Here is a 144,179-nt window from a genome sequence, read left to right as displayed (position 1 = left end):
ATGAAACTCCTAAATTAAACTTGTATGTTTCAGTGCTCTCTGCATAATGCTGTCAGCACTTGTCAAAGATGGTTTGTGAGAGAGGATGCTGGCCTCAACATGACTGATTCTACCGTCCATCCCTAGAAACCCTTGCACCACCATCACTAAGTGAAAGTGTAAAATATTTGTGACACTCCTGATTATCATCCTTTATTTAACAGAGAGGCTTCATGTGACTTTTCACCTGAATCTTTTTCCAGAGGGCCCCTCTTCTCTTTTCTCTGTGTCTCTTTTCCCTATGAATATTTTCTATCCTCCTTCACTGGCTTCATTCTCACCTTGTGTCATGTTTCTCTCTCCTCTCCCCCGCCGGGCCAATCTCCCATCCCCTCCTCTGTTCGTTAATTCGTCCATCTCTTGTAGCCTTGTACTGCAGTACCCCTGACTCCCCACAGCATGGCTTTGTAGTGAGCCAGACCGGAGGTCATCTTAACAGCATGGTGCGCTGGGCTTGCGACAGGGGGTACAAGCTGATTGGAAAGGGCACTGCTGTGTGCAAGAAGAGCGTCTATGGTTTCTACGCCTGGGACGCGCCAGTCCCTGCATGTCAAGGTGAGCTCATCGGCTGTGGCAGCCTTTTATTTTTAACTTCAGCCAGCCTCTTACCCTGTTCTTCTGGTCACTGCCTCTGTGCCCCCACACTCAGCGGGCAGACAGGCAAGCGCTTAAGGCATCCGAGTGTCTAGTCCCAAACATTCCTGTGTTGGTAGGAGCTGAATCCAGCCTGATTGAGAGTCAGTGCCCTGTCAGGTGGAAAGGAAACAGAAATCAATCCCTCCTTCTTCTGTCAATTTCCACTTCTTCAAATTACTTTAGCTAACTTGCCATTAGCATGCAGTGTCTGCCGCTGTTGGGTCTCACTCAACTAATTGGGTTCTTTGATGCGCACACGTGAAATGTGTGCATTCTGGTGCCCGTGATGGCATGCACTCTCACACACACACACACACACACACACAGCCGCGCAGCACCAAACAGCAACAGATGGCGTGCTCAATTGCATCTTATCATGCTGCTGTGAAATCAAAATATATATGTCATGTACTTTAAAATGATTTAAAAACACTCCACACCTGTGATTGATTCCGTCAGTTTGGTAATTGCACACCGCTTTTCTGGAGCACATAAACCCAACCGAGGCTGCAAATAAACTAATGTATCCAGACAGATGCTGTCCATCTGCTATCTGCAGGATGATTGAGATTACATCGTAGCATGTTCAATCTTTCACTCTTTCCAATCCATATTGTTTGATAGGTTGAGAATGTGCACTACATTAATCCATCACTGAGCAGAGACCTGGAATAATGGTTCAGGCATACTGACCTTTTCAGCTTTGATCTTAAAGAGTTCACTCTTTTTTAACTTGAAACTTTTCATCTGCAGTTTAGAAAGGCTTTGGGTGCTTGTAATTACCATTTGTTACCAGCAGTTCTCACAAATGAATGTTGAACGCTCCTTCGATGTTTCTACATGTGCAACTGCTCAACTTTACGATGTGTGTATTTGCATAAATGTTTGGGTTTAGTCTGACCCTGCAGATATTGGTTCCCCCAATCTGTTCACTCCCTCTGACTTGGCTCTGACAATAAACACCTTGAAACCTGCTTTAGCTTTCTACTTGGTTTAAACACTGCTGCTGCAGTAACACCGATTTAAGAGATATAAGGACAAGGACACAGCGCTACATGGAAGGTGTGACTGTTTAAACAGTCACTTTATAGGTAGTTACTTTAATGACTGGGTCTTCATTAAATGTAAGTCATTAGTGTGTTTTCAAATTACCCATTAATGACATCTTAACTAATCCTATAAGTGTCTTTGAATTGGTCTAATAGCCTATTGTAAATCTTCCTTTATAAAATTAATGGAGGACTTAAATTTTAATAACTTACCTTTCTGTGTGTTAGACCATCTCTACTGGGCCAGTCCTACGTTTTAATGGATTTCTTTAGCTGGGGAGAGTTTAAGAGCAGAGCTATTGATTCAGTGATCTCTAATATAGTTCAATTTAAGCAAATTATTTAGTTAAACGCTGATGTGAATCCACATTCCCACATGACTATTAGAAAGGTTCTAGGTGGTTGTGAGCACCCTTGTTGTCCTTGTTGATGATGACTGTTTAAGTAGGTTTAATGTTTTAGCATTTTGGAAACGTCTTTAACGGTGACCCTTTAATCGACTCTTTGACTTGGCATAGCAGGAAATTCACCTGTGCGACGTATTCTGTTAAAGATTGCTCAAGGGCACCCGGGCAGCAGCGTGCACAGTACCGGGAGTCTGGAAGTGGCTCAACCAAATATAATCTATTCATTATTAGTGTCATTAATATCATATGTGTGTTTTCTGCTGTGACATATTTGAGTGTTTCCCATGAATAAGGGTCTGTTGTTGGAATTCTACAAGGCTGTTCAATGTCAGCACAGAATGAATATTTCCTTTAAGGCTTTTACTTTCTGAATGGGACCATTCAAAAGAAGAACAACAAAATAGCTGCTTGTGTAAATTAAAAAACTACCATTGCCTGCTCACCAAAAATGGGTTTCTCTCCCTACACTGGGGCGAGCACATACACACAAACATGTGGCTGATATGTGAATGTGCCTGCCGATCATGTCTGTGTTTACCAGACTCTCTCTGCATAGGATGTGTCTTGACTTGTGCATAAACATGTGTGTTGACAATCGCCGTCTCGTCGTCTGCAGCTGTGTCATGCGGTGTGCCCACTGCGCCAGTGAATGGAGGTGTGCTCGCTGCTGATTACTCTGTCGGCACACGGGTGACCTACTTCTGCAACAGCGGCTACCGGCTTTCCTCCAAAGAGCTGACGACCACAGTCTGCCAGCCAGACGGCACCTGGAGCAACCACAACAAGATACCCCGATGCATCGGTGAGTAGAGGGTGAGGGTGGTGAAGGTGGGGTAACTACAAGATCCCACAGCACAGTCGTGCCCTGCGAAGAGTCTGAGAGATGATGATTGGAAAGAGCTATGGCAAAACAGATTTTTGAAATGTATTGCTGTATTGGAGACAGAAATAGTATTTAAAAAACATTCTGGAGGAGTTGTGGAATACAACGCTTTTATCGTACACTATACTGTGATGGAAGTTGCAGTCCCATAAGAGATGAGTCGTGGTTTCTTTACAGAAACTAATTTGTTATGTAGTAATGATAAGATGGAGAGGTGAAAAGAAAGACGGTGGAGAGTAGCTCCAGCTCGGGGCTGGGTTGAGTGTTTTACATGCCACAGCGACTCCTTGTATAATGAGTGAGTGACAGCATTGTTTACAGTGGAGACCAATTGTTATTCCCTCCTGTAAATATGTCTCACAGCAGAGAAAGGAACAGACTTTGTTTTGCAACCCATTTGGTTTTGCAGGATGCCAATTCAAAAACAACCTTGTTGCAGGCAAACTGCAGAAAAGTTGTTGTTCACATTTTAACACATGAATTAGTTTATTCTACTGATTAAAATATGTTGTTCAACTACTTGCATTTTCCTTGATTAAAGGTTTTCACTCAGCCACGGTTGTGTTACTGATAAGAGTAGAAATTGAAACAGAATGCATTTGAATTTTCGCAAAAATAATAATGTCCACTCCCAGCTGAATCACCTCTTCTGTTTTCTTTTCCTTTTTGCCACAGTAATGATGTGCCCCAGTCTCAGCTCCTTCTCTCTAGACCACGGGAAATGGAAGATAGTCAATGGTTCGCACTATGAGTACGGAACTAAAATAATCTTCAACTGCAACCCTGGATACTACCGTGCTGGCCCTGCACACATACAGTGCCTGGCCAATGGGGTGTGGAGCTGGAGGAGCGAGAGACCTCGGTGTAGAAGTGAGTGACTTCTGCAACACAAAAATCAACACATATTTTATTTTAAAACACAAAGTCACCAGTCAAAACTGAACTAAACAAAAATACAATTTAATGTAAATATAATAACCATCACAGATTATTTCATTGTTGCTTTATAGTGAAAATAAAACATCAGTGAAGACACGAAAGTCTAGTCATTGAAACAAGTAAGCTCCAGGGAATGGAGTCAGTGGGGTCAAGGCTTTGTGCCTTTCCCACCATGCAGCAGGAGATTCTCAGCTCAGACGTGTTCAGAACAACACAGAACTCTCTGGAGTGTTCAGTTGAGGGGTGGCACAGCAGGCAGAGGCAGGACGTAACAAATGAATCGCACCGCAGACGTCATATGGTTTTGTTTTCAGCGCTTGGACACTGTCGTCGGACTTAATTACCAAAAGCTCTCTTGACATCGTTGTCTGTGTCTTCAACGTGTGTGTGGATAAATTTGTATTACTTTAGTTTTTTTCATGTTTGCGTGTTACCTCATCAACACACCCACTCGCTCGCTTTGAATCCTCCAGACGATCTCCGGCTGTGCTCTCATATGAGCTCACTCTGACATTTTCAGACTTTCTTACTAGGGGTCTGGCTCGAGAAACTCCAGAGAAGGTTTAAGGTTTAAAGGCTTTATTGTCATTTGCAGAAATAAACAAGTTATCAATGCGTTATCAAGTTAGCAAGAAGGTCTGGACCCTCTCACTCAGATATTTGTTTTCTCGCATACAACCCCTGCAGAGATGATCAGGAGTTCAGTGCATGTTTGAATGCAGTTATATCGTTCTAAAATAGAAAGAAATGTATCATTGTTATCAAGCCAGACTGAAAAATCGATGTCCTGTCTAACCACGGATACAGTAAGTTCATTGATTGTAACACCACAGGACTTGAAGAATAAATACCTTATTCAATGATCGCTTGATCAGCCACTCAATAATTCACTCGTATACTCTTGACCTATTCCTATCTCAGCCTAGGTTAGATATTGTTTATTGTGGGACTGGGAAATAAAAAGGTTTTCTGTGCTGCCATGGAAACTCCTTTATGAGAGGCAAAAAGCCCTGAATAGCCGTGGTAATGTTAAGAGAGGAAAAGCCAACAAGAATGATGAAAGATGTTTGGACAATGGCAAACACCATCATTATCCTCTCCGTTAAATAGTACAGGTCAATGTTTTATTGCATTAAAGTCGCTAAGATGGGTGTAAATGACTCTGCTCCTCTATTGACTGTGAAGATGTAAGCCAGCATCCGTCTCCTCTTTCTTGTTCCCTCTCACTTTACCGGTGTCTTGCTCTTTCACTCCCCATCTCTCCATCTCCCCCCTCCTTCGTCTTTTTTATTATATTCTGCATCTCATTGCAGTTATTTCCTGTGGCAATCTGCCCACTCCTCCTAATGGGAACAAAATTGGGACCCAGACTACCTTCGGAGCGTCAGCCATTTTCAGCTGCAACCTTGGCTATGTTTTAACGGAATCTACTGTCAGAGAGTGTCTCCTGACTGGCCTCTGGAGCGGGATGGAGACTCAGTGCCTGGGTAAGCAAAGTTGAAATATTCTCTTTATGTTAACTGTTCAGACAGTGTGAGCTTTTTGGGGGGTTTTGAACAACTTTTCTATAATAAAACCAGATGGGGCAGCAGAGGGTGGCCATAATTGGTTTTGTTACCAAGTGTGTATGGCCGATGATTAAACATTTAGAGCGATGTAGAATTTCTTCTTGGGCGTGCTCTGACAACATGCTGGTACTCATCACTGGCACACGTTGGACTGTTTCAGGGCTTGCGGAGAGCTAGAGGTAAAAGTTGTGCAAATGTGCAAACAATTTGCCAACTACCTTAATCTGATTGGATCGGGTGATGTACAGTAAAGCCTCCGAGTCAGTGATTTTAAAATGTTAAATGTGAGTGAGGAGCGATAGAGCTGCAGCTGGCCCCAAACTATGAGACACCTGCCAAGCTGTACCAACACAATTTGAGCTGTTGTTAAGATATCCTGTACAAACAAGGAAATACACTACAGCTTAGCTTACAGCAGCTCGTCACAGCTCTGCACTGTGCAAGAAAAGGAGACATGCGTAATTACTTGAGCCGCATTCAAACCCACACAGCAGCAGAATGTGACGGTTTCCCTGGAAGATCCATTAGTCCGTTCATCAACCCTGTGGCACCAGCACTCCAGGCTCTGCTCGAGAATGGTTCACTTCATTAAAGGAAGGGCACCTCTCTCTTGTTTGGCGATACGACTGTCAGAGTTGACAGAGACAGGGACCTCTACAGTACAGTTGCCTACTTCAGCACTATCTTCATACAATCTTGCTGTTCTCGACTGGTGCGTGATGATAAAATGCTCGACTGAATTTCTGGGTGCAGGAGTAAATTAGGGAAATCAGACTCGCAGTCAGTGGCAATTTCCCAGGTTTTAAGTGGCAGTGGAAACCTCGGCAAGATTCCTCCTCTCATAAGGGATTTATTGTAGCTGAAAGTAATACAATTACGTGCATGAGTGTATTGCACAAATTCTGAAGACTTGCACATGCCCCTCTTTCTAGTGTTGACGAGAAAAGCTGACTTATCACCAGAAGTGATGCTGAGGTCAATATGCATTTGTAAACAATAATTCGGATATAATGAGCTGGAAAATGCTTTCCAAAATTCATTATGTTTCACAAAGACAATCACAAATTTTGTTCCCACGCGTTGTAATTCCAGGACCCTTTCAAATCACCAGTTTGCTCTTTTCATTTTACAACACTGTTGTCAAAATGCGATATTATTCAAATGTGATCAAAACTGTGTTTCTACCATGGAGCTGTCATCATTGTGAGATCCCTGGGCACTTCTGTGGGCTATTATTCTTAGGAGCTTGAAAGTTGAGCCCACAGTTTGCACCTCATGAATGTTTAACTGATATTATTCACTGTGATCTAAGTGCTTTGCATCTAGTGTTAAATCCAGTCGACCATATTGGCTCCAACTGACTATTATCCTGACAACAAAAAATTAAACATAACAATTTATATTTGATGTGCTGTCTGATTAATACATTTGTTTGAGAAAGACAGACCAACGTTTTTTAAGGGAAAGCAGTTATACAGGTTTAAATCATTTTTCTCTTTTTGATTATTCTTACAGCCGGTCACTGTGGTGTCCCAGAGCAGATTGTGAATGGGCAGGTGATTGGGGAAAACTTTGGGTACCGGGACACAGTGGTTTACCAGTGCAACCCTGGATTCAGGCTCATCGGCTCCTCGGTACGGATCTGTCAGCAGGACAACAACTGGTCCGGACAGCTCCCAGTTTGCATCTGTAAGTACTTTCACCAAACTTCTGGGCTACCAAATACAGGGAGCTGTGTGTGCATGTGTGTTTATGTGTGAAGGAAAGGAAAGAGAATGGCTGTGGTAAGAGTCTGACAGGGGTGGGTGTGCACGTTTGTTTTTTTGAACGGTTGAAGGAGTTTTTAGGTCAATGAGTAAGTCGAGATTAAAATGGACAGGGTATTTTTCTGCATTTCTATGGCAAACAAGAGCAGCTTGTTATATTTGCCTGTTGATACTACTCTTCAAATTGAAAAGACATGAATTTTAGAAATCCTGAAAACTATGCTTACTAAATAATTATTCACAACAGAGGAAAGGTTTGTCAAAAACGCATTGATTAAATTTAATTATTGGAATTAGTCAATAAATACAAATGCTGTTATTCTTTTCAAATAATTAAAGTTTTTTGCTATTCCCATGCTCCCTCCTCCTCTCGCCTGAGCAACCCTCAAGTTGGTAATCGATAAATATCCTCATAACGCGATTTACTATCTCCTATTCACCTATTGATGCACTGCAATGTGCTGCTTACCCTTTTGAGATTGAGATCATGTCTTGATTCCTAATTCCCCTGTTGTCCTTTGAGGTTAATTATATGATAATGATATTTTTATGATAGGTGTCACTGTACATGACTTATTGATTTTTTTTATTGAATTGTCTCTCCTGTCTATTCTCTCTTTCTCTCTCCTCACACGCGGTGCATTTTCTCTCCCCTCTCGTCTTTACCTTTTCTCTCCATCATTTCTTTCATCCTCCTCGTTTGACTCGTGTTCCTGGACGATGCGCGTAAACTTTAGCTGTGACATGTGGCCACCCCGGCAGCCCTATCTATGGCCGCACCACAGGGGATGGCTTCAACTACAATGATGTTGTGCGCTTTTACTGCAACAAAGGATACACCCTGGAAGGACCTTCCACAGCTCAGTGCCAAGCCAGCCGCCAGTGGAGCCACCAGCCACCGACATGCAGAGGTAAGGTCCAGCTGAAGCTCCTGCACAATGGATAAATGACTGTTGGCTTGACTGACTGGAGGAATCAGAAGGCTGCAGACGTTTCTTGAACTAGAAAGGATGTTTGTCTCTTCCAGCGTGTTTAGCCCCTGCTCAGACAACACACACTCGATTGAAACAAGAATTTGGAAGCAGCAAATGCATCGTGTTCTTTTTGCATGTCATTAACCATCTGCATCTGATCCCTTTCTGAAGAGGGTACCTCTTGATGTATCACTACAACTGAAGGTGTTCAACACATACACAGGAGCCAATTCTATCTCATTTTCCTTCTGTGAATCAGGCTAGCCATCAGTGGGGTGGGTAGCTGCCAGCAAGATGAAGTAGGATCTAGCCAAAGTGCTGGAACGGAATGAAACAGCTTCCGCAGGTGCTTTGGGATGGTTTGTGAATCCGATGTTAGGATGACCACAAGAATTCAGCAGCCCGGCAGATGTATCATGATCGTTCAAAAATCAGCAGCCAGTGACAGCCAAGATTCAGAGACACAGATATTGAAGCGGAGTTGATAGAGATGGTGCAGATCTATTGATTTGAATGAGAAAAGTCACTATCTGTTCTCTGGAAACAGCATAGCATTAGGCAACAACATCTGGAGCCCTGGCCTCAGAGCAGAGGCAGGAAAATAGCAATAACGAGCTTGCTGCAGAGTCTATGGGAAGCAAAGAGTTGTTGGAGAATTGTTTCTACAATTCTACTGCCAATTTTACCACAAAGCTCTGCAGGGAAAGATAACTTTGAAGGCAAGAAAGCTTGGAGTATATTCACCACTAGAAATCTTATTGGGATTGTAAGATGGTGGCTGTGTGTTAGTGGTGTCCAGTTTTAGTTTGCCCAGGCTTGGTTCATTAGTGCTGTGTTTACAATCAACAGTAATCCAGAATTTTTTTTCTGCGAACACATAAATGTTTTGACAGATTGACAACATTTCCCACAATTCACACGGTTGTGCTCAAGATAGAGAGGGACAATGTCAGGTAGATTATCCTGCTCTGTGATGGAAGCTCTTTATTTATTATCACTTGGAAAATTAGCTTTTTCATATTTGCCTGTGAAAATTGGTCCAGCATGAGACTGATATGTGATGCAGGGTGAAGCTAAAAAAAGCTAGATAGTGTAAATACCGTGTGGTCTTAACTGACTAAAATGCTGTAAAACATGGTAACATACTAACATTAAATCAAAGAATAATTTGAGTGTAGCTTTAATTGGTCTGCCAACAGGTTTTAGTCAGCCAACGCTCAATTTGCCAGACTTTGCCCATTTAAAAATATCTCTCCTCTTGGCATGCGTGTTTTTGGCAGTCAGATGTGAAGAGACAGAGTTTTCATTACAGTGAATAGCACCGTAGAGACAGACCTGGTAAAAGATCAAAAGAGTAAAATCATATTAAACTGTCAGGACTCCCTTTGTCAAAATATGTCTGTTTGCACTAAAATATGTTACGCCAGCTTCGTCGCAGGTTTACATTATTGATTTAATTTGATGCTGCTCTGAACTTAACTTCACCCTCATCTACTTTCCGCTGTCTAAACCCCCTTGTCAGCAGTGAGGCTTCGGAGCACATGGATGCTTCTAAAAGGGATGCTGGTGAAACTGTGACAAACGATGCGCCTTTTTGTTTCCAGCGAAAAAACATGAAGTGCTATTATTATTGACAGTGCTTAAATATAGCCTGGACTCACTTGTCTCACAGTTTAAAGAATAAGCAGAAAAAGGCCCTGATCGGGTAATATCAACAGTTCTATAATTAACTTACAAGTGAACATGCTGACAAATAGCATTTATGTAAATGAGGCTCCTTCCGAAGAGACACGGCTGCACAGCTTCTGGGAAAGAAAAGTCGCCTCCCTGGCGATGATACTGGGTGGAGGTAATGAGGCAGCTTACCACAAGGATGATAAGTTGTCTTGTTTTTTACTTCATGCAGTGTAAAATCCTTAACACAATCCAAATCCAAGGACGTGATACACACAGTACACATGACTACAATACACATTATGTAGTGAGTGGCGTTTGAAGAAATCTATGACATGTATTTAATATAAACATTATAATAAACACTTTATTGTGTAGTAGCTGCAGTACTCTATGCTGTGTTTCATAAACTCCTTTGTATTGTAATGATGAACACTTTAAAATCATAGCGCCATAGCAACTGTATGGACAGAGATAAGATCTACATACTCAAGTTAAATTAAAAGTAAAATAATTTTAAAAATGTGAGACACATTTCTCTGCCAGAAGGTTTCCGTCGGGTCGGAGGCTGGTTTTGAAAAAAAAAAATGAAATGAAAAATAAATTATGCAACGTAATTCCATTTATTTTCAGCAGCAGAATTAAAACAGATAAGAAAAAATAAAAGCCTTTATGTTGATGAAGTTATCTGATAGACTGCATGTTGCCATTGTGTTTCACCAACACTGGTCTCATATCTTCTCTGACCACGGCTTCTTTTGAGCTGTGACAAGTTTGAAATAAGACATACTGTGTTGACTCCGTGTCTTATCTGTCTATCTCATACTCTCTTCCTCCTCTTCACCTCTCCAGTAACTTTTCTGATGTCTCCTCTGTCTGTCGAATTCCTCTGCTCTCCCCTCCTTTTCTCCTCTCCTCTCCCCTGTCCTGGTCATAAAGAGGGTCAGACTACGCCAACCAAGATCTAACTAAATCTCTCTCTTTGTCAAGTGAAGATCTAGTTTATAAACGTATACATGCATTCTACACGTAGCCTTAACCAGTTATTTGAATTCGCCAAACAGAATATACAAAAATAAACCAATAAAAGCCCCATTGCATCATCTCCCATGGGGACTAGTCATCTGTGCTTATTATTTCAAAAGATCAGATAGTTATACAACACAGCAGCACTACTGGATGCCAGCTACAGGCCAATAATCCGCACAGCAACAGATGTACATCAATCAGCGCTCGATTGCTATGTATTACTTACTGCAGTGGAATTTCATGCTCTAATAACATCTATCTTCCATATGGCAGTCTGGCACACTGGTGTGCTTCGGAATTATTTATGATGATTTACATCGCTTTAATCAAATATAAAGGTGTGCTTGGGAAATACTTGTTTTTATAAATTTGCTTTGTGAGAACCACTGAGGCACACTAACTAAATAGCCCTCATCTTCATCAACCTGAGCTTGTAAAGGAGGCAGTAAGAAGACTCACGTCCTGACTCATCTGCTGCTACAGGAGAAAACTCTGCCTGCGCCTCATTGCCTTCATATATTTTCTTTTTAAAAGGCTTCTGTTATCCACAGGCTTAAAGTGTTACCTCAGTGAATTAGATCACTAACTACCAACAGATACAAAGAACAACAAGTAACTGGTGTGTTCTTTGTCTTTCTTCTCCCATTCTTTCGCTTTTTCTCTCACGTTTATACACAATGTGCATGTCCCATGTGAGAAGTAGATAAGCTGCTTTAAGACTTCCATCCTACATGTGTTACAGATACACAACACTATATTATTTTCAAGGGCTTTGACAGATTAATAGACCGGAGTCAGTTTTTTATCATTATTATTATTTTTTAAAGAAAATTATATATATCCTGTGTTTTTATTTTTATGATCTGGAGATATTCATAAAACATTCAGAGCCATAGCCTCAGATACCAGGCCTAACGACGCCTTGATTGTACATATTCATAAGATGGGTTTGGAAATGCTGCCAACAAGTGAATATTGCTGCGGCCACTGTAATTTCAGAAAATACATGCAAAGAGACAAGTCAACAAAAGCATCTTCATTAATTTGATAACACATGCAGAACACAACCAAAGAGACAAACACTGCTAATACACACAACCAATAACAATACAAGAGCCTGTTCTCTACATTGAATATACATTTTCTCAGAAATCCAGAATAGATTGTTGTTTGTAACGTTGCCAGGAACTGTTCTGTTATCCATTATTACATTATCACAGCACCTTTATAATGAGGAGAATATACAGTAGGTCAGCTAGTGAAATCATAAATATATGTAATACTACACTCAGGGCAACAGGAACACGAGTAATAGGCTTCTCTTTAACAGTTAGCTCCATAAATGGTCATGTGACCACGCCACTGCAACACTAATTTACACTAAAAACATCTATCTTGCTTGAAATATTCTTGCAGCAATAAAAGCGAATTGAACTGCTGCCTGTATTCCCCCATTATGTTTAACTAACTGAATAATGCGCGATGGCATAATTTTTTTTTTTCTTTTATAAACAGTTGTAAATTGCACAGACCCGGGTATCCCTGCCAACTCTATCCGGGAGAGTAAGATCGAGCACGGCAACTTCACATTCGGCAGCGTGGTCTTCTACGACTGTAACCCCGGGTATTACCTGTTCGGCTCGTCGGTGCTCACATGTCAGCCGGTGGGACACTGGGACAAACCTCTGCCAGATTGCATCGGTAAGTTTTTAATACAGGTCCTGTTGTTTATTTGTGTCAATGTCTGTCCACTGTTTAGATTCTATCCACTTATCCTTTTCCATCACATCATACACCGATGTGATGAATTAATACACTTTAAACGAAGGCCAGATTAAATGAAGAGAGAAGTTTCACTCTTGATTGGTTGTCCACAACCTTGTTTGTGTCCCCGTTTGCTTCTCGAGTTTTAATGGTGCAACTTTCTAAATGCTGTGACTGGGAACATCTGTGTAATGTTCGATGCCCCCGTGGCTTATGGTTATGTTGCGCACTGCCTAATTGAGAAATGAGGGAAACTGTCATAGGACCAGTTGTTCAGGCTATCGCTAATGTTCCCTCGAAAACCAAGCACTCGCATTACACCAACAACCATCCATGAACTTTAGGGGTTATTCGAGGTTGTAATGTCCCTTTCAAACACCTGGCCCATCATGCTCACACACTTTTGTACGGGTCTGCCAGCGACACTACTGACGTGTTTCCAGGGGAATCATAGAAAGTGAACCTCTACGTTTTGCACACAGCTTCGGAAAGCACTTCATTTCATGGTAGAGAGATGACGCAGCGTATTTATTTTATCAAACGGAATAGTAATTAAAGAGATACACAGGAGTGTCTGTCTCAAATGTTTATTCACTGCTCTGGGCGTCACTGAATCTTTTCCCAGAAATTAGTTTTGTGAAATTACAGAAGCCTCCTTTGCGTAAGACACATAAGACAAAACTTATGTGAGAGCTCTCTCCCCCCCCCCCAAACACACACAAAGGTCAAACAAATTTAAAAGCAGAAGCTAAATTAGATTCTAGTTCTGAGTATATGCGAGCATTCAGATGTATATACAATGTTGCATGTACTATTTTTTTGATGAATGACAGTACTGCATTTCTGGGCCACGTATAGATGTATGTGTCTTTACCTACTGAAATAATCCAAATATTAACTGAATCTTCACCTGAAACATTAAATCGATTGCTTTTCTTCTATCAAGCTGTTTGCCTAACAATCCAAAAAAATCCTGGTGTTCCGGCAACACCAGCAGCAGCGCGAGTTGTGATTTCCATCAAGCATGTCCAGGCAGACGACACTAATCCATCCATCCGTTCATTCACCCACTGATAATCTAATTTCCTCTCCGCACCCTGTCATGCAGAAGTGGACTGCGGCCACCCAGGGACGCCTCCCCACGGAGAGATGAGTGGAGAGAAGTTTACCTTTGGCTCCACGGTGCGCTACTCCTGCTCTGGAGACCGCCAGCTCATAGGAGACTCATCACTCACCTGTCAGCTGAACGGTCACTGGAGTGGTCCACTGCCCCACTGCTCAGGTAAACAAACATTCACAAATATAGTCATGCAGGCTGCCTGCACACTATGAAATTGAAGCCTCTCTTTTCCCCTCTCCCTTGTGACACTGATAACAGAATCACATTTAAGGAACAAGTAGTTTTTGTTTTGAAAAGAAGACAATCTGATATCTGAACTCAGTCTGTGCTTGGGCAGGTGCTCTCTAAATACATGGAATGATTTGTGGTTTGGTTTGACCAAACTGCGAAACATAGAAAAACATAAACAAAACTGTATTTCATTACTTCCCTTTAGTGATATCTACCACAGAGATAGTTTTAGTTTTATTTACACAGGCTTTGAATTATCTGTGTCTGAGATTACTGGCATCGCCCCAATAGGGCAGAGTTTAATAGAATTCTATTTGTGGCATCCGCAGTTCTAAAATAATGGCTTTTAAAAAATCAGCAGCAACATCTTGTTTTCTTTTTTTTTCTCCCAGAAACAATGTACAAATACTGCAGATCCTTCACAGAACACTCTGTCAGCAGTTTTCACAAGGTCTGTCCTTGCACCACTGTTCAAAGCAGTGTCTGTAGATCACAGACCAATCAGGACACAGATCTGTGGAGAAAAGTTGCAGATAGATTGGTTAATGCATGGCTACATGCCACAGTAGTTGATTGATAATTGTCATTTTGTGATAGTACTTGGAAGTCTTGGCATCGATGAAGTATTTAGTTAGTGTCTGTGTTAACTTCAGAGAAAAAACTGCCCTGGATAGAGATCAGCTAACTGAGCCAATTATTTGCCCTCAAACGACAGCTCTGTGCAGCTCAGGCTCTTTTTAAAGGTTTCTGCGTGCCAAGTGTTTAACCATTATTATCAAATTCCGCTCTATGCAAAGCAGTTTCAGCATTTCAATTTTAGCACAGCCACTCTCGTGCTTTGTGTAACGTGTCTTCATGCGGCTGAGGAACCAGTGCCAAACAGCCCAAACCCTTTATCCATCACTTTTCCTCGATTCAGTGACATTAAGTTATGATTTCTCATCTCAGCCGTAGAACGTGTGGAAGCAAATGCTTCCTCCTGCGTGAGACAATCAACCGAGCGAGAGACGTCACCCCTGACATACCCCAAATGCAAACTCTGGGGAGCAAATTGTGTTCAGTGCATTTAGTTGTAGACTCTCCTCGCCGATTTGTGAAGAAAAGTGTGTCTGGTGGTGTGTTGCTGCGGAGCTACAAACTTCTCCCCTACTAACTTAATCCCCTCTGTGCACTTCCCTCCCATCACACTTAAGCCTTCCTGACCATTTAAGTGGATTCTCTTTACTGAATGTTCACTTGGTTTGTTCAACTCATTGACCCAGAAGTAATGTTCGTAAGCAGGCTTGGATGACAGTGTTTTCCCTCTTTTTTAAGTGAGAGTCCAAACTGTCTGCTCACCTTCAAAATTGTGTATTTACTCAGACAGGTGGAGAAGAAGTGAGGCAGTAGTGACGTTAAGACTGGATGCTAAAGGGATGTACATGATTGGAAAACTCCAAATGTATTATCCAGTCACAGTCTCTTTTATGTTTTGTTTGCAAAATAAAACATTGAGGTGTAATGGGGGAAGTTGTCAGTATTTGAGCCTGCATAATTATCTGCTGTGCTCGGCCAAATATTTTTTTGGTGATTTTAATGATTTTGGTTTGGGAAAAACACTGTTGCAAGATATTTTTCTCGTCTTTATTGCCTCGTCTTTTGAAACAATTTGGGTCTATTACTGAGATGATTAGATCAGCACCCTGCTGTTGTGATAAATGTGCCTCTTTGAAAGTGATGATATGCAATTTTGTATTATATTTAATTTTGTCACTCACTCTGAGCTGTGTGTCATCAACATGGCCTCCACTGCCTCTTGTTTGTCTTAAGGAATCCAGCCGCGATTCTGCACTTTAATCTCTGACAGAACATATAATGGCAAATTTGATTTTATTGCATTAACTTGTCCAAAACATAATCAGACTCAATTTATCATTTGAAAAAGGGAGATATGTAAAGCGAACACAAATCTGTTTCCGAGTATTTACATTTTCAAAGAGCAATAGCTGTTTAGAGAGTGAACCCCTGTGGAGGAATTTGTGCAGCAGAATGTGAGCGCCGGGTCACTGATCAGAGGATTTAATCATAATAAATGATGCTGCGACTTACCCAGCTGAGGAAAAAGAATGTGCTGAGGTTAGCTATAGCAGATATGAGTTTGGATTTGATCTACTGAACTCAGACATTAAAAAAGTGTGACTTTTATTAGTTTTGCCCATAAAGTAGCACTGTCGATGCTTCTGTATAAATGTATGTTGTTGGGAAAACTTAGGTGAAGAAACAAGTTATATAAACAGGTTTTTAGAAATGTGGGACATTTAGGATAATATAAGGTAATGCTAACATAGATTTTATACATAGATAATTAAAGTATTAATGTGTAAATAGTCATTACATGGCCACACAATGTTTTCCAACTGTACCACTGCTTCTCATTAGCTGTGATGGAATAAAAGAAAGCTTTTTAGAATCACTAAGAGGCTTGATCTATAGTTATTAACACCTGTTTCATATTTAGAACAACTCGATTGTCCCTTACATGAGCCAAAGTTTCAATGTATTAAATGGTTTTAAGTTTTAAATTGATACAGTCTACGTTTTCACACCTAGTTTTCACAGTAACATTAACGAAACCTTCTGAAATGATGCAGTCAGTGCTGCAGCGTTAAGAAAATAAATGATCTCTCTGGAAAGTACGTTTAAATTCTTTCTCTTTCGGAAATCGTCTTTATCATAGCCATTGGTCTAAGCTTCTTTTTTGCTTTTCCAGCAATCATAATGTTATTTTGCAGGTTGCTGCATAGTCTGTATGCAGCTTAGCAGGAGTGGAGATTATTAAAATGGCACACAAAGATTGTTTTAGTATTTTATCACCAATAGCAACGACATCATCCGTGCTTTGAATTTTTTAGAAGTGCAGCCCAGCATCAACGACAGTTCTCATCCATGCATCTATCCTTCCTCTCATCTGTCCTCCCTTGTTAATTAGTAAGAGGGGGCTTAAAACTGCTTGCCAAGCCATTCCCCTTTTGTCCTCATCTGTTGCATGACTGAGTTGAAGGCCTTATTATTTCCTCACAAAGGCAGCCTGGTGAACGGACATTAACTCTGAATCAAACCAAATCCACTGCCATCCCAATTAGTGAGATTATAGCTGTCACAGTGCATGCCGAGCTGGGCCGCCTCACCTAACCGAAGGAGACTAACGAAGTACCGGCAGCTGCTGTGAGACACACGCACGCATACATGCACACACCCGGGCAACAAATAAGTATATATGCCTAACATGCACTAACGTATGCAGGTACATGCACAGCCAAGCGAGACGCACAAACACTCACATGCAAGTGCGCTCTCTTACAGAAACACACACACATACACAAAGGTAGAAGGCACCACACACAGGCACACATCCATTCATTGCTAACCCCAGTCACGCACAAACTTATCATCTGCAGCTGTGAGCCCCTGACCTGACAAATCCAGCCTGTGCACATGCAAGCAGTGGAATGTGTGTTGAAGATATGAGCTAGGTGTTTGTGCAGCAAGGCTTTGTCAACAAGTCGAGTAATACTGCAGCTGTTTGCTGCTCTGTAGACAGAGAGCCGCAGACATACTGGGAATGATACACAGGGTGTGTGCACAGCTCGGAGAACAGGATCTCAAAGCCAATAAAGCACAGATCCTCCACAAAGAGATGACACATACGGAGCTGTAAAGACGAGCACAGCACTAGATTAGATAACTCCATCACTCGATGTATTAATAAATCTGTCTGTCTGTGATACTGTCTTCTAAAGCCAAACATTTTGCTTTTAATTTTTTTCTTTCCTCCCTTCACTGGTTTCATTTCTGTGATAGAACTGAAACAGCAGCAGATGAAGTGATGGTTGGTGTTGTGTGTGTTATGAGCTTTATTTTCCCTTCTGTCTTAAGGTGTCCCCCCGTGAATGCAAAACTAAAAAAACACTCCACTCCCTGGACTCAATTCTAACTTACCCAGCACTAAGCTTGCTGTTCATTACAACATCAAAATTTCAGTAGGCACGACACTTTCCCGACTCCATACCTGTCATCTCCCTCTCATTTCCTATGACTCACTACCCATCTTGTATCACCCGCTGGAGAGCGCCATGAGAGGAGAATCAACAGTAGAAACAGCGTTCTTCTTTTTTGTATTAATTTGTGGTCGTCCAAGAGTGGTGGTGCATGACACTGAGAGTACTGTATGTTCCTCCACAGAACAAAAGACTGGGGGGATAATTCAGGATAATGAAAGCGCATTCAGCTTCGGAGGTCAAACTGTATTCATCATTTCTCATAACCACAGCTGGTTGCCTTTTAATGCTGGTCCCGCTGCTTTTATGGACACAAAGCTCCTGGTGTCAAAGCAGTGAAAAGCATTGGTCCTTCAGGTTGTTGGCCTGGTGACAACTGCTCACTGGTGCATTGTGTGTTTTATAGTTGCTTCCCGGAGGATTCAAGAGACGTACAGTTTGAGACTAAGCCCTCTCTGTATTGTCTCTCTGCTTGACAGACACAAACACTGTCTTGTTATTCTCTGCCACACCAACTTGCGAACGTATACTTTGACAGTTAAAGTGGATGGCATCTTTGCTCTCTTGTTTCCATTGATCCATGTCTGGTTATCTCCCGTCGCAGGCGACTCGGGGGGCGCCTGTGGGGATCCCGGCACGCCTGCCCACGCCAGCAGGGAAGCAGGGAATTTCAAAGTCCGCAGCAAGGTGCGCTTCACCTGCGCAGTGGGAAACACGCTGTACGGCTCGGCAGAGAGGATCTGCTTCCCCAACGGGACCTGGTCAGGCCGACAGCCTTTCTGCAAACGTAAGGAAAAACTTAAAAAACTTCTCTTTGATGTTATGTATGAAAACCGTAGGAAAGGAGTGAAACTGAACTACACACATACACGTTGGAAAGTCACACAGTTTTACAAGGGAATGTGTTCTTACTTTCGGGCTTGGTATCAAGCCTCAATAGGTTTTATGCACTGAATGAACACAGCCTGATACCAGAAGCTCTCACTGAATGCTTCGTCGAGCCTCATTTTTTATTCTTCGAGATATTTTCAATTGTAAACCTTATTTAGAAACATGTTGAGAAAATTGGATTCAGGCGTTTTGCTTTGCTTTGTGTCAAATGCTTACAAAGTAAACCTGATGATGTCATCTGTGCTATTTCTGCTTGAGCTTGGAGACTAGTTTGAAAGACGTGGGTATTTTCCTACTGAGCTGCATTATAAGAAGGAATCCAGTAGAGTCCACACTTGAAATTTTAAATCAGGACTAATCAGACTTTATAATAACATCTCTTCATCCACCAATGTTATAGAAGACCAACATTTTATAACTTAAATACTCCGTTAAAAAATAATTGCTTCCTAATTTATTTATTTTCTTACTTCTCAAATTGCATTACCGAAAGCGCGACCGTGGACACAATTCAAAGATCAGTCCCTCCAGTATTTCCTGGGCTTTGTCTGGCTTATTGTAACTTAAAATGATTTGACTGCTGCTTTCTAAAAAATTAAAATGCATGCTGCATTATTTTTCAGCTTTTATTCTGTGCGCTTCATTAATAATTTCTTAATTCTCCCACTCTTGAGTAGCCTATCCTTTACAAGATATTTTAAATTATTTTTGATCTCTGTGTCCTCTCTCACACACACATGCTCTTCATCTCTGTTTTCATTCCACATCCAACCTCACACTCCGAATAAAGCTTTCACGCCAAGTTTAAAATCTTATGAGAGATTTTATTCTGAAACAGCTTTCTTTGACAAACATGGGAAAGTGTTTGTCAAGCGATGACTTTCATTTTCATTTGTTTGCCACCACGTATTGCATGCACTGTGCACAAAACAATTTCATGCCGAACATCAGGGAATAGCTTGGTCTTTAGAATACATTTCTCTTGGTAAATATGAGATGTTAGTGTCACACACGTCATCTTGCAGCTGGCAGGCGTGTGTGTGTCCACAAAGTTGCTGCCGGCTCGCTGTCCCTGCCAGGGTTTCCACATTGACTTTGCCGTGGTTAATGTTCATCATTGATGATAATTATCCATTTTCATTTAGTGGTCGGAAAAATGTTATAACCAGAAACCTGTCAAGTTATTTTAGTTTGACTACTGCCATTCACCTAATGTTGTATTAACCATTTAACATATTATAATTAAATTGTTTCTTCTGTGACACTATAACTCATGTAGCCTCCTTTCTCATGGTTAGTCATTCACAAATGTTTGCATTTTTTCTGGATAACTTCCTTTACAGCTAAGGGTAGTTTTAAAATATATGTTTTTATATATAGCATAAAGATGCAACAAATATAGCCCACAAAATTTGCACTGATCCATGAAGGTGCCTCCAACGGATTCAAATCACAGCCTGAGTTATGGTTTCAGTAGCCTGCTCATGCCACTATGACTGGCACATTGTACAGGGATTGAATCTATTTTTCCTCAACTTTTGCGATCACAACATTGCAGCATGCAGGACTGAGAGACAGGTGCTTGTGTGTATCCACACCCACACACACAAATGGTTGCAAAAAGCTCACAGAGTGTTGCACCAGATGGATCCGTATCTTACTGCAGCAGTGTGGTATTTCCTGCAGCACATGGTACTGTGGCGAGCTTCCCTAATACAACAAAGTAATTCTCGAGACCTAAAGCCAAGTTCTGTTTGGATTGTGATAAAAGAATGATGTGGATTTTGAAGATATTAGTTCACACAACAGCAGCTCTAAATCTTGCATAAATTACCCTCGGGGGTCAACCAACTATTGAGGCGAATATTCGACTGCTTCTCTCCTCTACCTACTGTCCATCAGCTTGGCAGGGTACCAGTGTCATTCTTAATATGATGGGGCGATGCACTGGCCTTCTGAACTATCCTCTGTGTATACGGCTTTCATTTCATCGCTCTTGTTCTTCCCACTTTTTTCTGTGTAGTGAGTGGGGGACTTACATAATTCAACCTCCGCGCTCAGTATGTGTTCGCACCATTGTTTACGTAATGCGTTCGGCGTCAGGCTCCTGCGTGGGTCATGACGTCGACCCCAGTGCATGCTGGGTGGCGTGATGACGTCAGGGGCCCGGCGCGACGGGAACGTAATGACGTCCGGGACCCCGGGGCATGCCGGGGTATTTAACGCCATCTTGTTTGTTTTGATTGTTATGCTAACTGATGCTAAATAAACGGAGCACCACTCGTGTTCCAGACAGGATGGAAGTTGTGATGTGATTTATCCCAATTTCCACACTGGTGACCCTGACGTTCGTTTGATTGACGTTTTTCACAAACGGGACCTGACCATGGCTGTGCACGCTGTGGCCCTCAAACTCCCCGAATTCTGGGAAGCATCAGCTTCAGCATGGTTCGCCCAGACGGAGGCGCAGTTTGCCCTGCGGGACATAACAGCTGACACAACACGTTTCTACTACGTTGTGTCAGCTCTTGGAAGTTCAACAGCATCCCGGGTGGTGAGTCTGCTGAAACACCCTCCAGCTACGGACAAGTATGAGGCACTCAAAGCTCACCTGTTAAAGACTTTTGAACTGTCAGACGCTGAGAGAGCCAGCAGGCTTTTCTCCCTCCAGGGACTGGGTGATAGCAAACCATCTGAGCTCATGGACCATATGCTGGATCTCCTGGGGGAGCACAGCCCCCATTTTCTTTTCACCCAGCTTTTCCTGCGTCAGCTGCCTTCCCAAGTCAGGGCTGCGTTGGCCAACACCACAATCACCGACTGTAGACAACTGGCTGAAGAGGCTGATACATTTTTTGTGGCGAGTCAAGAGCGCTATGTAATGGCCGCGTTTCTGGCACCGCACGGCGATCCAGTGACCATGGAGGATTCCACACTCATCGCAGCAACCTCTTCTCGTCGGCAGCAGTCTTCAGGTCGGCAGCTACCTTCAGGCCCCCAGCAGCCTTCTGGTCGGCAGCAACCTTCAGGCCCCCAACAGTCTTCTTCAGGCTTGTGCTTCTACCACGAGAAGTTTGGACCGAAGGCTTATAGATGTCGGCCGCCCTGCAGGTTCGGCGGGTCGGGAAACGCCAGGGCCGGCGCTCAGCAGTGGCCATGAGTGTCGGCCACGTCGGCAGGCTGCTGTTTATCCGGGACAACATCTCCGGACGACGTTTCCTGTGCGACACGGGAGCACAGAGGAGCGTCCTGCCTGCATCCCGTTTGGATATGGTGACCGACAGCCACGGGCCCCCGATGGAAGCGGCTAATGGGACCCCCATCCGCACGTATGGACTGAGGTACGTTGAGTTGTGTTTCGGGGGGCATCGGTTTGGCTGGGATTTTGTCACGGCAAAGGTCGCCGTTCCCCTCCTTGGCGCTGATTTTTTGTGTGCCCATGGACTGTTGGTGGATGTAAAGAACCGCCGTTTGATCGACGCCGTCACGTTCTGTTCTTATACGTGCACACTCGGCGGGGCTGGCTCCATGGGACTGTCTAGCATGCTGTCCACACCGGATGACTTCCACCGGTTACTGGCTAGCTTTCCATCACTCACTCAGCCCACTTTCTCCGCGTCTGCCGTGAAGCATGGTGTGGAGCACCACATCGCCACTACTGGTCCACCCGTCTACGCCCGTGCTCGCCGCCTCGACCCGACCAAGCTTGCCGTGGCTAAGGCCGAGTTTTCCAACATGGAACGCCTGGGAATAGTCCGCCGATCCGACAGCCCGTGGGCGTCACCTCTTCACATCGTCCCCAAGCCTGGTGGTGGCTGGCGCCCATGTGGCGACTACAGGCGGCTTAATGAGGCAACAACGCCTGACCGATACCCAGTCCCGCACATACAGGATTTTTCAGCACACCTGGCCGGGATGGTGATTTTTTCTAAGGTAGACCTCGTCCGGGGCTATCATCAGGTGCCTATGCACTCACTGGACATTCCAAAAACAGCGGTGATTACGCCGTTCGGGCTTTTTGAGTTCCTAAGGATGCCGTTCGGACTTAAAAACGCAGCCCAAGCTTTTCAACGCCTCATGGACTCTGTTTTACGTGACCTGCCTTTTCTTTTTGTGTATTTGGACGACATTCTGGTTGCAAGCACGTCCGAATCTCAGCACCGGTCGCACCTCCGAGTGCTTTTTGAGCGGCTCAACCAACATGGCCTGATTGTTAACCCTGCTAAGTGCCAGTTTGGTCGCTCCACCATTGATTTCCTGGGACACAGAGTCACTAAGGATGGCGCAGTCCCTCTCCCATCAAAGGTGGAGGCGGTCACACGTTTTCCACGCCCGCTCACCGTGAAAGCCCTGCAGGAATTCCTCGGCATGGTGAACTTTTATCATCGGTTCATCCCTCGAGCCGCTCAGCTCATGCAGCCCCTGCACGAAGCCTTGAAAGGCAAGCCCATGCACGCTGTGGACTGGACTGAGGGCAGGGTTAAGGCTTTTGCTGACACTAAGGCAGCCCTTGCGCATGCCGCAATGCTGGCACATCCTTCTGCCACAGCCTCCATCGCCATCACCTCAGACGCCTCGGATTACGCTGTCGGGGCTGTCTACGAGCAGTGGGTAGGCGGGGCCTGGCAGCCGCTTGCTTTCTTCAGTCGACAACTGCGCACCAACGAGCGGAAATACAGCACGTTTGATCGGGAGCTGCTGGGTCTCTACCTCGCCATCAGACACTTCCGTTTCCTGCTGGAAGGTCGACACTTCACCGCTTTCGTCGACCACAAACCGCTGGTTTTCGCCATGGCCAAGGTGGCTGAGCCGTGGTCCGCCCGCCAGCAACGTCATCTGTCCTACATCTCCGAGTTCACCACGGATTTACAGCACGTGGCCGGTAAGGACAACCAGGTGGCGGACTGCCTGTCACGGGCTGTGGCAGGAGCTGTCCATCTTGGCCTGGATTACGGCCGCATGGCAGCGGACCAGACCACAGATCCAGACTTACACACCCTGAGGACCTCGACTACAGGTTTGAGGATAGAGGACGTCGTGTTTGGGGAGGCTGACACCACGCTCCTGTGTGACGTCTCCACAGGCAGGCCTCGGCCGATCGTGCCCACGGGATGGAGACGGCGCGTTTTTGATGCCATCCATGGCCTCTCCCATCCTGGGTCAAAAGCGTCGCAGAGACTGGTGGCGGCGAAGTTTGTTTGGCACGGCCTCAAAAAGGACGTTAGAGACTGGGCTGCCACTTGTCTGGAGTGCCAACGGGCCAAAGTGCACCGACACACTAAAGCCCCGTTAGAGTTGTTCCCGGTGCCAGAGAGGCGGTTTGATCATGTCAACGTGGATCTGGTTGGCCCTCTACCCTCCTCTCATGGTTTCACCTACCTGTTCACCATGGTTGACAGGACCACCCGTTGGCCTGAGGCTGTGCCACTGACATCGCTGACATCCGTGGAGATGACACGGGCATTTATCGGCACCTGGGTTGCCCGCTTTGGCACCCCTTCGGACATATCTTCTGACCGGGGTGCGCAGTTCACGTCTGAGCTGTGGAACACGGTGGCCCAGAGCCTCGGAGTGAAACTCCACCGCACGACTGCATATCACCCGCAGGCTAACGGTCTCTGTGAGCGGTTCCATAGGTCGATGAAGGCTGCACTTCGGGCTGGCCTCAAAGACTGCAACTGGGTCGACAAGCTCCCGTGGGTGATGCTGGGCATCAGAACTGCACCAAAGGAAGACCTGCAATCCTCATCCGCGGAGCTTGTCTATGGCCAGCCTCTGCGGGTCCCAGGGGATTTTGTTCCTACCTCCAACGTCCCTTGGTCTGCGGCTCCCCAGCGGGCCACGCTACTGGACAACGCAAGGCTTTTCACACCTGTCCCTACTTCCCGGCACGGCCTCCCTCAGTCGCACATCCCCGCTGGGCTTCAGAAGGCGGAGTACGTTTTTGTTCGCCACGACGCTCACAGGGGACCACTACGGCCGCCCTACGAGGGCCCATTTCGCGTGTTGGAGAAGGGGGACAAACATTTTGTGGTGGACATGGGAGGCAAACCGGAGCGACTCTCCATTGACCGCCTCAAACCAGCTCATCTGGACGTGGCTAAGCCTGTTGAAGTAGCCCAGCCCCCACGACGCGGGCGGCCTCCAGTTATGCATCCACCCCCTGTTCCCCTTCTTATCAAACCTCCCACACTCCATGCCCCACACTCCTGTCGAGGCGGGATACCTGCCACAGTAGTGTCTCCTCCACCCCCTCCAAAACGCAGTCGTTTTGGCCGGTTAATACAACCACCTGTTTGGTGATATTTTTTGTCTGCTATGGTGAATTCTGGGGGGACGTGTGTAGTGAGTGGGGGACTTACATAATTCAACCTCCGCGCTCAGTATGTGTTCGCACCATTGTCTACGTAATGCGTTCGGCGTCAGGCTCCTGCGTGGGTCATGACGTCGACCCCAGTGCATGCTGGGTGGCGTGATGACGTCAGGGGCCCGGCGCGACGGGAACGTAATGACGTCCGGGACCCCGGGGCATGCCGGGGTATTTAACGCCATCTTGTTTGTTTTGATTGTTATGCTAACTGATGCTAAATAAACGGAGCACCACTCGTGTTCCAGACAGGATGGAAGTTGTGATGTGATTTATCCCAATTTCCACACCTCTCTCTTTATCCTTCATTTCCCCTGATGTCAGCCTTTTTCTCTCTCGCTTCTCCCCTGATTTCTGTCCGTCTCAATGGTGTTGTCCGGCTGTTCTTCCATCCCTCTCCACTTCTCCCTCTGTCCCTCCTTTCTCTACAGTTGAGCCCTTTCTTCCCTCCCCAACTTTTTGCTCCACATTTACCACCTTTTATCTCTCCATCTCCCCACTGAACCCCTGATTTAAAGATTGTTTTAGCCATCCCTCCACCTCAAGAGGATGGGGGCATGAATTCACTGAGGCCTGAACGAGTTCCAACGCTGCCTGTCTGTGATCTAAAGGCCTTGCCCCGCAGAGTGTGTGTGTGTGTGTGTGTGTGTGTGTGTGTGTGTGTGTGTGTGTGTGTGTGTGTGTGTGTGTGTGTGTGTGTGTGTGTGTGTGTGTGTGTGTGTGTGTGTGTGTGTGTGTGTGTGTGTGTGTGTGTGTGTGTGTGTGTGTGTGTGTGGTAATTGAGAAACATCACTGCACCTACGACATGTCTGTTTATGACAAGAATCACAACTTCAGATTTTCCAGGCAATTAGGTGATTGAAAGAGCAAATGAGTTTCATAATGAGACATTATGATTCGGAGCAAACGAAAAGCACATGAAACGTATTCTGTTCTCTCGCCTCTTCAGGGACACAATTTGGTTGACATATTCTGGAAAGGCTGTAAAGAATTTCTCAGTGTAAAAGGCCCAAGCCCAGAGAGAGACGACCCCCTCCTAGCCCCCGAGGGATTGCGCATCTAAAGCAACACTTTGCATCAAATGAAGCCCCTGAGTCTGAGCTCAGCTTGTGCTTTAAACTGTAGGAAGTGATAAATCATAATGTGCAAAGTCAGTAACGGTTATTTAATATTTTGTCATGACAAAATAATCATAGATTCGAGAATAAATCTTGTATTTTACAAAGAAAATGTGTTATATTATAAGAATAAAGTAATAATTTTACAAGAATGAAGAAAATCTGAAAGCCGGAGTTCCACTCCCTCTGGATCCAAAATCTTGATGAATCATTATAAAACTTTAAAAAAGATTTTGAACATCACGCAGATGTAACTAACGACAAACATCAAGCACTTACAAACATTTATTCCTCCACAAAAGAGGCAACTTCTTTCATGTATACATGGGGTTCTTTCTTTGGAATAGACTGAATTGTGAAAGTCCTGATATTATGATAATGCGGTGCCGATTTGCAAAAATATTCCGAACTGTATTATTTGTTCAATGTGCTAAAGTACAACTTGACAAGATGCTTCATATTCCTCATTGTAAAGCAGGAAACAGGCTGATCTTCTGATATTCCCTCTGATGTAAAATTACTCATTGGTTAAATTGTGACTTATTTCTCACAGTTGTTTATCCAAATCTCTGAATTATTTTTCCTTAAACCCTAATACTCAGTCATATTTTCGCATCTGTTCAATAGTTAATACAATTTGAAGGGTCTTTAGTCCACAGCTGTAAAATGTCAAATTAATTCCATAATCCTCTTTTTGTTCCAAGTCAGCACTAAATGTTGTTTCCATTGATCTACCATGGAACTTGACAAAACACAAACTGCAATTTATTTTCTGATGAGTCATCAACACACAGTGTAACGAGGCACTGCACCACCTTTGCTCGTTAGCGTCTCTTAATAAAGCCGTGATGCTGTGCAGATAAGTGTGTCTTTGCTTGTTGGGTGATGTGAAGCACACACACACACACACACACACACACACACACTCACGCACTCAATTGGAACTCTGACTTAAGACAACAATTTCTCTCTGCCCCTTTTCACGTGAGTGCTAATCTGACCAGAGACAACAAATATTCATCAAGTCAAAAGCAAAACAGCAATTATTTCACAAATAAATATTACTATTCACATGTGAGGAATAACTTTTTTTCAGAACTGTTTGACTTTACAAAGTCATATTGGGCCCCGCCTCAGGAGGAGGAGGGGTCCCAACCCTCAGACTGTGAAACATTGATATGAAAAATAGAGAGTGCATTACTATTTTATACCTCTGACCTTCATCTCCTTTCTTTTCCCCTGTTTTGCAGCGGTGCACTGTGGGAACCCAGGTACACCTGCTCATGGCCGTATCTCTCGCGTGGATGGCACAACCTTCTCCCACTCCATTGTGTATTCTTGTATGGAAGGCTATTTCCTCAGTGGGTCACCTACACGCCAGTGTCTGGCAAATGGCACGTGGTCTGGCACAGCTCCAAACTGCACAAGTGAGTTTTCTATGCACAGGAATGTGAGATGAGGTCATAGTCGTTGTAGAGTTATGCAGAGGAAGAGACAAGAAATGCATCGTCTCCTCATGTCAAAGAAAACGATCAATGCCTATGCAGTGAGATGCATTCATTGGACAAGTATACCATTGCTTTGAATAGAGTCACACAACAGACTAAGTTTGAGATCTCCCATCGGTGCGTCTAAAATAAAAAGAATCAAAGTGTTATTTTGATAATGAGCCTCTACTGACCACTTACACACGGCCAAGCATATCAGTCACATTAAGTTTGTTAGTACAGTAAATCAGCCATTGTTCTATTCTCTATTATACCTTCCGAACAAACTAACATATGTAATAATTTACACTGAAGTTCAGATAAACATCCCTGAAAAGATTTATAACGAGACAGGAAGGAATGAAGATGATTTTGTTCCCTATTTCTTCCAAAAGGAGGCGCTTTGAATGATTAACGAAGGTGCTCAGAAAGGATATAAGATTTCATATAGCACATCAATCTTCACAACTGTCAGGTAGTTTTTCTTCTTTTTTTTATTGTCTGGGCCTCAGCAAATGATCCTTGCAGTAATTAAGAAGTATGCCAATCTATATTCAGTTTGCACCAGGATGACTATCAAACTAAATTACACACATTGTTCTTCTCTCTGAAAATCATCACATTCTCTCTTCCTCATTCTTGTTATTGAGTCACAAGAAAATATGAATCGTATTTGTATGATTTTCAATTTTGGAATGAAAAAGGCCTCTGTGGAGACGCACACACGGAGGGCGCAGGAGAAGAAAAGTGAAAATTGCATTGAAAAATAATGACCAAACATGCAGAAAGGTGAAACAGCTTCCTTGTCCCCTTTCCCCCACGTTGAAGCCAGCTTATCACCCAACTTATTTCACGTTACTCTCCTCTATCACTTCACGTAAACATTTTAGTGCTCAGTTCAGGGACATCAACACTTACGATGCAAAAATTGGCTGAGTGTTCCTTCATTAGGGAGGCAATCATTTTCACGGTTCATGGGCAATCGATCATGTAGGTGACCAGATCAAAGTCGCTCAACATTCTCAAGGTGGGACGGAAAAGTTCCTTTATTTTATTGGTCTTGATGGTTGATAAATTAACTTTAAAGAGCAAGTTAAGGAATTAGGGAATCATCTGAGGAGCATTAGAGAGGAGACTTGTTCAGTGGAGTGTGAGGTAAAGTCATAAAGCACTTTATGAAATAAATAGTAAACACTGATTATTCAGGGAGACTATTTGCCTTATACATGCCATGATCCTGTTGGTTTTTTATATGCTGTTTATAGCATTCTCCACCTCTCTCCTCCTAACCCTGAGATTAAATGCCTACACAGTAGAGCTGGATTCTCCTTGTAGATCTGCTGAAGGGGATTTAATTAAATGAAGACATCAGAGCAAAATGCGTATTAAAAGATTCAGAACTAACCAGGTTACAGTCACATTTCTGCAGTAACCTGATTCATGAGCATCATTTAAATCTCTATGTGCTTACATCTGATATAAGTCTCACTAGAAATGTAGCTGAAGTACGCATAGGTCTGTTTGCACACTACAGATCCTGATCTTTGCTATAACTGTAAGTCCTCTAAAACAGGGGAACAGCTCTTCATGATGCAGCACCATATGCCACAAAAATACCCACAATATTTTAGTATGGTTCAGAAAACGCAGTAAGGGAAAAAGAAGAGCAATCGGTTTTACTGGAAGCAGGTTATTGCAGTGTGTGTAAACTCCTCTGATTTCATGCCCTCACTGCTTTCTCCCTGTAACCTGTTTTCTTTAGAGCCAGTCTATTTGCCGAATGAAAAATCTCTACTCTTAAGTTGAGTTGTTGAAGTCATCAGCCTTCAGCTTTTCTACATTGTGCTGACTGGCTGGGTTTTTCCACTTTAACTGATACAGACAGGCACTTGTAAACATTTGCATTGAACTACAAGCACACTCCTCCACATTCTAGCGAGATGTTTTCGGTTGAAAATGTTATCAGCTGTCTTTTATTGATGCCAGCTGCTTCTGGATACATGAGATACATCATGCTTAATTCAACATAATGTGTTTCAGTTTAATTTTGGTGGCTCAGATTCCAAAGGAGTTGAGGACATACATTGCATCCGACACAAACCCCAGTGTACACTCAACAGAAATGCACATACACACATACTGTGCAAATACTTGGCTGCTGAGACCGCAGGACAGCTGCTGTTTCCCATCATCATCATTTATGGGTGAATAAACTTTATTTATATAACAGTTTTCATACACAGAATGCATCCTAATGATAATTTAAGATGATTCTAACACTAAAAGACAAACATAGACAATTCTAATAACAAATCAAGTTTTTTTCTCTTGGCCATGGGATATATAACAAATAATCCATTGTTATTGTAGCATAATGTTGACTGAGGGCATTGTAAAATATGCATATTCCTATTTGGAGTATTGGGGTTAGAGTCAATAATGTATTAATATATAACATGATAGATATGATGGACTTCTAAATGCTGTAAATTCAATGCAGTAAAGATTTTTTACTGCTAAACACCAGTATGTTGGGACTTTTCAAGTCTAAGCACCGACACTGCACGGCTTCTTTTTCTTCCAATATATTCAGAAACCAATTTGAATAGTAGAAGATTAGTCCCAGTGTACCAGAGTTTTTTCTTCCTTTACTTTCAAAAGTTTAAATCAAATATTTCACACTGAGAAAAGTTTTCATGACTTAAACATCCAACATGCAGGTGAAAAGAAACCTTGCATTCTTGTAAAGAATGAAAGTACTTTCCAGAAGAACATCACCTCCCAGTGGGTAACAGTGCGTATGGAGAAGTGGAAATAAAAGCCACAGTGTCCTACATCATGAATTTTTCTATAACACACATCAGATACAACTGTTTAGAACTCATGGATAATAGCGGATACTGGGTTCAGGAACCTCTGCAGATGATATGATGTGGAATCATCCAAATAAAAAAAATCGGAAAGAAAAAAACGTCAAGCTTACAGAATTACCACTGAATTTCACCACATTTTCTGCAGGGTACTCTCTCATCTGTCACTGTTTTCCTACCTGTCTGTGTTTTCTGTCGCTGCCGTAAGTTATGTGTGGATTTTAAGAATAGATGCATCTAGGAGAATGAGATTTATTATTGGAGCAAGCATGAACAAACTGCCAGAGGACCCAGCATGTTGTTGTGTTGCTCAGAATTAGCAGCTCTCATACGTGTTTTGTCAGGATACATAGTTAGTTTCCCCCAGCAATGATAAATGTGCCAATGTGTCGAGGTCCTTGGCGGCAAATGTTAATAAACAAACAGATATTAATTTAAGAGAGGGGGTGTTTCAGGAACAGCCATATGCATCAAACTGGCTTCTTACATTAAGGTGAACACGTCAGGGAAGGTATTATAATCAGTAATCACAAATTAATACTGAAAGATGAAACAAAGGCTATTAAAAACTCGATCAAATTGAGTGTGGCATCTTAAATGTTCCTCAGAGATTGCATTAGGTTATGACCCCACATCGTAGTATGGCCAACATTCAGTCCTCTGTTCACTCTGGACAAATCTTGCCACGAGAAGAAACCAAGAATAAGCAGAAGAGAGGGGACAAAAATGACATTGTCTGGCGGCCCTACTCTTGAGTTATATAAAACTAAATCAATGCTTCAAGATGTAAAAAGGTAATATGTGTTGTGGTCACTATTCCTTGATTGTTTAGTATTGTTTGTCATTTGTGATTGAAATATGTAAATAAAGCATAGTTATTACTATTAGTATTACTATGACATTACAGCCGTCCTCACACTGTCAGGGGCATAGTCCAACAGATGCTGTGTGATTATGCTTTGATTGCTCAGTCAAAGGCTAATATGCTAACAGCTGTATCTTCAACTTCACTGGATATTTCTTATCTTCACATAACTGAGCAACATGCCCCGCATGCCTAATGCTGCACACAAGCACAGAGCCATTACGCATGATGATCCATTGTGGTTATCTTGATTGAATTATGCACCAGCAGCACCAGGCTGCTGCAACATGACCCCACAAACATTTCTGCCTCACAGTTCATCTTTGTATGGAGGTGTCAAGTGTTTTTTTTAAAGGTGCATGTTGACCAATTATGTTTGTCATTGCTGTCCAGTGAAAATAATTATATCGCCATTTTGGTTTTTGACACTCTATTAACATATATTTTTGGGAATAAAATCAATATTTACACCTTTACAAAATTGCCCAAATTGTTGCAAATACTGTGCTCCACATATTTCTGTGATTCACTATTATAATATAATGAAATATATTCACTCTTTGTTGCCTGAATCTTAACTAAATCAGCCCTGTAGAATAAGGTCACCTTGTTGAAAATCCAATTCAATGTCATAAAGCTTAAACTCAGATTTTAAGTAAAAAACAACAAATTTGGAAATGCCCCTTTTCCCTATATGGGAGAGATTGTAGAGATGGCAAATACTCTCATGTTTACAACTTGAGCCGCCTTCTTGTAGGATATAAAAAGACAGCTGTATGATTACAGAGTTGTTTGAGTGACAGCTAAAAATACAATGCATCAACAAATTCACATCTTAAACAACTGACTCCAGCTGAGATACAGCATGTGTGTTTGGTTTTCAGGAACTTTTCCAAAAGTCGGTTTCTGTTGTAATTACAATTTTGACATGGACGATGGCCCCGCACACACCTGGTGTTTAACATCCATCCTTAGAGATCGGATCACAAGTGGCCAGTGTCGAGTACGTGTGTTCACACCTGGCAGTAACATGCATCCTGAGTGTCTCCTGTGACCACTTGGGATCGGATCTCACTTCCCCGCTCCACTTGCAAATTAACATTATTAATTGGCTCGTCATCCGTGTTAGTTAAGACCAAATCATGTTTTTTTGACCCAGTCTGAGTTTACAGATGTGTCCGCTGTCATCGTGTTAGTGAGTGTGTGTGTGTGTGTGTGTGTGTGTGTGTGTGTGTGTGTGTGTGTGTGTGTGTGTGTGTGTTGTGTGGTTGTGTGGTTGTGTGGTTGTGTGGTGTGTGTGTGTGTGTGTGTGTGTGTGTGTGTGTGTGTGTGTGCGTGTGCCAGCTCAGTTAGGTGAAATCCTGACTGAAATACACAAACGTCAATGTTGAATTCATTTCTTGAAGCTCACACTTAGTAACTTGTGCAACAGTAAGTTGTAGTAGTCGAAAACTAACCAGTGAAATATTATGGGTCAAGGCCAAAGTTTTAATTTTGCACGACTGCATTTAGCTCAAACTTTTGATTATTAAGGCTGAGAAGATCATTATTAATCTTCATGAGCCCTACCTACTCTTTTTGCCCGAAGCATATGAGTAAAAACAATAAGTGCCCTGATGACATACGGTTATAAATGGAGGATTAGGAAACCACCAGCAACTTTGCAAGAGAAAGATAAAAATGGAAAATCTTGCGGACAAAGCAGGACCGCCCCTGTGGTCCCATCATAAACCCTCAGCACTCGTTCTTCAGGATGCATAATGAATAATTACATCAAACACTGACGTGATGAACTGATACATTTTTAATGCAGGGTATATTTTGTATTGCAATTTAATTTCAGTGATCACCTGTGGCGACCCTGGTATTCCAGCGAACGGACTCAGGTTTGGGGACGACATCACCGTGGGCCAGAACGCCACGTTCGTGTGTCAGCCGGGATTCGTGATGATCGAAGGGGACAGCACTGTCACAAGGACCTGCACCAACAATGGCACCTGGAGTGGCACCATGCCAGCATGCAAAGGTAAGAACCGCACACAAATGTGACCCTCCTCCCCCACGTACGCTGCGTCGTACACATGCCGCAGTCAGTCAACCTTGATAACCATCAGAACTGGCTGTCACAACCTTGGCATGCTAGCACTGTCACATACAATACAAGGTACATGCTTACAGCCTGAGATCTAATGAGATTAGCAAGCAAGGTGACACAGGACTCCCAATGTGGTCAGATAGCGCCATATTGTTCACTTCCGTCCGCTGATAAGGGAGGTCACGATGATATATTACACTGGATGCGAGACGGACAGAGACAATCATATGCATGTTCTGTATAGGTTTGTATGTTAACAGGCATACCCACAAACACTGCAAGCAATTTTTCAAAATGGTTCCACTGCTTCCCTACATTACACAAGTAAAACTATTCTTTACCAGGTCCTTGATAAGAGACAGGGATTTCTCCCACACCTGCATCTCAAGCTGCACCTGTGATGGCAGGGCGCCAAGGCTAAAAGTTCCCCTGACACCTGATGATGGATGGCTAACAAGTCCTCTTCATCACAACAAGGATCCTTCTAATTGTGCTCCAACAGTTAATCATTGGCTTCCTCCCTCTGTAAAACTTTGCGCGCCTCTATGGGCTTGATTAACATCAAAGTTCGAAAATCCACCAAGAGGACTTAGTGTTTAGTACGCCCATCAGCAATACATCACTCAATGATTTATGACGCTCGAGTGGAGGCAGAGATTAGCATTCTGCCGTAGACACCCAAAAGTGAGTATTGCAGGGAAGATTAACTTGTGCAGTGAACAGTTCAAAAGTACACCGGGAAAAGGGAAAAGCCCACGAGGCAAACGGTGGCTCATTGTTGCTTAGGAACTGTTCCCAGGCTGCCGTCTCAGTTACAGCGTAGCGAGCTGGCGTTCGGATTCGCCTCTTGAGATTTGGGAAAGGACAAATGAAATGTGAGAGAAAAAGAGGCGCGAGAGACATGCAGGCAGACAAATGTCGCAGGTTGGAGAAAAATACAAATTATTGAAAGCCTCAAAAAATTATGCTAAATCAATCACGTGGACAAATTATTCGAGAGGGAATGAGTATCAGGAAACAACATAGAGTCCACTGATCTTTTTTACCCCTTATGGCTGTTTTTGTGTCTAGATATACTCAGTGTACACGATGCTGTTATGTTTCTGTGCCACTGCCATTCCTCACCTGGGAGCCTTACACTTCCTTCCCTCCTCAGGCTCCCTGCCTGACCTCGCCTAGACGTTTACAACATCCGAACAGACACTGATTTGTAATATTTCATGGCTGTGTTCCATTTTTAACGTGGTCTGTGGTGTGTTGAAGCTGTTGGAGGAATTAATGGTCGCACAACTGTTACCCGAGGTACTTACAGTGAACAGAGAGAGCGAGGGTGAATGTGTGCTCACATGTATGTATTAAAGAGTGTGTTGCTCTTAATCTCCGAGCTCTAACCCTTGACAGATACGGCAACAGCTCAGGCGCTCAGCCTCACTGCAGATATGCTCGATGACGATGGTGTGGTGAAGTGAAACCCTAGAGCTTAACCTCCCTCATAACACACACTCACACACCACTGTGCATGCATACAGTCACTTTGGGGCATTCAATTACACAACTGTCTCTCTCATGCACACATACACACACCTTCTTCGCACTGGCTCCCACCTCCACTGCTGCTGAGTGCTGTCAGCTTGTGCTGACCTGTATGCAGCAGTCAGGGAGCCAGAGGGCCCCCCCCCCCCCCCCCCGCCTCCTCTCACTATCTCCGCCGCTCTCATCTTATTTTTCTCATTTTTGTAAACAAATTTAAAACAGGCAAGAGAAGAGTTGATTACTAAGCGGTTGCTCTATATTAATTTTTGCCACTCCTTAGTGTGTGGATGTGTTATTAAGGAGGAATGCACTCTGTATGTTTTATGGTTTATTTTCTCCCTGTCGCTGCTGCTCCTCTCCCTCGGTCTCTTTCTAAGACTATCTGGGACAAGCAACAGAGCAGCTTGCTGGTAATCATAGCTTTTTCATCACGTCTCTCACTGACAGCCTACGCAGCAAGAGGTCTCCGAAAAGGGCTGCGAAAATATATATTTTCTTGCAACTGAAAACAATGCCTCATCCAATAAGATTTGTTGGCTTTTTCTCTTGCATAATTGGTTTTAAGTTGAAGGTGCAGCGATTCAGGCAGGGTGAGCTATTTGAAATTATCCTGATGCGGGACATCTGTCATCTTCTCATAGATTTAGACGATGTGCCGCTGGGATGTGAGGAGATATTCCAGGGAGGGAGGGTAAAAGACGGGAAGAAGGAAGCGAGAGATGGAAAGGCAGAGAGAGGGAATTTGAGACCGAGAGAGAGAAAGGTTTTACATGTGCCGACTGTGCATAATTTTGCACTTAATGCTTGTGAATCAGTGCTAGCCGCAGCATTTGTGTGTGGTGCCGCTTATGACACATCATAAGCCTTGCCCAGCAAGGATTGAGTTTGAATCCCGGGCTTGGCGTGTTCAGCTAAGAACTGCTAATGCTTCTTAGAACTACTTAGGAAAATGGGGACACTCTCTGCTTCCCATTCTGTTCTGCCTGCCACTCACGCCTTTTTTATAATTATTATTTGTGTTCCCTATTTTTAAGTAATTTTGGCTGCAGTCCATTCCTATTGTTACTCACACATCGTCCCTCCATCTGTCCATCTCTCCGAGACATACTTCAGTAAGAGACACATAAACACTCCAGCCAACAACTTTCCAACTGGGCAATTTTGTGAGGTATCTTTTTTTTTCTAGCGCTCCCAAGCAACAACACGGAAATCCCAAGTCCCAATAGTCAATGTTTACAAATTAATTTACATCAAAGGGAAACAATTTCAATTGAACTTGTTCCTTGAGAACTTTAGAAACAAAATTATATTACTGAACAAAACAAAAAAAAAACAGATTGTACCATCAGTCCGGTTTTTCCTATAACTTGTATTCACATTAATTGCGGCCTCAACATCTCTACAAAAATATCATGCTTGTAAAGCATATGTAAACTGTATAATGCTGCCAAACATCTATATGGAAATCTTTGTGCATCTGCTGCCAACCAAGAACAAAAGAATGTTTCCCCTTTGAGGAAAAAATGTGGAGATATGTAATATCCCTCAGTGGCCTGCTCCACATATACCATCATTTCTTCCTGCCTAAAAAAAAATACATTAACTAAATGTGATGTGCCAAGAAAGTTGTTGATCTTTTGCCTACTATATATATTGACTTTATTAAACTTTTTATTTGAAGCGTACCAATTTTCAAATCTGCCAAATATTCAAAAAGCTTTATGCAGCTGTTCAGGAGCCTATATGCTCTCTGAATTTGACAAGTAGAACTGAAATCCAGTTTGTAAGAAGGACAGAATCTATAATCCAGCCAGTGCACGCGGTCTAGATCGTAAGATGTAATGTCTAAATGATGGGGTGGCGCAGTGGTGCAGTGGTTAGTGCTGCCTGTGTGGGATTTCTCTGGGTAATGCGACTTCCTCACATAGCCCAAAGACGTGTATGTTTCGGTTTAAGCTAACTGGAGACTCTAAATGGACCGGAGATGCGTATGAGAGTTTGAATGGTTGTTTGTCTCAGTATGTTGGCCCTGTGATTGGCTGCCTCTGCATCTGGTCCAATTTCCGACTCCCAGCGATCCCTTAAGGATAAGCAGGTATACACAATGTTTAGATGAAGTAGGCTTTTTATTGTCTTGTAATACCTTTGTGCTATATGTGTAGCCAACTTAATTTTAACAATTCGATAAAAAGAAAATTCAGATTTTCATTTATTTAATTGTAGATGTGGACTCAGCAATACAGTAATTAAATTTGCAGAGAACATTTTAAAACATATATATATATTCATTTTATTTCCATATATTTCCATTCCATTTCATTTAAGGACATTATTAAACCCGAAACCATCTTTGAAACCTGGCAACAAAATAAACGATATAAAGTGAACTGATTAAAGATGAAGCATGAACCACTTAACTACACAGAACTATTCATTCTTGTAGTGTATGCTGATTTCCTGTCCTGCCAACCACCACAGCAGGTGTGTGAATTCCTCTCCAGGAGCTAATAAAAAACCAATGAAAGGGAAATGACCTGCTTTAGTCTTTATCGAGCCTTAAAGTCAGCATGATGACTTCTGGCATGCAGTATGTGCCAAGTTGTTTCGATGTAGCGTTGGTGCTAGAAGAGGTCACCGTGCACGGTGTTAGGCTTGAAGCAAATCCAGGCTGGTGGGAGGAAGTAAGTCGAAGAAATGTCCAGTGGTCCGGTAATTTCCTGTCTGCCTCAGCTCCGTCTGTGTGCTTATAATGATGAGTTGGTCCCTGTTCATGTTTTTTTCTTAAAGATTCCTGGAGCCAGTCTTCACACTGCAGCCTGTATATTTTTTTTCTGTATTTTGCAAGTGAAAAAGACTATGTTTTTGTGCTGCCAGAAGAATAAACCTTAACTTGTGAACTAGTTGTTTACATGACAGTTTAAGTAACTGGATTTGTAAAGAAAGCGTCTGATTTTGCCAGACAGTTGCAAGGCCGTTGCAAGCCATGACATCAATTTGCAGATCTTTGTTGAAGTGTCTTGGATGGCATGAGAATGTCTAAAAAAGAAAAGAGACTTGGGGAAGTGATGTGTTGGGGGAAGGATAGTAATGGTATAAAACAACTGCTGATTTATTTACATCCCTAAAACCCATATCCCATCTGTGTCCCCACGGGCCCCCAAGTGTGTCAGGACAAACTCCGGGCTTTATTATACATTCATTCCTTGCATTTGTTGAGCAGGAAGTGTATGGCTCTTACACACATAAGATGTCCCTTCCTTTCTCCCAGAAATTATTCAGTATGCTCCACATACAAACGACAGACAGATTGCACACAGTCAAAACACAGACCATCTCTGTGAGCTTGAGAGCTTTCACTCAGTCCCATTCAGTGTTGGGAAGGATACTTTCAAAACGTATTCCGTTACAGAATACAGAATACATGCCCAAAAATGTAATCTGTAACGTATTCCATTACATTAACTAATCTGAGTAACGTATTCTGAATACTTGGAATACTTCCGGTTTGTATTGCATATTTTAAGTGTATGATTGCGGCGTTGTTATAGTCAGTGGAGCAGCAGCAGTCTAAACTCTCTCTCCGCCGATGCGGCGCGGCAGCTGGATGTCCGGCTCCCATCCTCTCCCATCTCTGTGCTGGCCCCACCGGAGGCTGAAGCCCCCCCCCCTACGCCAAGGCTGCCTCGCGCCGTGCAGCGATCGTTTCGGCGTCGAGCCTATTTTTTGCGCTTGACGCGAGCGTATCGCTCCAGGAAACACACCGAAAAATGATTTTAAACGATATTGATGATATTTTATATTATATATTATATAAATGATAAAGTATGCATCCCATAGTTTGTATTCCCCTTCTGTTGTCCTGGAGTTTTAATTTTACCAATTTTACCAATCACATTATTAAATGCCCCCCTCTGCCCATCCATACAGACACACAAGCAGTCATAAAGATAAAAAGAGGGGGGGGGGGGGTTCCGGTGTGAACCCGGCGTGCCTCGCTGGCCTCCTGCAGAGCCATGACAGCGGAGCTCTGGAAGCGCAGGTCGTTCTTCTCTCACCAGGCGCTGGAAGGGCAGCTTGCGGATCAGCAGCTCTGTAGATTTCTGGTAGCGACGGAACTCTCTCAGAGCCTCGGTCCCGGGCCTGTAACGGTCCCGAGCGGGTAGCGGTGAGGCTTCTTCACGCCGCCAGGGTCCGGGCGCTCTTACGGCAGCCCTGGTCTCCGGCTGCTTCCTGGGGGCTTTGCCGCCGGTGGATTTACGAGAGATTGAATAAACTCATGAAACAGAGAAGTACCGTTATCTAATCCACTGATTTCAACAATGTAACTGTATTCTGAATACCATCTATTTAATTTGTAGCTGTAACGGAATACAGTTACTCATAATTTGTATTCTAAATACGTAACGCCGTTACATGTATTCCGTTACTCCCCAACACTGGTCCCATTCCATATAATTGAATGTTGCACAAATAACAGCATGCAACATCAGTAAAAAAAAAGAGTCAAACATTTTGTTTTTACAAAGTTAACTTTAGTTTAGCTCTGTCTGAAATGGAGGCAGTGCGGTGGTGCTCTGGGACACTAAGAATATTTGATTAATCTTGTTAAAGGATAAGACCTGTGAGATTGACTTCTTTTTGGATTAAACACAGGTTTATTGCAATGTTTAATACATATTAACACCGCTACTCCCTCTTCTATTAAATTTCTGATTAGAAATGTAAAGGCCCAGGATGTAGTCAGTCCCCTGGAAATACACATAAATCTTAGTGATTATCTATAAGCCTTAACATAGTCTTTTATCCTTGAGTTATATGCAACAGCTGTTGCGGTTACGTTGTATCTAGATGGAAGAAAATAATGTTTGAGTCCATGGCCCTAGAACCAAATAAACTCAAGCTTCTTTTTTTTGTGCCTCAGACATGTCTCTGTTCTCAGACCGAACACAGTACACAGAAACTGATTTAGATTCCTACGCTCCATCTTCTTCATGTTTGCTGTAGAGCCAGCGCCTGCTGGAGAGGAGAACCACATGGAACACTTTCTGGTTTGAAAATGTAAAATCACAAAATCCTGTCGGTCCAGTTTCACCTAGAATTTAAGTTGAAATATTTCATCTTAAAATGTCTTGTGACTGACTGTCTTGTTTCTGTATAAACTTTGGTGCATTTACCAAGACTTGTTTGTCAAATCGATTTGGATGTCTCAGTGCCAGCGACAGCCAGTGGCAGGAGGCATTATGTTTTTAGATTGTCTTTCCGTTCGTTCCATTTTTGTCCCATTCGGTTACTGTGACCTTACAGTTCAAATTTGTGTCTTGTGAACGCAGCATCTCTTGATCACCATTTCTCAAAATTTGGAAATTACGCTCAATTGGCTCAAAGAACAACTAGATTTTGCTAGTGCGTGGTGGAAGGTCCTAATGCTCTTGTGAATGTGATATATCAGGAACACCCCATTCATTATATCTGGCTCAAACGTTCACTCTCAAAGTCTCAAAGATGACCTGAATAGAATTTGGAGGTCAGAGGTCAAGGTCACTGTGACCTCACTAACTATTTTTGCCTTGTAAATGCATTATCTTAAGAACGTCTCAAGCTACGTCACAAATTTAGACGCTTGGATTAACTGATTAGATGTGGGCGATCCAAGGTCACAGTGGCCTCACAATACATTTTGGGCCCTTGGCTGAGACTATGCGACTGCAGTTTGGTATTTATAGGGAGATCATTTTTTATCATTTGCACATTTTATTCGACATCAACATGGTTTGGTCTCATGTTTGTCCTGATCTCAGCCTAGCAATCCAAAGAATCTGTTTTTAACTTGAACTTGACTGGATGTATTTTGTACTTCACACTGATGAGCTTGTCTTAACTGTGTCCTCATTATCCCCACAGTGGTGACATGTCCTACACCCCCAGCCATTCCAAACGGCCTTCTGGAGGGCTCAGTGCTCGAGTGGGGAACCAGTGTGAGCTACAGCTGTCTACCTGGCTACGAGCTGTCCTTTCCCGCCGTGCTCACCTGCACAGGCAACGGGACCTGGAGTGGAGACCTGCCTCAGTGCTTGCGTGAGTCACCATTTGCTGAAGGAAGAATGACTTTGACCTTCTGTAGGTGGCATAATTTCTCATTGGTTCTATCCATGGAGCCCCCCCAGCTGATCAATGAGAAATGAGCTCCGGAGAGTCAGACTCACTCTGCAAACTTCTGCACAGCCCCATGCATTTGAAAATCCTCCTTTGTGCTTGTGTCCTTACAATATCGTCAATTATACTCAATATCAAGAGAATCTCACCACAGCTAAACCTGTGTGACGTAGAACTTAATCAAAATAAATTTGTCATATTCCTCAATTTATTACTTCTACCAAAAAATGTCTTCCTTCAAACATGACTTCACTGGTGACTATTCTGCCAACATCTGAAACATGGTCATCAGCACATTTAGCTAAATATGGTTTTTTTCTTTCTCTAAATCATTATCAAACATGTGGTATCCTGCGGCATTGAGAAGAACATGATTCCACAAGAGATATAATAATCCAGTCAGGAAAAGACATAATATTGTACAATTTCCTTTTGGGGAGTCATGAAATAGCAGGTCATTTGTCAAAGATCTTTAATGGGGATATACCTGCAAGTTATTTTACAACTTGTCTCATACATTCATTCATTACCTTACATTAGTTTGAAGTTGTTTCCTCCAAGGCGAGCCCTTTTACACCACTTGCCCCCTTAGAGGTTATCTCAAGTTAATGAAATTAATGAAATTCATGAATAAGTCATGGAATTTAACATCAGGGCTAAGGTGGAATACTGAATTACGATACAAATAAAATGAGGCAGTCTGGCAGAGATTTGATTATTAATGCTGCTCACTGCATTTTTTTTATATTATTCTTGTCACAAAAATGACATTTTCCCCAAAAATATAAAGTCTGAAAAGGGTATTGCATCTTACCTGTTAACAGAGACCACAAATCTCATCATTAGTTCATCAATCAAAGCTAAAGTTTACATTTTGATGAAATAAAAAGGGAATTGAACCTTTGGTCCCATATTCAGTGTTTCTACAATATTGATGATGAAAATGATGATGTGAGTGGAGTCACATAAGGGGAAATAATGATAGTCATTTTAAAGAGAGTTTTTAAGGTTGCTCAAAGACACTTTATGTGAATAAAAATGATCATAGAAAATATTAAGACCCTCTCAGGACCATCTTTGCGAGCATAATAATGACCCCCGGGATGCATGAGAGCTCGAGGGCATCACATCATTCTTACATTATATCAGCCACATAGAAATATAATATCAACAGGGGCTAACTACTTGCATGTGTTTGTGTCTCTCTAAGCGTTAGCCGTGACTTAAAAACAAATAGCACTAAAAATATTCATGAACAACTCTCCAAGTGCTGAAAGATGTGTCGTTTCTTTCTGTCTGCCGTGATGCATTTATAGCATCTGCTCTCAAACTTGTGGATGTAGGCAGTCCTCTTGCTTTCTGCTGAAGTGCCCCATTTTTCATCACACTAACTGATTATTGCAGGATTTCCTGCTATCAGACATGGATTTTATTGTGTAGGTGCATATACTAACTTTACTGAGTTTATTGCTGACTCTAGATATAGGTTTATGAATTACAGTACAATTAGCTGGTTTGCTGTTTTTCAGTGCCACATGTTGAACCACTGTCTGACACATTTTTAAAACAAAAAAAAAAATGCACTTTTGTGCTCTTTTGTAATTGATGCTTATTACAACATTTGGTGCTTTTAGCCATTTTCATTGGGGCACAATCGGTCCCATTTGGGTATCTAGCATCTGAGATCCAGCCGACAGACTGCTTGTGTTTGTGACCATGTAGCACAGCCCCCCCCGAGCAGCCATTTGTTCTTCTGAACATTGTCGTTGTTATTGTAATTGATGCACTTCAATCAACACAATGCTGTCTTATTTATATCCTCCTTAAATGTAAAGGATCATATCTGTCTGCTAGGAGCAGAAATGTGCTTTAGCACTGTTAAGTGACTAACTGCCTATTTTTTTATTGCGTGCATGTGTATCTGTGTTCTTATCTTGTTGTGGTGGCTAAAAAAAAACATAATTTTGACATAAAATGGATAAACTTCTACTCTGTAAATCATATATACTTTCTACTGCAGTTCTGATGGCCATTGACATCCGTCAACACATTATAATTTTTTTCCACAGAAGCTCCCCCAAATCAACCTCCCGCGGCTTTGAGAGCGAGTAACCTTTATGTTCCATGATGTAACATAGTGGTGTTTATTGTGTCTCAACGGAGAACTGTAATTACATTTAATAGCTCTATTACTTACGACCTAGAATGCAGGTTCCAATGTTGGTGCAAAACTGACATAAACTCAGAGCCGTACTCTATAACTGTTTGATCAATTACTAACTTCTGTGAAGAACCTGGCGCTCCTAAAGATGTTGTTAGAGCTGCGGACTCGTACTACAGTACTTAAAGTGGGAGCAGGTCTGTTATAAATCAATGAGGTTACTCGGGCAAAATAAATGAGTCTGAAAAGTGGGAACAATGGAGAAGAAAAAGCAGATCATATTAGGTTATTAAAGGCAAAAGGATTATCTGTGTGTTAAAACACCAGCACACAGCACTACCTACAGCCGGCTCAGGCTCCACCATCTATAAATCACTGCGTCGTTAAGATTTAGATCCTTAATGGTCATTTTCTCGTTGTAACTATGGGGCTGACCCTAAGTGTAGATACTTTGCAGTATTTTAATTAAGCATAAAATTGTCATGGAACAGGTGTAAATGCATGTTCATCCTTGTATGAGATGCAACGGTAAAAATGTTCTCCAAACATGAGTCAACACACTGCTTTGTCTTGTCTTGACTAAGGTTATTTTGCATTCACCAAAATAGCGGGAGGGATAATCAGATTCTTTGTGCCAATGTCATACACATTTGCTGCAAATGAAACCTGATGAGTTTATTTAATTTAATTTGGTGCAGAATAATTTTACAGCCACAGTCTTGCTGTTTTTTTCTTAACATATAGTAGGGGTGCACTGTATGTTTGAGAGATATTACTATTCATACTCAGCACTTTTAATTTAAATACAGACCAGCAATACTGCAGGAGATGCCATGTTTCTGGAAAAGCAAATCCTTCTGTGCATTTCTTAAAATCCTTACCATTGTAAGCGTGTGCAGCCAAACAGGATTAAGACACATATTCACGTTCTGTATAACAACACATGGGGAAAAAAGAGAGCAAGCAGCAAATTTCAGTATCTGAGAATGCTAGTTCATGTGTCTGCAGGGATGAGACTGTGATCCTAACTTTGAATCAGGCCTCTGCATACTGATAACTTCAAAGCATTGATAATTCATCAAGGAAGGAGAGAAGGCAATGGGAGAGCGAGTAAGAAAAACTTTGACGAGTCTCTCTCTCTCTTTCTCTGTCTCTTGCTAATCCACATACACACAACACACACAAGCACATCAAATATGCTGAGCTGGGTTTGGCCTGGGGCCATTTCTCTTATATATCCATAAAACAGAACATTATTTCCCTGCGGCCTGAGGTTTATGACTGATGCGCATGTCACCTGTTTGGCCTGTATTATCAACCATCCTCAAAAATGCTGTCTGAATACTAAGTATTACAATGCCATTTGAAAGGTGACAGGAATCCGTTTCAGATCCGGACATCCAGACATTTGCATCTGTTTTTGTTGTCACATCAGATCGGGTCAAACCGTTGGAGAATGGGTGGTTGAAACTCACAATGCATCATTTTCAGACAGGACCTCCAGTATAGGCAAACATATTTTCTAGGAAAGGATATGTCTCTGTATAAAATTATTTGTTTCTGAGATAACAGTATTTGCTGTAATGGCTTTATACAGCCATTCCTGCATAGGCTGGATTCTAATCTTCTCCTTTACTGGATATCTATTATGTCAGGGATTGGCTGTGGGAAGCCCCTGTTGGTTCCTGTATATTCTGAAGAGAGCAAGCAAGAACTTATCTGTGTCTCCAGACCTCCACACAGCAGCACATGTCAGGTCTGGAGAAGCAGCCTGCCTTATTATTGGCTTGATCCCGCAGTGCTCCGGCTGCGTGACTGAACGCTGTGACTCTTGTCCTCGCCTCTGCTCTCTCACACACTGAGCGTTTCAGAGCCTCCTACAGCTAACAAGGAACTTTTACTCATCAGTATGGTTATAGAATTTTAATGAATTTATATATGCAGTAAAGATGAATAGAAAGATACATTGGCAGGGCTGAAAAACAGCCCCCCTCCCCCCCATCAAACCTACTCAGCCTAAATTATTCCAGGCAACTTGATTGGATGTCTATAAGCAATAAATTGAATGAGCAGCAGCACTAATCCGAAGGCTTCATCTGCTGGGGCTGTGGCTGGAGTGCCATCAAATAGGCAATATCATACTAGAGGCATGGAGAGCAGCAGCGGTGGCAGATGGCTCCAGTTGTGTTAACCTTAAGGCCCTGTCAGAAAAATTAATATTTCATTTGTTAATTATTTTTGATCTAAAATTGAGAGCCATAACCTCGCTCTCTACCTCTCGCTGCCAAGATGAATATCCTCATATCTCCTATAACCACTCAGCAGAATGGGTGATGTTGGAAACTGAAAATGGTCAGACGGAGGAATTAATCCTGAGAGAAGAATGTCAATGCATCTGCCCACATGCAATAAAAAAATAGCCAAAGGAATTTGTGCAACAGGGATAATGTCAGTGCAGTTGAATAATTCAGTTCACGAAGACCGTTTAAATCATGTAGAAAGTTTTTGCAGGCAGGTACTGAAATAATTTGGACATAGTAAAAAACAATAAAAAAAAAAAGCCTCACAACAGCAGTGGAAAACATTGTAGGCTCTCCGCATCACGGTCTAATCATGTGGGCACAGCAGCAGCCCACACGACTTATTATTTCTGAATTGAATCCTGAATAGTCTACTGAACACTGCACTCAGTTGAGTAGCTGCTGTGGTATTCCTTATATGTTATGCACTTAACAGATTCATGTTTGAAAATGAGGCAGATCAAGTGCATATCCACACTGACACAGATTGAAGGAGCTGTGCGGAAATGCAGAGTGATACACCGCTGCATGATGTCTTGCAGGAAAATGTGTAATATGTGTTGGATCCGTTGACCCACATCAGCAATGCTGCACATTTTTTTCCTCTGCAGCAAAGTTCTGCGGAGACCCTGGTATGCCTGCCAATGGACGGAGAGAAGGCCGCAGTTTCATCTTCAAGTCAGAGGTGACGTTTAGCTGCGGCGCCCCCTATGTGCTGGTCGGATCAGCGACACGCATGTGTCAGGATGACGGCACATGGAGCGGATCTCAGCCTCGATGTATAGGTAATGAACATTAGCGTCACGTGCAAGACAACTGCATTTTGATTCGTAAAGCAAAATAAGAAATGTAAATGTCTGCCAGGTAGCTTCAAAAGTGAATTTGTAATGTGACGAGTCTTCCAAACGATCTTTCTCTGTTGGTTCAGTTGAAGTGGCTAACGGAATTATCAAAACAAAGTTGAAGGTGAACTCGCATCCCAGCGATACCATCTGGCACTGATGTAAAACTAAATCACTTAAATGAAATACATTATTTATAGTTGTAGTTTATAGATGTTGCTTTATATTTGCTGCTCAGTGGTGCTGGAAATGTTAACTGTTGAAGAAACATTTTTTCACACATGGTTGTGTTTTAATTCGAATTTAGTCTCACCGACTGTTTACGGTCTCACAAGTGCATAATATTATGACTTTGTTTCTAAGAAATGGATGGTCAAAGACTCTAGAGGGTGCGAGGATATTCTGCCGTGTTGCCACGCCACTTCAGTAATTGTCCTCTGGTACATAGTACACCAGAGGGAAATTGCTTAGTCATTATCAATGATTGCCCTTCTGTCATATTCTCATTTTTACTCTCCTGCATCCCTGTGCTCATCATAACTGTGATTTCTTGTTCCAGAACCCACGAGAACCACGTGTGAAAATCCGGGGACACCGGAGCATGGCTTCATGAATTACACAACAGGCTTTAAGGTAAAATGGGCCAAACTTGAAATAGATTAATTTTATACAAGTGTTGCATAAAATGTCGGCTTAAACTCTGAGGGGAATTTGTCCAAGAAAATGTTTTTCTAATGCATCTAAAAAAAAACATTCCTAGATATAAAATAACTCTTCATCTTCCATATATATCTTATTGTAAGTCGCTTTGGATAAAAGCGTCAGCTAAATGAAATGTAACGTAATACAAAGGTGATTACAGTATTTTTACTTAATATTAGAAACACCTCCCAAACATTGCAGTCTAGTGCAACACAAACTTAAAAAACTAAGCCTCTCAAAGAAAGGACTCACTAGAGTATAGGCAGCACAAGTAAACACATAACATACCGTATTTATCAGGCGTGTAGCATGTAAATATATGTCTAGTACTTCACTTACACAAAATATAACATATGGACCACAAACTGTATTTTGTGATTCATTAATAATTTAAATTATAATAATAAGTAAATAATAATATAATAATGATATTATTAATTACATCTCCACATCAAACATCTCATCTAAGCACCATTCTCAGCTCACAGCTCGACCATGTTACCTGCACTTATGCTGTGTTCCAGTCAACTCAGATCTCTACATTTTCTGACCTCCTACTTGATAAAGTGCAATTTAAAAACACTCAAAGTCGGAGTACCGACTTGTGAACCCTCTGTTGGACTCTTGTTTGTGAGATTGAGGGACAATGCGTGTGCGCGTGTTCTCTCCCTCTTATGTATTGATATGTGATTCAAAGTATAAAATTTGCGTTAAATAAATTGTATAATGTTTTCTGTTGCGTCATACCTCGTTTTCCCTCCTCTGCTTTATTTATGTATGAACGGAGGTTGCACCGGTCACAGTGTAATTCTCTCATCTCGAGCCAAATAAACATCAGCTCCTCACTGTCAGCCATGTTTGTTTACATTTGACGTCGTACCATCCCCTTGCATCCAAACACTTGGAAGTCGGAACCTGGACATTTTTAGTCGGAATATCCAAAGTTTTCTGGAACGCATCGCGAGTCCTCTTTCAAATGGGCAGTTTCTAATAGATGCTCCTTGTAGAGTCATTATTAATTCCTTTGCATGATGGTGTGTAGGTGCACGGATGAAACTGTGAGTTGTGTACTCATCCATCACAGGTGGTTGCACTGAGGAAAACCCAGCTGAAAGTCTCCACTACACTGGGTACAAACATGGTGCACATGTAGAGCTATGATAATGTGCACTCTATGCAGTTTGAGCGTACGTGTGAAATGAGCAATGCTGAAAAGCATCATGGTCCAAAAAATTGATATCATGGTCGTTGATGTGTGCTCAGCAGCTCCCCTGAGACACTTTGTTTCATTTTATTTCCTCCCTGTTGCTCTTAGAGTGTCACTTACAAGTTAAGTGCAAACAATTTCTCCATAACATTCAGCAGAATATCTGGAATGAAATTTGTCCCAACTGAAAGCAGAAGCAGCTTATTATTTGGATCACTGCTTGTAACGGCTGTAGTCTTGCATTTTTCTGCATTACTGAACAACTTAACCAATACCCTGACACCACAGAAAGGAGAAATACTGTGTCGATGCTCTCTTCAAGCCGTCGACTGCGATGGCAGCTGAAAATAAAAGTAATTTATTAAGATAACTGAAAACAGCAGGGTTCTATATATCTTACGAGAAAGTCAGCTCCCTCTCACTTTCTAATGTCTTTGCATCAGTTGCGTACACAAACATGTGCCATCGCCTCTAGGAATAGTCTCCATCTGCCTCCACACGCTACAGATAATCATTAAAAACGGGGAAAAAAACGTTAGTGTGCAGTATTTTTTTTCCAAGCTCTTTAGATTTGATGCTGGGAGCCTATTGGCATTTGCATCAGTGTATTGACTCCCTCCACTTTATGTGCTGTCTGTTTGTGGCCAGGTGGGCAGCAGAGTCGACTTCCAGTGCCAACAGGGACACCTTCTGCAGGGCTCCACCACCCGGCTGTGTTTGCCTGATCTCACCTGGACTGGCATCCAGCCTACATGCATCCGTGAGTGCTCACTCCTTCTGCTCTCTCTGTATATGAGTCACTCTCCCACTCTTTGTTTTCCACTAACCCTTCTGGCATCCTGTCAGTGTTTATCTATAATGCTGGCACCTCAGACACTCTCTTTTCTTTTTACCCACACCCCCCCACACTCGCTCCATTTCCCTCCTTCCAGTGCGACTTCTCTCCCTCACTCAATCCTGCCATAGCCTTTGACCTCCCAGTAGATTGCAGCGCACGCCTCAATCAATCTGCCATCCCAGTCATTCTGGGAGTGAGGTGTTGACCGTGATTACTGTCACTCTGTTTGAACTACCTGAACTGTCGACCAACACCGAACTCGGGCTGTGCAGTTCAGCCCAGTGGGTTTGTCAAGCCAAGTGCTTTTCTAAGTTGTAATGTGATTCTGTACCTCAGTGGAATCCCCCTCAGCGTCTTTCATGGAAATATTCAAATCCTTGATATCGTCGGCATTTTACTATGTTCGTACTGCGACAACACTTGAGCTATGTGATAAAAAGGGGATTCTCATGATCTTTGTAATCGTGTCTTCATAATCATCCCGAGATGTAACACCTACTTATATTTCCCAGACACATTTCTGCTGAGAAAGCAGAGACCTAATACCTACACTTCATTCTGTCTGATCTACTCTGCAGCACGGTGTTATTTGTGAGTTTGCGCGTGTGTGTGTGTCCATGTTTATGAGTCTAGGTTGGAGGAGGGGATGTTTTAGAGGGATTGTGAAACCTTGCAAATGTGTTATGTCATGCACAACATTTCACTACAGATCACAGCAACAAAATATTCACAAAACTCTCACTTTTACAGTCTTATTGTCATTCAGGGAGTGGGTCCTCTAATTTAAATTTTATAAAACGCTCATTTGAACAGCTGACAGCAGAAATAAATCTAGGACAGCACTCCTGCTCAGCCTTCTGTCACCCGACAGCTCCTCAGCTCCTGTTCCACCTGTATCTTCAAACTGCTGACCCCATCACCGTGTTCCCTCAGGAATAATACACGAGGGTGCACATCCCCTGGCTCTTCCATGGCATTTATTGCCAGTACTGTGACAGGTCGCACCAAATAAAAGAACCATCAAAGTTAGTTTAAAGTCAACAGTATTAAAGGTGCCGGCAAACTCCTCAAACTGGCAAACTAGCACAGGAAAACTGAAATCCTTCGTCTGGAGAAAGGTTGTCACTTGAGAGATGTTAGCATGCACATAAATGACTGATACACAGTGGATAATATACAGTTTCCTCTAGAGGGCTGCGTGTACTGCATCCACAATCTTTTAAATGTTGGGATGGCAAAATCCGGTGAAAAAAGCTCTTTGTCTTTGAGCTTCCAAGGAAAAAGGAAAATACCCACAATAATTCAACAGAAACCACTAAACAAGAAGATGTACTTCGAAACTTTAAAATGTAATTTTCTTTGAGTCACTTTCAAGTTGCTCTTTTTTCTCCCCTGAGGAAACCTAATGCATAGTAATGTGGCCTCTATTATAATGGTGATGCATGTGTGGATTCAACCAGTGCTGTTTTTGAAGGCTTAATAACCAGATCTAAGTGCTCCACTGCCAAACAATCCTTTCTCCACTCCCAATGAAAATGACTGACGTTAAACTCGCTACTGCTGTGTTTGAATGCGGTAATTTATATCGCACAGTAAGGGTTAATGGCTCGCCTAAAGAGCGACAAAACTGAACATGAAATTTAAAGCAAAGACTGAGTGATGAAACACTAGAAAAAGAGGGGCTTAAATCAAACAACACATGTTCACAGCTGATGCAAATGGATTCTTTGCTCCCTTTGGATTCCATGTGGTTACTGTAATTAGTCTCAAAGATGCAGCAGCATCTTTGCCAGGTCTGTCTCTGCGAAGGCGTTTCAGGATCGGCTCTCTGGCTCCGGTTCATCGTTTCAGAGGACTTGAAAATGTATTGATTTTGCTCTGCCCTCGTCCTGTCATTGTTACAGTTTTAATTACAATTTAGAAAGGTTTTAGAAAGGTTTGTTTCCTAACTTTACACAAACAATAGCAATATTTTGTTGATGAACAAAACTGATGAATTCACTCCTGGGAAATTTGATTTTCATAACACATGAAAAACACATTAGTTAATTCACTGGCAATTGGTATAAACAGCCGGTACTTTTTTTTCGTTGAGATCCAAAACATAAATCAATAGGATACTGTGGATTGCTGCTTTAAAATGAATATATAAATGTAATCTCTTGATGTATGATATTATTTAGTAAATTCATTTTTCACACACGATGAATGTGCACATGTATAGACCCAGTGGACTCAACTGGGCTTAAGGTTCTTCTTTGCCCTCGGTCTTTCCCCTCAGAGCCACAAATCCTCCAAAATACCTTTCTCTATGATTAAATGGTCTTCTGCTACCATGAAGACACTTAAAGTGATTTAGAAGTGAAGCTAACCAATCTTGTACTGCTGGCAAAAGCAAAATCTCGGAGGGATTACCAACACAATGAATGTAATAGATGCAATGGACACAAGTCACTGGATGTTAATCAGGTTATCTTTCTATCAGATTCATATTTTTCGTCAAAAGCTACACACCATAATCCACACCCTCTTTGTGTTGAAAATCAACATAATCCTCGTCATTCTTCTGAACTGCGGAGCAACAACAATGACATTTGGGAATTTGAGCTAGTAGCAAACCATTAGTCTGAATATGTGAACAGGAGACACAAAAGCCAAACTAAGCCTTGTTTTTTTTGGCAACAGTAACGTTTTCAAAAATTCCAGTTCTAATTAATATGACATGACGTGGAATTTGTTCAAATACCTACATTCATTACTTTGTTGTCTACGGTGAATGATGAGCGATAGGAAACATACATAGCAACGCTCTGTGAAAAGGTGGATGTGGAGGTACTTTGATTGGTAGATAAGATTAGTGCTATATAAAAACAAGAGTTGTTTCCATCTGCTGTAGAGTTGGAGATTCTTGCAGGACACTATTAAGGACTTTTAACGACACCGTGGTGGCTTCTACAGTATTCTATGCCATTGTTTGCTGGGGATAGAGAAAGAGAGTGACAGAAAAAGACTGGTTATAAGATCCAGCTCGGTCCTGGACTGCCCTCTGGATTCCACTGAGGAAGTTTGTTTTTAGCGGGAGGATTTTAGTGAAACTGAATGCCATCATGGACAACACCTCTCACCCCCTACACAGCACTGTGGGGCCCCTGAGCAGCTCTTTGAGCAGCAAGAAGGAACTCTACCACACGTCCTTCATTCCCACTGCTGTCAGACTCGACAACATCATCCGGAATGAAAAATACAATCCTGTGGGCTTTTTTCTCATGTCACTCTACACTCTCCACTCTTCCGCACTATAACGGAATATGTCATTTTGTACATCAGTGTCCTCTGCACATTATCAGTATTATACCTAGTGGGTTCAAACCATTTATATTTGTACCTGCATACCTTTCTATGTGCCTACTATATTGCATATATTCATCCTATATTGCGATATATATGTATGTATGTATCGTAATATAGGATGAATGCTTGTGCAATTATCCTGTGCCACGGCACTTTACTCAATACATTTTCTATACAAACCACTTCTGTAGTGAAATCAGTATATTATGTACATATTCTGCATTTTTATTATTTTATTTTATTTTTTTATTCTTTAGCCTTTTTATATTGTTATTGTCTTTTCTACCTGCTGCTGCTGTAACAAATTAATTTTCCCCCTTGTGTGGTAATAACGGTTAATCTCATCTCATAATTTTCTGAAGCAACGCGGACACGTTGACCTAAAATAGCTTTTAAGAAAAACATGATAACATTTGAAAAGTTAGCTTTGTCCTCATGACCATCCCCTGCTGTGGGAGTCTGCTGCTGTCCAACCTCTGGAGAACTCCAGCAGCAGGGCTGCCTTTGTGCATCTGCCTCTATATCTCTGTTTTTCTGTGCCCCTAACTAATGTACTCCGTCTCTATCAGAGACACCAACTTCAAACAGAGAACATTACGTGTCGTGGTGTGACAGAAAAAAAGTGAAAGTGTCTTTTGAGGACTGGTGTAATCTCAGGAGTAAAGCTATGCTGTGCTGTTTGAAGTGTAAGTAAACATGGCACTGTCAGCAGAGCTTGATGGGGGATATGACATATAACAATTCATGGCCTTGTAAGTGTCTTCTGTATTCATGGTCTACAAACTCTACAACCAACCTGGACATGTGCTGGCAGTTTGTCATTTAAATTGGTTACATAGAGTTGTACTCAGGCAGTAAAAAGTGACTTTAGTTATTTATCAATTTTTTAGGCCTCCAGACCTCCACCCGACAATATGAGGCCGTTCTTCTTGATTCTCGCAGTGTAAATTGAATCCATATATGCCAGATGTGCGGAGCCATTGAAAAAGCTCAGGGTGGCACATAGTTTACTCGTACAGTCGTCCTTGAGCTTTCTCTATCAGGATTTTTTTATCTATATTAAATTATTATAGTCCCTTTAACTGAGGTGGATAGTTGCCAAATTTAAACACTCAACTGTAATTTACTGCACCTTAATCACCCTGAAGAGTAGTGACACTTTTATTAAGTCAAACAAACACATACTGATATTAGCTTAAACACCAGTAAAAGTAATATCAAACAATGGGAATTTCCTGCAGTCTCCTCTTAAAGCCATGAAACTGGGTTTCATCCTGGCGTCCCCTCCACATCCTACTGCCACTAATATCATTAAGACGCCATGAAGGACCGATTTTCTACTGTGACTCACTTGCAGCTGTCTCCCATTTGACAGCTTGCAACGTACTCTTTCACTCACAGGAGTTGTTGGTGTGAGGTGATTTGCATATATTTTTGTTTTGGAGAGAGTTTGTTGATGTGAAAAACTAAACTAGAATATTCAACCCACTCATGAGAAAATGAAAATATTTAATGCGGTTTAGAGGAGGCCAGCATTTTGGCAACACAGCGTTTCAGCCTCTGTACTTGATTTCTGATCCGCTCTGATTCTTGGAAATAAAGCTTTGCAACATTGGCCTAAAGCAGCATGTCACTACCTACCTGTGTTTTTGAGACCGTATAAATGGATAAGAGGAGAAAGTAAAACTCAAGAAAACTGAATTATAGTCATACATATTTAGTGTGTTTGCTGGTTTCTGGGGAACATTGGGGGCATATAAATCCTCCTATTGTCCAAATATTACCTGTCAAGAGATCTCACTTCAGCTAAAGTTAGTATTAGTGTAGGCTCAGGTTAGTAGGCTAATAGTGTTTATGGTTGATGTGCGTGTGTGCGTGTTACTGTTGTGGGGATTACCGCAGAGGCAATCTTGCATACGTTTGCAGGCATTTATGTCAAATGATTTGGAGCAAAATGATTGCAGAGTTGAAAGATGGATGTGGTCTGACCTGTGACTACTCCTGTTATAATGTAGTATTGACCACATCATAGCTCCCATCACATGATGACAGGCATGTTGCTTACTTCCAATCATGGAAAACACGCTTGCAAGATTTACACATTTTCACACAATTTTGAAGCTCTAGTCTTTTGATTCATTTAAGAAAATCATTCAGCTTGTGGCAGACTTCGAATGGGTTCGGTCAGACCTGTTTGTTACAGAATTATAGTGCGTATGTACATTTGCTATGTAATGCTAATTTTAAATAACTGAGATATCGTGTTCTCTTAATTTAAGGCCTCTTTATTTTGAAAGTTACAACATTCCAAAAACAGGCAGTGCACTTCCCAAGCCTTAGGTGTTCATTTTAATATAAGACCAGAAAGTGGACATATTAGTATCAGTATGGTCTCTAATAGCTCCCTGGACTCCCTTAAATCGTAAAACATTTGTGCTTCCCTTTATCCTCTTTTTTTTCTGACCCTCTCCCACCTCTCTGTCTCCCACTGAGTGCTTAATTATCTTCCTGTCTATCTGTTTGTGTGTACGTGTGTGTAGACGTAAGTGTGGATGTGAGCGTGTGTACTAAGGTGTCTGCCCTCTGTTTGCTCTCCAGCTCACTCCTGCAAGCAGCCACGCAGTCCTGCCAATGCTGACGTTGTGGGTCTAGACCTGCCCTCCTACGGTTACACCCTGGTGTACACCTGTCAGCCAAGTTATTTCCTCTCCGGGGGTTCAGAGCACCGTGTCTGCCGCTCTGACGGCAGCTGGACTGGCAAGGTGCCTGTCTGCAGAGGTATGTGGTTGCCAGAGGTCTGCGGGGGCAGATGATAAAGATGTGGAGGAGGTGGGGGATGCAGTAAAACTTGGGTGAAGGGTAGGGAGTTTAGAACAGAGTATACACGTGTATACACTTAGCATTTAAAAATACCTCCTGTGTGACATTTGCACTACTTTTTACTGAATACAATGAACACATTGTGGTTTTTCTGATGTTATTTGTAAACCCACTGCGTCACTTCTTTCATTATATTGTCTTTTAATATGCTCCTGTCGAGATTCTCTATTTAACTTGACGCTTTAGCAATGTGTTGATCGGTAAATGTTTGTTAGAACTGAGCCACCAGAGATCTTTAAAGCAGGCACCATGTTACAGAAAAGCAGTGATTACTCCTCCAACATCCTCCAGCTGTTAAGCTTTGCCTTGTGTAGCTACACATTTGTGACATACATATTTATGTTCTTCTGCAGTCGGCTCCAAATCACATGAGAAGACTGTCAAACACGTACCAGGGACACCAAGCCCAAAAATAAATGGTGAGTTTGGAATTTCACAAGCTGTTCAACTGTTGGCCACAGAAATCTGCGGCTCTGCATCTGTCTGATCTTGAGAACGAGTGTCGGCTACAGGAACTTATTTTTGAATAGTACAGTTTCTCTATGTCAGTGCATTGACTGTGCTCAAGAGTAAGAGCTGCATCTCTGCATCCGGCCGGTAAGTTTATTTTATAGTTTGGTCCACAGATTTAATCACTGTGTATCTCATAGTCGTGGTACTGTGCTTTGAAGTCTGGGAAATGATTAGCTCATAATGAAAACACATTGGGAGAATAATCCACTGTGCATTGTTTGTATCATGACCATTACATGTGCTGTTATCTGATTCCTCTCTGAGTAGTTTAGAATGAATAATTGCTACAAAACATAATTAAATGTCAATATCACCAGGGAATACTAACAGACACAGATAATATGTGCTCTATCGTCTAAACCCGCAGTAATTAGTCTAATATTAGAAAATCTTGGAACAGCCAGGTAATTTCTTGTAAATTGTACAATAATAAGTGAATGTAAACTGCAAAGATATTACTTTTTATTTATGACGTAGATGTCCAAGGTCTTGAGTGTCAGTGAGCGCTGATACAACAAAGAAAAATCATTGTTCAGAATTTAGACGCTAACATAATTATAATCATTAGCACTGTGTGTGACTTGTGTCGGAAAGTCCAGCTTCTAATTTGACAAAGTAATGATTCACATTAACCTCTGCTGTTCTTTTTGATTGGTGCTAATCAGCAATTGTTATCATGTGAACATGCTAAACTAAGATGGTGAAGATTATGAAGAAAATGTAATTATGAACGTATTAGCATGCTACAATTTGTCAGTACTGTAAAGCCTCCCAGAAGCAGCTAGTGTGGATTTAGGCTGTAAATATACTTAATATGATAGACACACATAATAATAATAATAATAATAATAATAATAATAATAATAATAATAAAAATCTAAACCTTTACAAAGCGGCTCAGAAATAAGACAAATACAACCAATAATTCAAAAATAAGCAAAGACAACAAGAAAACTAATACTATGTCATATAAAATAAAAGACAGCAAATGGTATCACCAATGAGATTTAGTGAAATATTTTAACGTGTTGGTATTGTTTACCCTTGTAAAATAAAATGTAACCTTTCCTTATTGAGTATCATGATAAGTAATAAGATACAGCGCTAGCAAAGTCACTCAACTGGAAAATAGCGTTAGAGTCTCTCTTTTTCAGCCTCCTAAAACAGCTGCTTAAAATGATTTGGTAAATAGTGGGTAATTATTCTGACTGGTATTATGTTGGTACTGATTATAAGCAGTCACCTTTTTATTATAATTCCCTGGTAAATAATTACAAGCAGATAATGAGTGTGCGTTAATAACAGAGATAGAAAATGTTTTATCGGTGTGTAACTATTAAAAGGTTCAGCAGAGTTCAGAGTTATCTCTGTCAGAATAGATTTCGTCATTATCATTTAAGATTGAATGAAATAAATGAACAGATCGTCGACAGCTGTTTGATATGTTGCTTCTGTTGCCATTTTGCAGTGGGGGTGCAAGTATTTAGCTCAGGTGTAAAATATAATATTGATTTCACGCTGTTTGGAAAAAAGCACATTTGATGCTGCTGATTAGTTTTTCAGTTATTTGACGATGTAATATAATGACTTCTGTCTTTTATTTCTCTCTCCTCAAGTTCCTGACAACGTCTTTGCCCCTGATTTTGTCTGGAAGGGCTCCTACGATTACAAGGGCCAGAAGCAGCCGATGACTTTGACAGTCACAAGCTTTAATGTTTCGACGGGAAAAGTCAATGTAACTTTAAGCGACAGTAGCATGGAGTTCCTGCTCTCTGGTGAGTCATTTATAAATCATCCGTCTTCTACTTCCTCCCCTCTCCTCCTCCTCACTACCTCTGTGTGTCACTTCCATTTATTTTAAGGTGCCTCATGTCAATCATGCATGAGAGTTGGAATTAACTATTTGCACTAAAAACGGATGTATTAGTCTGCACTGACGGACTAAATGTCCATTCAACACAGTCTGGTGCCCGCCCCTCGTCCCGCTTCTCTACTGTTCTTTTCAATTCCTTCCATCACTTTCCTGCACTTGTGTTCCTCATCACTTTCCTCACATCATTTCTCTACTTGCCTCTTGTCCTCTACCTTGTAGGAGTGTACAAGCGCCAGGAGGCACGGTTAATGCTCCTGCTGTACCAGATGAGAGCACTGGCCCACAGCTCCATGAGCAGGATTACTGTTGAGACCTGGGCAATGGATGGATTTGTGAGTATACATTGGAATTGGAAGCAGCTGGCAAACGATCTTCTTAGAAGTAACCCAGAGCTGTGACTGTCTTTTATTTTATACCTTTATTTATTTATTTATTATTCAGTCTAACATACAAGTAGAATATTGTAGGCAACACCACTATTACGAGACAAAAATAACCTTCTGTGGAATGAACCAAGCCAACGTTTGCTCGTTATTAGATATAGGAAAATTTCATATCAAACTGTCACAAGCAGAATGGTAATTTCCTGGCTTATTGTATTTACATATATTGATATTGGCTGTGGATCGGATGCAGCCGGCACTCTGTATGAACCGCTCAGACACAAACAGGACATCTGAGGGAAATGGAATGACTGCAGAATACAAGAAGTTCCTCCTCTGGGGAACAAAAAACAAAAACTTCAAGGTCCACTTAATAAAAACGTGTGACAGGTGACTGCACGCAGCCGAGCTATTGATAGCATACTGCACCGGGTTTCAAAGAAACAAGCTGTTATTTTTGAATGTAGCCTGACAGAACGTGTGGATGCTCGGACTAAATTCTGTGTATATTTACTTTTTGATGTGGTGTGGAACAGATGCACTACTGTCTCTGGTGCAGTTGAAACAAAACGTGCGTCTGTTTTTTCCACCAGGTTTCAGCTGAGCCCGAGGGAGGCAGCTACGTATTCCAAGGCTTTATACAGGGAAAAGACTACGGACAGTTCGGACTGCAGAGACTTGGTGAGTGTCATCACCAGATACTGTTTGTACCATTACCAATTCTTCTCAGGCCCATTTCTTCACAATATAAATATCGTAGCATTCAGTGAGGGAGACAAAATAATTCAAATTTTAGTGTTTTTTTAACCATGTTATTCAGTAGTTATTAGTCAAACCATTTCATACAACATGTCTGCAGTTCTTATTTAATTAATTGTTGTCATAGAAAATCCTAGTGCATTGCCCATTCTAAACCTGCTTGTTTGGCATGGGCTGTTTAGTTGGCCTGTGGTGATGCTGGTTGCTACAGTAGAAGTATATACAGTAATTAGGCTGTGGCAAGTAAAGACTGGCTGCAGAATTCTGAACTGGAGAATCACTTGTCTTTTCCATTGCTGTGAACGTGATGATTGAAAATGTGACTTATTACAGAGCATTGTTTGGTTTAGTCAAAGTTTATTTACATTGAAAGTACCATGTGTCCAAATCACACCAAATCTTACACTGTACTTCCTTGGACCCTTACCCATGCCGGGTTTGAAGCAGATAAGATGAATTGTTCCTGAGCTTTGTAAGATGCTACATTCAGATACAAAGAGATTTCTGAAATGAGTCGATAGATGAAAATATAGCGGATGTAAATAATATGATCAAATTTGGCTGGGACATAACTCTGTGAGATACATTATTCTCCTTCTCACCTGGAGAGAACAGGTTTGCAAGAATGACAAAACATTTTATGATATATGTTGTTTCTTTAAATACAAACAAAGAACCAAAGGAAGCCTGGTTTGTTTTCTCTTGCACCTATTACTGTAATAGATAAAAGGTCCGGGCTAATTTACAACGCTCACTTTGTCAGCTAGTTTAAAAAGGTTTAAATAGTTTTCAAAAAGAATAATATTTGCTCTGTGTTTTTGCGTGTTGCCCCTCGCACCTGCTGTCATCCACCGACTGCCCCAGTCACACAGCAGAGGAGAAAACCCCCCCACACATCATCGTCCTTCATTTCTTCGTGCTCCACGTCACTGTTATCATCCCGTTATTGTCTTCAACAAGATTATCACAGTCGCAGATCATTATCAGTGTGAGCATCACGGCTGTCGTCTTTATCAACTGGCTGCTGTGTCTCTGAGTTGACATCATTGTGATAATCTTCCTCATCATCATCATCCTCCTCATCATCATTGTCATCATCAGCATATGATACGTATCTTTCTATTATTCCTTTTGTTGCCTACATTTTGTTAATCTAAATATTTTCTTCATGCTCATATGTCATGTGGCTAAATGTGTGTTGTTTCTTCAGGTTTGAGTGTGAGGGAGAACGTGACCCTCGCCGACCCTGAAACCAGCGGCTCCACCAACAGCAGCTCTGTTGCTGTCGCCATCCTCGTGCCTTTCTTTGCCCTCATCTTCGCAGGCCTCGGTTTTTATCTCTACAAGCAACGGTACATAGTCGACCCTGGTGCCTCCACAAGAGGCATGGAACCCAGATTTAGCAGCTGCTGTATTCTGCATCCGTTCGGATCCCAAATGAAAAAGAAAGTGGCACATTTCCACGAGTCTGTGTCCCAGGTTGAGTTTTGAAGTGATTTAACACAGATGTGATGTTGAAAAAGTTTCAGAAACAGATTCATGTCGGTTTTGGTTGAGTCAGAGGAGCTGCACAGGAAGATGAGGTTGACAATTCACTGTAGCCCTGTTCCACGGCCTCCTTTACTGTGCCATGGTTCCTCACTGGAAACAGTAGCTTACAAGTGAGGTGCTTCAAAGCATGATGCGATAATAGTCAACACATTCTAGACCACTTAACACGGCAATACAAGTCCAAGTATCTGGATATAATGCTGTATTTAAACATACAAAAGTACAGCACAGTATGAATGTGTGATTGCAGTATTGACGGAGGGATTTGTCTTCATTTAAACAGATAATCTCCCAGAACAATACACACACGTCGATCCTGTCACATGCAAATTTTGCACTCATTATATTAGTTACCAGTGAACTGGCATCGCGCTCCTCTGCTCTTTTCAACAGTAATTACCATTCAGCCTCATTTACCTGCTGCAGCTGTCCCCAGCAACATAATGAAAACATGTTTATTGAATTGGAAGGAGCGGTGATAATTGGGACAACGTCTCTCAACTAATGTGCAACCTCATTTTGGTTTCTTCCCCAGGAAAACAGATAAGGCGCAGTACACCGGATGTTCTGTCCACGAGAACAACAACGGACAGGCTACTTTCGAGAATCCCATGTACAACACAAACACAAAAGCTGCCGAAGGGAAAGTTGTCCGCTTCGACCCCAATCTCAACACCATCTGCACCATGGTTTGATGTCTACTGAGTATACGAGAGAGACAAGACTTACATATAAATATATATAAATATATATAAAAATGACATATTTATATTTTCCTTACTTCTGATGGCATACAACTAGGACACAAAGAATTGCTCAGAAACTTAAGCACACCTTCGGCAACACTTAAGTTGCGACTGATCGTACACGGAGGGTAAAAGATTAGAGAGACGGGGAGAGGAGGCTCCACACCTTTCGAGATCTTCCTGTTGTTTTGTGGAGAGAAGAGTTCTTTACACTCTGTGAGTGTTGGCTTCATGAATAAAAAAGAGCCTCTGGCATATAGATAAAATAGAGTATTTTATGCTCTGTAGTATAAATATAGAGGGGTTACTCCACAATGCAACTCCTCTTCTTTTTTTCCAAGAAAACAGCTCAGTCGCAGACCCTCTGTTTGTTTTTGTCTCTGTGTCACATTTATCCTCATGAGGGTTGGTTTCTCTAGCGGAGGTGAGGAGCCTCTCAACTGGGAGTTGATCAGCCTAATCTTCAGAGTCTGTTTTCCATGCAGGCAGATGTGGGAGAGGTAATGGAGAAGTAGAAAAGCAAATGGCTCTTAGAATAGCGTCGGCGCAGTTCTCTGTTCAAGGTTATGTGGTCAATTATACCTGTTAATTAGCTGGTACCTCCGACTGATGAAATATATGGCCAGGGATTTAATTACTGGAGTGCAGTACTTATTTTCAAATGTGACTGGGTATGCTCGGGCTCCTATTGTTACAGTGCAGGTGATCAGACAAGAGTAGAGTTCATTTTCTTATTAAGGAGAGATATATTCAACATTATAGAGTTTATAATCAAGTTGTCTGCAGTGATTTAGTTTTTGACAGATATGTTCTTTAAGTATGAGGACTTTTATAGCTGACTTGCTGTGGAGGCAAACTGTACCGCTCAGCATATTGATCAAATGAGGCCAATCATGCATCTATTTAACTGATCCTTAAGTTATTGAAGGAGTTCTGACACCTGATTTTCTTTCAGGTGTTTTTTCTCTTATTGTTATTTCCTTCCGAGTGTATTTGTGTCCCAAATAAACCAAATTAGGAGTGAATTAACCCCAGCCCCGAGGCTCTAGATATCAATACTCTCAAAGTGGGAGTTCCTATCCTAATTATTTCAGGTTTTATTGACTGACGAGGATGAGCATAGCCACAGAAGTTTATTTCAGCGTGGATGTCTGTGACTCAAAGTTCAAAGACGTGTCAGTCCTGCAGCCTGAGGACAGACGTATCTCGCTGTCTTGTTTTATGTTGATCAAAATTTGAAGCATCTGCCTTACTTTCTAGGAAATCCGAAATCAAACAAGTGCAACCACCGCCTCATCTCTGTTTATCATGAGCGCTTTTTAATGTTCTTTATTTCTTTGGGGAAACCGAGTTGCTGAACTCTTGATGTTCACTCCTACTCTGAGGCCCTGGATGAATTCAGACCTCGGCCCGTCTCATTGACACCTACTGACTCAAGTGGTTATTTCAGTGTCTTACTGAACCATCAGCTTCTGCCAACAAATGTACAGTTAAAGGAGAAAAACGAGAAAAGAATTTGCACACTTGAACACGAGCCTCCATTAGTGTTGTTCTGTCATCCAAGTCCATCCATGGTTTCAAAGTAAAAAAAATATATTTGACACTGTCATCACATTTGTACATCATTGCAGTGCCTTGGATACTGTATGCGCATATATTTTAAAGAAGACATGTACTCTCTTAGTGAAGCTGTACATCAGTGTCGTTTCTCTGCACAGTTTTGCATTGATTTCAATGTCAGTGCTGCTGATTTATTTAAGAAGAGATGTGTTGGAACAGCAGCTCCTTGTTTCATGGTTTCATGGTTTCATACCTGTGCATGTCGGCATAAAGCGATCCAGTATAGCAATTGCTGCTATCGCACTTTGTACCACTCAGTTGATTCCTGTCATTGCCGTTACATTTTGTACATTTATACAGTTTTGATACTTGATGGCATTCCTTGGCAAGATGTCTTGTGTTATCAATATGTAATATATTTTGCAAGTTCATATTTCTTATTGATGAGAAAAGAAATGCATCTGGTTAAAAAAAAAACAGTATTCAACAAGTCAGTCTCACATCCGATTCCAGAGTAGAGTAGAATACTTTTAAATGTACCACACACTTGTTTATCCCATTCAAGATCCTGTGTATATGAATATGTACATATTACAAAACTTTTGTAAAGAGATATATTTTTTATGCAAATAAAGCATTTGTAAGTTATTGAATATGTTGTGTAAAATCCCACATGTAAATGTCATTTAAGATCAAAAATGTTTTGTATTTTTTCTTTATCAGCAATGTATAAATCCTTAATTTATATATAAAATATAAAACAGTGATCTCCAATGTTTCTCTTGCTTGGTTTTGTCTCTGTGATCCAACTCTGCTACAGTGATTACAATGTGAGGAGAAGCTGCAGGAGTGAGCTGAGCAGAGAGCTGCTTGTTTAACATTCAGTCTGCTTCTTCAGTCCTTTGCACCTTTACTGTTATTTTAATGAGTTTCCACCTGATGACCACTCTTTGGTTAAAGCAAAAATAAGATTTACACTACCATCGCTGCTCATGGGACATTTGAGATCTTTAAACCCTAAAACGGATACTGCGCTTAATAATCTTTGTTTGAGCAGAAATTCACTCTTGACTTAAGAAAAACTTTTTAAAAGAAGTGAAATTGTACAACTTGACTCTGAGTTCCACTTCATCTCTCCACACATGCAAGAGCAGTAGAAACTGCAGCATTAGCAACGGTGAGCTGAGTCTCATTCAGCCTGCTCCTCTCTGTGTCTGGGCTTCACAAGTGGCTGAGAACTGAGGCTTAGAGGAAGAGCTGCTGCACAGACAGATGACATTTGATTGTACTTTAATATGCATCTATTGACATTGCTATAGTTCTTTATTTGCCAATATTTTCACATTCTATTATCTACCATTGGACTGCATGCTACAGCAACAGTCTTTTTAGCATAGTGGCCATTCTTAACATGCCTGTGTGAAAAAGGACATGTGGCCTCAGCATGTGAAAAACGGCTGCAGGTCTCTGAAGCTGCTTCACCTCTGCTGCACAAAGAGCTGTTCACCTATAAATTCAAAGCTCGGCAAAGCTTGACTCAGAACCCAGAACTGGAGAATCAGTTGTTCAAGTCCTGAACGCGCTGTTGTTTGGATGAATAACGTCCCAGTCACCACTGATACCGAGCACTGTTAGCCTGTTTATTCAAAGTTTATTAATATTGAACATATCACATGTCCAATTTGCACCAAATTCAGACGGCATTAAATGTAGATGCACTTCCTTTGGCCCTTAACAAAACACCAAGTGTGAAGACGATGAGATGACTCGCCACAAGCCACATTTGACCGTGATACTGTTCACACGCCTGAAGAGTTTGTTGGTGTCAGAATATCAGAAATTACAGTGAGGAACAAATCACCGGGCTTCAAACATCTCTTTGTGACAGACTGGATTGAAAGAGGTGGATACCTGCCATGCACTTGAGGAGATGGCCGTTTGTCAGGACGTTATGTAATGAAATATAAGATGAAGCTAATTTCGGCAATAAAATCCGAGATGAATGGCAGCGCGGTGACAGAGATCACAGAACCCTCGATGAGTCAAGTAGAGGAGGATGCTTAACGATCCAACAACATGCACTTGACAGGAAGTGGTTCGATGTCACACTCAGGTTAAGCATACACTTTAAAGTCTAAGCCTGGGATTTGTGTATGGATTTACAAGTACATGCCACAAGGATTTTTCCATTCTCCATTGTTTCTCTGAAGTTTCTCCGGAGCTGTATCAAGCAGATTCCCCTCACAGGCTGCTGATGTCATGTAAGCTGGTGGAAGGTCCGACATCAAATAGGCTTAGTGTGTTTGTTCCAAATGGGTCCACGCTCAGTATAATTCACTATTAGTAACACTTTCTAAACACTGACTTGACCCCCTGTTTGCCATTAGAGCAGCAGAGCTTCATTAGAGCTCTTCTTCCTGTGCCGGAGAATCCCCAGAGGAAGCTCTGTGGCGTTCGCCGGAGGGCCTCGGCAGCAGCGGCGTGTACCATGTCATCCCTGCAAATGCTCAATTGAGATCTGGTGACTGAGCAGGTTAGCGCAGTAAGCTGATTTCACTGTCCTGTTTATAGAGGGTTTGTGGGTCTTGTGGCGTGGGCATGTGCCTGCCAGAGAAAATCAATTTGCAGAGGTGCATGTGCGGCTCCGATGACGGGATGTTCCTGGCTGCCTGTGATGTGTGGATACCCCGTGGCCTTCCTCCACTTTGATCAAGGGGCTGAATGTGGACCGTGAAATCTCACAACAGCACCAGCCGGCGTTATTGACACATTGCTTGATAGATGGGAGTGCTCGTGTTTTTTTTTCAATACACACGTTTTCTCCCCAGCGTGAAAAAACAGTAACTGGTATCGATCTTAACGAGCCCCGTTGATAGATTCTTAACAGTTTTTCGCTTCCCATAATGCATTTCTCTGGAGTTTGCCTCTTATTGAACAACGCAGCAGGAGATTCTCCGCTCAGACGCGCTCATAACAACACAGAAATCTCTGGAGTGTTCGGGTGCTGGGTGGCACAGCCGGCAGAGACGGGATGGAACATGGAAAATCCCAAGCGGAGATCATTTTAATCGTTTTAATCACACTAGCGGTGGCCCTCGCCAAAAGCTCTTTTGACGTCTTTTACAGCTCGGCACTGCCTTTCTATCCTGAGATCTTTGTATTATTTCTTTGTTGGTTATTTATTTATTTGTTTAATCGACTCATGTTAGACACATCACCAAACCCACTCGCTCATAGTTAATCCCGTGGAGGCTCTCCAGATGTATTTTCACATCGTGTCATTAAGAGATTTTTCAGTTGGGGGTTAGCAGATGAAACTCCGAAGAAAGTCCAGAGCCTCTCTCTCATTCAGCCCCTCTGCAGGATGTGCATAGATTATAGTTCTCTGCATGTGTGAAAGCAGCTGATGTCTTGAGAAGAAAAAGTTGGTTATGTCTCAGGTTAGTGTTGGTTTCCTTCCATTGTGCTTGCCGAAGCATAAGGAGTTGTGTTTGCTTCATGGATCTCCTGGCTGTGATGTCGTGGATTGTCAGTTGACTAACTAGCCGTCCTCTTGCTGCGTTTCTCATTCTTTCACTAATGAGCCCCTTCCAGACGTCCTCAGTGTGGTGGGCTGCTCTTGATACAGATGGGAAGCTTTTGAGAAAGGAAAACCCCAAGGAGACATCAGTAAGAGACACACTTACATACAGGTGCAACTATCTCAAGTTTATGTCTTAATTGGGACCAGGACTCATTTGACTAAAGAAATCAAATCCCAAACCACCTCAGAATCTGCCAGACTTGTAAGTGTTCTTAATGATTTGTGTACTAAGTAGCCGCGCTTCCAATACTCATAACAATAAAACTCATGTAAAGGTTATGTCTTGGAAAATAGAGTGGGGGTTTAATATTCTGTGGAACAGTTTCATAGAGCATGACCTGGAAGAATTATATAGTTTAAAAAGCGCGTCTTGATCTTAAAGTGGATGAATAATGTAAAATGTCCCATAACCATTTGAGCAAAATCAATTTTTAACTCAGTTTAATCACATGGGCTCCAGGAAGTAGCCTGCAGGAGATTGAGGACGTCTGGTTGAAATGAGTTGAAGAATGTTAAAGTGTCAACAGCATCATGAGAGCAGCTCAGAGAGCAGCTGTGTGCTGGAGCTTAATGTCACTGAGACTAACTTTACTATGCTAACAAAGTATTTGACAATTTGAGAAGATATTTCTTTAAAGCTTTATTGAAGTACACAACAGGCACAATTTTCCCAGAAATATACAATAATGTGTGGCTTTGCTCAAAGCTATAGAGTTTACATTTAACAAGGACAGCGATGTGCAACTTACTGAATCAGGAAATGTGCATTGATGATGGATGTTTATTTGGCCCCTGTGTAAATTATGGCCCCTGATTTAAAAAAAATCCCAGATCTTCCTCTGATGCAGATTCTTTGCTTCTGCTCTCCAAACTGTGGTTGGATACATTTACTCACATATCACATAAGGCTCGACAATTCCCACTGAATGTGAGCACAAAAACAAAGCCAATCCAGGGAACTCTGTGTCGACCCCCAACAGTAAGATCCTCAAACCTCTGTCTGGTGAACACCAGCTCATGACCTGTCTAGTTCCATCCCTATGTGAGACATGATGGTGGTAGCATCACACTGTGTGGCTGCTCCTCAGCAGCAGGGACAGGGAGACGAGTCGGTACCCAGGGAGGGATGAGTGCACGCGACCTGACGACTGGGGCGGCGGTTAAACCCTTTATAACTTCTGTGGAGAGACTTCACAGATGCTTCCTAATCAATGTGACAGAGCTGACAGGACTGACAGGAAGAATGGGATCAACTGCCCAAATCCTTGTGAGCAAAGCTTATAGAGACTTTACCCATGACTCAAAACGGTAACTGCTGCTGAAGTGGCTTCTGCGAAGTACTGAGTTAGGTTTATGAACACTTGTAAATGAGAGATGTCAGTTTTTGATTTTATATAAATCTGTTCAATATTCCAGACTCATGTTTCATGGGTTAGTTTTATGTTTCAAGTGTGAAATGGGCTGAATACTTTATGCAGACACTGTATAATCAGCCACAACAAATCATACAATTCACAGCATTATTGTTGAAAACATTCTCACTTAGCTTCTGCAGTTTTCCTACTTTTCTTTCTGAATTCACAGAAAAGTTTTATTTTAAAAATAAAACTTGGAGGACTAATGTGACATTCTGGCGGATTATGCTTGATGTCTTTCTGGCTGAGAGTTAAGGGAGAAGATATCTGACTCAGATATTTTGTGTTGTCACTGTGAGGTTGCCGGGCAACTAACAGAGACATCAGCAGGAACCAAGCAAGAAACAGTCAGATGTCCAACGTCCTAAAAAACATCATATTGGCTTTGATCCTGGTTGTTATTAGGGATTTCAGGTCGACTTCGTACACAGTATATAAAGATAGAAAACATTATAATCCCTGATAGTGAAGCCCAGACCCCTTGTCTGCCCCCTGAAGGCTGGTTATAGTATTTGCCTTAAACCTTGTTTCTCCATGTTAGCAGATTGGACATGGGCTAAACCATAGACTATATATAAAGATGGACATGTGTCCACTTCCTCCCATTAACCAGGGTCCTACCAATGCACATGCTCAATCATGACATTTCACACCAACTTTACAGTCTCAAATACCCAATTAAAACCAAACTGACTTTTTCCTTTGGCCCGTGTCTCGTCGACTAACATGGACGAATCTGTGTTTATGACCTACACCGCAGCCAACAACCAGATGGAAACCAAGATGCTCTCGCTTCATTTTTTGGAGCCGTCAAGGTCGTCCGGCTTTACACAAAGTTGACGCCAAATCCCCCAAAATCAAAAGTACGCTTCAGATAGATTTTTCTTGAAGATAGTTTCTGTTATTTTAGGTGTTTCTCATCACACTGATGTTTGTTTGAGTGTTAATTTTTCAGGTAAGTTTATTTTTAAATACTTTGATGCTGTAAAAAATGTAGCAACCATGGAGACTGTGGCTCTAAATATCATCATCATCACAAGATGGCAGCTCTTGTATCCAGGATATGTTGGTTTCTTTTGTACATTGGGAAGAACCGGAGATGTGTGATCCATCTTTATATACAGTCTAAGCTTTTAATCCTGATGCAAGGCTCATCTAAAACCTGTGATCTGCTGCAGCTTCGCCTTTAGTGTACTTATATGAAATTGGTATCAACTCCCAGTGAAACACTCGGCAAGAAAGAACATCTGAATATTTCTCAGAATGTCAAACGATTCCTTTAATTTATGTAACTCGATCACAACCTCAGAGCACATTTCTGTCTCATTTAATCGGCTCATTGACTTCAGCTAACAAGTTTTCATTTTAGCTTATTTGTTCGCTTATTTGTTTATTTGTTCCTGCTGATGTCTCTGTTAGTTGCCCGGCAACCTCACAGTGACAACAGCCGAACTGTCAATGCAACTTACACTTTACATCTGGCACAAAGTCAAGGTCACTGTGACCTCATAAAACAAGTTTTTGGCCATAACTCAAGAGCCTACAACAAAACAAAAAAGAAAACTCCACAAATGTCAAAGCTCAACTTAACCTTGACATCACAATGTTCTGCACAATGACCTCTCCGGCCATCCTTTAACTCCATTACTCTGAACCATAGAGGGAGAGATTGGGACCATTTTTCCTGCAACATAAGTGGTTTGTTGAAGGCACACAACCTCGAGGCGGTAATTGTAGTTAGCACTGCAGGAACCTTGGGAAATCACAGGTTTGTGAGTAGCCTACATACAGATGATGCACATTAAATCCTACTATAAATAATGTAAAAACATGGAGGGGTTGACGACTCTGGGCTTAGTCAAAATAACCGGGGAAACATATATAAATACCACTTGCCTGTAGCTCGTCATTCAATCTTTTCTGTACATGTAGAAAATAGCTGGAAGCAGGATTACTAAAGTCACCAGTGAGCCTGATCCATACGACCTTGATATACTGTACCAACACAGTGGGAAAGCTCGTTTCAGCACATGCCAGCTCCGATCTAATTGCTCACAGGGTGTCCAGCTTAATAGCCCCCCTGTCTGCCGCAATTAATGGTGGAAATTTTCTAAATTAGCTTCTAATGCTTTGTGACACGCTCCTGAAGGAAGGAGAGTCAGTGTGATGTGGAAAAAAACAGCTGCACGCAACAGATTTCCCTTTTTCTTTGTCTTTGAAAACAAATTCCTTTGACCAGTCACATCTGTCACACACTTCACCACAGAAGCATCACTTCTCCCACGAGGCAAAATCCCAAAGACAAAAAACCCGAAGCTGGTGATACGCTCGGCCGTACGGAGGATGAGCCTCACGAAGGGCGGTTTGAAAAACACACTCCGCATTTCTGTAATTCCATCAGCTCTCAAGGCCTCGATCACAGCAGTCATGGAACACTCCCACACCTCCCAAACAATTCCCCTGTAGGAACTTACACAGAAAATGAAAGCCCGTAGCAAAGCAGCTGGCGTTTGATCACTCTGGTTGGCGAGTGAGTAATTGGGCTTCCTCAATGAAACCACACATGTAATATATCATCGAAGGTAGCAGAACAACCGAACAGGATTTCTGTTCTCCCTTCGTTTTCTTGGACTTACATGTTGATAATACTGTAGAAACAGCCACTGAAGCTACATGTCTCATCGGTTTTGTGTAGAAAAGTCAGTTCAGATGTCACACACACACCAACACACACACACACACACACGCAGCAACTGGAAATTATTTGTTTCAAATTTTGTATGAAATATAAAAAGGAATTTTATCGTGATGCCAAGTGCTTCATATTTACAGTACATATATGATTCTACATTTTATATTTAGAAACCAAGAAAATAATAGAAAGTGAAATCAATAAACCATTCCGTGCACCGTGCTCTGTCTGTGTGAAGCACACGAATGATCGGAGTAAATATATAAAGTGCAACATTTTGAGAAAAGCTTGAATTGGGGACAAAACCGCTGCCGTTATGAGTTGTCAGGGACCGAGCAGGAAACACTAGAGAGCCACAGGGTTTCTTGAACAAAAGGTTGTTTTTTAATTTGGTTTTTCTTAAGAAAGTGCCAAAAAGATAAATTTCACAAATCGTCAATTTCTTATACTAGTCTCCTGTAACTGCTGGAGACCAGGTAACAGCATCACAAAAAAGAAAAGACCCCACTCAACTGAGATGGGGGAACATATGGTGGCGGGTCAAGCCACTCAAAATCAAAGAGGGGGATAAACTTAAACATACTAACATTGAAAACAAACTACAGCCACAACATAACCCCCAGTACAAGACCATATAATATTAACTAAGGGAAATTAACTAAATATAAATATCAAACAATAATCAAGGATTTAACAACTACAAATCAAGATAATGAAATGATGTCCTTCCCCATGACAACACGACACATGGTGCAGTCCAATTAGTATGCAACCCCATTTAAGGTTGCCTGCTGCAGCTGGGCCTCCTTTTGCTGAATGGCCAGATGACTCCAGCCACAACCCCCAGGAACTGGTAACTCAAAGAAAATGTAATTAATTATCACAGAAAGAAAATATTTAATAAATAAAAGTATGTTGTATGAAATCAAAATGTGTCCAGTTATTTAATAAATGAAGGGTGGGTGCGTGTGTAAAAAGAACTAAGCAAATTAGGAAGTTACCACCATGTTACTGAGTCTCAGCATGTGTGGTTGCTGGTACGGCCATCACATACTCCCCCTCTTCAGAAATCTCGCTCTGACAGCGAGAGAGATAGTCTGCCGTCATATTGACTCTGCCCGGGATGTGATGGACTGTGAAGCGGAAGGGTTGCATGGCCAGGTACCATCGTGTGATGCGGCTATTGGTGTCCTTCATCCTCTGCAACCACTGGAGAGCCTTGTGATCAGTCTGCAGAGTGAACTCCCTCCCCAGGAGATAGTACCTGAATGAGTCAATAGCCCACTTCATCGCCAGGGCTTCTTTCTCTACTGTAGAGTAGCGTACCTCCCTTGGGAACAGCTTACGGCTGATGAAAGCGACGGGGTGTTGGTCTTCTGGTGGTCCCTGCAGAAGGACAGCTCCAAGGCCCCTCTCTGAAGCATCCGTTTGAAGAAAAAAATGTTTCTCAAAGTCAGGACTGTAGAGAACTGGGTTCTTACCAAGAGACAGCTGAATGTCCCGGAATGCTGCTTTGGCCGCCTCTGTCCACTGGACCTGGTTGGGACACCTGGATCCAGTCATATCTGTAAGTGGAGCCGCTCTGGCGGAAAAATTGGGAATGAACCTGTGATAAAAGCCGGTCATCCCCAGGAAGGATCTCAACTGCTTCCTGGTCTGAGGCAGGGGACAGGACTCAAGGGCGTGAATCTTGTGGACCTGTGGTTTGATCACCCCATTTCCAATGATGAAACCCAGATATTCAGTCTCAGGTTTGGCAAAAACACACTTTGCCGGGTTGATGGTCAGGCCTGCTCTTTGGAGGCATTCCAGAATTTTCTTCAGATGCTGGAGATGCTCCTCCCAGGTAGCACTGTAGATGACAATATCGTCGAGGTAGGCACATGCATAGCCCTCACATCCACTCAGCACCCGATCCATGAGCCTTTGAAAAGTTGCAGGGGCACCATGAAGCCCAAAAGGCAAGACTGTGAACTGGAAAAGACCCCAAGGAGTCCGAAAGGCAGTCAGCTCCCTAGATGTCCTAGCAAGAGGCACTTGCCAATAGCCCTTGCACAGGTCAATGGTGGTCAGGTATTTTGCTTTGCCCATGTGCTCAATCATGTCATCAATACGTGGTGTTGGGTATGAATCAAACTTTGACACAGAATTAAGGTATCTGAAATCAATGCAAAACCTTAATGTGCCATCCTTCTTCGGGACCAAAACTACTGGGTGGCACCACTCACTTTTTGAGCGCTCGATGACCTCCAGAGACAGCATCAGTTCCACTTCCTTCTTCAGGGACCCCAGGAGGCGCTGTGGAATCCTGTAACTCATACGTTTCACTGGAGCTTCATCTTTTAACACAATAACATGTTCAGCCATGTCCGTACAACCTGGGTTATCTTGAAATATACAAGGATTACATAAAGATTTCACCTTGTTTCGTTGATCAGGCGACAGATGGCTAAGATCCAGTTCAGTGAGGGCTGGCGAGGGGAGGTATTGCTCATCCACATCTTCTTCCTCTTTCACAGCTCTTATCAGCAAGACCTCTGCCTTCTTCTTTGGCTTTTCAGCCCACTCCTTGAGGAGGTTCACATGGAGCACCTTGCTGGACCGTGTTCGCCCTGTGGCTGCAAGCTGGTAGGTTGTGGGTCCAAGTTGTCTCTCTACCTCAAATGGTCCTTGCCATTTTGCCAGAAGCTTGCTGTCACTAGTTGGCAACATGACTAGAACCTTCTGACCCGGGGTAAAGGTCCGCTGCCGTGCCGTCTTATCATACCAAGACTTCTGGTACTTCTGGGCCTCCGCCATGTGCTGCCCTGAAAGTTCAGTCATCTTTTGTAGCCTCTCTCGCATCTGAACAACATAGGAGATGATATTAACATCCGCCTCCCTCCCATGGTCTCCTTCCCAGTCCTCTCTTAGCAAGGTCAGAGGTCTCCTCACCTCATGACCATACAAAAGTTCAAATGGGGAAAACCCGGTAGAAGCCTGGGGTACTTCCCTGTATGCAAAAAGGAGGTAGGGTAGCCATTGATCCCAATCCGAGCCTGTGTCATTGACAAACTTACGGAGCATTTGTTTAAGGGTCTGGTTGAACCGCTCAGTCAATCCATCCGTCTGTGGATGGTAAGGGGTTGTACGCACACTCTTGATACCCAGCAGTCGGTAGACCTGTTTCAACAGCGTGGACATGAAGTTAGTGCCCTGGTCAGTTAAAATCTCACGGGGGAAACCAACTCTGGAGAAGAACTGAATTAGGGACAACGCCACAGTCTTTGCTTTGACAGATTTTAGGGGAAATACCTCAGGATATTTGGTAGCATAATCTGTGATCACCAGCATGAAGCGGTTTCCAGTCTTGCTCTTTTCAAGTGGACCAACCACATCCATACCAAGACGTTCAAAGGGAATACCGATAATAGGGAGAGGCTGAAGCGGAGCTCTCAAGGGTCGCTTTCCAGATGTTTTCTGGCACTGAGGGCAAGTCCTACAAAACTCGGTAACATCTGTCTTCAAACCAGGCCAGTAAAAGTGAGGTCTAATGCGAGCCAGGGTCTTATGTTTCCCTAAGTGACCCGCCCAGGGAATAGAGTGGCCCAAGACAAGTACTGTGTCTCTGGCTGGCTTAGGGACCACTAGCTGCTTGGCTGGTCCATGGTGATGGTATAGGATACCCTTCTGCAGGAAATACTCTTCTGCAGGACTGTTCTTAGTATTCTGCCACACGCTGACTAAGCTGGGGTCATCTTGTTGCATACGGGCTATGTTGGAAGGTACTTTGAAGCCCAGTGGCAACTCTGGAGGTACCTGATCTGATGGTGTTACAACTGTCTGTTGAAATTTGTCCTGCCTTCTTTGCTTGCGTGACTTCCGGAGCTTCTCCGGTTGGATGTCTAGGTCAGCATCATAAAAAGGCAGGGCACTGAGGGTTTCAGAGGGCTCATCTACCAGCTTGGCTTGGGCTCTGGTTACTGTAACATTACAACTTTGAGGTCGGTGTAACAAATCAAACAAGATCGGCAGGTCACTACCCAGCACCACTGGGAAAGGAAGATAATCCGCTACTCCAATGTTTAAAAGGTAGGTTTGTCCTTGAACTTCAATATAAATGTCAGCAGTTGGATACACCTTCTCATCCCCATGCACACAGCAGATGGGGACGCTTTCAAGAGAACCGATAACATTAGATGGTACAAACTGCCTGCGCACAAGTGTCTGATCACTGCCACTATCAATAAGGGCTCTTAGCAATTTTCCATTAATTTTGACAGTTGTGAACTTCATGGATAGGTTATTGTTATGATTAAGGTCAGATTTACGAGGTAAAACACACATTTGCGTGAGCTTGGGGGGGTTCTTTGGGCACATGGGTTTTATGTGACCTTCCTGTCCGCATAGGTAACAAATTGGAACTTGGCCAACCTGTCTTGTTGGTGTATATGCTGACTGATTCTCCCTCATGGGAGCCTTACCCCTATCTGGTATCGATCCCCGGTGGTATTGAGGGGATGTGGGCCTTCGAATGTCTTTTGTAGCCTTCCAGGTGGTGTAGCTCCATGGTTGTCCTTTCCGCCGGGCAGCCACAAACACCTCGGCCAGTGAAGCAGCCTCTGCAGCTGTTGAAGGATCACGTTCCTTGACCCATACCTGAAGCTCAGGGGATAACATACGCAAATACTGCTCCATGATAATAATTTCACCAACATCTTTAATGGTTTTACCAGCTGGTTGGATCCACTTACCATACAGCTCCTTCAGTCTCACATACAGTTCCTTGGGTGTTTCTCCAGGTTCAACCTCGGCAGAGCGGAATCTTTGTCTGTAGGTCTCAGGGTTAACCTCATATTTTCTGAAAATAGCGTCTTTTACATTTTCATAATGAAAAGCTGCATCAATGTCCATGTGTACATAGGCCCCTCTAGCCTTACCAGTTAGCAAGGGAATCAGGCGAAAAACCCAGTCAGACTTAGGCCACCTACATGCTGCCGCAACCCTTTCGAAAGTTAAAAGAAAATGTTCAATTTCATCACCGTCTGTAAGTTTTTCCAATCTGGGCTCCTTTTCTAATCGAAAAAGACCTGATGAGGAACCAGCGGCCTGAGGATCTGATTCAAGGACTTCCACACCTTGGGTATCTGGCCCAGATGGAAGGACCTCTGGGGCTTGTGTAGTACGAACCTGTACTTCCATCTGCAGGAGTTGGAGCTGATGTTGGAGTACCTTAAACTGCTGCTCCTGGCGTGCAGTCTCCTCCTTCAGTCGAGCATCACGGACCTCTTGCTGGTCCATGTGGGCACGAAAAATATCTGCCAGGTCTGCCAGAGTTGGTTCTCTGACATCTTCAATCTCAGTGTCTGTGACCCCTCCAGAGGCTCCATTGTCTGAACCATAGACATCCTCCTCTTGACTAGTCTGTGGTTCACTACGCTCCATACTATTTCCTCTTCCTCTTCCTCTTCCTCTTCGTCCTTCAGGTTGCATTGTTCACCAGGTAAAGCTGGGGGTAAGCAGATTTGAGGAAAAAAAAAAATCTTCCTGTGCTCTCTACCGGCTGATCCCACCACTGCCACCATATGTCAGGGACCGAGCAGGAAAGACTAGAGAGCCACAGGGTTTCTTGAACAAAAGGTTGTTTTTTAATTTGTTTTTTCTTAAGAAAGTGCCAAAAAGATAAATTTCACAAATCGTCAATTTCTTATACTAGTCTCCTGTAACTGCTGGAGTCCAGGTAACAGCATCACAAAAAAGAAAAGACCCCACCTAACTGAGATGGGGGAACATATATGGTGGCGAGTCAAGCCACTCAAAATCAAAGAGGGGGATAAACTTAAACATACTAACATTGAAAACAAACTACAACCACAACATAACCCCCAGTACAAGACCATATAATATTAACTAAGGGAAATTAACTAAATATAAATATCAAACAATAATCAAGGATTTAACAACTACAAATCAAGATAATGAAATGATGTCCTTCCCCATGACAACACGACACATGGTGCAGTCCAATTAGTATGCAACCCCATTTAAGGTTGCCTGCTGCAGCTGGGCCTCCTTTTGCTGAATGGCCAGATGACTCCAGCCACAACCCCCAGGAACTGGTAACTCAAAGAAAATGTAATTAATTATCACAGAAAGAAAATATTTAATAAATAAAAGTATGTTGTATGAAATCAAAATGTGTCCAGTTATTTAATAAATGAAGGGTGGGTGCGTGTGTAAAAAGAACTAAGCAAATTAGGAAGTTACCACCATGTTACTGAGTCTCAGCATGTGTGGTTGCTGGTGCGGCCATCACATGAGTGATGAATTAATATGTGACCTTTCCTCCTGTCAATGAAATGTTTGGCTAATGATATACAACTTCTCAGTTGTGGACCACGTGATGAATCATGGGATCTTGACATTTGGTTTTGTCATCATGCGTGCTCTGCAGGAAGTGGAACTCATTTCAGCATGAAAGTGGAGGGGAGGGGTAAGTGTGCCGCTGCCACATACGATGCTGTCTAAGCGTATGATTGAGCACATTTGTCCTGCGAGGAATAATCACACAGTCCTCTGCTGATGATGATGCCACTGTGGCGCCTGCGGCCTCGTCTCAGAGAGGGCGGCTTAAGTTGTCCATTAAACGGCACTCAGAGAAGACCTGTGGCTGTGTGCTGAGATCTGTGTCAGCTGGAACTCAGCTCCAAGCACAGGAGTAGCTTTTCATATATGTATACCGCAAGTCAAGAGGCTTCAACTTGTGCTTGCTGCTGATTATTTGAAAAAATGTACTAGAATATCAGAATCTCTGTATGTGTGATCCATCCCCTTTAATGACGGCATGCTCTGAAGCTGGCATGGCCTCCACAACCCAGAGGAGCCATGTGATCCCTGTGTGATTTGACACTGTGATGTCACAGGGCGCTCTGCTCCCTCAGTCTTCAAGTGCACTTATAAATGATCAGTGGGGTTGAGGTCAGGTGACTGCGAAGGGAAGTGTATGACTTATTTAGTCGTGGAGTATTTCTCACGAAGCTCTGAGGTGTGTTTGAGGTCATTATCCTGCAGGCAGAGCAACGGACGACTTCTTCTCCATCGCCAGGGAGTCGTCAGTTCACCGCCCAGCTCCAGACCCTGGACTCGTCTCCATGACTCCACGCTGAGGGACACCCTCTGTACTAAGAGGCCATTTTGACACTTTCCCTTTCTGACACAACCTTCAGTCTGATTCAGTTTTTTTCTCAATAAACAAAGATCTGCTAGAAATGTGAGGCACACTTTTCTTTTATGGATTATTTATATAAGAAAGTGATTTATGGACTTAGATTATAAGAGGTGACCTCAGGCTGTTAGTTGAATCTCTGATGAGTAGATCAGATTCTCCCGACCGTCATCGGAAAACACCAAGTTAAATTGATCAATGACCCAAATTTAACATTTCAAATTTTGAAGTAAATTATTTATTTTATTCACATTTGATGCTGAACTTGAAATGGACCAGAATCTTAAATATTGTCACTTAATTTAGGCAACTTGTGTTTGTATAAATTCTATATAATTTATGTGTCCTCAAACATTCTGATTATTTATAAATTTAAATGATAATAACAGAGATTTTTCAATGTGCTCTGAGACTTTTGCACCTCACTGTATTTAGTTGGTGTTTTTGTTCTGTAGCTCCATTAAGTCCTTGGTGACTGTGAACTTGACTACACCTCAGTGGAGGAAAGGCTCCAGTAGTGATCTGTGAGTAGCTATTAAATGTGACTTGCAATTTTGGTGTCAAGGATCACTGAATGTATGTATTTTTCTACGCCCTCCTACCCAGTGGAGGTCAAAAACACAACAACACAGCAGCACAGCAGCATTCTGGGCTTCAGGCTCACTGTCTTTTTGTGGACAAATGCACAGACGATATTTACAAGTTGTTTTTCAAGCTGTAAAACAGAAATTAATCTGGTTACTGTACAAAATGTCTGTGAGTTGTGGTGCTTGTATGCAACATCCTTCATAAAGTGGAGAGTGTGCTGTCGGCTGACCTGTCTTCAGACGGCTGTTTGATTGATGACTCGAACTTCTTCTTTTTGGCTCGCTGTCAGCAGAGCATCATTGTCACAACATGTGTTATCTCCTCCCAATCCGATTTACATGAGCGTGCCATGTATTGACTCGTGGTGGTCCTGTAAATCCAATACAAGGACCTTAGACTCCTCTTGCCTTTAACCTCTGGCTCCTTTAGCCCCAACTCTGCAACATCATGAAAAACTGTCAGTCCTCACTGTTTTGCAAAGGAAGTTATATGAGCCTCGGACTGTTTACCTGCATGCAGCCACAGCCTGCTGCAACGTGATTGGTCAAACCAGCTGAAACCAAAAGGCTTCCAGCCCCAAATTATCTTCTGTCTCCTCCAGATTCTCCTTATTCATGTGCAGAATCTCTTTAGAGATTATTTGAGCTGTGACTAAAATTTGCCCCTCTTTACTTTTTCCTCTGTTCGGGTCTTCAGAACCACAGTCGCCTTCCTGAGCTTTGTGCCGTCGTCCATGTCTACCACAGAGTTACAAAACTGAAGCCAATTAAACACATTTACTTGTAAATCATTAAAATTCTTGGAAGAATTCCCGGTTTGTTTCTGCTGCTAGATTCTGCCTCAACCTTCTGCATGAAAACATTGTCTGTAAAGCAATTGTAACTACGTTCTTCCAGTGAATATTCCTAATTATGTTATGTTGCATAATGTGCTGTATATATTTTCAGCCTATAGCAACAATATCTGTGCACTTTCTCAACGTGCACTTTACATATGCAAAATAAACATGCTGATTGACGTAAAAGTGCATTTGCTGGCTTGCCCCTCATGCATAAATAATATGAGGTGTCCTATAGGCTGCTGGAAGGATCTCTGTGTGCACACGTTTTATTCACTGTGCAAAACACATCTACGTTTGAATATTCCACTCGCACACTGCAGGTCTGAATCAGTTCTGACAGTGAGCACACGGACCGAGCTGCTCGTACAAAACCTACATGTAGAGAACCTGCATCTTTTTGCCATAGATCAGCTTAGTCTGCGTCATTAGTTTCATGCTCTTTTTATCCTCCTTTTCTCCTGCTCTGATTCTGACAGTCCTTTGTTGCAGTGTAGTCTGTTGTGTACAGTACACGTTAGATACCTAAAGCAGAAAACATGCAGTACTCTGTGTACAAACACATTTCCTCAGAAAAAAAATTCTTCTGTCAGTTATTTAGTCCAGTAAAAGAGACACATATCTCTACAGCTCATGTCCAGGGAGTCCTGGAGTGTACCGTCAATATGTATTAGCCCAGTAGAATCGTCTCTAATGATTTTTGGTGACGACCTGATGTTTTGCTGCTGTAATCAGAACAGAATTTTTCCGCTACCAAACATTTTGGTCTTTGACACAGTGATTTAAAAATAGACTTCAACACGCACTGCAGACAAACGTCGAGCTCACAGGATGAATCGTAATGTCTGCACAGACATGTCTTCATTCTTGCTCTTGTTCCCAAAGAAAAAATAATGCATTTTTGTTTTTGAGTGTTATACACAGAAACTGTGAGGTCGCGAACTTGACTAAACAAGTGAATCCATGTTTCAAATCCCCCGAGTCGCGTGAAACAGGCAAAGCGGATCTATCTATAACAGAACATGATGTATTTTATATTTAACTCCATTCCCCATAATGAGGAGATTGAGAGAATAACTTTTCAGTGCCTTTAAATCCAATGACATAGATTTGGCAGCATCACCCTGTGTGTAAGAATACAAGAAGTGGAGCTAAGTATGTTAGGGTTTATATTTAATTCTGACAGAGGCAGCAACAATCTGAGTAAATGAAAAGAAAGTATCTATGGTGCAGGTTTCTATTGCAGCAGCAGTTCTCGGCTAATGATGTTCTCCCAGTGAGAGAAATGCTCCAACTTCCATTATTGAGATTATTAACCAAGCGGGCTGTGTCATGAAAGCCAGGAGAGGAACAGGCTGACATTTGACCAGTGGCTGGTGGCAGCAGTGGCTCCTCTTGTCAGAGCCATAACAGCAGTGAAATGCCACTGTCAGTTATTGCTCGCTGGTTGTCATGGCTTATGTGAAATCCATTTTCTCTGTTTGAATAAATTCTGTCAGGGAAGAAAAGACCTAAACTCGAATCTTCTCTGCCCAGCTTTTGACGGGGAGCATCTGACAGCACATGGCTGCACGACCTCCTCACAGATGAGACATCCATCTGTCCTTGCAGCTGCCTGTTGTCTTTCTTCATGGATTTTTTTGTTCTGCTTTAAAGTAGTTTACGACCTTTTGTCCCGTCGCCTTGATTGTTCTCCAGTTTGGAGAGGAGACGGTGAGCTCTCAGGCGTCTGCCCACTCTGCAGCCTGTATTACAAAAATAATTTAACCATGCAAGATTCCCCTGTTTGCTCATTAGATGTCTACACTAATGGTTCTGTATCGCTTGCGTGATGAAAGAAGTTATAGTGGATTGATTTATTTGAACGTATATATGAGGCCATTACAGCCATTAATATTTTGGTAAACATCATTAATTTAATCCTCATTCGTTGATGCACTTTCAGCATGAAATCTCACCATTACCGGGTGAGTCTGCGGCAGGAATACATAAGGAGGGAGAGACTTTTCTATCACGACAAATGCTCTCGACCCTGAGGGATTTCATAGAGCTCCAACATATATTTGACCTGGCAGCGTGCACCCAGCACGTCTCACACTGCCACGGCTTTGAAGAAACTTTCCCTCAATCTTTTCACGGCATCATGACACTGCGCTCCTCTCTGAATCCGCCCCAACATCCCAAACTCTGCATCCTAACACCAGCAGCAAAGTGAGCAGTCAGAACGTGTTCACCTCCATCAGAGTTCGGAGGGTCACACCGAAAGCCAGTAAACTGACTGAGCTTTTGCAAGGACAAAGAAAGACAGACATGTTTTTCATATTTAGCTTTTTCATGTTCTATGTTGAGCTGTGAGTAGAGTTGTTCTCTTTCTCTTAACCTCTGGGCCAAGTTTTCACCATTTAGCCCTGATTTGTGCAATTTAAGCCATGTAATGAAAATCAGAGAAATGATTGTACTGTAAAGGTCGAACTAAGAATACTCATGTAGTTTCTGCTGCTAGAATCTACTTAGTGACATGATTGTGTTATGAGTTACATATATATATATATATATATATATATATATATATATATATATATATATAGACATTATGGATGAGGAAATTGCATTTTCATTGTGTGAAACAATTTCTGTGAAAGCTGTGCAATCTTAACGGGAAACTACTTTCATTATCCCAAACGTTTCTACACTTATTTTCTGTCCTTGGTTTGCTTCCTTTCTTCTTTCATTTTCATAACTTCGTAAAGCAGCCTTGGACACATTGAAAGGCACAATCTAAATCCAAGTTTAGTCAGACAACTCGTTTTTGTAATGGTTGTCCCCCCCCCCCCAGATAAGCTTACTTAACGGGAGTGTAATGGGAGTGATGAGCAAAATATTAAAAAAAACAGTCTACAGGTGGATGTTGGGCTGGTTGAGGGTCTGAATGGACTCAGCAGCAGCAGCGGCGGGGGCCGAGCTAAGTGGGTGATGGGAAGTTCTGATGTTTAAAATGATCGGGGGTGCATTGAGACGATTGTGGAGAGTGAGGCATGTCACATGATTTCAGCAGCGCAGCTCGAGTTGCTGCCTGAACTAACTCGCAAGCATCGCTCCATGTATTATTATTTTTTTCTTAGAATTTTTTTCATGTGAAGACATATAGGGATAATACTATAAGTAGAATATAGATGAAAAGAGGATTTCTTATTTTAAATTCGGTGGAGCAATTCATTGCATTCTCTAATTTCACAGAGGCTGTTTTATCGGAGGATGTCAAAGCTCTCGCAGATCTCTGTAAGTAACAGACCAGAGTTTTAAAAATCTGTGCTAATTACAGAAAAGATGTGTAGGATTCTTAAAAAACTGCCACAAAGCATTTGCTCTCGGTCAGAAGCTTGTGTTGGGACTGAATTAATTTGAAACAACTTCAAATTCAAGAGGAAAAAACTCAGTGAAGAAAAGCAATGTGGATGAATAATATGATAATGGCTTCCGTTGTCAGTGCAGCTGTTCCAATGTTTTCTGGTAAAAATACCAAAGTGGTACGGCGGCTTTGTTCTGACAATAAAAGCTGATTCAGAAACTGTTGTCACGGCTGCTTCATACACATCTTCCAGCAAATCTACACAATCAAGATTTGGTCACAATTTCCCCTCTGCTCATGAGTAATGGTCAGAAAACTGTTTTTGCTGATGTCACATAGACACTCACTCTTCTGGATATCTGGAAACTTTGTCACTTACCAGACATTCCTGTCAAATATTGTCATAATTTGCACATGATTTCTTAAGTTAAGATTTTATTTTGTTGTCTTTCTGAACTTGTCCATCAAAATCAAATCAATTCACTTTTGATTCCAAGTGATTTATAAGATTTGGACGGATAAACCAGTGTTATGTGAATAACCTGAAGTTCGATATTGCTATGGTTTCTTTTAAAGCATTTTTCAATCTTCTATTTAATTTCGAATCGGTTTACATACACATACTGCAGTAAGTGTCGCACTGTAATATAATTCTTTATTTATTCCACAGATCCAAATTGTTGTCAGTGCATAGACTTTTTTTTCTCTATAACATGCTTATATTGAAGATAAATTGTACGGAGCTGCAGATGAAAATAAATGTATGATCTTGGACTGTAGTTTACAAACATCTGCAGCACAGTTGATGATAAAAAATGAATCCCCTCATTAGATATATTTAGACAGACGTTTCTCTGAGATTATTTATAATTCAGTAATGGAGTGCTCGCTGTAGACACAGCTAATGCAAACTCTGACTCTAATCAGGATGAATTCCTCTGCAGTTTGGTGCTCTTTGCCACTGTAGTGTATTATATTAAATCACTTATGGATAACATTCTTTTATTCACTCAATTATGCCCATTGAGTTACTTTAACTGCAGCTGTGCCATTGTATCACACTCATTTACTAACCAAGAGGATGCAAGTCGATCTGGAAACCAATGTGTCTCTGGTCTGGCCCTGATGGTTAATTTCAGTGAAACAAGATTCCTTATATCTGACGGGTGGACCAGCTGATATTATTAGGTGGAAGACAGTGCAGATTATTTACAGTATCCCATGCAGTCCCACTGTGCAGGGCACGCCTCTGTGGAGCTCTTCCATCAGACATACATCCTGCTGAGCTTCATCATACATTAGCAGCATTAGCAGCCTCAGGAGGGCTGTGAGTTCCAGATGAAGAGGCGTCGAGTGGCACGGACCTGCAGACCTGCACCAGGGATCCGTGAGGCCACACAATCCACCTCGACAAGCCTCCATGCAAGCTGTGATTCACGACTACACACAGTGGGGAGAGAGAGACTCGCACGATGACTGCAGCTCCCCTTCTCCTGTGACACCAGAACAAGCCCTCCTGTGATCCTCTGGCCCACGAGCCCCAAAGAGCATCGCAGCAGTCTGACAAAACAGAGCTGTCACAGTGTGTCTGTATCGAGACGCTCGCACGTCTCTCTGTCTTTTCTCCCCCCCCCTCTCCACCCTGCGTCCCACGGTGTGGACAGAGCTCTCCGCTCTGCACACATTCTGCACCATGTGGCTCCAGCCTCATGTGTTGCTCCTGTTTGGACAACGCAAGAGGCAATCAGATCTGTTAAATGCGGCCTCACACTGGGCTCCACACTGATTGGTGTGTCAACACAGGCTGGGTTTCGACTGCCTGCTCAAATGTGACTTTGTTTGTTGTGCCACCCGTTCAAATCCCACTCTCGAGCTCATGAATAGGTGAGAGCAAGCTCATCAGATTTGGACCTCCAGCGTGAACCCGTCCCAGAGAACAGAGTTTGTGGCAGAGAAGCCGACATGTTCTTCAAATACGATGCACAGATATTTATTTTGGTGTTTTTTAACAGAATTCTTTATACATAAAACTGAAAAAAAAAAACTTTCTCTTTCAGCGACACTTGAAATACAAAGAAACAAAAAGACATGTCCAATGTTGAGTGACAGGAAAGAAGGATGTGATCCAGCAGTTTAAGTGAGCAGGCAGTCGGTCTCTGGAGGACTCTGTGCTGCTGCTGCTGCTGGAGAGCCGGCAGCGAGAGAGGGAGAGAGAGGGAGGGAGGGGCCCAACCAAATCACTGCAATTAGCAGAAGAAGCAAAGGAGACTAGTGCCCCCCAGTGTTTGCTTGATGTATGAAAAGTGGCCGTCAGCTGCTGTGGGAACTATTTGCATTAAAAAAACTCTCACCCTGCAGAAATTCCCCTTTTATGTGATGTGCAGCCACCCAGACAATTTGGAATTAATTTAGTTTTCGGTGCCTACACACTATGAAACCTCACCTTCAAATACTGAAACAATCATTGACATTGTTTGGCTCTCCTGCAGAGTCCCTGTGTTCCACGTTGAGTGGGTGTGTTTGCACATGAAGCAGCTCGACCACACGCTGTGGTTCTTCTTCCATGACTTGACACGATGTCATGTAGAGGTCACGTAGGACATTGTGCCACCTCACCTGCCAGCCGGACGCTATCTGACTGTTCAAGTCACAACCTAAAACAAATCTGTTTAGATCACTGAACGGTTTGGTGCAACTCTGAGTCACATGTGATGAACTGTTAGGTGTCAATGCATCTTGATACCCATCTTTTCTATGGTCTCATGTTTGGAAAGGTGTTTGTTTTCATAATCTTAAGCTAATGTTTGGTTTTACTTTTATTATTCACATGTTTATTCATGACATATTGTAAGGTTTTATTCTGAAATAAAATCTATCGTATATATATTATGATTATTATTGATATATATCTAAAGCATAATCCCTTTAAGTATCACAGTACAACACTGAATCAGTGGTATAATTAAATTCAGTCACAGCTAAGAAAGGGAAAAGAACAATTAACTTGAGAGCTCGAGCTCTGGTTTCTCATTCACGAAGTCACTATGGTCCTTTCAGTACCGATTCTCCATGGAGAAGCACTAAGACTGCATTGACCTATATTAGCACATATATTTCCTGCATAGAGTGAAACTTCTTCAGCTATTCCTCGTCGACGTGACTCAATATCCTTCATCGCTTCTGTGCAGGTTGGATTGAACCTTCCTCCGTCCCCCCCTCACCGTTTCCACCAGCAGTGTTATCAATGTGTAACATAGGTGAGCGGGGGAGGTCATGTGACCCACAGGGTTTAACCAGGGTGTCATTGTCCTGCATGGGATGAGATGTTACACACACAGGCTGCACTAATGAAGTGACTTGACATTAACATGTATAACAAACAGCACAGCTTCGTAGGAACTTGCTCTAGAGGCCTGTGTGGATCAGCCCTGGTGAAAGGAAAAGGGACAAAGTGGACGTGCTCTGACAAAGAGCCAGCCAGGTTTAATGACATTGTTAGAACTTCATCTGAATATCACATTGGGCCTAATGAGGGAAACATGCCCCCCCCCCGCAGCTGAAGTCCTGTCTCTGTGGGAACCGGCTGTGAGCAGGTGGACTTTGCCCTCGAGGGGAAGCGATAACAGGAAGAGCAGCCGAGCAGATTCCGGTTCGTCACAGCGGAGGTAAGACACGTTCTAATGGATTAGAGCTGCCGTTATTTGATTCATGCCGAGGGAACCTGGTGTCAAACAGCAGTCGATCACTTTTAGGTAGAAAGTCTAACCTCATGTCATTTAAATATTATAAAAATAACATATACAAACATATATTTCCTATCCAGTCTGAGTCGAAGATACTGAAACCTAAGTCAAACTTTTTAGTAGTTACTGGGATATTGTTATTGATTATTAGACTATATATTAATATCCATTTCAAACCGTTTTTCTAGGCTCTCTGTTGTTATTTATCTCGTCTGTATTAAGTGTCATCGTTCTGTAGGTTCACGGAGTTCAATATTGTGGAGCTAATTATAAGTTATGTTTTAATGATTCATGGAAAATCAAGGACTTTACACCCTCATGTCCTCATAAAACACATTTCCGTCTGTCCGTCCCACCTGATGACAGCTGAGTTTCCTCCGACGATCAATTAACCACAACCTATTGGCCATTAAATATACATCCAGCTCTATTAAATGGAGGCTTACGGACATAATTATGGATGTTAGTCATGGATGGCTCTCAGTGTTTGCGCGATGCATCATTTTTGTAATTACCCGTGTATTTGTGCCACACTGACATTGCCGCGTTTGCCAATTTACCATCCCTGATGAAAGCGCTGACACTACTCAGAGGGATGCTTTTGTGTCTCCGCCGTGACCTTAACCCGCCTGTTTCTCTGACCTTTCTTCTCCGGCAGTTTTGTGCCTCGGTTGATGAAGAGATCTTGCAAGCTGTCAGCGGAATGGACCGAACCAACAGCAGCAGTAACGGGGGATATGGACCTCGTCCCCCACCGTACAGCCCCGAGGAGTCCGAAGAGGGTGCTTACACAGGGGTCAGCTATCAGGTTAGTAGTATGCCATGTATTTATATAGAGCTTTCCTCGTCTTGATGACACCTCGAAGTGCCAATAACACACACGTCACCAGCACAGTACCTACAGTGCATCTACGTTCAGCACTGTTTTCATACAAGGGGCAATTTTGGGTTTAGTATCTTGCCGTAGGACACTTTGGCGAGTGGAAATTGGGGAGACTAGGATCGAACCACTAACCCCTGGTTTGTTGACGACCCTCTCTACCCCCTGAGCCACAGCCGCCCCAGAAGGTGTTAAACTAAAGTCTGGTTTCCCTCCTATTTATTTTTGGATTAAATGTACCTCTGTTAGTTCAGCATCAGCCAAAGTCAGCCAGCACCAGGCTTTGATCATGGATCATTATAAAACCTTAATCATAGTAATGTCCACAAGGACTGTTTGAACATTTGATTAAGCAGAGTTCACAGATTTTCTCTCTTTGATTCGCATCAACTTGAAAACCCAGACCACACATCACATCGTTTTTTTAGGATTTTATGATTATAATTCTTCTAGAAGACGCCTGACAAGAAATTTCTTTTTTTCTTCATCCAGGTAGGGAAAGGATTTGTTACGGTGGTGTCTCCCCCTGGCTTCTATGATAACGCGGCCCACCCTGGGGGGGCAGCAGGAGGCCCCCAGCAGATCACTGGAGCTCCATCTGACTACTCTTACGGCTTAGAGGACAGCGGCTTCAGCGACGCTGTTATACGAAGAGGTGAGAGCTGAAAGAAGACAGGAGCGGATGGAGGTAGAAACAGAAAGAGAGAGATAATGATGTTTATGTTCGCATGGTCAGAGCAGAAAATGGATAAAAGTAAATGAAATTACTAAATTAAACTAATGAGCTTTTCACAATTATGTTGAAATTGATTTGTAATTCAAAACTGTTCCCTGAGCTGCTGAACCCTGCCACACATCACAAATGTTTTTAAATCGAGAAGAGCGAAGGCAGATTTGGTGGAATTGAATATTTTTGATTTAGGGTTGCAGCATGAACAGCCCTGAACCCGCCTGTCTGCTTCACTCCGGCATTGTCTTCCATCTTCCCCCTGTCTGTTTACCTTACTGTCTGTCATAACCTCGCTCTGTGTCCGCGTCAGGTTTCATAAGGAAAGTCTACTTGACCTTGATGATTCAGCTGCTGGTGACAGTCGGGATCATCTGTGCTTTTCTTTACTGGTGAGGCTCCGTCACACACACAGGGCGTTCCGTTCTCAAAGAGAGGAGCCCACAACAGACACCCACCCATCCATCCACCTGCAGTTTAGTCTGTAACAGTAGCATCCTTCAATCCAAGGGTGTCACATCGTCGTGCCCACAGAAACCCAAAGCTCCATAAATATGTGAGTCGAGACAAGTTAGTAGAGAATAAAAGAGCCTTTCAACCACATCATATTTTAGCGCGCAGAAGTGTGAGAGCTTTATATGTTTTGTATAATGGATGTGGTGGAACGCAGCTATTGTAATTTCTTTTCATAAATTGTGCTCAGCTCCCATGTGCCCAATGCTACGTCCTCGGTTAATATTTAATAAAATCCTTCTGCTGCCTCTATCGAATAAATGTTGCCTCTTTTAAACACTCCGCTCTCCCCCTCTTCCTTTCTTCCTTATCTAATAACAGGGAAACTCTCCGGGAATGGGCGTTGGACACCTACTGGCTCTCCTACTGCATGATGTAAGCCTTCCAAAACATCCAAGTGAGATTGTCAACACCAGACACTGGTGACACTTTATTCTCCATTTGACCAGTTCTTCAAACCTTCTGTTCAGTGTCTCACCTGCATGAAAACCACAGGATTCAAATCACATCTCAGCACGGGAGTCTGAATCCCACTCTCAGCACCGTCCAGCGTGACTGTGCATAAATAGTGCACTCACTGGATTCGCATATTGAACACAGTGCCTGTTTCCCGTTGATGGCCGGTTTATTTGCTATTTACGACACACTCTATATTCTCTGTGAAATAGGGCGGTGGTGATGGTGCTCATCGTGGCCTTGTCCTGCTGCGACAGCATCCGGCGCCGAGTCCCCCTCAATTTCATCGCCCTGGGCCTGTTTGTGAGTAGCGGTACCAGCCAGCCATCAAATTAAACCCCCAACACACCTGCTCAGTTTCAGTTTGTTGTTGTTGTTTTTTTTGCCTCGTATTTACTTTCCATTTGCCTCCCCCCCCCCTTCCTTCCCTCTCTCCCTCCGCCTCTCCCCCTCCCTGACTCAGACTGTCGCAGAGGGCATGATGCTGGGATCCATAGCAGTGTGAGTGTTTGTTTCCGAGGACGAGACCCGCCGCCGTGCCGACTCATTTGCACAATAACAGCCCCCATTCGATCCATATCTGATAGTATGTTCGTCAGCAGCGATGAAGCCATCAAACCCAGATAGGCTGCTGTCATTGTTGGTTTGCCAAATTAAAAAAAAAGCCTGTGGAATCAGATTTTCCACCCGGAGAATCACAAACACTTCGAAACCAATTTTTCTGCCCCAGTGCCTGTGTAAACACAAGTTACCTTTTCCATCTGAGAGACATTTCTTTTTTTTTAACAGCATGTCACTCTGTCAGCAAAGGCATCAGCTGAGGCCTGACTATCAATAATACATTCAGATTATCATATTTATAGGATATTGCCATAACTGAAGCTGCAGCTGATATGAAATGAACTTAGGAAATACATAATGCAGTGCGTGTCCACTGGGGGTCTCTGCCATTGCTCTAGCTGACACATATAATACAGACTATTAAATGAGAAAATAACAAAATTCTTCCAAAGAAGAAATGTTTCCCTTTAGGATGAAAACAGAACTGTACTGTTCATGTATCCTGGCCGCCTGCCGAGTAGTTAGACGTGGTAGGATGATGTGTCTCTGCCACCACACATGGGTTTGATTTCTCTGTCTCTAGGTACTTTGATGCTGAAGCAGTTCTTTGGGCCGTGGGGGCAACAGCGCTGGTGTCCTTTGCCTTGTCTCTGTTTGCGATGCAGTCCAAGGTAAGATCTGCCACACACATTGAACTCAGCTTGCAGATTTAGTGGAGAAGTGAAAATTCGGGAAACTGCGGCGACTTTTGCTTTGCAGTCACAACGTCCACACACTCCGCCGCGTTTCCTGAGCAGTCAGAGTGAAAAGTGTCGAGCCGAAGTGCTGGCAGTGTTTTCTCCATGCAGCCATCAGCAGAGGTTTAGAACTCTGATGGGTTTGCTGTCCAGGCAAAACTGTGATTACTGCTGAGATCAGTGCATTTGTCAATCAAGTTAATTCCTTGTGTCCAGGGGTGGGACGGAGTTAAACCTCAACCTGGCCTGGCCTCACTCTGGCTCCTACCATAAATCTTAAGTTCAGAAATAGCCTGGAGGCTTTTTGTTATTTTCTAAATCCTGTCCCCCTGGCTCCTTTCATTATGAAATGTCTAATAACACAATCTTTCTTTTAAAAGCCAATTGTTTTCTATTTTGATGTTAAAAAAGTCATTTCTGGTGCATTTGGTGCAGTGGTATGTACTTTAAAGGAAGGAAAAAATAGTAACTTGTATTCCTAAACTCTCACCAAGTATCTTGCTGAGAATTTACTGTAACATTAGCAGAGCCTGTTCTGAACCTGCCCGTATGGAATGTTCTGTTCCCTGTGTTGATGCTGCAGAGATTCAGAAGGATTCCTTGTCATTAGTGAGTCTTTGGACGTTGTATGCAAAGCTTTTTATAAACAGTCTATGGTGCAGAAGTTAGAAAACTTGGTGTTCATCCTGCCTGGTTTATCTGCAGTGAGGATCTTACAGTCAATGGTTTTCGTATAATGAAACTGAATGCTGAATTACTTTTTAGTGACACTATCCTCAGACCCAGGTTCACAGTTTTTTAAAACAAAAGCTCTGTAATTCAGCTCGATATAAAGCATTACAGCAACAAAAGGAACAATGTGCTTTTACAGTTTGGACAAATTGCTATAGAGGAAGTGATTATATGAATGCTGTTGCCATGAGGGAGATTACCACCTGCCATTGTCTGTGTCAGTCTGATGTGGTGATATAAAAAGAATCAAATCACCACAATAATTAAGCGGGATACAAATTACTGCTGCAGTTTATCCGAGGCTGTAGAAGAAAACATGTTAAACTCTGCAGCCTGACAGTAAACTGCCTCTCTGACTGCTACAGAGCACTGGTTGCCTGTTTACTCCAATTTTAGTAACAATGGAATGTCCAAATTGCACCAATTTGAATAATGCACTTTTCCGTGGCCATGAAGAATACACAAGCCAAATGTCAAGCTGATAAGATGAACGGTTTGTGTAGATATTTGTTCCACATACAGGCCATGGCTTTAAATAGATTAAATAAAAGATTTTCCTTTTGGAAAACATTGAACATTTTACAGTTTGTTGTATATGTGGGCACCAGTGTTTATCTTGCACAATGATGCCACTTGGTACATAGTTTAATTACTGCAAATGTTTAATGAGTTAGGGCGGGAGGGAGGAGACCCTTTAAGAACAGCTCCACATGTATTGAAGAAGGAAGTCGAGCTGATAACTCGGCTCATTATCACATCCAGGACAAAAGTTTTCAAACGAGCAGTGAGGTAAAAAAAAATAGAAATAAATAAAGAGAGACTGATGAAATAAAAGTGGCTGAAGTCAAATTGAATTTTAAGTCCTTGTTAATTGTTTCCCTAATTGCACTTTGGAATTCCACACATTCTGCCACTAGTGCTTGTGCAGATATTTCGTCTTTGTGCTTGGGTTTGATAAAAGGAGCGAGCAGGTGTCTAATGATTACAGAGAATATATGAGCTTTTAAATGCTCTTTGCTCGTGATTAATCTGAGGCAAGGAGGCATGTGCACCAGGTTTAAACGGTCTGCAAACCGAGGGTGATACTGGGATATAAATAGACCCATAAAAGATATTGTTTTTTGGTCGAGCGAGCAGTCACTAACACACTTAAAGTTTATATTTTATAACCTCACGTTCACACAGGGCTTTTTTTTGTGTCTGTTGCTGTCATATAAAATGTTTGGGCACGAGGTGATGAGTGATCCTCCTGAACTTACTGCCATCTTTTCCCTTCAGTCGATGTGAGAAGGGCACACAGGCCAGAATCCCACCTCCGCTCCCCTCCTCTATGACTGCGCTGTATCTTGTTGATTAATTATCCAGGATCTTTGTATCCAGAATCGTTAGGATTTTCTTCTGTGTTAAACGGTGGCTCGCGGCACAGCTGCAATGCAGATGACCTTGAGCGGCCCCCGGCTTTTATGGCAGTGATGAGTTTAAATGTTCTGTCTCCAGTTTTCTGTTTGAGAAGCTCCTCACATTCGGTGTCACTCTCTCTCTCTCCCACCCTCTCTCTCTCTCTCTCTCTCTCTCTCTCTCTCTCTCTCTCTCTGGCAACAGTGGGACTTCACTGCAGCAAATGGCAGCCTGTGGGTGTTCGCCTGGACCCTCTTCTCCTTTGCAATGCTCTGTGCCATCATGCGCTCTCAGGTAAATCAAGGGGCCATTGTGTTTACTGTGAGAAGGACTCTGAAATGCATTGCAGCAGCGGTACAGTTAGAGGCAGACGTACAGCCTCCGAGCTTTTATTCCCACGATGTACTGGCATTGACCTGCGTGCTGAGCAGACTATAAAGAAGAAAGTGTGCACTCTCAAACCTTGCAGGAGTTTCACTGATCTCAGACAGATGCATATAAAAAGAAATGGACACTGTTTACTGTTGACCGTGACTGCCTTAAGCAGGGGATGTGCAGAAATAAGCATTCTGCAGATTTTAAATGGCTAAATGCGAGAAACGAACTGGTACCGAAAATAAACAGGGCTGTCCTGAAGAATAACATTTATCAGCCTTCAACATGATATCCACTGTACAGAGCAACTAGAGAGTGAAGGACACTAAAGTGTTACTACTGCTTCTAAATTAATGGATGAGACCTGAAAATAACTTCTTTTAAATACCTGATCCTCTCAATTGTGTCAGAAATGTTCAATAATAATAATAAGTCATTTGTGTTTTTCCTTCATCAGTATCTCTACATCGTGTACGCCTGCCTGGGAACTCTGCTGTTTTCCTTAGTAAGTGCACTCAAACTTTCATGACAGTGACCTTTCTGAAATGAAAGAAAGCATCATCACCGAAGAAGGTTGAATGTCAAGTAAGTGAATGTGATGTAAGCTCTGATCCCCGGGCTGAGCGGCCTGCCACCAGCGTTTGTCACAGTAGTTAGTGTCGAGAGAGAGACTCTGACGTCCTCGTGCCCTTTCATTTAAATTATGCGCCGTGTAACAGCGGTGGGCTTCATTTTCACAGCTACCTCTCTGTGTGCCGTTGGCATTAACAGCAAATGTTGTGACCCTTCCCGTCAGCCGGTGGAACACACTGCGCCGGCACCCCGAGCGGAACAGGCTGTCAGCAGACACTCACAACTACATTATAGTTTATACAGGCTGTTTGTCTGTCCGGTCAGAGATTAGAGATACTACCGTGATTACTGTAACCAGTGCCCTCAGACGTCACTGCTGCTCGTGTTGAAGCGTCTCATCTCTCTGTGTCTCTCTGCAGTACCTGGTGTTCGATACCCAGCTCATCCTGGGCGGGAAACACAGAAAGTATCAGGTGTCCCCTGAGGAGTATGTGTTCGCCGCCCTGAACCTCTATCTGGACATTGTCTCCCTGTTCCTGCTCCTGCTGTCGCTAATCGGCCTCTGCCGCTGACTCCACACGCAAAGGACTGACATCCCATAATCCACACAGAGACACAAGACGACTGCTTTTGTTAAAATATCAAAATCTACAACTGGATAACATGTTTCTACAATGATACTGAACCACTCTACACTCTTCTTATCATATTTGCACACAGTTCCTTCTCTTGATGTTCACACATCAGAGTGAAAGTTATTATGCACTGGCATTTTATTAAGTGATTTTCCCATTTGATTTTTATACTGCTGTAAAATATGTTGCCACCCTGATATCAAAATCCAGCCTGCTTAATATGCATTTCATTAAAGTTAACTTAATTGTTGTTTTTATTTCGTGTTCTGAAACAAGAAGCTGTGATGGAAGGCGAACAGAGAGAAACTGAACAGGCACAGTAACATTATCACTTCAAAGTAGCTCAGTCATCCTGTGAGCTGCGTTCACGTCACTTTGAAGTCTTGTCCAACTAATGACCAGTGTTGAGGGATCTGTTCAAATGAAGCTCGCGGAAAACCAGATTCCAGAAACTAATTTAACTCCATTAAAGGTTCAGTGTGTCGATTTTAGGGACATCTAGTGGCGAAGTTGCGTGTTGCAGCTGAATACCCCTTAAGAGAGACTGAGCGTGGTTGACTTCATTTGATTGTTTTTATCAGAGCATTTCTTTGCAAACATGAATGAGAACCTATGGAAACTGTCAGATGTCAAAGAAACTCAAAGGGTGTTTAGTTTTTCCAGTCTGAGCTACTGTAAAAAACATGGCAGCCTCTGTGAAGAGGAGCCGCTCCTGATATAAATAAATGGTATTTAAATATAAAGGGTAAATTCTAGGTTAAACAAAAATAACAACTACATTTAGATGGAACACACAGGATTATTTTATATTCAAGTCCTGCCATAGATCATTTTCACCTCAATATTACACACTGGAACTTTAAAAGACAGAAAGTATTTTCCTTTAGATAAAACTGTGACAGTGTCGTCTGTATGAATAAAGCCCACAAATTAAAACTCAACACAAAGTTTATTGGCATCACACATCAAACTTTTTTTTTTTCATATAAAGAGGGAATGTATCAAGTATAGACTATGAAAGTGCAAATAGCATTTCAAGGATTAGTTGCTTTAAAATAGAAAATCTCAATGTGTTACAAAATGTTATATGCCGTTTGAAAAGAAATCACCTGGACATCAGAGGTGAAATAAAAAGGAAGTACAAACTCTATTCAGACTCGTTCCCGTTTCATGCACAGCATAGTGTTACACAGAGAGGGACACTTGTGTTAGATCCTCCGTTTAACCCACTCAACATGAACCGAGTCCGACAAAGTTAGTCCCACTAACCATATGGCACTCACAGTTTCACAACTTCAAGACACAAGCGATCGCTACGTTTAGATTTACTGTGGCTCTCTGCATCTCCTGGAAAAGAAAGAACGGTCATTTACTTCAGTCTGTTCAGAAACAATTAAAACATTGATGTGATCAGTTAATCATAATTGCGTTTCTTTAGTGGATCAAGATCATCTTAAATAAATACCGACCTCATATTGCAACTTTCCTCCATTTTTAGTGTCTGACTTCAGGTAAGATCGGTGACACACATACAGTGGATCAACAAAGTCGATACAGTGATTTGAGTTTCTGAACCACAGGAAAACCAACTGTTTTGAAAAGTAAAACAAGATTTCCAACCACACAAAAGAAATAAAGCCAGAAAGGTTTTGAGAGTGCGACATTAAAACCAAATCATAGGAAATCAGTGTTACCCTCTAACCTAACACTTCTAGAACGAACCAAAAGCCTCATGCTACAAATATTTTCTTGAAGGAAAAAACTAAAATCAAGAACTCACTTTTGCACACTTCAAACTTAATGTGAGAGAAGAAACTTTAAGGTAACAGGTGTTTTTCGTTTCTTTACACTGTAAATACTGTGTAATTAGCACTCAGAAGAATCACGTGTGAAAGAGGATTATATAACTGTGATTGACGTAAAGGCACTGTGTAGAGAACAAGGAGCTCCTGGTTGGAACAAACACACGTCCACATTCTCTGGATGGCCGGGACGTCTGCAGGGCGCTGAGAAGGCTCCGCTCGCTTCACACTCACCAGGAGATTGATTACAGCGGCTCGGGCTTGATTGATTAATTCACCGGAATCTGAATGTGATTGCTTGATTATCTCTTTGACTGGCCCTTTTTTTCCTGCTGCGTATAAATAAGACGACTTCGCTGTCGACATCGTCTGTCACGCTCCTCGTTCCGCTGCAGTTCCCCCCCGACATCGGTTTTAACAGGAGTTACAATGGGATTCAGAAAGTGCTGTTGCCAAGGTGCGAGCTGATTGATGCTCAGCAGCCCCTCCGGGCCTGTCAGCGTTTGTTGTTTTTTGAAGCTCTCTTGACATTTCCTATTCAAACTGTTCTCGGATGGAGGCTCTGAGATGAATGGGTGCTACCTCGTTCCTGCTCGTCTGAATGATGCGAGTGTTTCACGTAATGACGAACACAGCCGTTATGGTCTGGAACTACAGATTTACACAGCACCCTACAGCTTTTAGAATTTAAATTTCACTCAGCCGCAATCTCAACAAATATGGCTGGAGACTTTCACATTACCGTTTAGCTGAGTCATTGAGATTGTAAGAAGCAGGCACGACTTGCTGTGAATAATCCACTTGGTGACTGCAGACTGTGCTTTTGCTCGTCAGTGTTTGGCACCTATGAAGCCGACAGATATGGGCAGGAGTGAGAACTCTTTCTCAGACTGTACCCTACAGATTGAATATTGGATATTAAACTGCTGCCTATGCACGAGGGGAAAAACCTCCCTCAGACCTGATCCTGACACATACAGTAGGCTTTTAGTCCAGTGGAAAAATAAAATACCTGCACAAGGATTAAATCTCTAAATCTCTCGTCTCCTAAATCTGCTTTCAGAAAAAGCAACTTGTTCATATTTCTATCAGCAGAGAATCGTTTATGGAAATATATCATTGCAATTCATAATCTCTCCTTCAGTTAGTGCTTTTTCTTCAGGAGGGCTGGTTAATGGGGGATTGCCTCTACAGCCAACACAGGAAAGGACCTGACTGCAGTGTTAGACTAAACTAAGAGTCTTAAAACGTTTTGCCCCAAGTAAAAACCAACACATTCTTCATTCTGTTTACATTCCATCAAATAAAACTCTTTCAACCTCGAGTGTTTTTTGGCCTTTCAAAATAATAAAAAAGATCCTTGCCGCCTCGGCCAATCAGATCATACTAGGTGCACTTGGTCCTCCCACTCAGAGGAGCTGCTGCTGGGCAGGTTGTCGGATATAGAGTCACATTGCGGAGTGTCGACGCGGCAGACCTTCGAGCCTCTGCTCTCTGCGTGGTCTCCACTTGGTTCAAGCGGCATAGTTTCCATCCCCACAAGATCCAGCTGGGTCGGCCTCTCCGCCATGGCACAGTCCTTTTCCTCCATGTCACTCAGTCTCCGTGAGCAGAAACCCACGTCTGCCATCACTTCCTGAGGCAGGACAACCACGCCGGCTTTCTCGTCATCTTGCGGGCGGCTCCTTCCGCCTGCATGTAGTGCGCCCAGGTTAGAATCTGTGTCGGAGGAGGTGGATGAAACCAGGGTGATGCCTTGAGGATTCATGTCGTGGAACCACGCCATGATGTTGCCCAGCAGGTTAGCATTTGCAGCTAACGCAGAGGACGAGGATGGGTCGTGGCTGCCATATGTATTTGAATCTATGGTGTCACTAGAAGAGGAGAAGAGGCCTGTGGACGAGCTGCTGCCACCGGGGGCCACTGGTATGGGTAGAGAGGCCCCGTATGGCCGGTAGCGACTCTCATGATGCTGCACAGAGGCGTTAACACTGGTAGCAGCAGAATAATGGCTGCCGATGTTGATGTTGCTGAGTCTTGCCAAGTTATCTCCCAGCTCCAGCAGTTCTGAGCTGCTTAGGGAAGCTCTAGGGAGGATCTCTACACCAGGAGCCCTCTGCTCAAGCCTAGAAGGCAGCGAGGTGCCAATAGCGCCAAGAGAGGCTTCGTTGGCAAGGATCTCATGGCTGGACCCACTCCCAGCCAGGCCAGAGTCCTGGAGAGACAGCTGAATGGCCAGCAAAATGTTAGGGTCGTCGTCATCGAATGAACCGAGACCCTGCAAGAAAACAAAGGATACACAGTGTCACAGTTTATGCAGAGAACCTGAAACCAGGCCACATCATCCAGTAACAGCACCAACAGTTATTAAAGCTCCAGTTCGACTAAAATCTGCAAAATCTTTTAGTGGAGAAAGAAGAAGCAGCAGCAGCAGGTTAGAAATGATGATCAGACGTGATATGCACCATCTACAGATAAAGAAACTAATGCAGTTGTGACCCAGTTTGTCTCTTTTAAAGATTATGTTTTTCTTTTTGCTGTGAGAGAGTGTGTGTGTGTGTGTGTGTGTGTGTGTGTGTGTGACTTTGAGGCTTTACATTTTACAGCTCTGTAATGCCAAAAGGCTGAAAGCTTGGCAATGTTGGATATTTTTGCTGTCAACATATCCCATGAAATCATAGTGATTTAGTCCCAGTGTGTTCTGACTTCCCAGTGCCCATGTTAGCTATGATGAATGAGGATTTCATCGAGTCGAACACTGTTATTTGTTTTGTAGTTTTGGACAATATCTACGAGCTTGTTTTTTTACATTACATACATGAGGTTGATTGACGTAAAATCACAGGATAATTGACACCGTAAGACTTTACTCATACTAGCCTTGTTCTGTACTTGTACCATCTGTCAACTGGATTCTCTTTAGCCCCACTTTATTTGAATTTCAACAATTGAATTAATTCTCTCATTTGTATAATTCATTAGTCTGCAAAACCATAGTCGGAAGAAGTACATCAAACTTTTAAAAAGTGTTCTTTAAAACTGCCTTTAAAAGAAAACTAAAAGTAAAACTAAATAAAAAAAAAGGTCAAACAAAATCATTATCAAGCCCAGAAACTTGATAATGAGAAATATGTCTTCATCTATCATCTTAAAGGTTTTACAGGCTGAGGTGTTGGGTTGAGAGGAAATTGTAAACTGTGTCTCACCATCAGAGGACCATGTCTGCGTCCACCTCCGACATCATCTTTGGAGAAAAGGAGATTGACAAAACAGTCACATTCAAAAACCTGATTCTTTACAGCAGCACTTTGATAGCCATTTAACCCATTCAGGAAAATCATCTCCATTCCAATGAAAGTGAGAGCCACCTGACTGAGCATGTGCATTCAGCACTTTTTCTGGAAATTCACTTATTCAGTATCTTCGTCTGAAATCAATTAATCCTTGTTGGAAAAACAGAACCAATTAGCTGGCTTCAAAACTGCAAACTCCGACCATCTTTCACTCCTCGCAGCCAAAAACAAAGCAGCAGCGTGATGGACGACACTGATGGATTGCAAATATTGGCTTGTTGAACTTGAGCAGCTGTGATTTTTCAAAGTTTGAGGCTGTACTCTAATTTGCACGCTCCCAATTCCTGCTTTACTTGGACAGCGCTGAGGAGTGTAGGTGAGGGGGTGGGATGAAAACACTTTGCTTTCCTGAACATGCATAATGTAGCTTTAATGAAATTACCAATTCCTTCACCAAGATAGATGTTAGAAACCCCAGAGGGAGAACGCTGTGCGTCCACTGCAGTACCTAAAGTGCTGTCGCTGGGGTCGTCGGGGTCAGGTGTGCTGCTACGCAGACTGGACATGTCCCCTCGCCTCCGCTGTCGGTGTCTCCGTCTGTACTGGAACTCTGCATACTCCTTACAAGATCAGGAAGAAAAAGGCATTTCAATAACACATGTCACCAAGTACCATAGTTTACATTCACTTTATGGCTTAATTTATCTGATCACTTGGTCCGCGACTGTCATCAACATGCTGCTCTGACCAGGAAACAAGTTACAGATCAGCAATACATGGCTCCTGCTTTAATCAATTCTTATCCCACTCTTTTATTGAGGTCAAAAAGAATGAATTAGTCAATATGTAAACGTGACTCTGATTCGAGTAGCAGAGCGCTTTGTTTTTAAATCTGGTGCGAGGCTTGTGTTCATGGAAAGATCAGCACCACCAGACTTCAAACTTCAAACCCTTTTATCTCCAGACCAAGCCTTTAGTCATTAGGCACCAGTCTAGAAAGAATCCAAGCAGAACAAATCCTACTGGTAAGGAATTGGTAATTAAGCAACAAGAGGCCTGAGGTGCAGATGTTTGGAAATACTATGTGTGTGTGTGTGGGAGGGTATATGCCCAACTAATCTCAGAGGCAACCAGAATACCTTATCAAACATGAAAGTGATGTTATTAAAAAATAAACTAAATAAAAAATGTATTTACTTGCAGAATGAATTTGAATCCATATCCATATTTTGTCAAGGTTAAGTTTGAGTGATGCCAAAAAGAAAGTGAACCCTTTGAAATCAACTGGTCAGACAAACTATGTGCTTCAGCTGGTAACACAAAAACAATCACAGTGTTTCGTGTCTTTATTGAAAGATTTATTGCACGTCCACAGAGCTGGTGGAGAAAATACATAAACGTTTGGATTTACCAACTGGTTAAAACGTCGTTTGGCAGAAACAACTGCAAACAAACACGTTGTTTAGCTGCAAATCAGAACTGCACGATGTTCAGGAGGAAATTTGTCTCTTCTTTACAACAAAACTGTTTCAGCTCAGACATAATCTTATGGTTTCTGGTGTGAACGGCTCTCCTGAGGTCCTTCCTGGAAATCTCGACTAAGGTCTGGGATCTGACTAGGGTACTGCAGACGGAGATTTTTCTAAGTTTAAATCTATTCTGTCGTACATTTACTTTGTTATTCAGAAGAACTTGTGAGAAATTAATTAGATACATTTGTCCTTGCAATGATGGCGAGCTGTGTGTTTGAGTGTTCAAAATAGAGAAGTAAGTTAGTTAGTTTTAGATTGAAAACTCTTGGAGTGTGGGCGAGCAAAAAAGTCCATGTTGGAAACAATGACGCACTCACTCACATTTTTGTCCTGATTTGACTCTAGTACCAGCAGTGAAGGAGACAAATTACTCGCAGTCAGCCACAGTTCCACCGCTGTGTCGGTGCAAGAAAAGTAAACCCATGTCTTAAACTTTACCATTGTTTCCTTTGCAGCATTTTCTGTGACTAAGCAGCCAACAGCAGAGTAGACAATCTGATTCCTGTTTACACCAACATGCAGTATTGATATAGCCTTAGTGCTTCATGTGCTTCCAATAAAATCATGGATTAGTTCAATCAAACTACAAAATATTTGTGGTTGTGTTGTGTTGTGGAATGTCAGAATGCACTTCGGCAAACTTTTGGCCTCAGTAGGTTTGTTCTGTCCTGCTGTGGACAACACACACCTAAACTCTGGGTGTGTGCTTTGTCAGAAGTTGTTGAACTAAATCATATTTATTTATAGTTTGCCTAACTGTGGACGACTCATATCCATACTCATTGAAATCTTACTAACCCTTCCCAGCTTTTAGCAAATGAACACTTCTTGAGAAGTCTTCGGAGATCTCTCCTTCCTGTCGGCCACGGTTCACAACAGCAGATGCTTCTTGTGAAAAAGCTAACTTTAAATGTTTGTGTGTGTTTTTTAAAGTTAAAGTTGCTCTAACCTCTAACACCTCCTGTCTGCTTTCATTGATTTGACACCCGGTTCACTAACTCTTGTCTCCAGTTAGCCTTGGTTTATGTCAGCAGCCTTGGGGCTCACATCCGATTCTAACCTACACTGTGAATGTTTCAACAGTGTTTTTGGTACGAGTGTTATAAGTATAAAAAGAAAGATTGTGAAGATAGTAGATCGAAGAAAAGATTGTGTTTGTTCATTATTGTAACTCTGCCCATACTTCACACACATATAAACATAAATTGAGCCTCTTTTTAACTTTTTTGCCATTAAATGTGTGTGAAGATTCTTCTTTGCATCAAAGAAGGAAACAATGACTGACATATCAAGAGAAACAATAATGACGTGATGATAAATAAAGTCATAAAATGTATCCAGTGAAATAACATTTTACAGGGAGTATATAACTTATTTAAGTATGTACTACATAGAAACTGAAATAAAATAGAGCATTTTTAAGTAGTGTATACATAGCTTCAGTACTTGTAGTGGTCAAAGGTCAATTGAGAAATAATTTCAATGCAAATCTGGTGAAAAACACACGGCTGCTTTCTAGTGTTAGACCAACATGAAAAGGTGTTTTAGACTGAGCACACACATCAGCAACTCGGGACATAATCAACTGTATCCTCTGTTCAAACATCTCATGCCTTTGCAAAAGTCATCGAGTCATACTCTTATAATCAAAAGCCTGTCACCCAAACGCCCTCTTTTCCATACGCTCTAAAAATAGCTCACTATAAAGTGATCTGCCGGCATTGTAAGAACCATGGAGCGGACCATCTGTAGCTGCGTCTGTGAGGTGGTGTCATCCCACTTTGATTATTACGATGGTGTCCCCATTAACTGCTGCAGCTGAGACACAGCCTCTTCATTAGGACAAAAGATACGTTTTAAGATTTTATGGTGTTTCTGGCATCTGGCAGTCTTAACTATGAATTTAATTGTCGATGAAAAAAGAATAAAATACTAAATGACTTTAAAATTACCTGGTTTAATTTAATTTGTCCTTAGAGCTTCTGCATGCTTAATGCTGTCTTGAAAATGGAATTTGTCAATAAGATAAATCAATAACAGTCAAGCACCGTTCAGGAAGCATTTATGCATTAAGATAGATGACCTTATTTGGCTTAATTTCTTATAATTAAAAAAACAACAAAATGATCAGATGGGAGTTCCGTTCCTGATAAACAGCTTATTACAACATAACTGGAAATTTTATGATTAGTTGAATGCTCCATAAAAGCACAATAGCTTGTTCTAAGCGTCCCTCTGGCATCGGTGTGAGTCATGTCTCTTGCAGATGAGCTGCTGCATCAGGTTTACCCGCTCAATAGCTTGCTGATTTCAGTTTGGAAATGGTAAAAACAACACAATTAATACAGTGGGTCCTGATTTAAATGATACAATTATTTCGTAAAAACTTATCTAAAAAGAATCTTTACAAAGCTTAACTTGTGATTGAGCTGAGCAGGCAGAGGGCAAAGTGTTTCAAATGTCTTTTTCAAACTGGCAGACGAGACAAATCTTTGCTTTGGTATCAGTGATGTTAGGGAAACAGCCACTTTATGCAGTTAACAGATGCGCACAATAACCAGAGAAGCTCAATTTTGATGTCAGATTTGCATACTGGTGTTGTGTTTTAACACTTCAGAAGGAACCACCACAAAGTCTGAGGAGTGACGGAGTTGTTGAGCGGAGAGAATTTGTTCCAGATGGAAACCCTGTATGTTTGAAAGCTGCCACCGTGTATTAACCCAACATTAATAGAAACACAGAGTTCTAACTGCAGAGTATTGACTTATGCTCCACCATCGAGTGCATGCATCAAGCTGTGCATGAGAAGTAGGCAGGTCAATAATCAACCCATTATGTGGTCATTAGTTTTATGAGTGTAAGTGTTAACCACAAACGTCTGTTACTAATGTGCAATGATCGTGAGCAACCTGCTTAGGTGTTTGCCAGAGCACTGTGCTTTTAATCATTCCAACTGTGTGCTCAGGGGAACACTGAACCATCTGGCTTCTCCAGAATATTAAATAACATGATGATCTTTGGGTCATCATGGTTTGTCAGAGCTGTTTACGCAGCCAAAGCAGCACTATTAAAGATTGAGAGATACATATTGATGGAGGCTTGTATGTAACAATCATGATTCCACTTTCTGCAATTAATCAAAACTGATTAGCTGTGACATTACCAGAGTAACTCTTGTGTTAAAGGTCATCCAAGTGTCTGCAAACCCTGACATTTATATTCAACTCAAAATGGAGTCATTAAAAACCATGTTTTAAGCCTAAATGTCCCCTGATATCCTCCTGAGCCGCGTTCATGTATGCACGCGTCACACCGGAAAACCGCACACACTGCACCAAGCTCTCGCCCAAGGGCACATGCAGAGTGTGTGTTAGCATCGCTACACCCGCTAGCATCGCTACTTCCGTTAGTGGACTTTTATGTTTAAAACATGGAATAAGCAACCTCTTTTGGAGTTAGATATGAGTATCTGGGCTTGCGGACCACACGAGCAGTAAGGAAGCATGCTGTGCTTTTTTCTGTAGTTTTATTACGTCTGAATAAGAGGTCACTTTGGCTGCAACACTGTTTAACCCTGAAACTCCAGAAATGTTGCCTGGACTCAAACACTTTCACTCACCCCTCCATCAGCATTATCAATTTAATGCATAAAATCAAAGGCTAAATGATGCATCACACTAATTAACCGACTCAAACATGGAAATGATTGCAGATGAGAGATGAGATTCAGGTGTAATGTAGCCGAATCTTCTGTTGGATTAACACAGATATGGGTGCATACAGTGGTGACTGTGTTATTACTGAATCCAATCTTATTTCTGACAACTCTGAAAGAAATGATTGATTTAATTTGAACTGGTTTGATGTTTATTTTACCACTCAGGCTAAACTTTAACTGTAGGTTTACCAAATCATTGTAAAAAATGTCAACATGTTTAAGATAAGAATGAATAGTTGTGATTTTAAGGTTTATGATTTTTTGGGGGATTATTTGAACTGTGACCAGGCAGATCTAATCTCAGGTGAAATCATTCAGGCCAGGTGTCGGATCACAAAGAATTGAACAAAACTTCACTGAAACTTAATAAAGGTTTGTTATGATTACCTCAGGTGATGCAAAGCCTAAATATTCCCAGTCCCACGTTCCGCCAGCGAAACTGCAAGTGACCAAGACACACAACATTTAGCCAGAATACAAATATGAGTAACTTTAAGTACTCTACACCTAATTAGTCTCATTTGATAATTTCAACTGGATCAGTAATACAGTCTCTCTCTTCTCTAAAGATGAGTCTGTATGTTACCTGCGCCTGGGGGCCTCAGGAGAGTCATTGGGGGCCACACCCCTGGCTACTGAGGCCAGGAACTCCAGCCTCTTCTGCTCCACCAGACACGCCGCACGGATGATCTTGTGACGCGGCGTCCGCAGGTAAGGCCGATTGACTTTTTGAGCCAGGTCCTCAGTAACCATCTCTAAATCAGTCTGAGGAGAGAAACACAGTTGGCTGAGAGATCTTTTAGCAAACTCAAAAGAACGAGTGGTTTTAGTGTCTGAATGCACTTCAAGTTTAACTTAATGTCTAATTAATTCCAGATTTGGATGTTCAAGGACATAGGGACTTAAGAAATAGCCCTTTAACGCAACTACTTTTACTGCTACAATGCATTATCAATTAATTTTATAAGCTTTTACAAACATTATAAGAGCTATGAGAGCCTTGCATGGTCACTTTACAGAATTTGAAAAGCCAATAGTATTAGGTAAATACAATTTGTGTCTTTCCATGTGATTACAAATAATATAACACTAGATCTTTTAGTAGAAGCTGAGATGTGCAGGTATAATTGGGGTAGACTGTGAAGATTATGAGGTTGAAAGCTTTAGTCCCACATCTTTAATGGCCCATACAAGACTGGCTGCTGTGAACACTTGTCTTTTTTCTCAACACTGAAACCTGCATAAGCTCGTAGATCTCTTTCTTTGTGCTTTTGGGCTCCAGAAAGAAGCCGTAAGGATAAGAGCACTTGAGGATGCGGCGAGTCTTCAGAAGTTCTAGGACCGCATCTTCAATGAAGGTTGTGTCAGGTGGTCCTCCTTCCCCTGGGAACGAGAAGTAGAGTTTCAGATAACAAAATGAATACCTGCCTTACTTTTGTCAAATACAGCCCTGAATCCATCCTAAATCACCCACACTTCGAAGCAGATCAGTGCTAAATGAGAAATTCAGCACAATGCATACAGAGGAAAAGCTCCAATGTGCTAAGTGCAATGCAGGTACTATTTCAAATGACTGATCTCTAGGGGTCTATGTTGATGGGAAACAAGGAACTGAAAATAGGAAAAACATCCTCCTGCAGAGCCCCTGCCCCCCACCATTTTAGATCTACACATGCGGGAGCCATCATTAGAGACTGAGAATCCTTCTCAGGGCAAAGTATCCCCAGGATTCATTGACGCTTCTGTGACGTAGTGTCTTTCAAAGAGGTAGTGGCGCAAGCGAGCGAAGATATGCTTGATGTGTAAGTATCAGGCTTAAACTAAACAGAACGGCTAATGGTACACATGTTTAAAAATAACAGAGGGACATTAAAAGTTTCTCGTTGTGTCCAACTGCAGCTCTGTTGCTAGGTAACAACAGTAAGGGTGGAAAAGCTGGTGACGCAGATGATGGGAAATGTTGCGGACCAGATCGTCTAATTTTGGTTCGGCCTTAGTGGTCTATGAAGGAGGCGGTCCTCGTGGGCTGCATAGACCCCTTAATTGGGACACATGTTTAGAGAACAAAACCTGCCATCTGTCCCCAAATGATGAAGGAAAACCTGTGCAACCTTCAACTGAACAAAACTAATACTCTAATACTAATAATCTACTAATCACAGAGTTATGATCATCCATTTGTCTACAGACTAATGTAGATACCACCTCTACCCTTGTATCTTCACTGAAATTGCATCTGTTGACAATCAGAACTAAACTCCAGGATACTAAACAGGTGGACAGGGCTTGTACAGATGAAGGTTTAAAGGACTCAACAAACTTTTTACACAAAGCACGGCCTTATTGTAACTTAGATACGCCTGCTGAATCATAACCAGACTCACTGTTGTTAATACATTATTGAAACACCTTTGTGTTTCTTCTCCCTCCTGCACATGTCCCAAAGCACAGTATCAGAGGACCAGATTAAGATGGGTCTAAATGTGTAATGAAGAGTGATACTGTTGTGGCAGACTGCTGACTCACTTCCACTTAGGGCTCGACTGAGCTGCTCCATCTTCTCTTTGGCTGTTTTTAACAAGCGCTGCTCCAGCTATTGTGCAGAAGACAGAAGCTGTTTTACGTGTGAATTATTGGAAAAAGACATCTTGAGAAAACTGTTGGAAAAAACACTGAAGAGAATACCAGAATATGAGGCTAAACACATTTAAAAGAGAGAGCACTAGACTTTTTATTTTAACGATGTTTGATGTCTGATTATTGCTTCCATAACAAGCCCCCGAAGGTAGGACAGTCTCTCCAGTATTATTATAGATGTACAGGATACAGAAATATTGAACATTTGACAGTATAATGCCTCAGAGAGCACAGCCACATATGCAGACAGGTGCCAGTTAACATCCACTGCATGACTGTACATTATACAAAGCAGACATCACATCATTAGAAGGCAATGTCAGAGGTGGTTACCTGATAGCTGTGCTCGTGGTTCTTGAAACGTGTGTAGTAGTGCATAAAACGGTCCAGTTCCTGAAAGCTCTTGTGTTTCTTCTCTGCCTGAAAAACCATGATGAAACACCAGTCACAGTCAATAAACTCCAGAGAGTGTTGCTCCCCCTCAGTGTCGTGTTGAGGTACTCTGGCTGAGAGCGGCCCAAATAAGTCAAAATAAGTGAGTAGAGCCAGAAGTGAAATCAGTGCTTGTGATTGGGAGGAACGCTGGTGCAGACTGAGAATGGACTTCTTCTTTTTAACTTTTGATGAAGGTATGTGTGATTGACAAAGGTTAATGTATATGTTTAAGTGTTCTTGCTTATCTAAGCTGCATAGAGTACATGTTGAAACAAACGGACAAGCACTATTCTTCGACATTTTCAAATATCTATGTTTGTTTCAACATACTTTTCCTCCACAAAAATTCCCTTGGACTAATGTTTAAATCGAACTACTAATCTTGGTGCTTTGTTACACCATCATGTTTTTGCTTCTTTAAGTTGAGTATTATGAATGAGCCAATTGACAATCAAATTCATTATCAAGTTCAGTTATATTATAATATATGCAGTCCTGTACAATAAAAAAAATGTTTTGCTTTCCACTATGAATATATAGTGCTTTAAAGAGTAAGTAAATAAGTAAATAATGCAACGTAGTGCAATACAGTGCAATGACTGAGAAAACCATTGCCTGTACTGATGTTTCTTAAGTGGTGGGTAAAAAGTAAATGTAAAAAAAGGTTGTAAAAAAATAAATCTTTATCAGTCTGCTGTGGTTGTTATTTATTTCTAAATTTGTTCAAGGGAAACTCCACCAATTTTACACATCAAAGTCTGTTTACAGGTCTTGCTGAAACATATGGATAGAACGTTTTCTGTGGCTCCAGAAAATCAAATTTTTCTGATCTGATAAACTGCCTGGAGGGATGTCATTTAAGGTACCACTGGAGCTAAAGACTTTACATTTTAATATGTATGACGATGAGAGCTTGCTTTTAATTCCTGCTAAAGACCCAAGGCTGCATTGCCCTCTACCGGCAAACACATCTAAATCGCTGGCCAGACTGTCAGACGTGTGTGTGTGTGTGTGTGTGTGTGTATTTGGTACCTCGTCAGTCATCCCCTTTGACTGCTCCTCCACCTGCTGGATGACCTCATAGCGGGTGCAGCGATAGTAGCCTCCTGTTGACGAGCTGTGCTTTTTCCACTCTTCCAGACAGATCCAGCAGAAGTCATACTTACACTACAGGGACAGGATGAAGATATTAAGACTTCAATCTGCTCTCGTCAGCCATCATATCTAAACTGGTAAGCCACTTACAAATACTAGACCAGTGACTGTATAATGAGTTGATATCTATTTTATGATAAAGTTTTAAAATAAAGTCAATGTGTGCCTTCTATCACTGGGTCATGGTATGTGAAGATGTCTGCAAACACACACATGATGTATTCATATTTTCACATGATTGTTCCCCCTAGTTAAAAGACTGATGAAACTAACACTGTGTGACTACTCTAAATATTATTTAGCAAAGACCTGTGATTAAAACCAAGTCTAAATCAGCTTATGGTGCTTTCAGTCATTCGTGTCTTGAATTCTCTACGACATGAATTGAGGTCTGCTTAGAACCAACCATATCTTTATTAAAAGCAAACTCAATAATTCTCTCAAACTTTTAGTTAAGTCAAAATGTATCTGTATTATTATTGTTCCATTTTAATAATCTTAGATTCCTTTATATTGTATTCCCATTTTACTGTAATACCTTTTGCTATGTTTTTGTTGACAATTTTTATAATGTAGCACATTGATTCTATACCAGCTATGAAATCCCTTCTTTTCTTATCTATACCTCAAATCCTTTGAAGGAGAAGGACGCCAATCTCAGCTGACTCTGGGCCAGTTGTTGTAAAAAATGTGCTATACAAATGAACTTGAACTGGCTGTAAACCCAGTAACCTTGGACTCAACATGTACTTGCCTGTCTCAAGCTTCTTACTAACAAATTGCAGGTTGAACCTGGCAATGAATCGTGAGCCTGCTGTTGCTAGAAGGCACCCTACTTGATTTGAGATCAGAAATTACCATAGCGTACTGTTGAACAACAGAACACTACAGCCCCTCCAGTCCACAGCCTATTTGGGTGTAAGTGATTTTTCTCCCTGTGCAACAAGTACTTCTTGGGAGAGACAAGTTAGCCAGAGCGACACAAAACCCTAAAGGCTGAGACCTCTGTTGTCCTGGAAACACTCTGCTTATATGGTACTTCAGAAAAATCAATGAATGGCAGTGGGACATAAATGGAAGGACACAGAGACACAAAAAGACAGTGTGTGAAATGGAGACGTAAGATAAATAAGTGTGAGGCTGCACTGGAGGGAAAGAAATGGCAGCGAAAAAGACAAATAAATGTTCCTTTGCAACACTAAGTCCTGTGTTTCCAAGCAACAGGGGTAAAGCCATTTCTCAACAAATAATAACAGGTCAAGAGGCTGAGCCCTCTGTGGCCTTTCAGCTTGTGAAAGCTGCTCCATCTCTACCAAACTAATCTCCATCTCTAGTCAGCCTCTTTAACCAGGACAGTGACAGTGACAGTGACAGGGCTGTCACAAAGACAAAAGGAGTCTGCTTGTGTGACTGCACTGGGCTGCTTTCATGGCCTGCCCTCCAGCAACAGTGTTGGTCACAGAGACAGAGTCAGGCATCATGACGGTGCGATTATCAGTCTCACACCGTCTGCCTCCACCACTCAGCGAGTGTCTTTTTATCTCCATCACCTCTGTTTTACTCTCTGTTGCCTGTCTCAGTCAGATTGAAGCTCCTGACTAAGTACAAGGCTTACCGACTTCCCGGCCGTTTGATGGATTGTTTGTGAACATGACAGTATCATAAGCAAACGCTTGTAAAGGCAATTTTTAGAATGACTGCGAAATGCAGAACTTGACTTATAGCAGCTTAAATGGAATCAGGGTCCTTTTCACCTTTACATCTACATCACGACACCAGAACAAAAGAGCATCTTACTTGTTCATGTCTAAAGAATAATGTTAGCACAACACATCACAGCCTGATAGTGATGCCCAAGGCAATTCAAAGGGTCATCAGGACCATAAGAACTCACCCAATGAGGATAAATAATATCTTGACAAGGACCAATATGTTGCCTTTGAAAGACATGCTCTAATGCTTTATAAATACTCCGCTTAAGGGTGTTTACAGTGTGTCTCTTGTGTGGAAAACTTAATTTTCCACTCAAGTGTTTGTTTACACAGAGGGTATTATGGAGCCTACAAATACGTAGCTGTCCCATAATTGCACTATGTAAGTTATGTAAACCAGTCTGTACACACAGAGAAGAGTAACGGCATAAAAAAATATCTGACATGAGGTTATTATACATAATGAACTCCATATATGAGTTCAATATGATGTCAGACCTTCATGTTGTACTCTCGATCAAACAACCAGATTTTCTAAAGCTGCTTAAAGGTTCCCCACTAAATAGAATTGAGCACATACAGCTGATCCGAATCCCTGTTCTGAGCGCTAAGTGAGCAAGAAAAACAAGCAGCAAGGCCAAAGGCCGAAATGTAACTGTAATTCTTATTGCTGCTCGTTATACCCACCAAGGAGGTTAATATTAATTGGTGGAAGGATGCAGTATAGGTCAGGAAATAAAAACTTTAAATTTTGGTGGAGATCCAAAACAGGGGGCAGATCCAGGAATTTATTTTCACTTTCTATAATATTGCTTAATTGGTCCTTTTTCAATCAAACAATGATTGATGAAAAAATCTGGCATATTTAAGGGCACTGATATGTAAGTGTACAATTTAGTGCTGTTTGATTGAATTTAAGGGAACTGTTGGGCCTTGGTAGAGGAATGCACTGTACTGATTGCGATTATCGTTATTCATTTTGTTTTGACAAGCAGGACTGTAATAAAAATGTTTAACAATTGCTTATTTAGGTAGTTTCCACAATTAGAAAACAATCTACTCATTACCAGTTGAAAACAAGCTAGCAAGATAGCCCCATAGATAGAATTGTCAGATAATTACGAAACTGCATTAGTAAGACAGAGATGTAAACTGACCTTAGCACACTGCATGTGGTTGCAGCCCTCATTTTTTTGAATGGGGGACTTGCAGTTGGCGCAGGGCTTGGAGTTACTCATCAACCATAAGCAGTTGGCTGCATCCTCGTAGGCTTCGCTCACACCCGCCACTTCAAGAGGAGGAGGGAGAGGTAAATAGAACAAATAAAGGCATGATCAGACAGAATGAGAATGGCTATTAACCATGACATCTAAACAGGTCGCTGCACTGAGTGGGTAATTGTCCTGGCTGACTAATATGGATTTCTCATACATTTTGCTAACATCTCCCAAGACGCTTATGCATCCATCCATTCTAAAAGAGAATAATTGGCCATTATCACAGCACATCAGATGTGCCATTTGAAAACTGCTGAGATAAAACAGAATCTGGGGGAAATGAAGTGGAAGATGGTCCTAAAACAACAACAAAAAAGCTTTTTATCTTCTGACTGTCACTTCAACAAAGTGGCATTTGCAAACAACTTGGACCATCTTAAATTATCAATTTCTGCTCAATTTCTGCTCACAGTCCAATTACTGCTTCTAGACATTGCATACTTTAAATGAATGAGTTGTTCATTGTATTTAATAACTCATCATCAGTCTGCTGAATTTGAATTGGATTAGGTATAAACACTTAGTAATGACTGTGGTTGAGTTTGCGAAATTTGACATTCAAAGCTATCCCTTGACTTCAACACATAAAATCCAGGAAAGTAAGGTGAATGGCTAATCAACTAAACTTCTTGGACTTCTTTAAAAAATAATCACAAGGGGCCATATTCATAAACATGCTCCCGGAAAACTTAAGCCTAAAAATGTATAGCGAGGTTATCCTCCCTCACTACAGTCCTTCGAGGGTCACAGATACGTCTTCTTTCCTTTTTAATCAGATTAGTTTATTTATTGATGGCTATTGGGACACGAGGAAGCTATCAACAAAGAAGTTAAAAAGCTTTTAAAACAACTTACCAACCATACCTTCATAAAACATTATTGCATAGACACACAAGCGTGCTTCACAGAAGCCTGCTCTCATGGTGATAGTTGTTTTATTAATTTGCTTAAATTGTTATACCCTGTTGTTAATTAAGTACTTCTATCTATTTGATATTAAGGATTATTGATAGTATAAATGATAATCTAGAATAAAATAGCTCATTTATTTCTGTGATTGCTTGCCCGTCTATATAAATAGCAGTGTTGGTTGGCATGTAAATCTACCATAGCAAAAAGCCATAGAAGCAAGTAAAAGTACCAGAATATCCAACTGGACACAGGTTTGTTTACTGTTATCTCAATTAGCTGACAAGCATTAAACCGTTTTAAGAGGAAAACTTAGCCCCGGAGTTAGAGCACAAACCAAGAGGAAGTCATGAGAGAATATAGCTCAGCAGATTAACGTCTCATTCCCCCTGGTTGTGCGCACCAGTGAAGAATGTAGAAAGCAGTATTGTGTGTTGCAGTATAAATGCGAGACGGCTCACTGCAGCACACAAACAGGATTCTTCACATACACAGGTGTTATACCACTTACAGCTGATAGCAAAGTTATCTTAAGTAACTTAATAAGACAATTTTCCTATGCTTAGGAAACTCTAAAGCCTCTGAAAAGTCCTACTCAGAACAGTTTTTCGCCTCAGGAGCTCTCTCAAAGTGCCCATATTGTGCTATTTGTGGTTTTCTCTCTCCTTTAGTGAGTCATAGTGTTTTTAAAGCATGAAAAAGGTCTGCTGAGTAACAAAAGCCAAAGCAGTACAGTACAAGGCAAAAACATATGATGAGCGTTGCAGCATTAAGACTTATTCTAGTAGATAATTTAAAATTAATATTTTAAACCTGTAAATGACCAAAACATGGGCTTTTAATGACTAAGATCCTTTTTGAATATGAATAAAAGACATAAACGGAGGAGTAATTCTTAGAAAACATCATTATTATAAAATTTTCACTTGGAGCAACTAGGAAGCTTTATGAATACAGCAATAGAAGGTTTAATAATATGGTGTAAAGACTGAGTAAGATAATGTAAATAGAAATGCATAAACTATGATTTTATTCCGGTGTATAAAATATCCAAACTATCATAATTATTTTCAATACTCACAATCTTGAGGCCTCATCTCAGTGACTTCCTGTTGCCACAATTTCCAGGTGTCACAGTCGCAGGGCTCATGCGCTTCACCTTGACACTCCCTGTAATACACAGGTACAGATAAGGACAGACCTTATCAACAGTGACATTAGAAGACAGTCAAATTCATTAATCAACATTAATTCGACTTTTTTGCTTAAAATTAATTGCTATACTGAACTATTAAAGTTGGACCTGTGTCACATCCAGTTCCATAACCAAACGTCAAATCAACGGAAATCTGAACCTAATTGACACTTTGAGGAACCATATAGCGAAATAAGTGAGCTATGTGGTATTTAACAGGGTCTAGACCAGACATGGGCAAAGTACGGCCCGCTGGGCTTTTTAATCTGGCCCACCGAACTTGTCCAGATAAAAAAAAAAAAAAAAATTCAAATTAATTTTTTAATTTTTTTTTGTTAGTTTTTTTTTGTTAGTTTTTTTTTTAACTAACAATTTTGTAGCACTTTAATGGCACATGCTTATAGAACTTTGTAGTTTTTTCTTTATTTTTGAAGAAATCTTGATTCTTGTTGTTCTGGGTTTGAACCCAGACGGACAGGGCTGAAGGAGCCGGTGTGATGGAAATTCTGTCTCTTCTGTTATCTTATACTGAATCAATGCAAGCAAAGATACAGAGAAAAATCACACTCTTTCTGATTGAACCAATCTATGAACTGTCTGAAACAATGGATATCCACAGCCCCAAATGAGGGCCCAAAAAATTGGCGCGAGCTGCGCGCGCAAACATTCTGCATCCTTAGGGGCTAAGCCCCCCCTTTCTTTCAATCCTAGAAACGCCCCTGACTTATTGTAAGTCGCTTTGGATAACAGCGTCAGCTAAATAAAATTTGCCCGGGAGTGTGGTGTATAGGGCTCGAAAGGGCACATGATCTCCCTTCACTTTTACTCTTTGCCTAATTTACAGACTCAGCAACATTTTTTTCACAGACAAACTGCGATTAAAGAGTCATCTACCAAGGCATCTTTTTTGGAGGGCATTCGAAATAGCAAAGGCTAGCAAGCCTTTTTCTGAAGGCGGGTTTATGTTAAATGGCCTTGCAAATAAGTGCTTTGCTACTTGGTAAAAGCCAAATCCTTTCATCTAATGATTTTACCATGTCATTTATATTAGTTCACAAAAACACTCCATCCATCTGTTCCTGGCCCGGCCCCTCTGTCAAATTTTGGAACCCATTGTGGCCCGCGAGTCAAAAAGTTTGCCCACCCCTGGTCTAGACCATCATATGAGACAGTGAGGGAGCATTCAGACCATTATCTGGTCCCCGGGCTGGGGGTGTAAGGTTTAACCATGTCCTGGATGTAGACTGGGCCTGATCCGTTCGCAGCACGGTAAACAAGTACTAGTGTCTTGAAGCGGATACGGGCAGCCACTGATAACCAGTGAAGAGCGAAGGAGCGGTGTGGTGTAAGAGAGGTTGGTTGAAGACCAGTCGTGCTGCTGCATTTTGGATGAGCTGCAGAGGTTGCATAGCACTAACAGGTAGACAAGCCAGGAGGTAGTTGCAGTAGTCTAGGCCTGAGAAGACAAGAGCCGTGACCAGAACCTATGCCGCCTTCTGAGTGAGAAAGGGACTTATTCTCCGGTTTTGTTGCTGCAGCAGTGTTGGCAGTAAGGGAGAGTTGACTGTCGAATGTCACACACTGGTTTCTTGCGGTCTGGTAGGGGGCTGCCGCAGATTTGACAATAGTGATAGTAAGGTCATGGATAGGAGAGCACTCCCTGGAAGGAAAAGTAGCTGGGTCTTGTCAAGGTTGATTTTCAGGTGGTGTACAGACATCCACTGAGAGATTTCAGTCAGACAGGCAGAGATTTGTGCTGCTACCTGTGTTTCAGACTGGGGAAAAGAGAGATTTAGCTAAGTGTCATCTGCGTGGCTGCGGTAGGAAAAGCTATGTGAGGGAATAACCCAATCCCATTTGACCGCTTCTCACTACCCCTTAACTTGAAACAGAGTAACAAGGGGTAAAAAAAAGGAGGGGACCCAGTATGGAACCTTGAGGATCCCAGTAGTGAGTGGTTCAGACACAGTTCCTCTCCAAGCTACCCAAGATACGGTCTTTGAATTAGGATGTGAGCAGGGAACGGCAGAGCCTGAGACACCCAGGTCCTGAAGGGAGGAAATAAGTATCTGGTGGTTCACTGTGTCAAACGCAGCAGAAAGGTCTAGAAGGATGGCTACAGAGGAGAGAGAGGCTGCTCTAGCAGTGTGAAGCTGCTTGGTGACAGCAAGGAGGGCAGTCACAGTGGAGTGGCCTGCCTTGAAACCAGACCAGTGAGGATTAAGAAGGTGGTGCTGGTGAAGATAGGAAGAGTGTTGATTAAAGATAGCACCAGTGCTTTGGAGAGAAAAATAAGAAGAGAGACAGGTCTGTAGTTGTTCAGAATATCTTAACATTTAGTAAAGAGTAGAATAAATAGTTTATAAGCAGTTTAAAAACACACGTGGTACTTCGATCAAAGTGCTTGTTTCAGATCTGTTCTGCTCTGAACAGTTATATTTCTACGTTATCAGACTGTAAAATAATTTTCCTCATACTCTTAGGCTTCTTGAACTGCTGTTTGGCAAACTTCACAAAGGCTGTTATACGCCTTTTACTCAGAGATGGCTTTCACCAGCCACTCTATCATTTAGAAATGATGGATGGAGTGCTGTATTTTTGAAGAGATGGTTGCCAACAGAGCTCTCTCTGTTGGAGAGGCCACTGTTGGCTCCCTGAAAATAGCCGTCCTTTCCTCTATCCTGGGTTTGACATGACACCAAAATCTTAGAAGAGTCTGGATTATTTCGGTCTTTTTCTGTTTAACAATGGCACAGCACTTTGGAACAATGATATTAAAAATGACAAATTAGCAAAACATGTTTCTATTTCATCATATTGGTAGTGATAGTGTAGTGTCTCCCACATAAACATACACGTGTAATACTTCTAGGTTTTTTTTTATAACAAAGCAAACTCCTATCTGTCTTCTTGTCAGACTGACAAAAAATGTATTCTTGGCTTCAAATCTTTTGTTTTTAATAACCTCTATCATTACATAATCATTAAAATGTCTTGTGCAGTTCCCAATCAAAACCTGCCTGTTTGGAATTGGTCGTTTCCCTGGCCTGGGGGGTGATGCTGGTTGCTGCTTTCTTTCAGAAACTTTATAAGTGACCTGCAGTAATTGAGCCACTTCAAAGTGACACTGAAGCCACACCATGGCTACTGAGCAAAGAGCCGTTCACCTGCTTATTTAGAGTTTGGTGAAGCTCTACTCAGTAGGCAGAACCCCAAATTAGAGAATCAGTCCTTGTCGTGAATGCACCCGTTTTTGTTACGTACGATGTCCCAACCACAGCTGCTACAGAACAATGGTCACCTGTTTATTCAAAGTTTATTAATATTGAACACATCGCGTTTCAAAATCACACCAAATTCCACACTGCACTTGAGTGTAAAGCCGATGAAGGCGATAAGATTGTACATTTCTAGAGATAAGTGTTCCATATACAGACAGACAGATAGAAAACAGAAAGTTTATAATAATAGAATTCATATAAACGTATACATTTTCAAATACAAAGTGTGGGTATTTTACTGACCAGCAAAAGAGGTGGCCTTTGCCACAATCTACTGCAGGGGCACGAAGAAGGGGGAAAATAAGAGGATCCGAGGTGGAGGCTCCAGGACCCTGGGTGTTGAGTCGCACAGCCCTTTCACACCCTGCCATAGGACACCAGCGGATTGCTGGATTGTTCTCCACAAATGCCTGTAACAGAAGAAGCCAAGAGTCAAATCAATTGGCAATTCAAGAGGAGCTGTAGATAACTTAGATCAACCACAACAATAGAAGTTGAAAATTTGACAGTCTGTGTTTCGATCTGATCTGGTTTACCTTGATGTCAAACTGCAGGTATCGCCTGTCCATCTCTCTGGACACCACACTCTCTATGACTTCCACAGGTACAAGCTGGTAGCAGTCAAAGGCCGGGCAGAAGATGTTATGGGCTTCACCCTCTTGGATCTTTAGATTTAGAAATCTGAAAAAGAAGGATACATACTGCAGTGAGCTAAGGGTGGTTGATATCCCAAATGTACTCTTATAGCTTGGATGCAGTTAAGGACTGTAAGGTGCAGGAATAAGACTTGCATTGCAGTTTTGCTTCTCTCACTCTCCCCTTCAGCTCTCTCCCTCACAAAGACACAAAAAAACATACATGTACACAAACTTGCCTGCCCATCTAGAGTATTCTCCTGGGCAAGTGTATGTGATATATAAAGGTGAGACATGTTTTTGTATAAATAGAGGGCAGGGAGAGGGCCTGGAGAGAATGAAAGACCTGATTTGCCAAAGAGATTTTATACATGTTGAGTTCATGTGGAGCAGTGATGGAGGATGGGAACAAACAAACTGGTTTAGAAAAGAAAAAGCAGTGGATGCATCATCCGTTGAAGAAACAGCAGTTATCTGTGAAATATGCAGCAAAACTGAAGGAGGCAGACAGCGCCACAAATTTGTTTCACCATTTGAAATTCCACCCCCTACTGATTGAAGAATGCCTGAAACTGTATGCGTACACATCTCCCTTTGATGCATACAGTCACACCACCATGATGACTATGTGGTGACTGTATTGAAACCAATATTGGGGGGAAACTGAAGGCTCCACAAGCTTGTCACTTGACTCAAAAATGGATGCTCAGTTGTGTTGAGGGGCAAAGAAACTTATGTTTTTTTAATCAAATCAGTTTTGGTTTATTTATGACAAACAAAATTATGTAACACAGAATAAAGTCATTTTGATTGAATATCACAGTTCTAAGCTAAAATTAGTTTTTGTTTTTTTCCTGACAGAAGCATAGGTTAGGTTTTTATTTTTTTTAAAGAAAACATGCCTTTCAAACCTGGGGTGGAAGTTCAGAGGTCTAAAAGTCTATCTGTGCCAGTTCTTGGTTTGAATGAATACAGTTTTATTAGTTTTAGCTTAGTTATTATTTCCCCTGTGATTTGAAAATTATTGTAATAGAAACCACTTATGATAAAAAAAAATAATATTTTAAAGAATATGTTTAGAAGTCAACTGGAATCATCATAGTGAATTCGTTGTATGCATCAAAGGAGTAAATCAAGCAGGCGGAAATTTCAAAAATGTAATAAAAATGTCCCCAATATGTCACTTAAATATAATTGATGTCATATCTCCCAGCCCTCCAAACAGCCATTGGATAAAAAGAAAAGTATTAAGGACCCATGGAAGTACATTAAGGACATAGCAAGGCAATCCACAGAAATTGCAGGCCAAGCGAAAAACATAGCTTACCCTTCCCAGCATGCTCTGCAGAACTCGTGGCCACAGGACATATCAACAGGTTCTTCGAAGACAGAGATGGAAGACATGCAGATTCCACACTGTAAGACAAAAGAAGAAGAAACTTATAAAAAGGAGTAATTCGTAAATCTCTGTTTCAATTTCTAAAGGTCCTTAATTAAAATCTATGAATTATTTTGCATCACACTTTGAATGAAAATCCACACGGCCTTAGTGAAAAATCCTGACACGGTTTTCTGAAATTTAACAAACAAGAGAATAGGCTGACGAAGCTATCTTAAATATGTATCAATAACACTGAACCAAAGGCCAGGATGATGACCTCTCTTTTTGTTTTGGAATGGTAAGATATTGAGTTTTGTATTGTTCATTGAACAGAAATCATCCATTATACCATCCTTTCTACCCTTCCTCCTTCACTTCATCAAGCTCACCACTAATAAATGGTTAAATGACTCTTGGATCCTCGTGTTTGAATGTGTACAACAGCTAGAGGTTCTATGGTCCAGTAAAACGGCACAACTGTCAGATACTAATTCGATACTAACCATCAGATGTATTGTTTTCCCTCTCACTGAATCTTGAGACAAACGGATACAAATGACACATAAGACAGACCCTCACAAAATATACAAAGGATGCAGTGCACTTGAACAATGTAATTATTGACTTGTGGAGGGGAAGAATGTGACATAATCAACCGTAACCTTTAAAAAGGCTCTGAAGTAGACCCAGTCGATTGGCCCAGTTCAAGACACGCCCTCTCAGAGCCATGACAAAAGATAGTGTCAGGCAAATGCAACTGGTAGTTTCTCACAGAGCGGTTGGTAAATCAAGTGTGTCAGCTTCAGCTATCATCTATCAGTCTAGTTCACATTTTGAAAACACTGGATTGAAACATCCAAAGGTTAAATGATCCACTAAAGAGATTGGACACGTCTAATTTTCCCCACAGATGTCAATGTATTTTTAAAAGCCTGAAACATCCTGGTCAACAATGTCAGGAGTAAAACCGTATAAAATTACAGAAAATTATGAAAATTATAATACAGTCTTCAGTATCAATTGCAGACATAACTGTTTACAAGTATCACAACAAGCACAGCCACTCAGATTTTGGATGTTAAGAAGCTTGTGATGAAGCTGTTTTTGCAGGGTGCACACAGTTTAGTTGCTGCCCAAAAAATTTACCCATTCCTTCAAGCCAGGCTCTAATCAGATGAAACGACAGTGAACTTTGCCCTTCTATGCTGCTGACCGCCTCTGGGACACTGATTGCAATCCAGCACTTGACACCCTTGTTGGCAGTCTTCAAAACAAATTGTGAGCAGCATAAGAATCAGCTAAAGGCCAGGGGCCTTATTTGAGATCCATAAAAACAAACTTGACGGGACAATGTGCACACCCGTATGGAAACTCTTATCCATGCGTACAAACACTTTAGAGATGGGGAAAATTGCCAACCCAGATGGTGAGGTGGCAAATTATAATTAGAGAGAAATTAAATGTGAGAGAGGAAACGTTATGAGGCCTCTTTCACTTCACATCACACGTTACTTATAGATCCACTTAATTGTAAACATTCCGACCAGCAATGTGATTTGTACTTGTGCTACTGAGCCATATTGATCTCATAAGCATCTTTCAACTGGAAAAGATATTATCCAACTGAAATCTCAAATCAATTTCTGCTCAGTGTTTCAGGCACCGGCTCACCATCACATTACACAGCCATCAAACATAGAAGAGCAGGCCGGACTGTACTCTGTATGGTGGGCTGTGGAGTTCTCGGACAGTGTGTATGAACCAGGCTTGAATGAGAATGTTTGAGTCCTTTCAATTTAACTATGTTATTAAAGCTAACTGGTTGAAGTATCAACATTGTTTGTAGAAATTCTTTTTATCAACTGTATATTTCATACTGAAAACCAGCTATTATTCACAAAGAAGACTGCTCTGAAAAATGTGATATCCCAGACAATGTCAGGATAATGTTGCGAGCAGTAAACAGGGGATATTCTTACTTTCTAGCAACTGGGGGGAAATAGGTCTCCGTTATGACCTTGCACATTTGCATATTTATAAAACAGAACTGTGCAGACTACACTACGGTGTTTGCTGCACAGTCACAGGCGCTAAAATGTGACTTTCCAGATCACATTTGATATGACTTTATGTTAGCTGCAGAGTAAAACTAATTAGAGACAGTAACAGCAACTGTCATGCAACCTTGCTTTAAATGTATCATCAGTATCTTATTTTCCAATGTAAATTAATTTAATGACTAATCCCTTCATGTTTAATTTAGAGGGTAGCATCATACCTATTTTACAGTCTACATTATGGGCCTATGGAGCGTTTCAATCTTGCTAATAAAATTAATTACTTCTACGATTTTTTGAAAAGAATTTTAATACTCTCTTTATGTTCAGAGCTTCCCACAACATAAGTAACAAACCACTGTTTCTCTGAATAGAGGTTGTGCTTGTGTTTATATTGGTGAGGGAGAGCACTGGCATGAATACTAATGATTAGAAGGCTGGGAAATAATGCAGCATTATGCAGAAAGACAGGTGTGGTGATGACATTTTAAAGAATTCAGCAGAAACACTTCAGGAAATCTGTTGCACCACGGGGACTCAATTTAAATAAACATTGTTGCACAGTTTTTACAGGCACTTTGTTGGTTGCTTTAAGTGTAGATCCATAGCTTTATCCTTGCTGAGGAAAACAGGCTACTCATTCTGTGCTTCAATTACATCTGATGGCTCTTCGCTGATGAGTACGGTTACATGACACCCTGAAGACTCTCATCTATCATGTCTGCTATTGCCAGTTGAAAAATTCCGTCCAAATGAAAAAATGGTCATCTGTGAAAACAAATTCTCGGTCGCTATAGCTGCTTCAAACATTCACTGAACTCTGGATAATATCCTAAAATTATCAGGAAATAAAAAATAAAAAAATTATTTTGGACAATATCTGGAGATTTTCCTGCCAATCCCCTCAAAAACTTGCATGAGCCCATGAGAGCAGGATATTATCCGGAGGTTACACCTCAAGCAAGTGGGCACGTTGATGACGTGTCTGACACAAGAAGGGAGCAAAACTTAAGAAACAAAAAGAACACAAATATCTCAGGGATGAGCAGGAGGTGCCATACATGTAGAAGATGAAAGACATTAATCCACTAAGTCCTACCTTCTGTATTTACCGGACTTTATGTCTGAAATTGTCTTCAATGGCAAATATGAACCACGTCACCATAAAGGAACTATGCACAACTTTCTCATTTGCATTTGTCTTACAAATAGGGCTCAACACAGATGTGGCTTGTGGGAGAGTAAGCATTTATTTGTGTCTCTCTCTTGACAGGGAACCTTAAGACATCTCTTACCAGTGAAGACTCCTCGTCAGCAGGCATGAGGCTGATTTGGTCTGGGGAGGAAATGGAAGAGCGGGTTGTGCGTGGCGTCCTGGGAGAGGGCAAGGTATCCCAGGCATTGCAGCCACTTGGAAGTGGGTTGGGCATCTGTACACCTGAGCGTTGGCAGCATTCTTCAGCATTGTTCATCCAGGCCTCTAAGAGCTGCTCTCTGTCCCAATCTGTTGCAAAAGAGTAAAAACATACATTAAGAGAAAGAAAGGTTAAGATGTAAACAAAACAAAAGCGCATGAAGAACAAAAGGGGCACAAAGAAGGAATTTGGACAAACACCAAGAACAAAACAAGTCGAGTGTGCTATGAAGTAAAGCCTGGGGCTTATTGATAAAAAGGCTGACTTTACCTTCAATACTCACTTCTTCTCAGCTAAACTCCCACTACAGCCACACAAAATGTATTCACATGAAAACAGTTTGTTTCAGTCCATCCCATACATATTTACGACCCATGTAAGACTATTGTGAGATTTGATAAGCGGGCTGCTGAATCCACCAAAGCTCCACAAATCCCACTCCTGTGGCAACTCTACCATATAAGCCTTTCAAACAACATAGACCTGCTGCCATCTGGTTTTCTCTTTCAGAATAGCTGTTCAATCTCACATTAGCAGAGCAACAGCTTTGAGAGTTTTTCAGCATAAATATTGAATGACTTGTGGACTGTGCTGGCGTCCAAATATTCTGACGAAAAAGTCGCTACCAATAATAAGAAACATGACCCGGTCAACTGTGCAATTAGGCCATTATCAGCCTCCAGACACGTTCCACCGCCAATCAAATGGCTCAGACTCTAAATGGCCTTGTTTAGATAATGAATATTGCCACAATTTGCCCCATCACCGTTCAATTAAACTCATCAACGAGTGTGACCCTATCTTCATGCTTTTGGCCATTAAAAGAAGTCTGAAATTAACATTTTCACATTTAGTCTTAAATATGAAAAATTAACTGGGAAATGCAAATTGTCACAAGTACAGATTGACAGGCTCACAGCTTGGCAAGAACCACCACTGTGATAAGAAAACCGACTCATATGAAAAATGTGAACGTTCAGAAGTGTAGAAATCTGTTAGGGTTTTTACAAGAAATTAAAGATACATAAGTCCAAAAACCCTTCTGCTAGAGATTAACAAAACTCCTAAACTTTCCATTCCTATTTAAGAGACAGGAAGCATTCCAACGGCAGGGGTGATTAAATATAGCACCATTTCTGGGGTCACTTTCCCATCTCTAAGCTCCTAAAAGTATGTCTAATATGTAGCACACAGTACACATGGCTCTTCAGCCACTCAGCCAACTGAATCAGAGAGTCGAGTATTTAAAGACTGAAAATCAACCCCAATCTCTGACACATTTAACTTAACTAACAAAATCTGAAGTGAGCTAAATTAAGTAGGGTGAAGATTCCCAAAGGTCTAAAATCAAATCGCAAAAAATTCTGAATATTAGACGGGCTTCATCCACATTAATTGAGGTTAAAAGACATTTGACTGGACAAAATCATATGTGCTGGACATTAATATGAGCTGAACTATGTGCATGCGAGCAGAACGTTTCCCTGTTAATGTGGCTGTGTTAAACTCTAGCCCTTAACAAGGTGTGTAACTTGGCTTTAAATTCATTGCCACCATTACTTCACACCAATAGATTTAATAAGGCAACTTAAATTTTACACCCTGTGTCACTCTAGATTTCAATCCCATACTTTATTCTCTTCTGGCATTACATCTACACCACAAACACACACAGTTTGCTTGAAAGCAGTCACGTGAGTGACAAAAAGACCAGCGATTAAATTCAGACATATTGCATTGCTTTGCTAACATTTCCCCATGATTTAACAACCTCAGCGTGCCACTACTTAATGTGGGGTGGATAGAAATCAGGCTGCCTAGCTTATATTTAGAAATATAAAATATTACTGATAATATAACTGACAATATAAATGACACATAATGTATATTTTTTGCATAATATATGATTTAACTCAAGCAAAAAACGTCCCACTGTATGTTGTTTGAATGAGAAAAGAGTTGAAGAAAGTATCAAATCTTAACCCACAGTAATCAAAACTATATCAGTGATAGCAATACAGGCAAAACAGCATAAGATTAAAAAACTGTGGTTCAGCTTGTTCATGGATGCGCCTGTATTTTTTCCTCACATATTTGGTGGAGTTCAGGCTCAGTCAAACCGCATTGAGAGCATGTGACAACGACATGCTCCACTACAAGGTAAAAACCTTTTGAGTGTATGCCATGAACTTTACATAAGTAAATTAAATGTATCATTAAATGATTTCTTCACAAGTAAACAGCGAAAGGAGGGCTATAAGAAGTATAACAACTACCCAAGGTTTAAAGCTTAAATTGAACCAGCAATGTTGGAAATAAATAGCATTTGAATAAACACTAAACCACAAGGATGCTCCTATTGCCAGTAATTTTGAGGACCAGCAGACACAACCTTGTGAGTTACTGTGTGTGTATCTTTGTGTGTTTAATGGTACCATGGGCACGTAGCAGTGCCTCTGCAGTGAAGAGGGGGGCCTGCAGCATGTCAGCTGTCTCCACTATCAGCATGTCCTTCAGCCTCCGTAGATCCTGAGGCCGCAGGCCCTCGTATATCTACAAGAAAAAAGGGGCAGGGGAGAGGAAAGGACAAAGTGAGCATGGTAGGAGGGGATGATAAATAAGTTGAATAAGAGAGGAGGGAAGGAAGGGAAGGGGGACAGAACCAGGAATTGAACAGGCCAAGTTGGCAGAGAGAAGTAATGGAGGAGCAGAGGGAGACAGATGGTGAGACCAGGGGAGGAGGAGTGGTAGGAATGAGGCAAAGGAGAGAAAAGAATAGAAGTATTAAAAGCGAATCAAATATAGATGATTACAGACGCATGACTACGTCAGTGACTTATGATGATGGGAGTCACATGCCTTGAGGCAGGCTATTTCGTGTGACTAATGTGTGTGCGTGTGTGTGCTCTTGTACAGCTATCTTTGTGAGGACCACTTTCAGTCTACAATCTACGGAGTGGGGACATTTTGGGAAAGTGAGGAGCTTTTGGCCGGTCCTCACTCTGTCACCCTCTTTAATGGACTGTTTGGGGGTTAAGACTTGGTTTTATGGGTTAGAAATAGGTTAGGTTAAGGGTTATGGTTTGGGTTAGGCATTTAGTTTGGATGGTTAGGGTTAGGGTAAGGGGCTAGGGAATGCATTATGCCAATGAGGGTCCTCACTAAGACAGCTGTACAAACGTGTGTGTGTGCATGCGTGTGGGTGCGTGTGTGTATACACAAAATTCAAGCTAACTTTAAAAAAACACTTCACCTGTTAAACACTATCGTCCTAACAACTCTTTGACTGAAACTGTTTCAGTTCTTACAAAATTTAATATTTCTCCGTTATTTACTAAAGTGTATAAAGTTATAAAGTTAAAGACTCTCAAGTGGGAAAAAAACTTTATTTAATTGTAGGTCTGTATCATTAACAATATTATACAGCTGACAAAGGAGGTTCTGTATTAGCACTATCTATTTGTGTTTTTTTTTGTGTAGGTTTAGATCAGAGTTTATATCAATAACAAACAATAAAGTGGGGAGTTTGTAGAAGAAGTTTGGGATACGTTTGTTGACAGTGACACCAGTTGAGGGGAACAAACTGAGAGCTGTGTACCCACTGCCTCTTAGTATTTTATTCTCTACCTCTCTCCGGTCAAGGGCTGCGTACTCTGCCTCTATCCCCTCTGCCTCAGGGGCAATCGAAAAGACCATCTGCGACTCCAGGCATAGGGCCAACTCCTTGTGGTGCTGCTTCTCTGCACAGTCACACGGAGTCTCGCGGTTTTCATTCTCCTCAAACAGGTCCGCCTCTCTCTGCACCAGGAACTGAGACAGAGAAAACAAAGGGGAAAAATTTGTGTTAAAATCTTGAAGGGTGGGGGGGGGGGGGCACACTGTATGCAGGAAAATGTTGTAAAGCTCACTGGTTAAATATGTATATTGAAATACATTAAATCAGAAAAAGGTGGACTGGTGCACTGACTCAGATTTTTAGGTAGTTGAGAGTAAGGGTACAAAAATATGTCAGGAATACTGATCACAACCAATTTGATTATAATTAGTAAGAACAATTTCAACAAGTTTAGCTTTATCTTTACTCAAACATTTTCACTTTTAGATATGCAGGCTCTCTTAAAAGCAGAAGCAGAGACAAAGCCTCTTTTTGATAGTTACAGCGGTGCTTCTGAACAAAATTTACATAAATATATTTCTTTCACAATTCAGCTGGAAGATGAGTGATTTGATTATTCTGTTCTCCAGTGCAAAAGACTAAGTACCCTAATCAGACTGTCTGCTGGAAGTCCTGAGAATGCACAGTAGCAAACCACTTGCAAATCATCTGGAATTGTCCACAGGTTCCTGGAGGCAGTTTTCAGGATTTTACTTTTAAAGGAATGTACCTTTGCAATCTAAAAGAACTGCATAGTTCAAAATGAGATAAATACGTGCTGAGGATATTGTTAGTAGAATGTAAAAAAATTGCCAGAAATGGCTCAAAAAAGCCGCACAACCCCTAAATGAAGGGAGGGACACAGATCACAATGTATATGAGGAGAATCTTACCAAGAAGCCAAATTCATATCTTTGACGATAAACTACAAACTCTGACTTTATAAAGCGGCAATAATCAACAGGTGCAACATCATTATTGGTTGAAAGGAAAGTGTATATACGCAAAAATGTGTGTGTGTATACCACCTAGGGAGTATATGTATGTATGTATAATTTACTGTAAATGGTTGAGTAAATATGTTTGCTCAAGTACGAATATCCCATGAACAGTATACAGTTATATATCAGAATACTTCTCGTGTGAAATTTTAGCCTCCCACAAAAAATGTGTCCAAACTATTCTTTACATTTTGCTTTTTGCTATAATTTAAAACAAATTATGTAGGATTTCTGTCTTTCCATCACAACAGACCTACAGGGCTACATCCACATGTTGATGTTTTGTACTGCATAAGTCGCAAATTGTAATTTGATAACACAATCATGCGTCATGGGAATTAAGGCTATAGCTCATTGTGACAATCTATGATTAGTTTTGCAGCCATAGTTAAATCCAAAAGATGTTCATATTGTAAACTAAATTCTTCATGAGGATTACAAAGCAAGGTTTTATACAAACTCCTTTTCCAAAACTAAACTCGTGGTCTTAACGAGGACAGATACTAAGAGAAACAGCACGACAGCTTAATTTATCTGTCTGACGTTTATATGTGGTGTATTCTGCCCCAGGGATTAATGAAGCCATTCTGTGCTGCACACTCTCTTCCCAAAACTCACCAAGGAGGTATTTGATCACACTTAATGGAATGTATGTGAGCCTGCAAATTACTGTCCCTTAACCAGGGTCGCGACTGGATCTAAACACGAGGCCACACACCAGCCACAACACTACAAATATTCACAGCACAAAAGGGCAGATTATGAATAATCTATCTATCCATCTCCCTTAGCCTTTTATCTTCCTCCCACTCAAATGGCTCCTGTCTTGGTGAGACGCTTCAGTTTCCATCTACAGAGACATTGATCTAAATCCCAAATCTAATACTTGAGAATATTTTACATGAGCCCAGACTGAAAAACCTCACCTCCACACAGGTCTTCATCCCTGAGGCAGCGGCATAGTGCAGGCAGGTGTTTTTCTTGTTGTCTGTAGCATTGACATCAGCACTCTCGTATTCTCCGTGATCCAGCTTTGCCCCAGTCCATGCCACGATGATTTGTAGGCATTCGGCCCGACGCTGTTCATCTTCGTATGGCCGCGAGAACCGGGGCTGCAGTGCCCCCTCTGAGATCAGGATCTGGGGCCCCATGCAGAGAAGGTGCAGAGACGTCTCATTGTGCACATTACGCTTGTTAGGATTCCCATCTTTGCTTAAGAGAAAATACCTGACAGAATAAGACAAGGACAGGAAAAACTGTGGTTTAAATATTATACTTATAAATAATATTTGAAATTAAATATATAGAATTACATAATAACAACCGTGCGGAACTGTGAATTGAAATTGTCCAAATCCGCCTTGAGTCCCAGAATTTTAGAGCTTTGTGTCAAAACAGAAACATATTTATCCATCCGGAATCTATCCAGACATATATTTTAGTCCCATTTGAATTGAATGACACCTGCTGCCATTTTTCACACACCCTTGCATTTTTTAAAGTCATGTATGAATGCAAATTGAGTAAGCCTTAAATTTGCGAATAAAGGACAGGGCCTGAGAAAAGACAAAGACAAACACATGCAAGGCTGTTAGCTTGTCGGGTGGGAAGCTCTTGGAGTCCCATCCTATTTCAACCCAGCATGTCGCATTCCTGAGAGCTGCTAACAGATGGCTATGTGGAGAGACAGATGGGGCAGGGCTATATGAAGTTGAAACATGAAAAATTCGCTCTTACGATGCAGCAATAAGGTAATAGATGGGACCAGTTGATCATCATTACAGGGCTATAAAGTAAGAGGAATGCTGAAAGCAATCCTGCTAGGCTGAACGGCTCAAACACAGGCAGTAGAATTAATAATTTAATTTATCAAATGAATCGGTAGCATAGGGACAGCAATTTAGTGCTGCATCTATCAACCGAAAAAAGACTTTTACCTAAAAAATGTGAGACTCTGAATGTGTGCATTATGTCTGCTTGTTTGTTTGATTTTGTTTGGGCTCCATCCTGACCTGAGGAGGCGTGTCATTGCGTGCCGGGCAGCATAGTGCAGTGGAGTGTTGTGCTGGTAGGATTCTCCGTAGGTAGAGTTGGGATCCAGAGCCTCCTTGAACTGCGGGTTACTCTCATAGAGTTGGCAGGCGAGCCCCTCATCCCCATTGATGAGAGCTTTACGGAACTTGGTCGCCGTGTTCCCCATCTCTTCTCCTGCTGTGGGTTCAAGCTCGGACTGACACAGCAACCTCTTGAGTTGTCTTCGACCTGCTCAAGTCCAACTCAGCAGCATGCTGAAGGTCCTAAAGAAAAGAGGAAAAACAAGGTTCAATTCCTTCGCGCCTTGGTTTTTTGTCCAACGATGCCTTGCTCGAAGAAAAATGGTAAGACTCAAATATAGCCAGCTAGTATTTCTACCACTGTTTCACGAATAGCAGCCCTGGGTCTTAAAGTATTAATCACTTCCTCTCCCTCTCAACCACGAGGATGAGACATGCAGCTCCAAGGTTGCACGGTCTGCTCTGCCACAAGCCTGTGTTTGCATAAACACTGCGCTGTATACCAGCTCCTTGTGATTCTCTTTTTTTATTTTTTTGTTAAGAATAACCAAACATTGTGCCAACAAGCTCACACAGAGAGAAGGACAAGACTTCCTCTGGTATCACCAGGTGCTTCCGCCTCTCCTTGCCAACGCTGCCCATCCTACTGAGGCAAGGAGTCATTGTGAAGCAAGAGATCATCCACTCAACAGCAACATGCAGCGAGTCAGCATTTCGCTTCCACCAGAGCACCATATGGTCATGACTGTTTGGTCAGTGTGATGCTTTACGTATTTTTTTGTGAGCTGCAGCACAAATACACACAACACAGCACAGGATGCAATACTTCATGATACTAATGTTCATTAACTATCACCACCATTTAAATCTTTCCACGTGATTATGCCTTGTGATTAAGTTGTGTACACAAGCAAAGGAGAAAATGATCCATGAACACCTCTCTAGTTTACCTAATCTCCAGCTCTCAATCGGTCAGTCGGTGTGACGAAAGGAAATGATAAGCAATTGTCGACATTCCACTGACAATTTTCCACAGTTTATGTAAACAGTAATATGTGGATGTTATCAGCCAATCTTTCATAATAAAAGTAATCTAAAACTACATAAGAGACAGTTCCTGTGTGTCAGAGAATGGAAAATAAGTTAATTCCAGATATTTTTCATAACCCTTGGTCATTTTCACTCACTGTAGTTTGAGGAGATGTCAGTGTCACTCTCGAACTCAGTTAATATTGATGAGCAACACATTGACTGTTTATATGGAGAGCAGTATTTAACAATTGATATTATTCTGAGACGTTGTTTAGATTATGTCTACATGAGTTGCTAATAAAATATTCATATTTATTCATATTCCTGTTTACGTGTTACAGAGCTGTTTGATTATGATTACTACAAATGGCGGACTTCTCCACAATGACCTCATTCAGGTTAAGGTAATCAGAAATAGATGTTTACATGGCAGTGACTTATTCAGACTATTGTCTTTATTGGGTTAGTAAGAGAATATTAATGTTCACGTAAACATAGTCAATGACTACTCTACAAATAGGAAAGTGATCTCAGACTTTCAGACCCCGGTGAAGATTTGGACAATAAAGCCTCCTGCATTGATTTTAGCTCTTTAACACCAGATCGCAATTTGTTTACATGTCAAGTTATGAGCGGGTGCTCCCATGGTCCAGTCGTGTACAGAGGTGGATAAATCATTACCTAAAAATACGACCATCCTTTTTCCACTGTCAAGTTTCAGCTCTCTGAAAACACTCTATAAAAATGTAAAATAAAGATTGGTGAAACAGTGGGCTGGACCAGAGTGGGACAGGACTTTTCCCCCCAACCCCCCTCCCTCCCTCCTCTCTCTCTGTAACAGATTTATCATCAGTCACTACACTGACACAACTTATTACTTGTTCTTTAACCAACCATCCCATAACTAAATACTGTTCACTTATATAAATGTGTTATAACATCCACTTAAACTATCCATTTGAATAACATATTTCTTACAGCAGCTGAATCTGTGTCAAGTTGGTGGCTCGTCAGGACAGATCATAAACACACAACATCCCACCTCGGGGAAGAACATGTGTAAACACCTGATCTTTGAACACACTTATACAACCTGGTTAACGCAACCAGTGGAGCCCTCCGGCTGTATAACTAGTTGACTATTAGTACCGACCCTGTCACCAGGGCTAGGTAACCCGGAGAGCCAGCGGCAGAAGACAGGCGACATGTCACTTGTCACTACACTCCTGCACGCAGGCCTGTCCCCCGTGTTGTGTGCTGTTTATCGTCCTGGGCTAGTTAGCTCCGCCTGCTAGCCGCAGTGTTGTGTTGTGTTAGTGGACGCTCCGCCGTGTTACCTTTCTGACGAGTGGACACATCCACCGGCTAAAGCGACACCTCGGGTACCGGCAGCGGCCAAAGCTCCGGTCAGCAGCCCCGGTGTCAAACACTCAATCCCGCTTTGTTAAGCTGCTGAGTTAACTCACAACTAGACAAACACACAACACCATGACGCTAGCATCTGCGTCGGAGAGAACGTCAGAGCACACACACACGCTAGCGGCGCAGCTAGCGAGCTAATGGTGCTTTCTGGTCAACTCGAGCTAGCACAGTTGTGTAAAGTCGAAGTGAACAACGAGTAACACGTATGGGGGACTCACACTCACACACGCGGTGCATGGCGCTGTGTCTGCGAGGTGACCGGCAGCGGCTACTGGGAGAACACTGGTTCTCTGCTGTGGTTCCCTGTTCTATAGTGGGATGTTGTTCCTGTCAACTACTCTGCTGCCTGCCACTCGGGTTGCCAGGTTTCAACACAGGCAGGGAAACATGGACCCACTGTGAGAGAAACAGCTGAAACATCCCCCTGACCAGTATAACCAGGTTATTACACATCCAGTACAGCACAGAGTAAAGTCCTGTACTGGATACACACCTGGTTGTTAAGCAATGGACAACCAGGTGCATAGTATATCTTTCAGCCTGATGTTATTATTCTCTCCCTATTTCCCCTAAATGCTCAGCATCAGTGTGCATGTTGTTATGTGGCAGCAACAAGTGCATACTTAAGATAAGATAAGATAGGAAGAGATCATTATTTATTAGCAACACAATGGGGACATTTGCAATATAACAGGAGCAAGAGTCCAATATAGGCATCAGTGAGTAATAATAAGTTACATGCAATATCTGAGTGTAAGGAAATAGAAAAAGTGTAGAAACATATGAATGGAATAAAAGCTAGTATATACAGTGTCTAAACAAGAACGAAAATGTACAGTGAATCGATTAGTATGAACCACTGTATGAATATTGCAGAGTTAAAGGTTCAGTGTGTAAGATTTAGGTGAGAGGGATTTATTGGCAGACTCCTTATTGGTCTTAGTCTCTGGCCTGGGACCCTATCACACTGAACTCGTGTCCCTGCATGTGACTGTGACACTTCCCTCCTGTATATCGTATTGTTTTATGTTTAATTTTTCCCCCTAATTTCATATTTTCTATATTAACAATTGCACAAACACACCACTGCAAATACCTTGTATGTGTTAACTTGGCCATAAAATCCCGATTCTGAAACTGATTATAACATAATTCTAGTGAGGTTTTCACAAGTGTGTAATCATCCAATTGTACGAATTGTGTTTATTTCACTAGAATGGGCCCTTTATATTTAAATACTCTATGTTCAGATATGTTGTTTACAGACAAACTAAAAATCATTTGAGTTGTTATGACAATTGAAGGCTACCGCAGGTTCTCTTTCATATTTGGAAGGAAAGGGTGAGCTGAGGGTCATTCAGCCACAACATGCAATGTGTCACTGAATTCTACACGCTGAACCTCTGAGAGATCTGAACCACAGTGAAAGTGCAGACCACAATGGGTGTGTGGAGTTCTACTGAGAGCAGAGCTGGTTGTACAATCTCACTGCTGCAGGAGGAAACGAGTTACTAGCCTGTCTTATCCAGTGTGTAACAGGTTCCCCTTCACATAGTCGGAATTGGATTCTGCACAGCATAAAGCATGAATAAATATGAATAAAATACATGAACAATACAAAATACAATCTGCTTTTGGTTGATGAGAGCAGACTGAAGTCAATGTGACGTCACGACACGATTCTCCATCACAGTTTAACAGGCTGCCGCTTTGGTGTGTATTGGGTGTGATTACAATGAAAATTCACTAGAGGGCGACCCAGTCCATAGAAACAAATAATAGGACATGAAGCTGAGATTTTATTCCATCAAATATTTATTTATTTTTCACCTCTTTAACTTCTACGTCCTATTATTTGATTTGTTTGACTTTTTAAAATTATTTCTGAATGTTTATTTTGTAATGTCTTTTATTGCTTTTTTTACGATGCCTTTTACAACTTTAAATTGCCTTGTCCTTTTGAAATATGCCTCGTAGCTTTTCGACATTCGAGTCTGAACGAAAGTTAATTTAAATAATGTCTACCAAAATGGGTTAGGTCGATTCTAGTGGCATTATCCTCCTTTTCTCCAACACACAATTTTTAGCTTACATCTGAAATGGACTGATCCGAATAAGGCAAACGTAATATCTTGAGTTTAGGCAATCTTAATGTGTCTGCAATCATATACTAAAGAAAAGCTTAATATTGTATGAACACATAAGCCCAAGTGTAGCATGTAATTTATACAGAAGAACAGTGTCTTAACTTGAAATAACCACACATCCTCCATATAGAACACGTATGCCTTTTTATTATCAAATATCTGGACATTGCAATGAAGGTACATATAGCATAGCATTCCCACATGTCAGTGCCCAAAATTCATATCAACAGGCCTTCAATAAATAATCTGTAAACACAAAATTTCAGTGTGAAGTCAAATACAATGATATATGCAACAAACAAACCCCATTTTTCTATGGGGAAACTTAAACGATTGCTTTGGCACCTTCAAATTTGCAACTGCAGAGCTTCATACTTGAGGCGATCAAAAAATAAGCTCATAACCGAAAGTGGCAATTCACACGCACGTGTCACTTTTTTTTTAATGTGTCCTTAATGCTTCCTGTGTCACCACAGACGGAAAAAAAGTACTTTTATAACCACTGAGACAAAAATCTGGGTTCACAAATTTCCCAAAAAACTGAATAATATGTTCACTGTGGTAGATGAAGAACGACCAAAACAACAACATGAGGCCATATTTTTAAGGGTTTGTGTAAAAGGAATAATAAGCTGCCATGGCTTTGGATGAGGGGGGGTCCTTGCCATAGGAGCTACTGTTGGTGGTAGCTGAGGCCAAGTCCTCACACTTAATGTCAGAGGTTGAATCCTCGGTGCTCAGACCATTGAGAGACAAACGCCTTCGTTTGCAGGCCATGGCGTAAGAATCAGCCTTGTCGAGGGAAAGAGCTAATGACTGTGTCTCCGTCCAAGAGGAGATCAGGCCTCCGCCGTCGTTCACGCCCTCCTCTATCTGTAACTGTTTAACTTTGTCTGAGTCTTCTAGCAAACCAGCAGTGGGGCTGGGTCTGGGAGACCAAGGCAGACCCGTGGTGACCTTTCGCTGATATGCTGCCCTGGACCCCCACCCTGCAGACATGGCGTTGAAAGGAGAGTCCGGGTAGTAGCCGAGAGCGTGGGAGGTCTGCATGGAGAGTGATTTGATACCATAAGGAAGCAAGGCGCTCGAGTATTCACCATCATAAGGTGTCAGATCGAGCTTGTTGCTGGTGCCAGTGCAGTTTCCCCCTTGTTGCATGGAGGTGACAAACCACCTCTGCGAGGCTCCGTCTTCAGTCTGAGGTGAGAGGAGGCTGTTAGTCTGTGGCACTGCTCGCTCGCTGTTGTAGAAGCGATTCTGCGGGAGGTTGTTGACAAACTGGTCCTGGAAGAGGGGCTGCATGGTGTAGCGGGCGCCTGGGACAATCTGGTGGGCACGTGGAGAGTCGGTTGGAGATGGGGTGAGGCGGTCGTTCTCTGGAACTGTGTACATCCTGTAAAAATACATGTACTTATTATGGTGAAGTCAAGAAAGGACAGTGTCTGAGTGGGTGGAAACAATGGCGTGGCAATTTCTTTCAAAGCGAGCTCCCACATTCTAAGGAAATGATTTCAAGTTGTTAAATTCAGAGAGAAAATCCCAACACAGTAAGACAGCTGATGCAATAAAGCACATAGTTTCGTGTAGGCCTATTGTAAAAATATTCAAACTCATTCATATCTTATGAGGAACGTATGACAATTACTCACGAATCATAATTATCTCTGAATCCTTTGGCAAAAGGGTTGTGATCAATCTTCAGCTGTGTGATCTAAAAGAGAACAAGGCAGAAGAACAAGCAAAACACTATTATTCAAAGAAACAGCGAGAAAAAAATGTAAGGTAGCACAGTGCACATACTTTTTATTATTGTCCAAGTACAGGGAATGAGAAATTTCAAACAATATGCAACAAGCCAACTGCATAATGTCTTATTAATTTATGTATATTTCATAGGCTATAATATAGAAGAGATGTGTGTGTGTGTGTGTGTGTGTGTGTGTGTGTGTGTGTGTGTGTGTGTGTGTGTGTGTGTGTGTGTGTGTGTGTGTGTGTTGTCCTGCTTACGTCAGTGTTCTGGTAGGCTGTGACAGCTATAAACTGCGTCTCTGGAAAAGTGAAGCTCTGAGTTTTCCCGTCAGTGTTGACGTCCTCCGCTCCGTCCTCCGTCACTTCCACGATGTGAAGCCTGGGCTGGTACTTATGCAGCGACTGCATGATAACCATCTGCAAACAAAACACTCGTTTTATTATTAAAAATGTAAAGAGATTTGAATAATGGCGCATTTGTTTATTCGATTAAAGTTCGTTTGCACAACTTGTGTCCTGCAAAATATCCTCATATTCTCCATGGGAGTGCTGCGTAAAAAACCTTTCAAATGAATTTCCAAACATGAAAGTAAAACGTGGAAAATGACCCTGCGCTTAATGTCGTACATTAACATGCAAAAATAAAAAATATGATTAGCTACTTAAAAAAAATAATCACAATTAAACAGAATTGTTTTACATATAATCGTTTAAAGTTTGCATCTGTATTTCAAGCCTTGGTTTATGTAAATGCTTTTCTTACCTGTGAAGTACTGTGACTGGTTCCTTTGTTGTTGGTGAGTTTCAGTTTGCTGAAGGAGATTTCTTGTCTCATCCAGTGGGCCCCTGTGTTTGGAGACTCTGGGTGGATATACACTTTGTTCCCTGGAATAAAAAAGAATACATTTTACGTCATAGCCAACGACAAATACAATGTTAATTTAATTTATTTCATTGGGGGGGAAAGGGGGTTCAGCTTGGACCTACAATGTATTCAAGACCTAAATAAACCTAATTTTACACGAAATTACACATATATTGCAAATAGAAAATCTGCCAATTACATGCATGCATGGGCCAAGCTTACACATTTCCATTTCCCCCTTTTTTTTAGCTAAATGATTCAAATGAAAAAATCCAGATAAATGCCTCATATCGACCTGGATCGGTACCTTGGCTGCTGTTGTCCGCCTTCCCACAGGTGACCCACTTGCCACCTTGGAACCTCCAGTGGTTCGGATCCGCCAGCACCACCTCCACGAACACGTTGTAATGCGCCGACAGGTTGAGACCAGCGATGTTAAAGCTGAGGAACGGGAACATCCGTCTGCAAAACGCGGCACAGAATTACAAGAAGTCCTCATTATTACGCATGGGAATAAAAGTTGGTTTCACTCCCATCCCTGCGGAGCGCCCCTGCCTCCTCACCTGCCCTGCTTGGTGATGATCATCTCCGTCTGGTGCCGGTGGAACTTGAACCACAGCGGCCGGTTGCAGAGGTAGACCTGGGCCCTCATACCGGGGCCGGTGCTCGGGAGGGTCATGTTGCTGAGAGCCGAACCCGAGCCGGGGTACGGCGGGTAGATGCAGCCGGGGCTCTGCCCGAGCTGGTACGCCGAGCTGAAGTGACTGCGGCCGGGCGCGGAGGGAGAGAACCCCCCGGGAGGCAGCACGGAGCCCAGGTGGAGGGACGAGGGGTACCTGCCTGCGCCGGGCGGGGTGTAAACCGGCCCACCGGGGGTGTAGGGGATGAAGGAGCAGGGGCTGGAGGTCTCCGGGCTTTGTTTGGACACTGATGGAGGGATGTAGTAGCGCTCGGCACCCACCCCGTGCTCCGGGTACCTGCTGCGGGCGGTCACATCATCCCCTTCCACAGATGGAGACTTGCGCCTCTCATCCGATGCCTCCTTAGTGGAAGAGAAAGTGCTGCTCTCTCCTTCACCGCCGAGCATGGCTGCTTCTCTGGTCCTGGCTCAGGGGTCGATTGCTCTCGTTGATCCCGGTTGACACCAATCTTGCCCGAGGACTTTTCTTCCCTGTCAAGAGTCACTGAATCTACTTTAGTTCAGGTGTCTCCTGCCTGCACACAGTCGCGTCTAAATCCTGGAGACAGACACAGATTGGGGTTAAGGACGGTCTGAGCTACAAATATAACGTCCTCAATCTGTTGTCACCAACTCTCGGAAGGCCTAATTGTGTGCCAAGCGCGTGAAGTGCAGGTAAATGTTTGTATAAAGAGACACATCAATACCCAGGCTGAAGATCCTAGTGGGCGTATCAGGGTGTGGCTGTGAAGTCTGATCCCAGAACTGAAATGTTGTATTTCAGTCAGTGTCTTCTTCTAAAAATCAGTGGATTTACTGTAAATTAAAAACATGTCATCTTTGCCAGATGGCTCCATACCTTCCTTTTTATTCTATATTTGTATTAATTTATTATAAAGGACATTTTTTAGATATCAAAGAAACTAAATTTTAGAACCTAAATCTGCAACGTAAGAATGGTTAATATGGTAATAATATATATTTCAGATTGGTGACCTGTGTTGTATCCGGCTGATATCGAAGGAGCCGCCTTAAATTAAGAGTCAGCTTCTTCTTCTTATCTTCTTGTCAAATAACAAACTATATATTCAAGCTTATAAATTTATATATATTTTAGGGTGTAGTTTTCAAACTAAACTCTCCCACCCCCAGACTAAAACCATTGGCACATTGAGATCATTTATGTGATTCACCAGAGAACATTTTTATAAATTTGGCTTTACATTTTTATACATAATATAGAAATATTTTTGGGCAAATTGAAACTCATTGTGAACAAACGTATTCCTACGCAGTGCTGATAATCCTATATTATTATTCAGAGTTAATGGATTTGCGTTCATTCACATCTGATGCGGTCCCGTGTCCCAACGGAAAACCCGACGTGAAGGGGAAATAGCCAATTATTTTTCCGTTTGACAAAACCTGTGATGTTTCGTGGATCAGACAGTTCAATGTGAGAAATGACAACAAATAAATCAAAACGACCCATCGAGAAAACAACAATATAGACATGAAATAAAAATAAATTTGCAGTGAAACAAAACAAAAACATTATAATTCGCATTAATTTCCTCCAACTAACTTCAAATATAACATTATTTTTGTGGTGTTTCGGGAAGATAACATTTTGATTTCTTGTTGAAATAAAATGTCTAAATAATCAAATAAGTAGCAGTAATCAAATTCAAGCGTCAATTTAAAAATGATAAAAAGCCAGACTTACCAAGTGATGTTATTCCCGTTTCTCTTTACAAGTCAAGTTCAAGACGCGCACACATAAAATATATCAAACTAAATAAAAACTCGGGTAACGTCAACGACCTGCGGAGCTGAGTCCTTAGCAGCACATGGCATCATGTTGTGTTTGGGGTCGAGGAGGGAGCCAGCTGGGAGATAACAACCGAGCCATGTGGAGGCGGACTGATCCGTGCGTAAAGGCGCACTCCCGCTTTCACCGCTGCTCTCTACTTGTGGCCATGACGCACCGATGGCAGCCTATTAGCAGACTTTCCTCTGCTCTCCAGGGGAGGGGCAGGGGATCCTCGGCGTCACAGTCAAGGTGTATGAAGGGCGAGGAAGCATCCCAACCCACCCGTGACCTGTTTCCGTCCCATCAGAGACATCGGGAATATTCCCATAGTCTGGGCTCTGGGTGTGCCACTCAACAGTGAGTTGATAGTGACCCTACGAGTGCCTAGTGTTGTCATATAACCTGGATCATTCTCATTCCCGTGCAAAGACTTTGAAGAGAACTGCATAAAACCAAATTCAACATAAAGAGAGAAATAATATGAGAGGTGCAGCTGATCTGAATTCGTAGTGGCCAAAACTTAGCAGATCAGTCAATATTGATACATTTCACAATAAATGTCAAATTATTATATCTGTTGAATTCAAAGATAGATATAAACTGTTATTTTTATCCTTTCTTATATTTCTATTGATGGAAATTTTATTGAAATAATCCTTATATTGTTTTAGCAATATATATAGTTTTAGTTTGAGTCTTTCTACAACTTTTCAAAGCAACCAAACCGTAGAGCCATGCATGTCACGCTTCAGCCACTGCAGTGTTTTACCTTTAACATGTTGTAAGATGTGGCCAACTGTGAAATAAGAAAATGGACCTCAATGAAAATAATAAAGGCATCAAATGGAGTAAACTTCTTCATTTTTCATTCCTAGTGTTGCCAAAGCTTCACAGATTGAGTTTTCTTGACTAATCCCTCAGGTCATTGCTGAGGGGTGTGAAGAGACAAATAAGTTAAGACTTATCTTCAGTGACACTAAAATAGATTGAGAACATTATATTTTTCATCAAAAATATCTGCATCAGAAGGTAAACAAGTTGACTCACATACTAACATCACTGTGCTGAGTATACATGCTGCTGATTTGACACCAGAATATACACTGGAGGTATCGTCACAAAAGACTTTAAATGGGCCCATACCAAACTGTTTCCTCTTCGATAGCTCAAGCTCCTTGGGTTCAAAGCAGACCAGTTTCAGACTACACATGATGTTAATGGCTCACCTTTCAGCAGCTTAGAGACCCGCTCCCCTCACAGGACCAGACGCGATCAGCTGCTGCTGCTGCTCGGCTGCATGGTGGAGCGTTTACATGATAAAGACAGTGAAAAGATTAGTGAGGCAGGTCCCCACCTCTGAAATAAACACAGCGCACATCAAACAAGACAAATCAACTATTTGGGTAAACTGTTTGAACAGCAAACAGTCTAAAGCTAATACACTTTCTGCTGATTGCACTGATAAACTAATTGAGTGCTTGATTATCTCAAGAAGTCATGAACCTAGAGTGAGAATTCACCTAGTCTGTGTGCAGTAGGTCCTGTTTACTCTGTTAAATGTATGTATGTAATCCACACACAGAACATTAAAGGTGCTAACTGGAACCAAAAATCTTTGGAGTGATTCCATAGAATAAAAAAGAACCCCTTAGCAAGAAGGTTCTTTAAAGAACCTTCTTGAACCTTCTTGAAAACAGATCTCAGGACTCAAAAACATGTCTGTGGAGCAGCCTGGACACAACTGGTTCAATGAAGAAGCTCTTTTAAAAAGTTCTTCAAGCATTTTAATCCATATTATTCAAATTATAACGGATATGCTTTAAAAAACGTCGGCATATAGTTATTGGCCATTTCTCGAGCTCCATTTAGCTTAAAATGTTATACAAAGTATTAGAAATGTCAGTTTGGAGAAGTACAGAGCATTCACTTTCTTTATTTAGCGAACCTCCATCCGACACACAAACACATACGGTCACATGCTTTGGTGGTAAAACCAACGAGTCAGAAGTGAGAATGTGTGGTGTCCTGAAAGTTTCTATTGCACTTTCTATATAAGCCTCTTCTGTCCCAGTAGTTCACACTCGCTGACTGCAATTCCCTCCTTCATGATTCCCCTCTCAAAAAATATATATCATGATTGTACTGTTGAGAAGAATGACGTAAGTGCAGAGTTTGACACGAGAAAGGGTTTTTTTCTGCTAAACGGGGACTCTCAGTTTGACACATGTATGTACAAATATAATTCTGCCTCATCACAAGTGTGGAGCCAGTCACAGCCGTACCACAAGTGTGATAGAATGACGAATCAGATGGAAACATGAGACCTGCAGTGCACATTAAGCAAGATTTTTGAATAATTCTTTATGAAGTAAATTAACTTCTTTTATAAAAAACATTTAACACACTATTTTTTTTCTCAAGCAGGGTTTATGTGTGGATTTTTTTGAGGATCTTTATTATGTCCTTTTCATTGTTTGACTTATATGTCTTACTCTTCACTTCAAGCACATTTAACCTGTTATTAAATGATAAATGCACTTTGATGATCACGCAAAGATCTTTACATTTAACACACACACAGACACAGAGACACACACACACAAAACAGTGCAATTATATGCAGCACCTCTTCTATCACCATCAATCACACATTTCAGGGTGTGATATTGGGTTTCATATCTTGCTCAAGGACATTTAGAAGCGAGGAAGAGCCACGGCTCGAACCACCAACCATCTGGTTCGTGGACAACCCACTTTAACTTCTGAGCAACAGCTTTGCTCATGTTAACTAGCTCTCTGGAAACATCACTTGTGTATAGGACATACTGCTGTTTGGCTGCATGTGTTCATTGGGCAGCCTGAGTGACTGGCCTCCCTCCTCACACGCACCGAGCAGCTTCCCCTAGCTGTGCCTGCTTTTTGACACATCTAAAGGGCTGCGTCTGACATCTTGCCATCCTGCCGGTCACCTCTCCCGCAGCGCTCATACCAGGCAGGAAAAAAGCTGGTGACCTGGCCATCGCAGACCTGCCCTGGGCCACTGGCCCCCCGCTGGCAGCAGAAGGTCTGTTGGTCTGACTCCATGCCAGGATCTCTGCCCGCCACAGCATGTGATGTCACGGCAGACACGTTCTCAGAGGAGGGATCTGAATGGATTTGAAGGTTTGCCTGTCTCGTTTCCTGGGAAATACCCTCTCAACACCCCTCCGACATACAAACCTCATTGATTATCAATTTAATCATTTTTTTGTTGTTGTAGTTTTTCCTTACTGTTGTTGAGGGTCAAGGGCAGAGGAGACACATTGTGATTTGTGAATATGGGCTATGGATATACATTTTTTATTGAACTCAGCTTTTGGCCTTTGTTGCTGATCAGCTGATATCAAAGGTCATAAAGAAAACCAGAAATATCTTTACCACTAATGTGATGTAATCTGCAAGAGAAAAATTTGGTAAAAAGAAAAGAATCAGCGGATAAATTTGCTATTAAAATGTTCACAATTCATCATCGGAGAGTTAGTTCCCACTGCATAAATAACAGACTTCATTTGTCAAGTTTTTTATTCCCAGATCAAAATTGAACTTGAAGAAGAATTACACATTTGTAGTGTGACATGTATTTTAGTATAACTTGATTAATAAATTATTCAAAGTTATTGGTGGGACAATTTATCAAAGCGCTTTCTTTAAAATGTTGTGAATGCCATCATAGTAAATAATGTTTTTTTTACTATGTAATACTCACCACTCAGAGTTTTTGCAGCGGGGCTTAAGATGGCAGAAGGTGAAGGCCTCAAGTGACCTCTTCCCCAATCTCCCCCCTACGCTTACGTTTATGGTTCGGTCCTACATCCTGTTAAGAGTAGCAGCAGGAGCGGACCATCACATTTGGTGCTCAGCGTGGGGGCGGTTGGTGAGCTGTCATGTTCCAGCTATCCCATGGAGATACACTTCTGCCTCTCCGCGAAGATTTGGTGTTTTCTCATTTGCATTTGCTAATGAGATCCCGTTTGCATGACTTTATACTGGGAGGCTATCTCTCTGAATATCTCTCTACAAATACAGGAGGAGTGTTAAATCCCATTTATCTAACCATTACTTACCAGTTAGTCCCATTAAGATTAAGGATGTCTTTTGCAGAAAAAGAGCTGGCTGATAAAATAGCATTGAGGCGATGTAGCAGTGAAATAAATTCACTTAAATTGTAGATTTTTCTAAGTGGTCCTCAGCTTCTTTTGGTCTGGATTCCTGAATTTCATTCACAGTGAAATGTACTGTAATAAACTCCTAACAAAGGAAAATAACAGCTTTACCCAATGATGTTTTCCTATTCTATATTAGAAGCTTTAAAATGTGTCCAAACCTAAAGTAGAACATTATTTAACTTTTCATAATGCCTGTATTTGCCTCAAGAGCTCAAACCATTTCACTGATGATCAAGTGTCTGAGCCTTGTCAGCTCAGCCGGATCACAACTTCACGCAAGAGATTCATCTTCCCAGAAGCTTTCTTCAGCCAAGAGCCATGACTCCCAATATCACTTATCTGACAGGAAGTTGTACAAGTCGAAGGCCAAAGCCAATTAAGTCTTCTTCATTATCACCCAATCTGTACTGTTAAGAATTCCTGCCCACCAATCTGCCAGTGTCAGCAACCCCCTCCAAAGAAACCCCATCACAATTTGATCTTGTGTCACAATTGAGAGATGTTGCCTTGATAAGACTTAGTTGATCCTCGGAGATGGAAATGCCTTCGAGTTCAAACAACAAGTTCACAAAGTGATAGAAACACACCTTTAAAAAAAGCTTTCGACATACGCTGGTGTAAAATTAAAATTCTAGTTGGAAAATCCAGACGCTAACACACCCTCTGCTTCAATTGCTTAGTCTATAGTGATTAGGATGAGAAACTTTGAGCCAGATAACTTAAAGTGCAAACGTTCCTGCTGAAGTGCTGCTGAGCAAGTTATTATGAACACTGTAAAGATAAATTTGGTTGTTAACAGACAAATTAATGAAGTTTCATCAAATTTAAGTCAGCTATTGCCTGAGTGTCTTTTTTCAGTGCATTTTGCAATTCAAAGCTGCATTTTACCTGGCTGACCTCTGACCTCCCTGTGAAGCGAGAAGTCACCTGAGCCCCATACTGGAAATGATCCAGAGGGGCTGT

General features: G+C 41.9%; 4 protein-coding genes across 8 annotated transcripts in view; 2 read left to right on the top strand and 2 right to left on the bottom strand.

Annotated features, from left to right (window-relative positions):
• Positions 1-61,550, top strand: part of LOC133013799 (CUB and sushi domain-containing protein 3-like) — a 212,376-nt gene extending 150,826 nt beyond the window's left edge. For both annotated transcript variants that reach the window (XM_061080848.1, XM_061080847.1), the window contains 22 exons: positions 406-594; positions 2,748-2,933; positions 3,690-3,884; positions 5,267-5,440; positions 7,037-7,210; positions 8,025-8,198; positions 12,480-12,665; positions 13,837-14,010; positions 18,721-18,903; positions 27,743-27,919; positions 33,558-33,740; positions 41,244-41,417; positions 46,568-46,741; positions 47,358-47,431; positions 49,356-49,467; positions 55,495-55,674; positions 56,130-56,195; positions 57,906-58,064; positions 58,382-58,494; positions 59,139-59,226; positions 60,515-60,656; positions 61,391-61,550. In XM_061080848.1, coding sequence (XP_060936831.1) covers positions 406-594; positions 2,748-2,933; positions 3,690-3,884; positions 5,267-5,440; positions 7,037-7,210; positions 8,025-8,198; positions 12,480-12,665; positions 13,837-14,010; positions 18,721-18,903; positions 27,743-27,919; positions 33,558-33,740; positions 41,244-41,417; positions 46,568-46,741; positions 47,358-47,431; positions 49,356-49,467; positions 55,495-55,674; positions 56,130-56,195; positions 57,906-58,064; positions 58,382-58,494; positions 59,139-59,226; positions 60,515-60,656; positions 61,391-61,550 — 3,437 coding nt within the window. The remainder of the gene's footprint in view (positions 1-405; positions 595-2,747; positions 2,934-3,689; positions 3,885-5,266; positions 5,441-7,036; positions 7,211-8,024; positions 8,199-12,479; positions 12,666-13,836; positions 14,011-18,720; positions 18,904-27,742; positions 27,920-33,557; positions 33,741-41,243; positions 41,418-46,567; positions 46,742-47,357; positions 47,432-49,355; positions 49,468-55,494; positions 55,675-56,129; positions 56,196-57,905; positions 58,065-58,381; positions 58,495-59,138; positions 59,227-60,514; positions 60,657-61,390) is intronic.
• Positions 61,551-86,442: 24,892 nt separating this feature from the next.
• On the top strand, positions 86,443-94,410 carry zgc:110410 (uncharacterized protein LOC553618 homolog). Of its 2 annotated transcripts, none has more exons than XM_061082045.1 (11): positions 86,443-86,495; positions 87,232-87,381; positions 87,946-88,108; positions 88,494-88,572; positions 89,015-89,068; positions 89,362-89,452; positions 89,613-89,650; positions 90,294-90,381; positions 92,782-92,871; positions 93,410-93,457; positions 93,945-94,410. In XM_061082045.1, exons 2-11 carry the CDS (start codon positions 87,277-87,279, stop codon positions 94,095-94,097), a joined length of 909 nt encoding a protein of 302 aa, XP_060938028.1. In that variant the 5' UTR covers positions 86,443-86,495; positions 87,232-87,276; the 3' UTR covers positions 94,098-94,410. The 2 variants fall into 2 exon arrangements, with proteins under 2 accessions (XP_060938028.1, XP_060938029.1); XM_061082046.1 differs by lacking the exon at positions 86,443-86,495 and adding an exon at positions 86,502-86,582.
• A 680-nt stretch (positions 94,411-95,090) lies between these two features.
• LOC133014779 (ankyrin repeat and IBR domain-containing protein 1-like) lies at positions 95,091-132,101 on the bottom strand. Of its 3 annotated transcripts, none has more exons than XM_061082042.1 (20): positions 131,977-132,101; positions 129,263-129,547; positions 128,177-128,477; positions 126,222-126,404; positions 125,030-125,147; positions 122,475-122,683; positions 119,069-119,157; positions 117,643-117,787; positions 117,350-117,516; positions 113,712-113,800; positions 111,602-111,732; positions 108,610-108,744; positions 107,476-107,562; positions 107,032-107,098; positions 105,743-105,888; positions 105,092-105,270; positions 104,893-104,944; positions 99,764-99,875; positions 99,169-99,206; positions 95,091-98,240 (listed from the first exon to the last, which is right to left on the bottom strand). In XM_061082042.1, the coding sequence occupies exons 2-20, from the start codon at positions 129,448-129,450 to the stop codon at positions 97,344-97,346; spliced, it is 3,333 nt and encodes a 1,110-aa protein (XP_060938025.1). In that variant the 5' UTR covers positions 129,451-129,547; positions 131,977-132,101; the 3' UTR covers positions 95,091-97,343. The 3 variants fall into 3 exon arrangements, with proteins under 3 accessions (XP_060938025.1, XP_060938026.1, XP_060938027.1); XM_061082043.1 differs by having other exon boundaries at positions 131,983-132,101; XM_061082044.1 differs by lacking the exon at positions 131,977-132,101 and adding an exon at positions 131,674-131,812.
• A 2,371-nt stretch (positions 132,102-134,472) lies between these two features.
• On the bottom strand, positions 134,473-137,606 carry eomesb (eomesodermin homolog b). Its single transcript, XM_061081757.1, has 6 exons — positions 137,083-137,606; positions 136,827-136,981; positions 136,418-136,539; positions 135,913-136,071; positions 135,555-135,616; positions 134,473-135,298 (listed from the first exon to the last, which is right to left on the bottom strand). Exons 1-6 carry the CDS (start codon positions 137,604-137,606, stop codon positions 134,509-134,511), a joined length of 1,812 nt encoding a protein of 603 aa, XP_060937740.1. The 3' UTR covers positions 134,473-134,508.
• Between the last annotated feature and the right edge of the window lie 6,573 nt (positions 137,607-144,179).

Source organism: Limanda limanda, chromosome 11 (genome assembly GCF_963576545.1).
Source record: "Limanda limanda chromosome 11, fLimLim1.1, whole genome shotgun sequence".
Taxonomy (NCBI): Eukaryota; Metazoa; Chordata; class Actinopteri; order Pleuronectiformes; family Pleuronectidae; genus Limanda; species Limanda limanda.
This window is presented reverse-complemented; position numbering and strand designations above follow the sequence as displayed.

Excerpts from the sequence above, each read along its gene's own strand:
- zgc:110410 (XM_061082045.1), top strand. The coding sequence starts at position 87,277 with ATGGACCGAACCAACAGCAGCAGTAACGGGGGATATGGACCTCGTCCC. Across the intron at positions 87,382-87,945 it reads ACACAGGGGTCAGCTATCAG|GTAGGGAAAGGATTTGTTAC; the intron begins GTTAGTAGTATG and ends TTCTTCATCCAG. Across the intron at positions 92,872-93,409 it reads GTGCCATCATGCGCTCTCAG|TATCTCTACATCGTGTACGC; the intron begins GTAAATCAAGGG and ends TTCCTTCATCAG.
- eomesb (XM_061081757.1), bottom strand. The coding sequence starts at position 137,606 with ATGCTCGGCGGTGAAGGAGAGAGCAGCACTTTCTCTTCCACTAAGGAG. Across the intron at positions 136,072-136,417 it reads CCAGTCACAGTACTTCACAG|ATGGTTATCATGCAGTCGCT; the intron begins GTAAGAAAAGCA and ends TTTTGTTTGCAG. Across the intron at positions 135,299-135,554 it reads TTCAGAGATAATTATGATTC|GATGTACACAGTTCCAGAGA; the intron begins GTGAGTAATTGT and ends GTATTTTTACAG.
- LOC133014779 (XM_061082042.1), bottom strand. The coding sequence starts at position 129,450 with ATGGGGAACACGGCGACCAAGTTCCGTAAAGCTCTCATCAATGGGGAT. Across the intron at positions 113,801-117,349 it reads AAAGGCCACCTCTTTTGCTG|GGAGTGTCAAGGTGAAGCGC; the intron begins GTCAGTAAAATA and ends TGTGTATTACAG. Across the intron at positions 107,099-107,475 it reads ACCACGAGCACAGCTATCAG|CTGGAGCAGCGCTTGTTAAA; the intron begins GTAACCACCTCT and ends TCTGCACAATAG.